Here is a 139372-nt window from a genome sequence, read left to right on the forward strand (position 1 = left end):
TAGCAAACGCGGGTCGATTGGAATCTGCCTTCCTCCAGCCGGCGTCCACCCAGCCTCACCGTCACCAGGCTTCTCTGCAAAGTTTCTTTCGAAACGCACTTGGGAGAGCAAATGTGGCAATGACAGCGAAGCCAGGCCACCGTTCAGACCCCGGTGGACTCCGCGGAGGCCAGGGCATGTGCCCCTGGGGGCTCTGCAAGTGGCGGGAGGCCCTTCCTCCCCGGTGGGGGGGCCTACCTCTAGGGACCGAGGGCTCTGAGGCTGCGGTGACCTTGTCCCGAGGCTCAGGCTCTGTCAGGGTTGGGGAGTGTCCACGGAGCCCCTGGAATTTTGGAGAAGGGGGCCTCATATCCTCTCCTGTGGAGCCAGGGCCATGTCAGTTCCTGCCATGTTCCGGGACCCCTGGAGCCTCCATCTGGAGAGGCAGAGTCCTCACCAGAGCAGCCCCAAGCAGGAGGGACGGGGTGGGTCCTTCTCACACCCCCTCCAGCGCCCACGGTAGCTGGGACCCGTGGACAGACACCGTGAGGATCCCAGGCTTCGGCACAAAGCTGCAAGTCTGACTTTGCAAAGTGCAGGGGCCTGAGTGTGCTTGGAGTGGGGGGGTGGGCTGAGGCCCGGGACACCCCCAGAGCCCGGGGGATCCTCCCGACATCAAGGCTGGAGGCCCAGCAATGCCAGGATTCTCTCCGTCCCGGGGCCTGCGGCCCTCCACTCTCAGCAGGGGTGGGACACACTGAACTGTTCCAAAGGGGCCCAGGGCTGTGTCACGTGGGCAGTCCTGTGTCCAGAGGCCCCTGGACGTCTTCAGATGCGGGACACTGCATGGGGCTCCCTTTGACCTTGACCTCTCTCCCATCCATGGTCTCACTCTGCCCTCCTCCTGCTCCCCTCCTGTCCCCCTGGGTCAGGCCACGGAGCTGAGGCCAGACAGCCTGGGATGCCCAGGGCGGCAGACCTTGGCCCCTGCCCCCACGGCTCCTGCCTTTCTGCAAAGACCCCTGTGGGCCATCCGCTGTCCTGGCTCACAGGCCGGGAGCTTGCTGGGACCGACTTCATGTGGTGTGTGTCCCAGAACCAGGGCGAGCTTCATTTTTTCCCACTGATGTCACCCGGCACGGTTTGAATCCGAAGTGACTTCGAAACCCTCAGAGACATAACTGCAGTTGTCTTTGCAAAGTGGAATCAGATGGTTTTTCCAAACCTCCCCAGCCCCTGCCTCCTCCCCGACTCCCTCTCGCCCTCTCTCTCTCTTTTTATGTTCCTTGGACAGCGGCCAGATGTTCCCTGCAACAGCAGCCCTCCAAAACGTTACAGAAAGAGCGTGCGCGCGGCTTCCTGCCGCTGGGGTGGAAGCGGCGACGTGGCAGGGCGGGGGCGGCGGCCAGGCTGCAGGCCGGGGGGAGGCGTCGGTCTCCAGCCAGGCCCCGGGTCCCAACCCACAGGGCACAGTGGACAGCGCCCATCCCCGGACGTGGGGCCTGGGCCAGGGCGGGGGCCAAGTGCAGGCCACAGTCTGGGAAAGAGCGGGGTTCTAAGACCAGGCTCCGGGCACAGGCTGAACCCGGGGCGCCCCCAGCTCTATGTCTCCATGGCATCCGGGGCCCTTCATGCCCAGCAGCCTCTCCCAGGGTTGCCATCAGGGCCGGCCGCACCTGGGCCAGCTCACCTGAACACAGGCGCACAGGCCCCCGGGGGCGGGCGGCGGGGCCTGGCAGGAGGGCCAGCGTCTGTCCCAGACGGAGGCAGAGGCCGGAAAGCATGGGAGCGGCAGCCTGGACAGACCCAGCGTCAGGGCCCGAGGCGCGTCTGGGGGAACTGGCACACGGGGGCCCCCGGAGGGAAGGTGAGGCCTCCCCGATCTCCTGGACGCCACCAGAGCCTTAGCACAGGCAGCTCGGAGCTTCCCCTGAGCTGGGGGGGCTCCCGGAGGCGCTGCAGCCCGGCCCAGCCCGCCCCCGACAAGGCAGAACCCACACACGCGCGTGCACACACACACACGGAGCCCCATCTTCCCAGCAGCCCCCCGTCCTAGGTGCTTCCAGGTTCAGAATGGGGGGGCTGAGGCTGTGCCCCCACCCCAGTCATCAGGAGCCCACCCAGGGAGGATGCCCCACCCCCAGAAACAGCTGGGCTCTCCCTGGAGAATGTAGGTGCCACGTGGACGCCCGGTGGGCAGCGCTGACAGCGCAGACAGCAGAGAGGAGTCAGGGTCAAAGGTCCAAGGGCCCCAGCATCTGGAGACGTCCTGCAGGGGCCTCTGGACACCGGACTGCCCACGTGACTCAGATGGGACGGCCCCCCCCTCAGGGCCGGTCAACAGGATGGCTGACCCTGCCCCCCCGAGCTCCAGACCACCCTAGGCTCCAGGAGCCGCTGGAGGGACTTGCAGAACTCAGCCAGGCCACCGCACTCACAGTCAAGGGTCACGAGCCCAAACGGACAGAGGCAAACCAGCCCAGGGAGGGGCTGCGTGGGGCAGGTGCCAGGGACACCAGGCACCAGCCCCTCCCGGAGGACGTGTGACGTCATGGGAGGGGTGCCAGCCAGGGAAGCCCCCCTGAGCTTTGGTGCCCCGGTTCTCCTTGGAGGTGGGTCACAAAGACAAGCCTGGCTGCCCACGTAGGTGACTTTAGCTTCCAGCCCCTGCAGAGGCCTGGTTGATACCAGGGACCCTGAGGCACCCCCAATAAACCCCATCATTTCATAGACTCCCTGGCGTGGCCTGGAGCAGGTAGACAAAGATGCTTTTATCAACAGGACGTCCCGAGTGTCCAGAGGTCCCTCCCGGGAGCTGAGCCGGGGCCTGGCCTCCCTTGGGCACGCAGGGTGTGGGCAACCCGAGTCTGCTGAGCCTGCTCTTTACTGCACAGTGACCCTGACCCATTACGTGCCACCCGGGGAGGCAGTGTGCCCAAACGAGCCCAAGCTGAGGAGGCAGAAAGGGAAAAAACCTGCCAGACACACGGCAGGTGTGAGGGCAAGGCTGCGCTGCTGAAACCTCCACCTCTCGGGTGACAATGGGCCAGTGAAGCTGCTCAGTCGTGTCCGACTCCGTGACCCCATGGACTGTGGCCTACCAGTCTCCTCCGTCCACGGAATTTTCCAGGCAAGAGCACTGCAGTGGGTTGTTCTTTCCTTCTCCAGGGGATCTTCCCGACCACGGGATCAAACCCGGGCCTCCCGCATTGCTGGCGGACGCTTTACCATTTAAGCCACTCAGGTGACAGGACAGAGGCAAACCCAGGCTCCCATGCAGCCCACCTCTCAGCAGAGGACCCGGGCCCACGCCTCGGGGACCAGGCCAGGGCTGATCACCCACAGGTTCTTCCCTCAACCTCCCGTGCCACGAGCACACTTCACTGTGGTCCCTACCCCAGCCACCCCAGGACCCCCGAGAAGAACGACAGGGACCGCTTCAGTGCCGGAACATGCGGTGAGCATCTGTAAGGGTGGAGGGTGACGCTCAAATGCCCCAGAACGAAGCCCGGAAGCTCAATTCCAGACAGCACAGGAGGGAAGCTTCAGGAAACAGGGGCCTTCCTGCTGCCCCATCAGGTGGAGCCACAGAGCGTCACCCCAGTGGACCCCCTCTCCCTACAGGAAGGAGAGCGGGGGAATGTGGCTGTTCCCACAGAGCTGCCCCACACCGGTCACCTCTCCAGAGATGCCCCCATGAAGGCTCAATCTTTTGACTCTTTGCAGACACATTTGGAAGATTCACTTCTAAAGGTTTTCACAAACACGGCAGCTCTCCAGGCTGGTCCCTGGGGATAGCCGTGGGAGAGGCGGCATCAGAGCAGTCCTGCAAAGCAGCCTCGCCTGGGACCCCAACAGCAGCAAGAGAGATTTCAATTAGACCTAAGGAAGACTTCCTGAGTGGGATCCAGGGATGGCACCTGGTAACAGACAAGTTTCAGGAATCCCCACCAGCACCTCCTTCCCTGTGTGAAGCGACAGGCACACGCACCATGGCGTCATAAAGCAGAGGAAGGGCCAGCTAACCCCGTCCCTGTGGCCACTGCTCTAAGACCTCAGCAAGACTTACGTCTCGCCTGTCACCCACACAGGCTTCCCAGGTGACGCAGTCGTGAAGGACCCGCCTGTCAGTGCAGGAGACACGGGTTCGACCCCTGGGTAGGGAAGATCCCCTGGAGGAGGAAGTGGCCACCCACTCCAGCCTTCTTGCCCGGAGAATTCCGTGGGCAGAGGAGCCGGGGGGCCGCAGGCCACAGGGTCGGAAAGGGCCAGACACGACTGAGCACACAAACCTCCTAGCAGCCGAACCTCTGGGCCTCAGGGCTTGTTACCAGAAAATGGAAAAAAATCAGCACTGGCCCAGGGGCAGAAAGAAGCGGATTTTTCTTAAGTGTTTATTTATCTGGGTCTCAGTTGCGCCACGCAGGGCCTTGGTTCCCTGATGAGGGACTGAGCCTGGCGCCCTGCACTGGGGACATGGGCTTTACCACTGGACCACCAGGAAAGCCCCGGAATAAGACCTGAACCAGTGGTTCCTTTAGGAGAACCGGGTGGGAAGTCAGTGAAAGTCCTTGGCTTCTTCAGACCCTACCTTGGGAACCAGGAACGAAAGTAGAAGACTGTCTTTCCCCTCCTTTGCACCCCAAGAACTCCTCTTTACCCCACGCCCAGCCCCAATGCCTCCTCCTCCGGGGAGTCCTCCAAGCCCCTCCCCATTGGCTGTTCCTCCCTCTGAATTCCCATAGTCCTGTGACCCCTCCTGGCACAGATCAGCCCACGCGGGCTGCCTGCCTGCAGCCCCAAGAGCATGTTCCAGACTCCCACTCTCCAGGATGCCAGCCCTGGCCGCTTGTGGCTTTTGAGAGCTTGAAGTCTGACTTACACAAGTCGGCAAGTGCTGAAAGTGTAAATTACCCACCAAATCTCAGACTTGGTAGTAAATGAGTGTAACATAGCTCGTTAATAATTTTTAGATGGCTCGCATGTTGAAATGATAACCGGTTGACATAGTGGGTTAAATAAAATATATTAATAAAATTCACATAGTTCTTCATGTGGCTACTAGAAAATTTACAGCCACGTGTTACATTGTATGGGGCAGATGCTGCTTTCCCCAAGCCAGCCCAGGGCAGCAACTGCTGAGCAAGTGAACAGACGGAGGGGTACTCGGGGCTGACCGTCACTGCCTTTGCCCTGGAGTCTCAGACGCGTCCGGCGTGACCCATGACCGTCCTGTCGAAATACAGGCGCCATGAGAAGGTGACTGAATCACAGCTCCCCTCCCTGGACTCTGCACCCAACCCCGTGTCACATGATCGGCCCCACTGGGTGCCTGGCCCTGTGCTGGTCCCGGGGCACCCCGGGCAGAAGAGGGGGGGGCTCCAGGGAGCAAGGCCCATCTGACATCTGCAAGCTCGCCCTGCGCCGTTCTCGCAGGCACAGGGAAGGCTGGGCGCCTGCCTCCCGCTCAGGGTGAGTGTCCGCCAGGCCGAGCTGGGCAAGGGAGCGGGAGGCCGGGCTGTCCTTCCCTGACTTCTCACCAAGGTCCGCCCTGACCGCGCCGCCCAGAGGCTCCCCACCCGCCCCTCACGCTGACTCCTCAGAGCCAGCTGAGACCGATGGCCCTGACCCCTCATCCGGTGCAGGGGCTCCTGCGTGTCCGTGACCCCCCTTCTCCCCCTGACTCACTCCGAACCGGGAAGGTGCCCACCTGAGCCTTTCTACAGGCCTCGGGGACGAGCCTGGGTGTCATGTTGAGATCCAACATGGTCAAAATCCATCATCACTTCCTGCTGCACAGTCTGGTCACAGAGGGGCTCCCACTGGACAAGATCCGGAAGCAGCTGGGGTCCCAAACACCTGTGATCTTCTGCCCGTGGCCCCTGCACTCCGCGCCCCCACTCCTCAGCAGCCGGTGCCCCTCCCCAGCTCCCTCTCCCCCATGGGCTGTGAGGGGGTCGCTGCCTTTGCACCTGGCTCTGAAAGTTCCCTCTCCCTTTCCAGAACAGGAGGTGGGGAAGGCAAGCATGTGGGGGAAAGGAGGGCCCCTCCGCCAAGAGGAAATCAGAGATGCTCTTACGGGGCCCCAGCTGCGTCCAGCACAGTCCATTCGGGCAGCTCCGCTGGCCCAGGCACAGACAGAGAGCAGAGGGGCAGCCCCTGTCCATCACAGAGCAGCTCTCCTCGCCGGACGGGCGCCGGAAGAGGGAGGGCTGGAGACGGTTGCCAGGGAGACGGCAGGGCTTAGTTAATCGGCCCGGCCAACAGGCTTAGCGGTGGAGGGCGCTCGGTGGGGCAATGCTGCCCTCTGGTGGTGGACGGGGGAGCTGATGGCCCGGCCCCATCTCTGCCATCAAGCCAGCTGGAGGCACCGGTGATGTTTCCCCTTCATTCCAGGTACATGAAACTCCAGGTACCCAGGCAAGCATGCACTTCTCTGGGGCAGGGGGCCGAATGCCTCCCGTTGTGGCGAGTTTCACAGCCACCCTGTACTTCAAGGAGGTCGCCTTGACGCCCCACAAGCCCAGAAAGCTATTGGCGGGTAACAGCTGCCGATCATGAAACGCGTCTTTCCTTGCCTCTGGCTTAACTCAGAGTTACAGTCCACAACGCTCTGTGCGCGAAAAAGGCTTTACTGAACTGGATCAATGAGTAAGTCATTTTGGTTTGATAAATGCTCAAGCTGCAGAATCGAGGAATTTTCCAAAATCGCTGCAGACGGTGACTGCAGCCGCGAAATTAAAAGATGCTTGCTCCTTGGAAAGAAAGCTATGACAAACCTAGACAGCATATTAAAAAGCAGAGACATCATTTTGCCAACAAAGATCCACATAGTCAAAGCGGTGGTTTTCCCAGTAGTCATGCATGGATGTGAGAGTTGGACTGTGAAGAAAGCTGAGCACTGAAGAATTGATGTGGTGCTGGAGAAGACTCATGAGAGCCCCTTGGACTGCAAAGGGATCAAACCAGTCAATCCTAAAGGAAATCAGTCCTGAATATTCATTGGAAGGACTGATGCTGAAGCTGAAACTGCAATACTTTGGCCACCTGATGCAAAGAACTGACTCACTGGAAAAGACCCTGATGCTGGGAAAGATTGAAGGCAGGAGGAGAAGGGGGTGGCAGAGGATGAGATGGTTGGATGGCATCACCAACTCCATGGACATGAGTTTGAGCAAGCTCCAGGAGAAAAGGAAGGGCAGGGAAGCCTGGCGTGCTGTAATCCATGGGGTCGCAGAGTCAGACACAGCTTAGCAACTGGACAATCACCACCTGGAATAATTAGAGAGCGCCACCCACTGTTGACCCAGAGAACTGCAACCCAGCTTTACAAGCTGTTGTTACTCTGCAAACAGAAGGGCCCGGGGTTTGGGCGGAGTGACTAGAGGAGAACGAGAGGGTGTCCAGGGACTGGTGGGGTCTCTAGAGCCCTAAGAGTTGACGCATTGGAAAAGACTCTGATGCTGGGAGGGATTGGAGGCAGGAGGAGAAGGGGACGACAGAGGATGAAACGGCTGGATGGCATCACTGACTCATGGACGTGAGTCTGAGTGAACTCTGGGAGTTGGTGATGGACAGCGAGGCCTGGCGTGCTGCGATTCATGGGGTCGCAAAGAGTCGGACACTCCTGAGCAACTGAACTGAGCTGAACTGAAAGAGGTCCTGGTGGGTCCAACAGAAGAGACCACCAGAGCTGGAGGGAGAGCTGGTGCAGCCAACCAGGCCCGCTCACGCGGGCTCCACCGACCCACTGGTGCAGCCACCCAGAGGTGGCTCCATCAGGCCGATGACCGCACGGGCTCCAGGCCCCTAAAGCCGCGGCAGAATCAACGCTTCAGGCCTCTGCGTCCTCAGCACACGCCCCAGGCAGCGCCCACTGTTGGCTGCAGTGGACACACAGCTGGCCCTGGAGAGGAACCGCTCAGAACAGATCCCCATCAACACTCTGTCTGCTGAGCTCATTTTCACTTTTGTCTTGGCTTTTTTAAAAAATCAATTTCTTTCTATTTTAATCAAAGCGTCACTTATTTCTTGCACCCAAAGGCCACCAAGTTTGTGCTCACTGGCAAATCCCTAGATCTTTTCCTCCAACCTGTCCTGCCCAAGGCCCTCCAAGACCTCAGGCTCCTCCAGAGCCCGATATCCTGGACTTCTACACCCTGGATGGCCACCTGCAGCCCAGGGGGGCCCCACCGCCCATGCCCCCCAGAATGTTCCGCTTGGGGGGCAGGGGTGGAGGGAGCTGATGGGTGTGACTCCAGGGCCCACACTTGTATTCCCAGGGGTAGGGGTGGGGGCCAATAAGGCCCCAGACTGAGTTCCCGGACTACACCAGCAGCAGGACACCGGTCTCCTGGCCCCTGGCCCCACGCTGAGACTCTGATAGAGGCTCTGAACACCCCACTATGGGTTCCATAAGGAGGCTCCAAGCTCCCCTCTCACACCCAGCCGCATCCTGCCCCAGACATATCAGGAAACCTCGCCTCTCTATTGGGAAAGTCCCTGGTCCTGAGACCTCCAGCCTGGGTCCTGCTGACCTAGAACTTGCCGGGAAGTGGCGGGGGTGAGCTACTGGAAACCTGGAGCTCAGCCCACGAGGGGCAACACACGGTGGAGCCTGGGGGTGCCAAGCTGAGCCCCTGCAATCCCCCGTGTGTCCGCAAGCACCAGGCCACCGGCCGCCCAGCAAGCACCGGCTACGAGATGAGACTGGCCTCTGCCGTGGCCCAGCCCTCACCCAAGGCACCCAGGCTGCTCCTCTGTCAGCTGGGTTTGGGGCCTTTCTAATAAAAATACAAGAGCTGAGCTACCAGATGAAAGCCTGCCCATGAGGCTCTGTAACGGGTCAGGCCTGTCCCTGGGGGGCTCTCACTCCTGGGGAAAGGGCTCAGGCAACACGAGGGCCGAGAGACCTGGGCAGGGGGGGAGGTGGGAGAGACAGTCAGCCTGCAGGCCAGCCCTTCAGCCCGCCCCGAACCCACCGCGCCCCGACACTCCCCTCCCCTCCCGCCCTCCCTCACTCCCTCCATCTCTCCTGAAAACGGGATGTTAAAGACAGGCTGCGTATGGAATCTCTTTAGAAAAGAGAGTCCTATTCACCACAACTGGGCCATCTCACAAGAGGCCTTCAGTAAACACACTGGTTTCCGAAAGTCAGTGTTCAGGCCACCGCTTGTGACTTTTTTTTTTTTTTTTAACATATCCATGCTGCTTTAATTTTCTCCATAAACTCTTTTATTTCAGAATTGTATTAGATTTGCAAAGAGAGCGCAGGGAGTTCCCACAGACCCCTCACCCAGCTCTTCCCGATGCTGACACCTCACATTCATCTGGTACGTGTGTCATGACTAAGGAACCAGTATCAAAACGTCATCACTAAAGGCAACAGGTCAGGGGTACAGCCGGCTCGGTTCCAGGCCACTGCTGCACGTATCACAGGAAAGGCAGTCACAGGAGCGTTGCGGCTCCCAGGGTGATGACGGTTATGTTCACACTGCGCTGTAGCGATCGAGGCTTCCCTGGTGACTACAATAGCGTTATGTCCAAGGAAACGTGTACGAATCTCAATTTAAAATATTTCACCGCGAAAACACGTGAACCGCATCTGAGCCACTGGGAAGACGCCATCTCCTTGCTGGTGGAGGCTGCGTCCTCTCCACTGAGCGTCTGCTGTCCAGGGCAGCCTCCCCGTGGACGGTCTGAGCTGGGTCTTCTCGATGACTTGCTGCGGCTCCTACGTCAGCACTTGCCGCCTCCCCTGCCCTTGCATGTTAGGAGGCGGCTTCTCCCCCGAACCCTCACGAGCCGACCCTACCAGGTTCCGAGTTTTCTTCCGCAGCCTCCTCACCCCGCTCAGCCTTCACAGAATTGAAGAGATTAGGGTCCTCCTCTGGATGAGGCTTTGGCTTAAGGGAGTGTTGGGCTGGTCTGATCCTCTGTCCAGACCACCGGAACTTTCTCCGCACCAGCAGGAAGGCTGCCTCTCTTTCTCATCATCCGTGTGATCCCTGGAGCAGCACTCTTAATTCCCTTCGAGAGCTCTCTTTGCCTTCACACCTTGGTTAACTGGTGCAAGAGGCCTAGCTGTAGGCCTGTCTCAGCTCTGACACGCCTTCCTCACTGAGCTCCATCGTTTCTAGCTTTGATTTAAAGTGAGAGACGAGCGACTCTTCCTTTCCCTTAAACACTCGGAGGTCATGGTAGGTTCTTAATCGACCACTGTTGCGTCTCGGGGTGAAGGGAGGCCGGATGAGAGGGCGAGAGGCGGGGGAGCGAGGTGGAGCTGTCAGCACACACGTTTGTCAGCTGAGTTCGCCGTCTTCTGTGGGTGCAGCTCGTGGCTTCTCGGATAAAGACAAGAGTAACACCAGAGGCACAGGTCACCATAAAGCATCTCACAGGAATGAAAATGCTTGAAGCACTGGGAAAACTCCCAAAATGTGGCGCAGAGACAGGAGTGAGAAGACGCTGCTGGGGAACAGGCACCAAGAGATCTGCGAGACTCGGGGTCGCCACTGACCTGCAGTTTGTGAGAAGCGCAGCTTCTGCCGCAGAGGGAAGCACGATGGAGCGAGCTCGGCCTGGGTTTGTGTCCGTGACGTGAAAGCGTCAGTCACTCAGGCGTGTCCGACTCTTTGCAGCCCCAGGGACTAGAGCCCGCCAGGCTCCTCTGTCCGTGGGATTCTGGCAAGAACACTGGAGCGGGTTGCCGTCTCCTCCTCCAGGGGGTCTTCCTGACTCTGGGATCCAACCTGGGTCTCCCGCACGGCAGGCAGTGTCTCCACCACCTGAGCCGCCTGGGAAGCCTGGCTCACTGCCCTCGTCTCGCTCTCCCCCAACGTCCTCCTCTGACCCGCGGCCCCACCCGGCCCTGAGTGGTCACAGCTCTGTGGGCTCCTCCGGGCTGCAGTTTCTCAGGCTTTCTGTGCTTTGACGACCTTGACAATTCTGAGGAGGACTGCTCAGGGATTCTGTGGAAGGTCCCTCGGCTGGGATTTCTCTGGTGGTTTTCTCGTGGTGGGCCTTGATGGGGGTGTTTGGGAGGAAGACCCTGAGGGAGGTACCCTATTCATGCCACTGTGCCGGGGTGCAGGCAAGCACCGGGACGCATCGCCGCCGGCGTTGGCCTTGAGCCCTGGCCGAGGTCGGGTTTGCGGGTTCCGCACCCCTCCCCTGGAATGTTCCTCTCTGTCTCCCGCCCCCGGCAGCTTCTCTACAAGGCGGTCACTGGGCACAGCTCGCATTTGAGGATGAGGGCTCGGGTTCCAGCTCGTGGAGGGGAGCACGCACACAAACCCTCTGGGACTCTTCTGCAGGGAGAGTCATCTCTCCTCCACCACGCGTTTATTTATTCGGTCGTGTGTTTACACGAGAACAGGCTCACGGGTATTCATGTTGTCCTTTGAGTCATAATCCAGCCCGACCTTGTTTGTCTGTCCCAGCCCCGGGTGTCCCAGCCTCGTCCGCGGGGACCGTGCTGGTCACATCCGGTGTCCCCCTGACGACCCACGGTCGCGCCTCTGCGGCTCCTGCACGCCTCCGCTTTCACTCTCTAGCACGAGATGCTCCTGGCTCATTCCGGCCGTTTCTGCCCAGCCCTGGCATGGTCTCCCACAGGACCCCTGGCCCTTGCCTTGGAGAACACGTTAGAAACCAAGATCTGGGTACCGGGTGCTCAGGGAGTGCACGCTGGGCCTCCAGCTCTCATCCACCCCCACGTGGGTCCCTCTCACCCCAGCAGCGACACGCCAGGGCCCCCAACCCGGCTGCACGGTCCAGTTTCAGTGAAGACAAGAGCTGTCAGCCTGCAGCCCCAGAAACAGCGTCATCGCCCCAAGAACAGGCTCCCGCGGCGGCGCCCCTCACGGCCAGTTTCACGGACCCCAAGACTGCCAGCTCAGCCGCTGTTGCCTTCCCTCCTTCAGGAAGGTTGCCCGGCCACAGTCTGCATGCCATCCTGGGAGTCTCCTGACCTCCCAAGTAACTCTCTTTGCATACAGTAAGGCTCAGTGTTTGTGCAGAAAAGTCTTGTGGTTTGGACAAGTACAGTGTCAGGTAGCCGCCAGAAGTGTTTCGCTGCCCGAAAAACCCCGCGTCTCCGCTACTCGCACCCCACCGGAACCACTGATCTGTCTACCGTCTCCAGAGTGATGCCTCTTCCGCAATGTGGCATAAACGGAACCGCGTAGCTTCTCTCTCACTCAGCAATATGCGTTTATGATCCATCCGCGTCTTTCCGTGGCTGGCAGCTCATTTCGCTTTATTGCTCAGAGTGTTCCACTGTCTGGAGGGGCCTCAGTCTGCTTATCCATTCAGTTACTGAAGGACATCTTGGTTGCTTCCCGTTGTCAGCGGTTACAAATAAAGCTGCTATAAAGGTCCGTGTGCCAGGCTTGGGGCAGACATGCGTTTTCAAATTGGTTGTATCAACACCTATGGCTGGGGTCACCAGATGATGCTGAATTTTGTAAGAAACTGCTTCCCAGAGCAGGCGACCTCCACTTTCAGGGTGCAAGGGAGGCCCCCCACCTCGAGAGCCCTGCTGCAGCAGCCTCTCCCCACTCTGCACTCTCCAGGGGCCTTGGTGGCTAAGAGAAGAGAGTGGGCCCCTCGCCCAGCCCAGGCCCTACCCCGCCTCCTGAGGGCTTGGCAGCGGATGGAAGGGAAGCCCACAGGCACCCCCACCAGTCCCCACCAGCCCCCCCGGGGCCCCACCTGTCCTACCGGGCAGCCTGGAATCCAGGCAGGCGGCTGGGCGGGCTCACACCCGGCCCTCCCCGGCAGGCACCTGGGCCAGCTCAGGCGGGAGCACCGCCCAGACTTCAGGGGCCGGGGTCCCACTGCTGGAGCTGAAGGTGGGCCAGCACCCCCTCCCCTGGCCTGTTTCCTCCCCGGACAACGGGGCTGCACATCGCGTGATCTCGGCTCTGCTCCCCGCCTGCACGGCCCGTACCCACTGCGGCTGTCCCCCGTCCGCAGAGGGGAGGCTGAGGCCCAGGAGGGAAACGCTCTGTCCACCCAGGTCCAGCTGGGGGCGGACCCCAGGCCTGGCCTCCCGAGCCTCGGGCCTCCTGGAGGGCCCCAGCAGCCACCGCAGAGAAAAAGGGACAGGAGGACAGAGGCCCAACATGGGGGCAGCTCAGGGACCTCAGGCCCCCAGGCAAAGCGGGCTCCCGAAGCCGGGTGGGCCTGAACCTGGGGGCAGCGCAGCCAGCAAAGCCGAGCACAGTGATCCCGCCCCTGCCTCCACCACGAGCCCCTCAGGGCCGTGGGCCTGGACTCCCTGGACGCTCCTGACCCTCCTCTGCCTCGGAAGCATGAGAACCAAGAGCACGCCTCTGAGGGACTGGGTTTTTCCCAGCCGCGCTCGCTGGGTGCCGAGCGCCGGCTCTCAGGTTCTGAGTCGCAGTCTGCAGCCAGTCCCCAGGTTAGGTCAGGGCCCAGGGGCCCTGGTGGGATAGAGAGCCCCTCAGGGTGGAGCCTGGCCTGTAAGTGTGGTCTGTGAGTGCGTGAATGAATGAGGAACCCAGGCCCCCACAGCCCGGGATTCCCACCCCCACTGGCGGCTCTGGCCTCCCTGGGGCTCTCACCATCAAGGGCATGACAACGCTGACCCTCCTGGTCCCCCGGCCTGGAACCGGCCCACAGCCCTGACCCCCTCCAGATGTGGCCCCAGACCAGAGGCGGAGGCCTCCAGCCCCCACGCTTGCCAGGCCTGTGCCCGGGGGACAGCCACGTCCCAGGAAAATGACCCAGGATGTGGCCACCTCAGGGTCTTTTCTGGATGACTGAGGTCTCGCCCACCTCGGCACAACAGCCCTGGGAGGTGGAGGTGTCTGTCTCCACTGGGGGGACGGGGAAACTGAGGTCCAGAGGGGACAGCGCCCGCCCACTCCCAGTCCGGGCTGACCGCGCAGTGGGCTCCGCTGCCCAGCGGGGTGGCCCCCCTCTGCCCCCACCCCGACCCTCTGACGTAAGCGGACGGGGGCGTGGCCTGGCCCGCGGAGTTCCCAGGCTCGCGGCGATTCCAGGGGCCGGGAGTGGGCACCTGCCAGACGGGAAGGCCCCGCGCGGCCTCTGCCCTGCGCGTCCAGCAGGGGGCAGTGCTGCCTCGCACCGGGGCCACCTGGCGCGGACCCGTCTGTTCTCTGAGCTCCTCCAAACGGTGGTCGGGAGCTGGGCCGGCCCTGCTCCAGGCCCTGCCATCCATCCGTCTCAGGACTCCTCCCCGGGGGTGCGGCCCCTCCCAGCTCCTCTGGGGTCCCCCACATCCCCAGATGGCTTCTGAGGCTGGGGGGCAGCTGGGTGAAATGGCCAGGCCACTCCACCTCTCTGAGCCCTCGAGATCGCCCCCCCCACCCAGGGACGGGAGGGATGGAAGTCCGCGCCCAGCCAGGCTGGCGGGCAGCAGCAGCCTGTGTTTCAGCTGGGGGTCAGCCCTCGGCACTGCAGAGGGGCCCCAAGCGCGGGGGCAGAGGAGATCGCGTGGGCATCAGGGGGCAGAGGACGAGAACTGCCGTGTGTTCCGTCTCCTGACACTCTCCACACTCCAGCCCCTTCCTGCCTGAGGTCTCAGCCCCACTGGCCGCCTCTGCTCGGTTCTCATCACTTGCTGCTGCTGCGCTCAGGCCCAGTGATGACCCCCGCTTCTTCTGTCCTCTGCGTCCCCTGCTGGGTGTCAGGGCCTCTCTGGGGGCTCACCCCCTCTTCCTAGGACTTCCTCCTTTTTCCACACAGGCCCTTTCTCCAACCACACCGCTTGCCTGACGATAGCAGGGCCCGCTCTCTCCTGTCACCGGGCTCCAGCACCCAGCTTGGAACCTGCCATACGGGGATGCCTGGCAGTCCCGTCCAAATGCCCCAATCTCACCTCTGAGGTTCCCCAGCCCTGCTCGCTCAGCTCGTCACACCGGATCCTGAGGCAGATAAACTTATCAAGCCCAGCATCTGTGGTCCAGGAGGACTGCCCTGGGCCAGGCTCACCATGGCAACTGGAGGCAGCAGGGAGGCCAGGAGCCAGATAGCCTGGCAGTGGCCGTGGGCAGCCCAGGGTCTCCGCGTAACTGGGGGCCCTCCACAGGCACAGCACTTGGCAAGAGGTTGGGTGTGAGCCCTGTGCCCTAGACTCCTCCTTCTCTCGAGCCGCTGCCCACTGGCCCCCCCTGCTCTGCTCTTCCAGGATCGGCACTCCAGCCCAGGGGTGCTCCCTCGGGCCTGCATCCTGGACAACGTGCGGGGGACCCTCAGCCTGGGGAGGTCGTCTCGGCCATGGCCCTGCCCTGGTCTTCCCTAGACTCCAAAGGCCCCTCAGGCCCTGCAGCCATCAGAGGCAGCCTTCCTCGCGGTCCACTTACACCTGCCAGACGCCCCTGCAGGGTCTGCCCGTGGACACTGTCCAGAGCTGGGCCAGGGCCTACTGAGGCTGGGGTCAACGGCCAGGGAGCCCCTGAGCCAGGGTCCCTCACTGGCGAGGCGACCCTCTGGTTCTCCAGGCCCCCGGGGCTGACTACACTTTCTAGGCGAGGAAGGGGTCCCCACGGTGGTTATGTTTGAATTTTTATGACAGGAAACCAGAATGGGCTGGTCGCAGAGGCTCATGGGGGTCTGTCTCCTGCGCCCACCCTTCCAGGAGGTACAGGCTGAGCTTGGTGGGCAAGGCCATGCCTGACTCCCGGGAGGCTGTCGCGGGCAGTGGGCTGTGGGGGCTGGGCATCAGCACCCCGGGCACTGCCTGCAGCCAGCCAGGGCTGGGACAGCTGAGTTCTGGTGAGGCTGTGCGTGTCACACGTGCAAAGGCACGTTTGTATGTATGTAAACATGCAAACCCCCGTGCGCACTGTACGTCCACGTACAGCGAGTTCTCTGCGGGGTCCTGGCTCTCGGGCCTCAGGCCTCATCATCAGGTTCATGCCCTCCCCTGGGAGCCACCTCGGCCCTCAGTACGAAGTGTCTGGTGCCACCGGGCAGGGCTGTGGGCCTCAGGGCTTCCAGCCCCAGGATGGCCCGGGTCCTCAGACGGTGCCGGCTGGACGGAGGTGCAGGAGAGGGTCTGGGCACTGTAGGCATGCTGCGGCCGGGCCCCGTCCAGCCCCCAGATGGCGTGGAGACAAGTGGGGGCAGGTGGGCGCCACCACCCGCTCGTTAATGGGGCAGCCGGATGACATCACTCATCCTGGGGCCGTGCGAGCCTCCCGCCTGTCTGGGCTGATGTGGACGCAAGGGCCGGACTCGGCTCAAGCCCAGCCCCAAGAGGGCTGAGGGCACCCCTCTTGGGGGGCTTCTGGACGGGGCCCAGGCACGGAGGGGGTCGGTCACCCAGGAGCCCTGAGATGCAGCGCAGGCCGGGGAGGAGGACGGGCCCAGGAGCCCCAGGTCAGGGTCTCGCCGCCGGGACCGGCCGCTGCCGCCGGCAGAGAGCAGCTGGGACGCCTGCTGCAGCCCTCGGGGGAGGGTGAAGGCGGCAAGCCCTCCCCCTCCAGGGCAGCCGGAAGCCCCCCGCGAGGCCGGCTCCCAGCCCCGGACAGGAAAGCCCCCCGAACAAAGGCAAGCTCAGGGGGGTGTTTTCAAACGCTCATGTTTTGCTTCTCCTCTCCCGTTTTGCTCCAAGTCTCTTTTCCACAATTCTGACACCATTGTTCGCCCGGCACCTGCGGCGGCGATGCTTTTGAGAACAGTCACGTGGGGGGAAGTAATTTCACAGTCAGTCCCGGGAAGGCCAGCTGGCCACGGGGAGAGCGCAGAGCGAGGCGTGAATGTTACTCGGAAGGGGAGGAAAACCCTCGCGAGTTCCAGGCCCACCTTCTCGCCCGCAGCAGTGTCGTCCGAGGCCCGCACGCCCGTCCGGCGTCCCGACGTCGACTCAGAGAGCCTTCACCTCTAGAAGCAGAAACAAAACAAGCCCCCCACCCCACCATGCCCTCCAAGTTATACGTGAGGGATAAAATTACATTTGTACAAAAATAGATTTTTTTTTTCTACCTTTCCTGACGCTTTAGACGTCTCCTCTGTTTCTCTGTATGTCACCCTCTCTGTGAGCTACACGGCCCGGCTAAGGCATTGCTAAGGACTGGCAATGGCTAAAGCTGTTTGCTCCAAAGCATCTTAAAATAGATGCGTCTCCTTGCCTCAAGGTATTCATTCGAACCCGGATCTCACCAAAGAAGGGGTCCTTACATACTTGCTGACAACAAGCAAATTTATAGGAAAATGGGGTCGAGGGGGAGTCTTGATTAAAAATAAACAGAAAACGCTGGTAACTGGTCTGTGTGTCTGTGGACGGCGAGCAGGTCTGTGCACGCGGGGTCTCTACAGCACGGGTGTTGCCCACACACACCTGCGTGGGCAGGGACCAAATCCCACGGTGGGAGCAACGTCAGCCCGTCACGCTCCAGCTGGACGTTCCGGCTGGGCCCAACCAGGGCCTCCGTGGAGCAGGGAGTGCGGCGTGGTCTCCAGCACTTGGCCCGGGGGGTCTGCCAGCCCAAACCCTCCTGGGACGCCCAGGGTGGGAGGCCATCCTCCCCCGGGGGGATGAGAGCCAGCAGCTGACGCGAGTGCCCTCTGCACAGACATCCCCGGGTGGGCCAGCTTCCAAGGAAACGCCCAGTGGGGGACAAGCCAGAGGCTGGCCTGGCCGACACCTTCCGAACCTGAGACACAGTCGTCTTCGCTCCTCGGCCGCGGGTGCCCCGCCTGATGACTGAGCGGGAGGTGATCCTGGGGGTGGGGGTGCCTGCCGGAAGCATCCAGCAAGTGGGGATGGCACAGGATGGCCAACAAGCTGACGTTAGTGCTATCTTTAGAAAATTAAAGACTGTCCCACCAAAATAATAATTACCAAAAAAAATCACCTTAATTGAACCAGATCGGTCTACTGAAGGTCTGGTTAAAGAAAACGTCTATCTACCGAATAACGTGCCATTTTCCCACCATCACCTTTTCAAACACAGCAAGGATGCTACGAGGACAGCGCCCGAGGAGAAGACGGGGGACTTGGCCCCAGGACACCGGGGGCCCGGTGCGGGGGGGAGGCAGGAGGCCGGGGGAGGGGGTGCCGGGGTGGCCGGGGGGCCCCCAGGCCAGCCCCCACAGGGCCCTCTCCTGGTCTCCAGAGTGGTCCAGGGCAGCAGGGCGGGTGGGGCGTGGACGGGGTGTGTCCAGCTGCAGAAGGCACTGGGTGCGGGCTGAGGGGCAGCCTTACAAACCCACCACTGGGGGGACCCCAGGGGGAGGACCACCGGGGTGCCTGCGTCACTCTGCTGACACCACCACGCCTCCAAGGCGGCCGAGACTTCTGGGGGTGCTGGGCAGTCCCCAGCTCTTCCCACCTCTGCCGCAGAGGGCGGGTGGGGCGGGTGCTGGGGCAGCCGGGGACGCATCTCCTGGGGGCGGGAATGGGGGCCCCAGAGCAAAGAGACGTCTGTGGGGTCCTCCACACGGTCGGCCCAGGCGCCTCTCGCTCAGCCTGGGCTGGACCCTGGAGGGCAAAGAACGGACACCCTCTTCCCCACGGAGGCCGGGAGGCTGGCCTGTCCTCACCCAGCCTCGGGGGCACCCCCGCACCCACCCCCCGGGGTAGACAGGCCTGGGGGAGCACCCACAACGCCGACCCCCACTCCTGCTCCGGGGCCGCTGGCAGTTCCGGGTCCCCCAGCCGACAAACGCTGGGTTTCGGGGTGTGAGATGGAAAAACGGACCGGAGGGAGAGCGCGACGGTGCAGAGGCCTTCACCCTGAGAGAGCCAGCCCAGGAGGCTGGGCCTGCCTGGCCGGCCGGGCCCCCGACCAGAGCGGGTGCGGACGGACACAGGACAACAGCCTGTCTCTGGGAGCCCCACCCGACCCCAGGGTGCTGGCGCTCGGCCGCTCCCCACCCCAGGGGCCCACCAGATGCCCGCCAGCCAAGCAGTGCGGCCCACAGTGCCGCAGGCCCCAGCCAGCTGTCCGCTCCCCACAGCGGCGTGCCCACAGGCCCCTCCAGCTCTGGACCCTGCTGGTCTCCCTCAGCATGCGCAGCCGACCGAGGACCCGCCTCCCCTCCCATCCCCGTGGGCCTCCTGGGTGGGCAGCAGACCTCCGGTCCACTAGAGATCGGGTACGCCCTGCAGGATTGGGGGCCAGCCTCAGCCCTCTGCACAAGCTGGAAGGTTTGGGGGCGGCCTGGACAGGACCCCGTGGGACCAGGAGCTGAAACCAGGACAACGCAGAGAGCACGCAGGTGGGATGGGGTGCACGGGTTTCCCTGCAGCCTTAGGCGACCCCCAAACCCAGCACAGAGGTCGGCTCCCAATCTGACTGGTTTGGGGAGCAGGTTGAAAGTCATCTTTGGAAAAAGGGGTTGCTCACCCTTCACTCTGAGGGACTGGAGCCCCTCCCATCCTCCTGGGAGGCAGGTCGGGGTCTTTGGCAGCCCCCCCCACCTGTCCCCTCCTCCCAATCGCGGGTGAAGCTGGGCGGGCAGGGCACCAGCCAACATAGGAGGCAGAGAATCCTTGCAAACAGAGGACCTCCCACGGGAGATTTCCAAACCCAGCGACCACAGAACGTGACGGAGCCCTGCCACCCTCTGAACGATGCGGCTCCGGGGATAGCGGCGTGTACCCCGTGAGCCCGTCTGGGTTCCCCCCAACCCCAGGGCTCACACCGGCTCCTGCCGCTCTGGCGGCCACCCCGGGATGCCCGCTGCCGGGTCCAGACGAGTTGTGGAAAACGGGGAGGGCGGCCGGCAGCACAGGCTCAGCAGTGGCAGGCCACGCCCCCAGGTCCAGGCGGGCAGAGGAGGGCGGGGCGGGCCGGGACCAGCGGGCCTAAGTCATCTGGTGTGGGGCCTCCAGCATCTCCATGAGGAAGGTGTCGATGGGCGTGTCCCCGATGAGCTTGAAGAAGAAGAGGTGCTCCAGGCACTTGAGGCCGATGGAGCGCAGGGCGGGCAGGCGCAGCAGCAGCTTGGCGAACCTGCGGACGGAGCCGCATGAGCGCCCGCCACCCTCTCCCCCCGACCCCCGCCCCGGCCCCGTGGCCTGATCGCGTCTCACCGCCCCAGACCCCGAGGCTGCCACGGCAGGGGCCCTCCTGAGCCAGGGGCCTTCAACGGGGAGGGGTCTATCAGGCAGAGGACGGACGCAGAGAGGGGCCAGGGCCCGGGGGCAGAAGGCTCCAAGGGGACGCCCCCAGGGCAGAGATTCAGGATGAAGGGCCGGTGGCCAGGCTGGGGCGGGCTGATCAGGGCTTCGTGGGGGAAGTTAAGAGGCGCGGCAGGCTTTCTCCAAGGGCAGCAGGAGTCGCAGCAGGATTTTACACAGGAAGAAGGGCTCTGACAGCAGATCTGAGCGCCAGCAAAGCCCCTGGGCGGTGGGCCCCCCTCTCGGGATAAAGCCGCTCCTGAGCTGGGGGGCAGGTCTGAGCTCCCAGAAGCCTCCAGTGGGGCTCACGCCAGCACCCACCTCGCCCAGAATGAGCTGCAGCCCGACGTCGAACAGGGCGGGTGCGGGGAGGGGGAGGGGCTCCTCGGGCTGTGCCTGCCCCACTGCAGAGTCTCGGGGGAGGACAGTGGGCGGCAGACGGGCAGGGAAGACTTTGGGGGGCGGTGCCTGGAGAAGGGACGCCAGGCTCCGGCGCTCTGTGCCAAGGACAGCTGCTGTGTGGGGACAGGGCCCAATGCCCCACCCCGGACGTCCACATCTTACCCCTCCCTGGACCCCGGTCCCCACCCCGAGCGCTTCCAGGCCTTCTGCACACGACCCTCTGGGGACCCTGGGACCTCACTAATTATTAACAATGTCTTATTTCAGGGGGAAAGCCCCGGGCTTGGCTGCAACACAACCCACGTTTTAAAGGCAAAAACGCAACTCGGAGGCTGGAGCGGGGCCAGAGAACGCGCTGTTTTCTGCTGAGTTGGCGAGATGGGCCGGGGCGGGGAGCCAGGAAAAACAGGCGGGACTGCCACCCCTCCTTAGGGAAGTTTCACTTTAAACCAGATGAGGCTGGTCAGACACTTAACCGTGTGTGTGCCGGCTGGCAGGGCGGGCGAGGGCAGAGCCAGGCCTGGGGCCCTGGGGCCCCAACCCCTCCTGGCAGACAGAGGACAGTCCCGGAAGAGAGGAGGCAGGAACCTGGACAGCCGGTCTGCAGGCACCTTCTCCCAGAAACCCACTGCGCGCCCGGCTCGGGGGACCTGCCAAGGAGACAAGGCCAGCCCTCCGGGGCCCACAGTCGGCAGGGAGAGAGGCAGGCAGACTCTGTGCTCAGACCACGGCCATGTGCTCCGCCCACATTTGTAAAGCACCTACTACGTGCTGGCTTTCATCCCTGCCGGGCCGAGCACACCAGGGCCCTGCCTCGAGCGGCTTCCTCTGTCGCCAGAGGAAAGCACCGCCTTGGTTTACAAGCCACGCGTGCCTACTGTGCGCCAGCACAGGGCCCCTCTGCCTGGCGGGGCTGCAGGTAACGGTGAGCGTGCACCTGCTGGGGCGGAAGAGTGCCTGGGTCCCCCACTGCCCTGGGTGGGGGGGGCAGCTGCCTTCTAACCCACAGGAGCATCTGAAGGGCTGGGGCAGGCCTGCCCCAGCCCCGAGGCCCGGCGGGCGGAGGCTCTGCCAGGGCTCACCTTCCTGGCTGCTCGGGGTACTTGTGTTTGCAGTATGCCTCCAGGGACGCGTAGACCTTCTCGCGAAGCGCCTCCACCTCGGCTGGGTTTGAGAGCCCCTTGGAGTCTGCAAGGGAGAAGGGGCCACAGGTCAGAGTCCGGCCCCGGGAAGTGGGGACCCAGAGCCCCGACCTGGATGAGGTGGCCCCACACGCACACCCTGCCCGCTGCGTGCTGGCCACTCGACCTTGGGCCCGTCCCCTAACCTCCCGCCACCCCACTACCCCATCAGGAAGGTGGGACAGGCCTGCTTTCACCAGGCCTGGTTGCCACGCCAACCACATCACCTCTGGAGGCCTCAGTGCACTGGGGCTCAGCCCCTCTGAGCCAATGTAGGCTCCAAACCTCCTTCTGTCTGAAACAGCCAAACCCACGCTGTGGGGGCCAAAGCCACCCTGAGCCCTGAGACCCTGGCAGCAGGAGCCTGGTCTGGAAGGGGCTCTGCCTGTGGACAGAGATGCCTGGGACCCGGGCCACCAAAACCCCAGGGCCCAGGGGTGAGGACTGAGGCGCACCGGCCGCCCTGGGTCATCTGGGCAGCAGTCACAGGCCTCCCTAAGCCAGTGAGGGCTCCCCGGTTGGGCAAAGCTAAGCCCCTCTCTGCTCCTTTGTTTCCGAGGTCACCCCGCAAACTGACACCCGACAAGCCTCTCCCCACTGACCCCCAACCCCAGCCCCCTCTGGGCACTGGGATTCGGGCCCCTGCCCTGAGTGAGGCCCCAGACAGGCATGGTCCACGCTGACGGCTTAGCGGGCAGAGGCTGGAGCCCCCCTGCTGCCCATCTGAAGCCAGTGCAGCCCTGGGGACAGGCCTGCTCTTGGGTGACCTCTGACCCCTAGGCCAGGGGCCCCCACCCCAGCCCTGACCCAGCTGTCTGACATCCCAGCAGGGGCACCGTGCCCAGCATCAATGCCACAGTGGCCTGGGGTCTGGGCACCTCGGGAAATGCAGTCTCCTCTGCAGCTGGGCCCCCAGTCTCCCTACACTTGGGCCTGTGCCAGCTCTGGCCACCTCCCTTCCGCCCCTGGCAACCCCGAGTCTGGACCCCAGCAGGTAAAGCAGTGCCAGCATCCAAGTCACGCTCGACTTCAAGGGGACCCCACTGGGCAGGGCTGTGTTGGCAGGGTCGTGGGTTCACGCACAGGCCTGGGGACAAATGCCCCTGGAAACGGGCTGTCCCCACTAGGGGGCCCCATCTTCACCCCAGCCTGACCCTCAGCGCTGGAGCGACGACGGAGGGTAAGGACTCAGGAGCCCTGCCGCTGGCCCGCCCTCCCACAGCCAGCACTTCCCCGAGAAGCCCTCAGAGCCCGCCCCTGCCCCGGTGCCCCCCCCCAGCACCCCCAGACCAGCCAGGCTCCAGGTCTCTGGTAGCGGAGCCCATCGCAAGAGAGACAGGCAGGCTCAGCGGAGGGGCAGGGGGCCGACACCGCCCTATCAGTGGGCTGTGGGGCTGCGGCGGGTGCCCCGCTGCCTTAGCCCCTTGGGGGGTGGACACCAGGCCTCGGCAGCAGGCGGTACCGGGGTTGAAGAGGACGATGGCACGCAGGCAGCCCAGCTCCGTCTTGTCCATCTGCATGTCCCGCATCTTGGACACCAGCTCCGTCAGCACCCTGTGGGGGGAGGGGCAGGGAAACAGCAACGTCCAAGCTAGACCACGCCCTTCCTGGGGCCCCCAGAAACACCCCCAAAGGGCTCTGTGACCACGCCCCTCCTGGGGCCCCCAGAAACACCCCCGAAAGACTCCGCGCAGGCCTGAAGGGCAGCTGAGAAGGGCAGGGCGATTCAGACAGGGTAGGACAGTCCCTGTGCCCAGCCGGTCCCCTCCGGCCCCGAGGAGGGAGGGGGGCTCCTCTCCTCCACCTCCAGGAGCTCAGCATTGTGGGATTTTATTCCAGGAACCCAGAGACTAGAGGGGGCCCGCGTGACAGCGGGGTGAGCCAGGGTCCTGGACGTCGGGGGCGGAGTCCACCGGCACACGTCCCCGCCGGCTGCAAACCAGGCCAAGGCCCAGACGTGCATCCCTGCCGCTCCCTACGTCCGCGGGAAGGCGCCTCCCCAGCTCCTGGCTCCCCTGCTCCTGGCTCGCTGCCGGAGGGGGTTCTGTGCCACCTCCCATCACCAGGCACCTCCCGAGCACCTGGGCCCCCGGAGCTGTCAGCTGGGCGCACAGCCGGGGAGGCATTTCTAAACGTGCCCTCGGAGGGACGGGCTTGCTAAAGAAGCCATCTGTGAGCAATATGATCCTCTGGAGAAGGAAACGGCAACCCACTCCCGTATTCTTGCCTGGAGAATCCCACGGACAGGGGAGCCTGGTGGGCTACAGTCCATGGGGTCGTACAGAGTCGGACACGGCTGAGCGACTAAGCATGTAAGCAATAAACCCAGCACCCCACAGCCCCCTCCTCGAGTTTGGTGAAGGCCCTGAATGTCCTGTGGCAAAGACACGCCCTACACTGTCTACATCAGGGCCTGCCCAGGGTGCCTGGAGCCGGCGGGGGGGGAGCAGTGACGAGCCGCCCCCCCGTTCTTCCTGGGCTGTCCCGTGTGGCAGCACGCTCTCGCTTTTATCCCCAGGGGGCTACAGTAGGGGTCTCTGCTGCGCCCCCCCACCATTAGGCTCTTGTACTCAGGGGCTCGGGCTTCCCTTGGGGCTCAGTTGGAAAAGAATCCGCCTGCAATGTGGGAGACCTGGGTTCGATCCCAGGGCTGGGAAGATCCCTGGAGAAGAGAAAGGCTACCCACTCCAGTATTCTGGCCTGGAGAATTCCATAGACTGTATAGTTCACAGAGTCTCAAAGAGTCGGACCCGACTGAGCGGCTCTCTTCACTCAGGGGCTCACCTGGGACCCCGCGCATTGCCTCCCTCCCGGGGGGTCCACCCCCCCAGCCCCTGCAGCTCCCCCGCCCCGAGGACCCACCCACAGCCCTCCCCAGCCCCTGCAGCTCTGGCTGGCTGAGCTGACACCCCCATGCTCTGGGCTCACAGGCAAAGCCAGCCAGGGACAGAAACAGGCCTCCCAGTGACCCCGCCGGTGGAGACAGACGTTCTCGGAGCCTGAGAACAGAATCGCCTGACCATTGCCCAGCACTGGCCGCCTGGGTGTGTGCCAGAGGGGCGGGAGCAGATAGCGGCGTCCCCGCCGGGGACAGGCCTGGAGCGGTGCTGGGACGCGGCCGTGCGCCCGCCGCACGCAGGCTCACGGAACCACGACATGTCACAGCACCACCGTGTATCTCTGCTGTAAAGATGGGGCCGCTTTCCTTCCCACATGAGGATGTGGAGGGAAGGACACCGCAGTGGGAGCTGGGATACGCGAGCGGCCCTGGGGATTTTAATCTTAGGGAAGTAGCTCAGTGGTGTCTGACTCTTAGCGACCCCATGGACTGTAACCCACCAGGCTCCTCCGTCCATGGGATTCTCCAGGCAAGAATACTGCAGTGGGTTGCCATTCCCTTCTCCAGGGGATCTTCCTGACCCAGAGATCGAACCTGGGTCTCCCGCGCTGCGGGCAGACGCTTTACCCTCTGAGCCACCCGGGCCTTAGTCCTGGGGCTCTCCTGCTGTCTCCCCAAGTGTAACCTCCGTGCCCGGCACAGAGGCCGCGCGGGAGTCCCCACCTGTCGAAGATGGCGCCCACGCCCGCGCTGTGGGCACTGTTGCGGTGCACGTGCAGCCCGGTGGCCAGGAGGATGCCGTCCTTCACGGCGATGGAGCGGTGGGAGAAGGAGGCGATGAGCAGCTCGTTCCAGCCTGCGGGGGGTGGGGGGCGCACACAGAGTCACCGTGGTCTCCAGGCCCCGCCCCCTCGCCCCTAGGAACCCCCCCCCCCGCCCCCGCCACTGAGCAGGAGCAGGGACTCGTCCACCCGCGGGGCTCCGGGGCCCCACCTCGCCCCGCCCCGGCCCCCACCGGGCACCCGGGAGGCAGCTCGCACCCTCTCGAGGCAGGGCCTCCGTGGAACCCCAAGCCCATGACCCTTCCACAGAAGGACGGTTCCCGAGCACTGGCCCGTAAGTCCCGCACAGAGCAGCTCCTGCAGCTGCTTAACCCGGGCCCTCCACACTCAGGTGCCCGGGAAGTCCCTCTCTGTACGTGCCAGACGCTGCTGCCACGGAGCGCCAGGGAGCCCCTGGATCCTCTCGGGCAGCCCCCACCGCAAACTCCCCGAGCTGGCGTTTTGGGGGTGCCACGAAACAGTAAATGATGGAGCCCAGGAGTGTCGGAGCCAAGGGGGGCCACCGCCCTCTCCTGGAGTCCCTGGCACACGCGGAGTGGGCACAGGGCTGGGGGAGGGCAGAGAAAAGACCCTGTACGCATGCGCTCCTGCAAACCAGACGTGCGAGCCGTCTCCGACCCCAGCCTGGAGCCCACGGAGCACTCGGCAGTGGTGGCTGTGACCGTCACCGCTGCCCCAAAGGCTCCGGGCTGGTGGCTGTGCCCAGGTCACAAGGGTGATCCTGTTCAATCATGACTCAACCCCGCAAAGCTAGTATTGGCCCCAGTTTACACAGATGAAAACTGAGAGCCCGGGGGACAAAGAGGCTGCCTGCTCAGCACGAGGACCCGGGGCCCCGCCCCACCCCGCAGGTCAGCATCTTTTCCTCTCGGCTCTGGGGTTGGGGTCTGTGCCCCAGTCAGAGTGAAAGCTCTTCCAGGGACCGTCTCCCCCACCCCTGGGCCCATCGTGGATGGACACCCGCTGGCCAAACACGAGGGCTCAGGAGGCTGAGGAGGAGACCTCGTCAAGCGGCAGAACCGGGCCCCAGCAAGACTGCCCTCCTCTGAGGCCCCTTCCCCAGCCGTGTCCCAGGCCTTCTCCCCAGCAGCAGCCCCCACTCCCTCCCTATGCCTCATGCCCCGTGCCTCTAGGCACTGAGCAGGATCAGGGCCCCGCCCCCTCGCCGCCCCGCCCCGCCCCGCCCCGCCCAGGCCCGCTGCTCACCTGCCCGCAGCAGGATGACCTGGTCGTCCAGGGGCAGCTCGGAGAAGTGCGGGATCCGCTTGGCCCACTCCACCAGCGTGAAGAGCTGCTTGTCAGCGGCTTGGCAGATGTTGGTGACGGGGTCGTTGGGCTGGGGAGGGGCGCCGTGGTGATGAGCACCGTGCCTTGAACAGGGCCCTGATCAGGCCCCTACACACCCGACCTGGTGGCGGGGGCTGACCAACGCCCCCACGACCCCCACGACCTCAGCCCCCGAACCCCAGCACAAAGGACTCGGCGAGCACGGCTGAGTGAAGGGTTCTGAGGGGAGGTGACCCTGGAACGTGTGGGTGGGCCTGGGGATGTCACAGAGCCCCTGCTGGGGGGGAAGGTCAGAGGGCAGGGAGGATATGAGGGCTGAGGCCAAGGTCGAGGAGGGAAGAGCTGCTGCCTCAACGTGGAAGAAGGGCCGGAGCCGGGCACGGGGCGCCTACAGAGCTGGAGAGGCCGGGGCGAGGCCCCCCAGCCCCAGCCCCCGGAGGGCCAGCCCTGCCGATGCCCTGACTTGGCCCAGGCACACAGATCTCAGGCTTCGGGCCTCGAGAAGAGTGAGGCAGTAACATCTGTGTTCTTTTAGGCACTCGGCTTGCTGCCACTTGTCCAGAAGCCACAGAAAGGTCACCGTGTCATGACCCACCGTGGCCCTTGGGCCGATGCCAGGTGACCTCGTGTTGTAGACCAGGCGTGGGGAGGGGTGGGCGGTGCCAGCCCCTCTGGTGGTGGTGCTTCTTCCCAGATTTGGACGTGGCACGCACACAAGGGTGCATCTGAAGCCCTTCCAGAAAGTTCTGGTCAGAAGGAGTGTGCGTGCGTGCCCAGTCATTTAGTCCTGTCTGACTCTTGAGACCCCATGGGCTGTAGCCCACCAGTCTCTTCTGTCTGTGGGATTCTCCAGGCAAGAACACTGGAGTGGGTTGCCATTTCCTCCTCCACGGCATCTTTCTGACCCAGGGATCGAGCCCGAGTCTTCTGCAGTGCAGGCAGATTCATTACCACTGAGCCACCTGGGAAGCCCCTAGCCAGAAGGGGACGCCCAGTCATCCTCACAAATGGGGGAACCCGGGCAGCCTCAGTGGCTCCAGGCTCCAGCCCACGGGGCTCCGATGAAGAACCCGCGAGGCCCTGGGGGGTGGGGCCCAGGCAGCGGAAGCGGAAGCGCCTCATTCCAGGAACCACGTGTGCCAGGCATCCCCCAACGGGGTGGGGAGGCTGGAGGGGCTTCCCTGATAGAAACCATGTGCCCTCCCACGCAGCGCAGTCTAAACAATCCGGCCGTGAAGGGCCTGCTGAGGGCTCTCTCGGGAGGCCTATGACAGTGGGGCACCGAGGCCGGCGGGGCGGACGGGACCCGCGTGCAGGAGGACCTGGGGCCGCGGGAGAAGTGGCTTCCAGGGCACATGGCCAGTCAGGGGAAAGGGGTGGAAGGCGCCAGCGCCCAGATGCCCCCAAAGTCACCGGCACACCGAAGCCCCAGGGGGCCAGCCCACACAGCATTCCCGCCTCCACCCAGGAGCACCGACCAGAAGCCCAGCACTCGGGGCGCCCAGAGGCCACGTGCCCAAGCCCAGCACACCCTCCAGGCATCGCACACCCATCCCGTCCACCGGATGACTGCAGCCACGAGCAGAGCTAGCCTGTACCGGAGACCGGCTCACCCGAGCGATACACCCAGCAGCAAGTGAGCCAGAGCCTGGGGCCAGGCTCCAGTCCTCAGGGACCCTGCTCCATGCCCTTCCAGCCCACGGGTGGGAGGCCAAGCTTAATGGCGGGGGTCCAGGCAGCTGCACTGAGCCGGGCAGAAGGCATGGGGAAGACCGACCAGTCCCGGGCTGAAGCCCCAGAGGTCGGGCTTTCTCTGGTCACTAGCGGGACCCCCCCCGAGCCCCCAAGGGGCCCAGAGCAGGCCCGTGGAGTAGCCAGGGCCTCGGAGGCAGATGCCGGGTCATACCTAATAAGCTGGGGGCAAAGGTTACCTGCACCGGAGGTGCAGGGCTAGGCCTGGAGGAAGGGGTTCCCCGGGGGGAGGAGCTTGAACTCCAGCCGGCTCCATCCTACCTCTGGCAGGTACTTAAATTCTCTGAGCCTTATTCCCACAAAAAGACAAAACAGGCCTCATTCAGCAGCAGTTTCCTGAGCTCTGGCCCCTTGCCAGAGAGGGCGGAGCCTCCAGGCTGGGACCTGAGGCTCCGCCAGAGCAGACAGGTGTCCCTGGTCTGGGGGAAGGGGCCCAACAAGCCAGCCCCACAGGGGGACCCAGGCCAATCCGCCAGGAGCGGCCACAGGAGGGCAGAGCCCCCGCCGGCCAGCCCACCGGCCTGTCCCCGAAATTGCCCGCCTGTTCTGCATTCCTGGAGTGCGCAGAAGGCAGACTTGTTTCCTCCCAGACAGTGTCCTCACTGTCTGGACAAGAGTAAAACCTGGCAGACCGCTGTCGACCCCTGACGTTTCCTTCAGGGCTTCTGCTCAACCGTGAGGCCCGCGCCGCAACCTGGCTCCCCACTGGGACTGGAGAGGCCGTCAGGTGGGGTCGGGCCACAGACCAGAGGGACTGTCAAGGGTCAAACCAGGGCGGGGGGTCACTGCACACAAGAGGCAACACGGCAGGGCAGCCAGCGTGGGGGTCTGAGAGAGGCTGCAGCCTGGGGCGCCCCGTCACAGGGGGACAAGGAAGAGGGGTGTCCTGAGACTGCAGGCAAGACAGGACCCCCACGCTCTGAGACTGGGGAGGTCGTGATCAAGCAGCTACGGGCAAGGCAGGGCCCTGTCCCTGACCGCAGCCGGTCACAGGGGGACAGTCCAACGGCGAGGATGGAGAGCAAACCACCACACTCGTCACGCCGTGACCCCCAAGCGTCAGGGCGCCGAGCCCCCATGATGGGGGCACAAGGTGGTCGAGAGGGAAAGGGCTCCCCGGGGAAAGGGCTCCCCGAGGAAAGGACACTTTCCAAGGCTGAAGCCGAAGAAGAACAGTGGAAACCACACGAGCAAGGGCCCTGGGGCGGGGGTGGGCAGGGCGTCCAGGCCACGTGAGGCAGGGACAGAACGGAGGGGAGAGGCCAGGGGGACCCCAGGGCCACCCTGAACCCACACGGAGACACAGACGATGCTGAGACCCAGTACTGCCCACAGGCCTGGCTGCACGATGGGCCAGAGGTAACAGGAAGCTGGAAGGGAGTCATAAAGTCCTGGGCTGTGAACCCAACAACTGAAAACTCGCCCACCTGACTGGCAGCAGAGCTTCATGGAGGTGCAGGGGCATGGGGGGGTGGTGATAGGGTCCCCCTCCAGGTGGGGGTGTGATGACGGGGAGCCCCTCCCAGGCAATGCTCCCAGGTAGGGGGGGTGATGGGGGTCCCCCTCCAGGCGGGGGTGTGATGACGGGGACCCCCTCCCAGGCGCGCTCCCAGGGCCTCCATCCCCAGAGCAGAGCAGACGGACGTGGGCAGGGGTGCTCACCGAGCTGGGGCTCAGCCCCACGTTCGCCTCCACGTAGGCCTCGGTCTTGGGCTCGACCGCCAGCTCGGCCTCCAGGATCTTCTCCACCGGCATGTCCTCGTTGGCGCTGCTGGTCGACTCCACCTCGCTCTCACCCCGGTCCTTGCCTCGCTGCCGCTCCTCCTGCACGGCTGAGGCGGGGTGAAGGGGTCACGGTCAGCCCGCAGCTCCCGCGGCAGCCTCCGCCCCCGGGGCCCAAGCAGCGCGCCCGCCAGCCAGCCAGGGCCAGGGAGAGCGAGGGTGCTCGGGGCCGGCCAGACCGCAGCCCCGTCTCTTCCCCAAGCCCGGCCTCCCACTCCCGGGGGGCTGTGTGTTCTGAGAACAGAGCACGCCACCTCTCGCTAATTCATTCAACCCCGGTTCACACCAGGACCACCCAGGGCCAGGGAGGACAGCGCCCCGCTCTCAGGAAGTGAACAGCTCAGCAGGGATCCCAAGGTGGAGTGAGAAGCCCTTTCATGGGCTTTCATGGGTTATGGACGCAGGCACAGCCAGGACGGCTTCCAGAAGACGCGGCAATGCAGCTGAAGGGACAGAAAGGCAGGGACGGCAGCCCAGGCAGGGGCGGGGTGGGCGCTGAGGCCGAGGGGGTGTCCAGCATGAGGCTGGAGGACTGGGCAGATGGGGGCAGCCTAGTCTCTGGGAACCAGGGAGAGAGGCAAGGGTTCATTTCAACACGCCCCGAGGAGACGCACGCGCAGGAAGGCCGAGGGGACCAGGCACCCCACGCTGGGCATTCACAGACCCTCAATCTCAGAGCCCGTGTAGCTCAGGCCACCCTCTCCTAAGAGAAGCTGAGACCTCCCTGAGGTCACCCTGCAGGCCAATGGGACACAGAGCCACAGCGCAGCTGTGAACCCCACCCAGAGCCCCGTAAAGCCCCAAGGGGCTCCTGCAGCGGGCTGACCCCACCGCCCTGCCTCTACTGGGGACAGCAAGGACCCCGGACCAGAGCAGTGGGGGGAGTCTGCAGCAGAGAGAAGCCTAGTCCAGGGCCAGAGGGGCTGCTGCAGAAACCAGAACCCTCACAGCGGAGCCCCGGGCTATCGGGCAGAGCCCCGCGGACAGCCAGACACCCCTGAGCGACAGCAGCGGCACCAGGACTGGGCGGTCCCCCTCACCGCCCGCCAAGCCCCCCAAGCCCACCCTCCCGTGGTCCTGCCCTGCTGACCCAGAGCGGGCTGAGGCATCCCCTCGACACCCCAGGTACCCTCAGCGCCCACCTCAGACAAGGCTTTGCGGGGCCCCTGGGGACCCCAGCACAGAGCAGAAGCTTGTGCAAGCCCACTCCTGGGGGCCGCGGTGCACACACGGCCGCCGCGCTGTGCAGAAGGGCCCGCTCGCAGCCCCTCACCCCCAGGGGCCAGGGGAGCCTCCGTTCTCTGAACCTGGGGGCGTAAGGGCTCTGCTCTGGGGCTCCCTGGGGTCCCTGGGCCCCACACAGCTCCATCACAGCCCATGTCGACCCCTCTCCACCACGCCGGCCCCACCAACAACCGTTCGGAGACGCCAGGACCCAGTGGTGCCCTTCTCCAGGTCGTGGGGCATCCTAAGGGCCAGCCCAACCTCCTTGCTGCCTCCACAAACGGCTGCTCACAGCTGCCCCCTGCCAGGGGCTTCACTCTCCGAGCCCGAATGCTGACTCAAGTGAGGGACTTTCCGTTGGTGCAGCCGGACTCCAGACGGGCTGGCCGACGCTGTGGACCAGACCAGCTGGGCCACGGAGCCAGGCAGAAGGCCTCGGGCCGGAGCTTTTGCAAGCCTGGCGCTTCTGCAAAGTCTGACAGCTGGTGGGGCTGGGTGGGAAGCTCAAGCTGGCCAGCCTGGCCCCCACCACCCCCACCACAGCGGATGCTGGGCTGGACCGGGCACCGCCTCAGGTCACCATCTGTGCAGGGGACTGGGTCACAGGCCAGAAGGGTGGACCCAGCGCGAGGCAGCCACACGGGCCCATCTAGACCACAGCCAAGTGATGGGAACTCAGAACCCTGGCGAGCAGTGTCCCCGAGACCCTGAGGGTGGGGTCCCTGGGGTCTGTGTTCTGGACAGAGCTGAGAGGCCCGTTTTACCAAGTTGGGAAACTGAGGCCCAGAGCTCCCCTCATGGCTGAGCCCTCAGGAGAGCCGGCGGCTCAGGAGTCAGACCTGCTCTGCCCTGGGTGAGCCCCAAGCCTCTCTGGGCCGCAGCACCACCGCCCCCCACAGTGAGACCGACGGCAGCCGCCTCCCGGGGTCCACAGGCACTGTCCTCCATCTGCTTGCGACTCCCTCTCCCATGCCCCCCGCGCCGTGGCCCAGTTACGGGGATGCCCGCACTCGCAACGGGCCTGGGCACAGGGGTGCCGACCGGGGGGCCCTTGGGTGTGGGGAGCGGGCAGAATTAACTAGCGAAGCTCTGTGAGCACCCTCACCGTAAGTGTTACGGTTTTACTTATAGATGGCGGCGGGAGCGGGTGGCTAGGATTCTTGCTGGACCAGGTCAGCCGTCGTTTACACGTGGTCGTGTGTGACCGACATCCAGCCGGCGGGAGGCCTCAGGCAGGAGGGGCGGCCGAGACAGGGCCTTGTTCTCCCAGCCCACGGTGGGGGCAGGGGGCTGCACGGGGCTGGGGGGGAACGCTGCCATGAGGGCAGAGCTCGCGGACCCCCTGCTGGGATCCCCAGGAAAACTCCCCAGCAGCCGAGCCAGCACCTGGAGGGGCGCTAAACACCCCAGCACAGCCAGGGTCCCCGCAGTCAGCAGACTCCAGCATGGCACCCCTCTCTGCCACAGCGCTTGCTGCCGGCCCCTGGGGAGCCGAGAGGTGGAGGGGGGATATGGGTGGGGGAGCCCAGGCCTGCCGCCTCCTTTGCTTTGGGCACCTCCCCTGTCCTTTGCAGGACCCGAGGGGCAGAAAGGACGGGATTTCACCAGTGGCTCTGGCCCGGCTGCCCCTTCTCAAGGGCAGAGGGGGCATCCCTGCCAGAGGCCACAGGGCAAGTTAGGTGCCTCCAGCTCAGAGGACCCAGCTCTCCTTCCCCTCAGTCTGCACACAAGAATGGTTATGTGCACACAATCACACATACACACAGGCTCACACCCACATGTGCACACCAGCACTCCCACAAACTCACGTGCACACACACACATGCATACACACACACACACAGGCCTACACCCAAGCACCCACACCAGCACTCACACAGACACACACACTCACAGACACACCCACAGATACATACAGGCTCCCCTGCACACCCGCACACAAACATGCACACACAGATGCGCACACACACACACGTGCACAGAGGCTTGCACCCACACACGCATACTAGCACTCACACAGACACACGCACACTCACATACACACTCACCCACACATGCACAGGCACACTCAGACGCACACACACACGTACCCATCTTGTGGCCACCAGTCTCTTGGCCCCCCATGCCCTCTGCCACACTCCTCCCTTGGGGGAGCTTGCCAACACCCCCATGCACAGGCAGGGAAGAGCAAGGCCCCAGGCGGACGGGAGGTGGGGGCCCGGCTGGGGCTCTCTCCGCAGTGAAACGTGGTGCCATACCCGCCTGCACACACACGTGCGTGCACACACACCAGGCACCGTCTCCACACCCGCCGCTCAGAGCCAGCAGACAGAGACAGGAAGGAAGAGGGAGAGACCTTCGTGAGGAAGGAGGGTAAGCGGGGAGGCGGGGCAGTGGGGCGGCCCCTGCAGCCTGGCGCGCTCACCCCAGACGGGAGCCAGGTCTCCCCCTCAGGCCACGAAGCCCTGCGCGCCGGCCTGCGCCCTCTTCAGACAGGAGCGCCGACAGGCCCCAGAGTGCGGCCGCACGCCCAGTGGACAGGCCCGGCCCACGGGCACTTCCCACCCGGGGCCCCAGCCCCGCAGGCCCGACATGAAGCCGTCACCTGCCGCGTCCCTCGCTAGCCAGCCCTCCCTGCGGTCAGCCAGTCCAGGTGCCAGCCCCGAGCCTGCGTCCCTGTTACACCAGAAGCGACCAGAAGCCTGTCACGTGGGTCCAGCCGTGTAGCACCAGCTGGCATGGCTGTCCGCCACGGGGCTGCACCTAGGAGGGCGCGGGCTGGCCCTGGGGCCCTACAGCCTACATGCTCCTGGACAGGGCTGGGGTGGCACACTGGGTCCCCATCACCGGGCACTGCACTGCCCAGGTCATGCCGCCAAAGCCCTGCCCCCGCTGGGGAGCCCTCCTCTGCAGGGCTGGCACCGTGGCCACGGGTGCCCACCATTCACCCCTCCAGAGGGCAAGGCGGTGGGGCTGCCCCACAGCAGCGGGGGGCCAGACGGCGCTGCACCCACGGGCGGACGGAGCCGCCTCCCACCGCCCCACGGCTCTCGGGCCAGCAAAGAGTTTAACGTCGTGTTGAGAGCATGAGGGGACCGTGTAGGAGGGTTTTTACTGCCTGCTCGTGACTTATAAATCCAGCAGGAGGCGAGGGGAAGTGAATCCTGATGGAATCAGGTATTTATCTAATGGTCCATAAATCAGGCCTCTAGGGCCGCGGTGCCTCAGGACGGCGCCCAACGTTCCAGACTCATGCATCAGATGGAGAGCGCGCGCATACGGCCCCGAGGCCCCCTCCCCAGCCCCGAGGCCCCCTCCCTGCCCCGAGGCCTCCTCCCTCCGTGGGGGGATGCCTGGGTGGGTGAGTGTATGTGACCAGGCAGGGTCCCCAAAGAGGCTTCGGGCACAGCAGGCGCCCCTAACAGCCACCGGTGGGCAAGGGCAAGGGGGTCAGAGCCGCTGACCCCCCACACCCGAGACTGCAGCTCCACTGGGACAGGGGACGCTGTCTCCACTTTCCCCAGACCTTGGGGGGACAGATCGCTGGGGTGTCCCCAGGACCACTCCACTGGGACAGGGGACGCTGTCTCCACTTTCCCCAGACCTTGGGGGGACAGATCACTGGGGTGTCCCCAGGACCACTCCACTGGGACAGGGGACGCTGTCTCCACTTTCCCCAGACCTTGGGGGGACAGATCGCTGGGGTGTCCCCAGGACCACTCCACTGGGACAGGGGACGCTGTCTCCACTTTCCCCAGACCTTGGGGGGACAGATCGCTGGGGTGTCCCCAGGACCACTCCACTGGGACAGGGGACGCTGTCTCCACTTTCCCCAGACCTTGGGAGGACAGATCACTGGGGTGTCCCCCAGGCCCACAAGTGGAAAGCTTGAGAGGACCTTAAGGGAGGGTCAGCATTTACTGGACTGGACAGCCCTGGGGACCTGTGTTCAGTCACTCTGTGGGGGCGCAGGGAGCCACATCAGCTGGGGGTCTCGAGCTCTGCACGTGCTGCCCCTCCATCCAGACACGTGGTCTGCCGAACCCCCTCCACTCTTCAGGGGTCAGCTGGACACCTGTCCACCAAGTGCTGCCCAAGGCCCACAGCAGGGCCAGGGCCTCCTCTGGGTTCCCAGAGGCCCCAGGCTTCCCCGAAGACAGCACTGACTGCTCCCAGAGGGCCCTTCCTGGCTGTGTGATGGTCACTTTCAGTGGACAGATGGCCACGGCTCGCTGACCCACACCGAGGTGCAGATGCACACACTTCCTCTGCCCTCCTGCTGGCCGGGAGGAAGAAGGTCAGCACTGGAAGCCAGGGCTGGGTTCCAGCCCAACATGTGACCGTGGCTGAGCCCCAGACCCTCTGGGCCTCAGCTTCTCCACTCGCACACAGAAGGATGGGCCACTGTCTCTATGGAACACGCGCCCTCATCAGGAAAGCTGGGTGGGCAGACCAAGGCCCAGGCCGGCCCCCCAGCTCACGCTGGAGCCCAGGAGGTGCCGCTCTGCGGGGTCCACGGGCACACTGCCCCTCACCAGCGCCGAGACCCCCAGCCCATCACTGCCTCTCGGCCTCAAGGCACAGATCCTGCAGGACCACTGGCCCAGCTGAGGTCTTGGGTTGTCAGCAAGAAGGCCTGGAGCCCAGGAAATAGACGAATGACACGGAGATTGCAGCCTCCACAAGAGGGCAGTGCCCAGTGACGAGACAGCTGCCCAGCTCCCCCACAGGACGCGGGGCAACCAGACAGCCGCCCGGCTCCCCCATGGGATGGCTGGGGGGAAGGCACACACACCACCAGCCTGTGGGGACCGGGGAGCAGACAGTGCAGGAGGGACACACAGACCCTCACCCCAGACAGCACCTCCCAGCCAGGGGCCCCCAAGCCTGGGCCAGGGAAGCCGAGGCCCACAGACGGCAAGGGGCTGGGAGGAGCCCGCCCGAGGCCCCAGCCCCGGCCAGCAGGCCAGCAGGACCGTTTCAGTGACCCCGGGGGAGCAGCCTTCCTGTTCCCTGCCCCACCGCCGGACACACACCTGCTGTCAACGAAGCCCGGCCCCAGTCCCAAGGCGGAGGCCTGCAGCCCGAGTCTCTCTACTGTGAGGATCTGGGGCGCAAGGCACCCCCGCCCCATCTGCGGGAGGAAGCAGAGCCCAGGACACCCCGGCGCCCAGCATGCTTCAGCTGTCCTGATGGCCTCCAGCGCTCCCTGCCCGGCCCCCCAGCCCCGGGTCTCCTGGACCGTCCTACCGAGCGGCGACAAGCAGGCCCCAGGACCGGCCTGTCCAGTCTCTGGGGTTCGTTCCAGGTGGAGCCCCCACCTCCCACCGCAGCCCCCCAGAGCCCACGCACTCAGCAAGGCCCACCAGGACCTCGGAGAGGCTCTGATGGATGTCTGTCCCCAGTGGGGCTGGGAGCCGCCGGCAGGCAGGACCCAGGGTGTCCCTCCTGTAACCCCAGAGCCTGGCGCGAAACTGGTGCTCAGGCAAAAGTCAGTGAGTGAGAGACCTCGGCCCCCAGGGATGTATGCCAACGCAGCGGCAGCGGAGGCCTCTGGAGGTAGTGAGAGCCCCGTCATCAGAAGTACGCAAAGGAGCTGCGAGCAAGGAGGGCCGCGCGCCCGGCAGGCCTACCTTCGCGCTTCATGCCCATGGCCAGGCACTTCTGGTAGCGGCAGTACTGGCAGCGGTTCCGCTGCCGCTTGTCAATCAGGCAGTCCTTGTTGTCCCGGCAGGTGTAGGTCAGGTCCTTGCGCACCGTCCGCTTGAAGAAGCCTTTGCAGCCCTCGCAGCTGTACACCCCGTAGTGCTTGCCTGCGGGCAGAGCGGCCGTGAGCGCACGCGCGGCCTGGGGTCAGGGGCGCGCGGACTCGGACGCAGGGCCCTCGTCCTCTCCAGGTCAGGGCCGGCGCCCCGGAAAGGCTCGGCCGGTCTGCCAGCGGGGCTGCTGGGCTCGGGGGCGGGGAGGGGGGGGGCGTGCGAGAGGCCCTTGGCCCTGGGCACAGCCCAGCTGCCCCCGCCCACCATCTCCTGGACTTGGAAGCACTAGGAGGTCCAGGGTGAGCGGCTCAGAGCTCCCGCGGACCCTCGCTGGCAGGGCCGGGCTCCTGCCGCCCCCCACCCCCGCACCCGCACAGGGTCCTGCAGCCCCGCCCCGCCCCGCCCTCGGCCACGCCCCGCCCCGCCCCCGGGGTCCAGCGCCGCGCCCCGCCCTCGGCCCCGCCCCACCCCCGGGGTTCTGCAGCCCCGCCCCGGGGCCCTGCAGCCCCGCCCCGCCCCGCCCTCGGCCCCGCCCCGCCCCGCCCCGCCCCCGGGCCCTGCAGCCCCGCCCCGCCCTCGGCCCCGCCCCGCCCCGCCCCCGGGGGTCCCGCGGCTCACCTGAGGAGCGGTCCCCGCAGATGGCACAGATGTGCTTGGTGAAGGACGCCATGTTCCCTGAGGGGTGGGCCGGCACTTTGAGGACACCATTGAGGCCCAGTGGGGGCTTGATGTCCTCGCTGCTGCTCACGGGATTCATGGGCGAGCTGAGCTGCGGAGGGAAAGCAGGGTCGGCCCTGGCAGGCGCCACGGGGCATCCGCGGGACAAGGAAGGCACTGCCACGCCCCCTTCCACGGAGAGAGAAACGGGGGCTCGGAGGGGGCCTCGCCCACCCCCAGCAATGTGGCCCAGCAGGCCCAGCCCCAGGGAGCCCGGCAGGATGTCCGCCCCGTCGGCTTGGCCAGGCTGGAGGAGGCCGTACTGCCCCCAGGGCCCCAGCTCCCACGGAACCCCAGGCTCGAAGAAGGACCCAGAAGGCCCCGGCTCCCACCCCTGCCCCTCGTCCGCCTAAGTGAGAACTGCCTGCCACCCCCGGGCACTGCCCCCAGCGGCCAGCCAGAGCTCTGGGACCCGCTGGTGTGGCCGGCGCTTTAGGGACCCCAACCCGTGGATGGGCACCGAAGCCTGACCCCAGAGAGGAGAGAGGGGAGGAGGAGACAGCACCCCTAAAGACACACACATCCTCCGCCCCTCCTGCCATCACACACACACACACACACACAGCCTCACACACACACACACACACACACACACACACACACACACACACAGCATGGTGGGGGTCTCGGATCATGCAACCCGAGAGGAAGGAGGCAGCACCCCTAAACACACACACACACACACACAATCCTCGCACATACATACACACACAGCCTCACCCACACACAGCCTCACCCACACACACACCCCCTCCGCCCCTCCCGCCATCCTGACGCTGCGCCAGGAGGAAGCGTGGGAAACTCACCGGTCACCGTGGCAACAGCTGCCTCGGCAGTGACACAGCAGTTTTGGTTCCGCTGCGCCCACCCCAACTCTCCCGTCAGCGCCCAGGGCCCAGGGGTGCTTCCCACCGCACCCTGCAAGCCAGCCGCGCCCCACAGGCGCCAGGGCGCCAGCCGGCAGCCCCCCAATGCCCTCACTTCTGCAAAGCCCTGACCGAGGCGGAAGTCAGGTCCTGCAGCGCCTCTGGACGGACTGCGGCCGCCGCCCCCGGGTCGCCCCGGGCCGGGCTCCTCCTGCACACAGGAGCCTCACCCCCTTCCCTCCCTGTGGGCCCTGACTCCCATCCCCCTCCTCCCAAGACAGGAGGAGCTGGTGCTCACAGAGCACTCGCCGAGCACCTGCACGGGCTCTTCCAGCCCTGGACGTCTGGGCTCGCCTGCCCAGGTGGCCACCTGGTTCCATGAGGACACTGAAGCCCACGGGACTCAGGGGGCTGCAGGGAGGCCGGGAGGCCAGCTATGGCCTTGTGGAGCTGTCAGGACACAAGGGGAGGGGCGAGGGGTGTCCAGAGGACCCCACTGGATCCAAGAATACCCCCCACCCCCCAGCACGATCTGCAGGCTTCAGAAGCATCTTCTGGAAGACCGTCAGCTCAGAGGGGGCTCCGGCTATTTGCCGAGTGCCATCGTGCTGGGCTGTGCCCTGTGGGAAGCCCCGAGTGAGCGGGGAGAGCCGCCCGCCCCCCTCCAGAGTCGATGCAGCGGCCAGCCAAGGGCACACAGCTTTAAGGGGTGACGCAGGTGTGAGCTCAGGCCTCTGGGAGCCACAGCTCTGAGGGACTCCCTGCATGCTGAAAGAGTGTCCAGGGCCCCAGGAATAGGCCAGCCCAGAGCCTCGAGACCATCCACTGAGCACCCAGCCAGGCACCCAAGGCCACCCGCTGCCCCCTGCCCAGGTGGGGCTCGCCAGGAGGTTGGGGGGGCGGCCACAGCTGACCGTGGGGGTTCTGCCCCCTTCATTCCCTGAGTGACTTTGGGGGAATTATCTAACCGCCCTGGGCCTGAGGCTTCTCGTGTAAAAACCAGAGAGACAGGAGTGCCTCCGTCCGAAGGTCGCCGTCAGGATGCTGGAGCAATCTGGGGGCCACGCTGACAGCAGAGCTCACGAGCCCAGCTCGGGGCACAGCAAGCAGTCTCTGCAGAGCACTGGGGCCTCGGGGGACCACCCCCAGGCCGGCCGGGCCACAGACGACGGAAGGCATCACCCAGCCAGAGGGAGCCGCCAAGCACATGCTCGGAGGAGGGCACACCAAAGGACTGCTGGTAAAAGGGCAGGAGACCGGGGTGGCCGGGGTGGCCAGTCAGCAGCAGAGGCCAAGGGAGGTCCCCAGGGGCCCTGAGGACACCGGTGTGGGCCGGAGGCTGGGCCCGAGGCCTCCCTCAGGCTGTGGGAGCCCAGCCACAACCCTGAGCAGCTGGATCCGCTGGGCGGCACCCCGGAAAGGAACTTGGGCACTTCCTCTGTGTCTGTCCAAACCATGCTGGGTGGGTAGGGCCCACCTGTCCTGTCCCCAAGCCCCCCACAGGCAGGCCCTCGGGACCGGTGTCCGCTCTCCATAACCTGAGGTGGGCCTTAGCACCTAGGACGGAGCCCTCAGGCACGGTCAGCGTCAGTGGCGGCTCCGCAGCGTGCCCAGGGTGGGGGCCCGTCCCATTTCCCCTTTCGCGTCCTCAGCATTCACCTCAGTTCCCGCAGAGCCTTCAGGACTTGCTGAGATAACCACCCGGCTCCATCGGGGCCCCAGATCTCCTCCTGTCTCTCGCCGCCCCTCGTCCATGCCCACCACACCCTTCCTTTCCAGCCCTAGCCGGTGAGGCCGATCACCCCCGTCAGCATGGGGTGGGAGGCCCCTGAACCCCACCGGCCTCTGCCTGCCCATCGAGGCCGAGGGCAAACTCCTACACATGGCCTGGTGGATGCAGCTTCACGGCCGCAGTGCCCACAGCAAGGACAGGTAGGGCCCATGCAGGTCCTGCCCAAGGAGGCTTGTCAGGGTGGCGAGGCCAGGGCGCCAAGGTGCCCACACGTGCCCAGCACTGCAGGCGAGCTCTGGGCCGAGGTGGGGAACGCCCCCTGGGTCGATGGAGCCCCTGAACCAGGGGAGAAGAGGGGCAGCTCAGGCCACAGTGCCCGCAGCCCGGCTCGGTTCTGCCCAGAGCTCCCAGCACCACCCGCATCCACTTCCCTGCAGGGCGCGGTCGAGTCGGGGGCCATCCCCGCCAGCAGCAGGAGTCAGACCGCCTCGCTGGTTCCGGCCCCTTGACTTCGCGGTTGTGGTTTTGAGGTGGAGGTGGGGGGATGCCCCCCCGAACTCCACCCACACTTCCATGAATATGGGGAACCCCAAGTTTCTAAGACAAACTGCTGAAGCCTAGAAGCTGAACTCAGCTCCCAGGGAAGCAGTTATGGGGGGCAGGGTGGTGGGGACTGAGGCCTTCCCAGGAATGGTGGCCAGAAGCTGAGCCCAGGGCTCAGATCGCGGCTAAGCTACCTGCGGCCTGACTGGCCCACAGAAGGGCAGGCGGACAGCTGAGCAGTGGGTCAGCGCTGAACGTCGGGGGACACACCAGCACCCCTCCACTCCCTGAGCCCCGGCATCAGGCTCGGGACCTGCGGCTCCTTGCTCACAAGCACCTGCACTCAACAAGCACCCATCGCGGGGCGGGAGCCTCGCTGTGTGCCGGAAGCAACCTACTAGGATAGACGAGGCCCCACACCCCCCACCCCCCGGCATCGCCCCACCCCTACCCCCGGACAGGCTAACCCCAGGCTTGGGGGCATCTCTGCCACCCTCGAGCCCTACCCCGCAGAGGCCCCACTTCAGACTCACACCCAGGCTCCTCCGCACATGAGCCCTGGGGGCATGCAGGGCAGGCACCAGGCCTGGGGGCAGCAAGGAGCTTCACAGGCCTGAGAACCAGCAGGTGCTGCCTCTGGCCTGGTTCCCAGGGGACACGTGCAGGCTGGGCCTCATCTGCCTCTCGCTGAGCGGCAGGCACTCTGCAGCCAGTGAGGATCCGGGCGTGGTGGCTACGCTACAAAGAACACAGCCAATCCCAGGAAGGCGGCTGAGACCCCTCGTACCAACCCTCCAGCCTTCTGTCTGCTTCTGGAAGGCCAGGGGACACAAGGGAGCATGGGCCCCCCCAGGAACAAAGGGGCTGACGAGGGGCCCGGGACCAGCTTTCCCGAGACCAGCTCGGGACAGGCCCAGCCGGCAGGAAGGGGGTGGGCTCCAGACCTCCAAGGCACCCTGCCCTCCTGTGCCAGGAGTGGGGAGTCCTGGAGGCAGGGCACCTCCCGGGTGGCAGGGCGCCCGCGGGGCACGCTGACACCGCCAGGCACACTTCTCTGGGCAGGGGGACCTGTGCTGGACTCCCTCTCGAGATGGCTGTCCTGCCCTCCCCAGGGAGACAGTTCCCAGAGCTCCTGTCACAAGCCCTCCTCTACTGGGGCCTCCTTGATGGACAGGCCTTCCGCTATGGGGGGGGCCTCCTCTATGGGGGGCCTCCTCTACAGGGACCTCCCTCTATGGGGGCGGTGCTTTCTCTCTGGGAGGCCTCCCTCTATGGGGGACCTCCTCTACTGGGGTGGGGGTGCCTTCCTTTATGGGGGGGCCTTCCTCTGTGGGGTTGGCCTTTCTCTACTGGGACCTTCCTCCACAAAGATGACCGCTGATCCCAGACATGAATGACACTCAGCAAAGGAGAACTCAGCTCTGTGAGGAAGGACAGTTTGAGCCCCAGAAACAAGGAGAACCCTTGGTTCAAGTAGATCTCCCAGGCATTCAGCAAAACATCCCACCAGGAGACCATCAGAGCCAGGGGAGGAGAAGAGCAGCTAGGGCCCTGGGCAGCTCTGTCGGGGTTCAGACAAGAAGTACCCACACTGGGCGGGTTGGCGGGGGTGGGCGGTGGGCCAGGCCTCAGGGGTCCCCCAGACAACAGCTGGCTCTGCCAGGCACCAGCTGCCTCCTCATCCAGACACGACCCCAAAAGACAGACTGTTCCAAGAAGCATCTGAGCAAACTCGACCATGGAGACCACCGAGCCCAGGAGGTCATCTCTCTGAGACCGCTTCCAGAGACAAAAGGTGGAAGTGACGGCACCTGCTTCCCAGGGGCCATAAAAAGTGAAAGTGAAAGTGAAAGTGAAGTCACTCAGTCGTGTCCGACTCTTTGCGACCCCATGACCAGGCTCCTCCGTCCATGGGATTTTCTAGGCAAGAGTACTGGAGTGGGTTGCCATTTCCTTCTCCAGGGAATCTTCTCGACCCAGGGATGGAACCCAGGTCTCCCGCATTGCAGACAGCCGCTTCTACTATCTGAGCCAACATAGAAGGTGCAGGTAAGGTCAAGCCCCGCCCCCTGGTCCGGGCGCTCCACTCAGGCCCCGCCCCTAGGCAGGCCCCGCCCCCTGGCCCAGAGCCCGCCCCTGGCCCAGGCCCCGCCCCTGGTCCGGGCACCGCCCCGCACTTACCTGGGGGCTGCCGGTGCCGAAGCCCAGGGTGGGTGTGGTGGGCACCGACATGGAGTGCGGGCCCATGGGGGAACTGATGACCGAGAAGGGCGGGCCCATGCCGTTGATGGGCGAGCTAAGGGTGCTGATGGGTGAGTGCAGCTGTCCCGGGGAGCCGAGCGAGGAGCCGATGCTGGGCCCCAGGGAGGGGTGCAGCGAGGGGGCCGCCATGGAGCCGCGCGCTGCGGGGGAGCTGAGGGAGGAGGAGTTCACCTGCGTGGAGAAGTCTGCAAGACAAGAAGCCACAGGAGGCAGGTCAGGAGCCCGCACCGGCGACCTGCTACCCATCCCCCGGCCGCGGTGTCCACGCCAGGCCTGGAATGGCAAGGGACTGCCCTGGGCAGGGGCCCACCGGCCAGGGAGGCCCGGCCAGGCCCGCCCAGAGCTCCCCTCCGGGCACCAGCCCTGCCTGGCCCAACTCTGAGGTTCAGGCTGGGCCCAAGGCAGACGTAGGAAGGGCAGGCTGACAGCCTACCCCAACAGGGAGGCCAGATGGCTGCCCCTCAAACCCGCAGCACACCAGGCCCATCCACCTGGAATGCCAGTGGCCCAGAGTTGCCAGCCTCTCCGCCCATCTACTCAGGGGGTCAAGGTGAAAGTCTGGGGATAATAAAAAACCTGAAGGCTGATGTTTCCACCACACCCACCGTGCAGCAGAATCAGTCCATTTCCTCAGTGTGGATGAGCGAACGAAGTTGGGAGGTAAACGGCAGGTCCCCTTACCCCATATTACAGATGGGAAACTGAGGCCCTGCGTCCTTCCAGCTACCCACGGCACAGTGGGCCCAGCACACCGCACGAGCCTGCTCAGGGACCCAAGCAGTGGTGGCCGAGACACCACACCCCCAGGCCCTCTAACACATGGGGCCCTGGAGAGGTATGGCTTCCTGTGTGCCCTGGGCCTGGTGGCCTGTGGCCTGGGGGCGGGGAGCTTCCCAGTGGGCCTGGTGGAAGGGCCCGGGTGTGCGCCAGGTCTGGAGACAGGCAGCCTACAGAGGCTGCGGTGAGAGGCCCGGACCTCCCACATGCCAGTCTTTCATCCCAGGGTTTTCCAAGTCCCGTCAAGCACTAATTGGGCCTCCCTTCCCCACCCCGAGGGCTCAGCGAGAAGCTTCCACAGGAGGGAGGCTCTCCGGGGTGAAACTGCCGCCCGAGGGCCTAAGCAGACCACGGGAACTCAAAGAGGCCCCAGCAAGGCAGGTGGGGCCAGAGCTGCAGGCCACAGCAAACCCTGCTTCTGTCTGGCAGGGCGCCCTGAGCACACCAGGACCCCACCCCGGACCCTGCCCGGGGCCTCAGCCTTCCCATCTGAAAAATGGTCTCTGGGTCTTCCAGCCAAGCCTGCGGTGATCACACAAGCTTCTGACAAGTCGAGCGGGCCAGGGGTGCAATGCGGTGGCCCTCTCCAGGCACTCCCAGGTTGGGGGGACACCCTGCCTGGACCACCCAACAGCCCCAGGAGGATTTCGCATGCCCGAACCTGAGAGCAGCCGTGCCCAGAGCGCCAGGCTCAGAGCAGGAAGAAGCCTTGTCTGGGCATCACCCCCAAGTCCCCCCCCCAACATCAGCCACCGGTACCAACAGTCCTGGGGACATGCTGCACGACACTGCCACCCCCAGGCACAGCCAGGCAGGCCCGACTTTGGCCGGAGCCGAGCTCTCTCCCAGGGCCTTCTGAACTTGTCCATGGAGGTGCTGGGCAGCCCACAGAGTGGGGAGCCCCCCCCACCAGGCACACAGGAAGCTCTGCCAACCCTGAGGACCCCCTTCTCTGGGAGCTCTTACCCATTTCCTTCCTGCAGCCCCCAGCTTGCTGGGCACCCCCTCCCTCACTTGCCCTCTGAGGGAGGAGGGGCATGGCAAGGGGGCCTTGAATTCCACGCCAAGGAGTAGGGGCCCATCTGCCACTGCACAGCAAGACTGCCTCATCGAAAGCCCTCGCCATTCACAGAAACGAGCATAAAGCGTTTCACTGAAAGAGCTTATGGAGTCCAGGTCCAGATGGCGGCACCTACTGGCATAGATGGGAACTGCAACCCAGCCCTATGAGCCATTAAGCTTCCTGCATCACCATCAGGGGCTCAGCTGGTAAAGAACCCACCCCCAATGCGGGAGATCCCGCTTCCGTTCCTGGGTCAGGAAGATCCCTGGAGAAGGGAAAGGCTGCCCACTCCAGTATTCCTGGGCTTCCCTTGCCACTCAGCTGGTAAAGAATCTGCCCACAATGCAGGAGACCTGGGTTCAATTTCCGGGTCGGGAAGATCCCCTGGATAAGGGATAGGCTACCCACTCCAGTATCCTGGCCTGGAGAACAGTCCATGGGGTCACAAAGAGTCGGACACGACGGAGCAACTTCCACACATGACCCACAAGAGGATGCCTACAACCTGTATGCCCAGAGGTCTTCCCCAGGGGTTGGTGAGAGCAGGCAGGCTGCAGGAAGGGAAGCAGACACGAGGTCTGGCTGCACGCCCTTGACCTCAGTGAAGGCCCTGACCTTGTCCACCCACCTGTGACAGACAAGGAAATGCTCAGCAGGCACGCTGCCCCAAACCTGCAGCTGCCCCCAGGCCCACGGTCACTGCTCCTTCCCCACGCCCGTGGGATGCCCACTTCGCCGGCCCTCGCCGCCCCCTCCCTGCTAGAGGAACCCTGCTTCAGCCCACGCTGCAAGGTGCAGGCTAGCGCAGGCCCCTTCCCGTCACTGAGTCCCAGGAAGCACCTTTCTGACCTCCGGGGGACGGGGGCGGGGAGCAAGATGGACATTACAACATCCGTTTTGCAGGCATCGTCCCCAGAGAGCATAGCGGCTACCGCTGGGGCCACAGATGGGAACGTGAGCGTTCCGACCTCTGCATCCAGAAGCCCGAAGGCCTAGCCTCCTGAGGGGAGCTGCCCAACACGCTCCTCTAGAAGCGAGATGGGAGTCTGAAGCCAAGAGGGAGACGTCACCCCGGTGTTCCTGCAGTTTCCCCACCTCCACTTGGCCAGCCTGGGGCACCGAGTTTCAGATTGGAGGAGAAGACAAAGGGGCTTCTTGGAGGTGGCTGCCCGAAAGGGGTGGAGTGCAGGTGGCAGGGCCGGGGGCGCCCCCGCTGCTGGCCGTCCACGCCCACAGGCAGGGCCGCAGAGCTCCCCACCCCCGCAGCTGCAGACGCTCGCGGGTCTGGGCTGGGCCTGCTGGGCCTGAGCCGCTGGCTTGTTTGTTTGTTTGCTGCTGCTTGGCAGGAAGGGGCGGGAGAGGCAGGAGAAAGCTCTGGCCGGAAGGAAGGAGGGAAGTGGCCTGTTTGGCTGCCAGCTGCCAGGCGGCACCCCAAGTATGAGAACCATGAGGAGGGGAGCCAGGCGCTGGAAAACTGGGCGGGAAAGCCTGGCGCGAGGAGCGGAGGGGGGTACTGGGAGAGAGACGGGGGCCAGCGGTCCTGGATACAGCCCACCCTCCAGATGCGAAGAGAGGGCCTGGTTCCCCAGGCCAGCCCCCAGGCTCACGTGAACACCAACCACTCCAGACCAGGGGGCTACAGGCCCCGGGGAAAGGCCACCCCAGCCCATGCCCACCTCAGCGACCCCCAAAGCCCCCAGACTCCCACTGAGGGCCCTTCCTGTTGATACACAACGCCCACAGTAGACACTTCCCGGAGCCCGGGTGACAATGCCCTGGGTGTATTTTCTGGAGTCTTCTGGAGTCTGGCCAGGGAGAGAACATTAGGAAAGAAAGTGCCTAAACACCCCCTGCCCCACGTGTCGGCAGGCTCTGCTTCTTCCGGGCCAGCATGTGTCCCCACCCTCTGTAAGCAGGGGCTACGATAAGGCGCTCTTCTTGAAGTCATACTTTGGACCTTCAGGGGACTCGCCACCAGCGGTCACTACATGCTTATCTGATCCTGGGCTGCAGGACTCAAGGCTCAGGCCCAGACCCCACCCTGGGAGCTGCTGACAGCCAACCCTCCCCACCCACGAGGACCCAGGGCACTCCGGGGAAGGGGCAAAGCCCAACTCCCGAATCTCCCTGTCCCAAACCTGGGCCGGGCCCAGGACCACCCTCTGCTGACACCCTCCCGGCCCCTGGGGACCAGCAGCAATCCGTGAGACCTGGCCTCGGAAGGAGGCCATGGCCTGGGAGCTCACAGGGACCCCCACGAAGAGCCAGGCAGCCCCGACCCGGACAAAGGGACAGGAGGCCTGCCTGGCAGAGTGAGGGACAGACCTCTTCCTTGGCACAGAAAGCACTTCAGGCCATAAAACTGACGCTAAACGCAAACACCTGGAGGCCAGAAACGGATGCCATGGGGCAGAGACGGGATGCCCCGGAAGGTTCAGCACCCAGAGCACAGCAGTGACTGTAGGGCCCGGGGCAGGGGTGAAAGGTTACACTCGGCAAAGTCAGAGACTGTTCCCACGGTACAGGCCCAGGCCGCTTCCTGAGGTGGTGAGTTCCCCGTGAGAGCTGTATGCAAGCTCGAGCATGGCCAAGCAGAAGACCCTGGGCTCCCTCTTGGGGGCGGGGGGCATTCCCCCAGCCAACAGCCCCCAGCCGCACGGGCTCCCTCCTCCAGAAAGCCCTCCAGGACCCTCCGCCTCCCTCCCTGCCCGGGCCCCCCAGAAGGAAGCTGGGGAACCCCCACCAACTCCCTTCCGGCCTCTGCCAGGGAAGGCGGGGGAGGCGACAGGAAATGCCAGCCCAAGGCAAGCCTCACAGGCTCGAGGCCAGGGGACCCCCGACCCTCGGAAGGCAGAGCTGGGAGGCTCCACTGCTCTCCTGAACCTGCAGGGCTCAGCAGGGCGGGGTCCGAGCAGGCCCCAAGCTGGGGTTCAGGGTCCAGGCTGCATGTCCTGGGGGCCAGGAGGGCCCAAGCAGGAAGCCCAGCAGATGCGAGGGAGTGTGGGGAGGGGCCCCGGGCAGGAGCTGGGCAGGGGGCAGGAACAGACGGGCACGGGGGGGGCGGGGGTGGCGAGAAGAGTCCCAGGGAATCAGCCCCCGACCCGACCAGGACCAAGCCAGGCTCTGAGCACGGGCATCCGCTCCCCCACCCCTGCCAGAGGACCACCCTCCCCCGGCCCCCCGGAACCGAAACCCCACGGCGGGGAGCTGGCAGGCCCTCCGGAGCTTCCTGGGACACCCACCCCCAGCCCCCGCCTTCCGGAAGGACTGCTTCCCCTGGCACCCGCAGGAGGCAGAAGTGGCAGCCGTGGGGCCTGCGGCGGGACCACGGCGCGCCGGGGTTTGGGGGAGGCGGGGCGTGGGGGCCGGGGGGGCAGGAAGGCCCACAGGCCCCACGGGAAGGGGGACCCTCTGGAATGGGGGCAGCACCCTTCTGTAAGTGGGCACGCCTGCTGTGCAGACAGGCCCTGCAGAGAGGGGTCCCCGCCGAGCCGGGGGCCTGCAGAGGGTGGGCCGGGAGCACGGCCGGCCCACGGCCTCTGCCTGGGGGCTCAGGCGGCCTGGACTGCAGCTCCTCTGGGGTACCATGGCCCTTTCCCCAACAACACCCCAAACCTCTGCCCCAGCGTGGGGGACACGGGTCAGCTCGGCCTCCACCTCGGGGCCTCAGAGGAGGGTCGAGCCCAGAGGGCAGGCGGCCTCAGGGGCCCTAGCAAGGGGCCTCCCCACCGGCCAGAAGGGTCCCAGGCCCAGGAGGCCATCGACGTCAGGGCCCACACCAGAGTCCGGGGCAGCCCTGACCCTCCAGACCCCGGAGGCGACAGGAGCGGGGGACACAGCGACCCAAGACAGGCGTCTCCGTCACCCCTCGTGCACCGCCCAGACTCCCCCGACACCCGGCAGGGCTCCACCCGAGCAAGCTGTGTGGGAGGCAGGCAGCCGCCAACTGCCCTGCCCAGCCTCCGTGACACCTGGGGGAGGGGGAGGAGAGGGCAGGCCGACTGGACGCCGCTGAGTGAGGAGCAGACAGCGCGGCCCCACCGGCCTCAAGGCTACACCAGGGCCCAGAGAGACCGGGGGCTGCGGACTCGGTGGACGGAAGCTCTGCCGGCACCACCACCATCGGCACCGCCACCCGAGGGGCCACTTGCCCCGCCCCCCGAGGCGGCGGACGGTGACCCTGGGTGGCTTCTGCCACGAGTGACAAAGGCTCGATGCTCCGGGCTCTGATGGCTGTCCTGAGCCGGCCGGGGCTGGCGAGGGGCGGGGGAGGGAAGGGAAGCGGTGGGGCCGCCCTCGCTGGCACACTGGCACACTCTGGGGGCACCGCGGTTGGGCCCTGTGGTGGCAGGTGTGGCTGGAGCCCGGCTGCCATGCTGGAAGTGGGGAGCGCAAGCGGGAGGCGGGGGTGGGGCAGACGGGGCTCCCAGGGCCAGCCGGCCGGCGCCTGGACCTCCAGGTCCACGAGAGAGCTCAGGCGCAATGGTGCCAAGGCCCTGGGTGGGGCGCTCAGGCCGGGGTCTTGGCAGGAGGCCGCCCCCCAGGCCCACGCCCGGAAGCTCACGGTCCCAGGGGTCTGGGGTCCAGCCTGCACGCCAGGCCAAGCAAGAGTGCCAACCCAGCGTGTCTGCGCCAGCTTCCCCCCAGTTCCTGCAGCGGACCCCCCACAACCCACTGGGCTGGCGGCACCCAGACAGGCGCCCACGGAGGGCACTCCCTGGGGGCACCCTAGAGGCTGAGGGGCATGCTGAAGCTGGAGGGGGCACTGCACTGGCCGAGTCCCGGAGCCCCGTTCACCCCAACTCTCCACGACTCGGGGAGCCAGGCTCGCCAGTGCAGGGAACACACCTGGCCAGACCCCCAGGATGCTGGGGTCAGACCACGGCGGAGCCCTGCAGCTCTGGCCCCGTCCCCTGGCTGCAAGACGGCCCCTCCACCAGGACACCCGAAGTGCACCTGGTGCAAAGACCACCACACAAGCCGCTCAGAGCCTCCAGATAACGGAGTCTGCTGCACAGATACCACCGCCTGCTCCTCTTGCACACCGCAGGTGCCCTGAAGGCTGGCTCCCAAAATGCCAGCTCACCACCCTCAGGGCTCGGCCCGTTTTTCAGCCAGGTGACCCCAGACGGACCAATCCGTAGGTCAGCCCAGCAGGCAGGCCTGTCCCCAGAGGCCTGGGGGAAGCTGGGGGTTGGGGACGTTTAGGGTCAGGACTGGCAATGACTGGACGGCGGCCACGGCATTCAGAGACCCACCCCAGGGCCAGGCTCCCACCTGGGTACTGTTTCCCCATCTGCCCAGCAAGGTGCCCACCCCACGGCGCAGGCCACAGAGGCACCGGCTGGGGCCCACCCCGGAGATGGCCGGGGACGATGAGGATTCAGGCGACCTCGGTGACAGAGCCCCCCGCCCACCCCGGGGTCATTCCCCTGCTCAGTGGCCAGACAGGAGCTGCCCTGGGGGGAGGTCAGGGAGGGGCCAAACCTGAACCCCCAAGCCTGCCGGAATCCCCAGGAAGAGGCAGGGGGTGGGGGGCGGGGGGCCACAGGGAGGGGGCCACAGGGCAGCTGAGGCTGTGCTCAGCCCCTCAGTCAGTCCGACTCTTGGCGACCCCTAGGACTAGCCTGCCAGGCTCCTCTGTCCATGGGGATTCCCGGGCCACAGTCCTGGAGTGGGCTGCCGTCTCCTTCTCCAGGGGACCTTCCTGATTCAGGAAGCAAACCTGCGTCTCCTGCCCTGGCAGGTGGCTTCTGTCCAAAGAGCACCATTGAGCCTGCGTGCAACGCCGTCACCGCCGCGGCCTCTGCAAAGCGGAGATCCCCAAACGCAGGGCCTGCTGACGGCCGGTGGCCTGTGCACCCCCCGCCTGAAATCAGAGCAACCTCGAGGTAAAGCTCGAGTCTGGGAAACAGCCCCGGTGGCCGCCCTGCCCTCTGGAAGCCTGGGGACTCGAGCAGCCCTTTGTCCCCCCTGCCCGTGAAGAAGGGGCTGGGAGGGCGGGGTGCTCCCTGCCCCCAGCACCAGAGCCGCTCTCCACCAGACGCCCAGCACTCCTCACTCTCACGCAGAGACCCCAGGCCAGCCCAGGAGGCCGGCCCCAAGCTCCAGGCTGGACCTGCTGCCGGCGAGGACGTCCACCGTGGGGACAACGAGCGCGGGCATCCGGGAGCACGCTCACCTCTCCAGGGCCCGGCAGGGGCTCCCGGGCACCGCGGCCTCCCGTCCAAGCAGTGCCCCTGAACCTTCCCCAGCAACTCCGGGGAGCTGGCCCAGGCGGCAGAGGAGGGGACGCGGGGCGTGGGGGAATTCCTGACGAAACCCCGCCTGCCCCACGGCCGTCTAGAGGGCAAGGGGGCCCCCCGAGCCCGCGGGCTGGCTGAGGCGGTTTCTCTTCAACAGGAAAAGAAGTGATGCTTGTTTCATTCTGAGCCACGCCGCTCCGCGGGCTCAGGGGCCGCCGCCCAGCTCTGTCGTGGAACACAGGTGCCTCCACCCCCGGCCTGTCTGAAGCTCTGCATTTCCCGCAGCCCTGAGGCGTCGGGGACACCCAGCAGATACTCAGGCCTCCTGTGCTGGAGACGGGGGCAGCTGTCCCGGGGGCCCTCCCGCCCCAGGATGCCGGGCGGCCAGGGAGCAGGGCGGCTCCTTGGGGCCTGACGTGGGCTGGCCTCTACCGGGACGTCCCCAGCCCTCCCACCACCCTCAAGCATCGCCATTTCTCGGATGTGGGCATGGATGCTCGGCATCTCCAGAGCCACGTGAGGGGTGCAGCAGGGCCAAGCCTGAGACCTGGGGGTGCAGAGAGCCAGCCCGGCACCCAAGGGGCTCCTGGGGGGCTTCTGGAGACCCCGCCGCCACAGTGTGCTGCGAGCCTGGCCCCTCGGTGTCCTCCCAGGGCAGAGGCTCACCCCCACCCCCCACACTGACTCAGCCGGAGTCACCAGGCCGGTGCCCGTCATGAGCGGAGGCGCGGGCGGCAGGGCCTCTGCAGACGGAGGCAGGGCTGCTCCCGTGAGACAGGCCGAGAACTGGAGCGGGGCTTCCCCATCTCCGCTGCGGCGGGAGCTCCTCCTGCCTGGGCCAGCACGGTGGCCCCCACACAGTCCAGCTTATCACCCCCACTCACCCCTGCTAAAAGCCTGGGGGGAGGCCCGCACAGACTGCACCTCGGCACCCTTTTGGGCTACGTCCCACTGAGCCGGCCCACCTGGGGGCTCACGAGCTGGCAGGACTGTCCCCAAGCTGAGATCTGACCCCCACCCCGGCCACCCCTTGGGGACCTGCTGCGTGCCAGGCTGTTCCTCCAGTCCCCGCCCCAGGCCCCCAGCAAGTGCAGGGACAGGACGGGGTCCCCACTCTGCACCGGGGGACCAAGAACCTCACCCCGTCCTCACAGAGCATCGAAGCGCAGTCCCAGGTCCCTGACCTGAGGCCTCATTCCTGACACACCTCGCGGGCCAGCGGCCAGGAGGCTGAGACCCTCCGCAACCCCCAGCGGGCACTTTTCAGGGGCCGCCGCGGCAGCAGAGGGGAGAAGCCAGGGACGGCCCCCATAGTGAGGGTACGCAAGAGACTCAGGGACAGGCCGCATCCGCGCCCCACGAGCCCAGAGAACCCGCACAGGGACGCAGCGACTTCCCGCGGCAGCGTCCAGCCTGGCCACCCAGCCCACGGGCCTCCAGGCAGGGGCGGACGGGCCGTCTGGCAGCTGGACAGCCTCCCTGGGCCTGGATGACCGTGACCTCCATGAGGGCCCCATCAGCCCCTCTGTACAGACGGAGCCTCAAGAGGCCACGCTCGGATCTGGCCGCAGCCAGGCCACAGCGGCTGGCTCAGCATGCCCTCCCCACCCTGTAGCAGCCCCTGCATGGCCGCTTGGCAGTAGGACCCCCGCGCCCTCGGCCACCACCAGAGCCTCCCATGACCCCCATCATGGCCCTCAATCCCAAAGCCCACCCTCTCCTCGCCTCCCCAGCACCCCCTGCCTCAGTGCCCCTTCCTGACCTTCTCGGCCTCGTCAACAACCACAAACAGCCTCCAGGAGGGGCCAAGACCAGGGTCGACGGTGCGGGAGGGGGACCTGGGGATTGTATGCTTCCACCGCTGGCACCTGCCCTTGGGACATGGGCAGATAGCCTCCGCGAGCTGCGAGCCCCGGGCAGCTCTGGATGGGAGGTGGGGCCCGGGGCTGCGGATCACCGTCCAGCCAGATGGCTGACACGCACCCCCAGGGCAGCACCACACCGAGGGGCCGCAGTGACCAGACCCTGGCCCAGGGCAGCTGGACTCCAGGAGGCCCAGATTCAGGGGCGGGGCCACACCAAGGCAGGGGGACGCAAGCCAGGCAGGCAGAGGTGTCCAGCTCTCTTGGCCGGCCCCCCGGCACGTGACACAGAGTAGCAGGGACCCAGAACCACGCCCCTCGAGGCTCCAAACCCACCCCGACTCCCCAAACCCACACGCCGTCCACAGAGCCGCGCGGGCAGCAGGGCGCAGCCCCTCCCGGGGAGCCGCGGCCCGCTGGACCTCCGTGGACCCTTGCCACCTGGCCTCGCGGGCAGTCAGCTGCCGCCTGCACCTTCAGAAAGACAGCAAAGGACAACCTCTCCATCAGAGGCCTTGAGCACAGCGCCCGCACCTGCCCAGAGCTGAGCAGGCGGCAGACGCAGGTGCAGGAAGACCCCGGAGAAGAGCGGGAAGGCCTGGCGCGCTCGGGATGGCAGCCACCAACTGCAGACGCTCAGACACGGCACACGTTTGACTCAGGGAGCCATTCTTGCTCGGGGCCTAGTGACTCGATGCTACCCACAACGCTAACACGCCGCTTTGGAGGACTTCCCAGACAATGAGCGACTGGAAAAAGCCTGAGGCGGTACCAAGAGAAGCCAGGCAGGAGACAATGGGCAAAAAAAATCGACCAAATACCTAGCAGCCAAGTGCACGTTCTGCATCCACAGATCCCCACGCCCTGCACGCATCTCCTACGTGTGGCCTGGACAAGGGTCTCCTCCCCCAAGGAGGCAAGCAGCGTGCCTGCAGGACACTCAGAATGTCCGGCCCAGCCACCAAACACGATGACACCTTGTCACACGAGGGCTGCAACAACCAAAGTGCCCGCCACACACACACACACACTCACTCACTCACTCACTCACTCACTCACTCACTCACTGCTTCTATCTAAGAACTCCAGACTAAGGATCAACACATCCCACACCCTCTACGAGCACAGAGCCGCCCAGGCCAGCCCAGGACATTTTCCATGTGAAGCTCGCTTCACGTGACTTTGAATGTTTTGTTGTGTCAAGAGACAAACAGACCTAGACAATTCTCTTCCCTGCACCCACTGTACAGACGAGAAAACCAACACAGAGCTGGAGGCCTGTCCAGGCTGGCACGTTGGGCTGCCCAGTGCTTGCCCTCGAGGGACAGCTGCTGGAGGGGTGTGGACACAGACCCCCGCCAATGCCTCCAGATCAGGAAGGCAGAGCCCCCCGCTGCGCAGGGCTCTCCGCTGCAGGACGCAGCCTTAGAGAAACCTCGGGCTCGGAGACTTGGACCTGGAGCCAGCCTTCGCGGTCGCCGGCGAGGGTGGGGGACACCAGCCCCAGGACGTGTGCGTGGCGCCAGCACGCCTGGGTGCCCGCCCCTGGGATCCTGACTGCTGACCACGGGTGAGGCTTGTAAAGGGCAGCGGAGGGCAGGCAGCCCGGCACCCTGCTCTCCAGCAGGCTCTCATTTCAGGTCCTGGAGGCGGCCTGGAGCAGCCTCGCCTGGCGCCCACCACCATGCACACGGCGGGAGAAAAGCCGGGCCAGGCCGGCGAGGCACCCTAGACGTGGGGGCAGGACCCGGACCAATCACGACAGCAGGGACTCAGGAGGCCTGGACGGGCAAAGTGCTCCCAGCTCCCGTGCGTGCCGCCAAGTCTCTTTCCTGAACCGCTGTGTGGCTCTGGGACCGTCACGTCATGTCTCGGGACCTCGGCATCCCCTCAAAACTGGGCACAGTGGAGGATGTCCTTACAGGAGCATTGGCAAAGCGTGGCGAGTGACCCTCGTGGGCCCTGGCACAGGGCGAACGTGACAGGACAGAGCGCCTTCCAACCAAAACAAAGGCCGGCGGCCGTGAGGCGGGCCAGGCGGGAACAGGTGCTGGCACCCCCCGTACGATGCAGGGGCTGGGACCTCCTGGGATTCCAGCCTCCTCCAGGCCTCCCTGCCCCGCCCCACGGGAGCTGAAACCCAGGGCTGAGCCAGGGCCAGGGCCAGCTGTCCATCCCGGGCCGGCCCTGGGCAGCCCCAACCCCATGGAACTTCCTCAGCGGGTCCAGGGCCTCCTGCAGCTAGACAAGCTCTGCCCGCCAGAGCCTCAGTTTCCTCGTGTGAAGAAGGGCCAAGCCAGACCTCAAGAGGCCCTCCTTCAGGGAGCCTCGGGGCAAGGAGACGGAAGAGGCAGTCTCCCTCCCCTCCCACCCAACGTCTGCTGTGCAGACACCACGGGGAGACTCAGGACCCCAAAGAGACGGCCTGAGCACGCCGGGCTCCGGGCATGCGCTGGATGACCGCAACGGGGCCCAGGAAGGTCACGGGCTGCGGGGACACGCCTGGCCCCCACCCAGCTGTCCTCACCTGCCCCTGCCTGGCCCAGATACCCGCCAGGAACGCCACACTCCTCAGGGGAGACCCTGGCCCCTCCCAGGCCCCCAGCACCCCCTCTCCCACCCCAGCCTGGCCCTACCTGCCAGCCACCTGCGGTCCCCCGCCCGCCAGGCCAGGCCACCTCCCGAAAGAGAGGCCAGCAGCTGCAGCCTCATAGCCAGGGCGGGCGAGAGGTCCCACCACAGGGGCGGCCGCACCGGTCCCCGGCCGACTGGCCCGGGGTCCCGCGCCCCCTGGCGCTGCAGCATGGCGGGCGAGTCGGCCGCGGAAGCCTGGGAAGGGGCCCCGGAGGCCAGCGTCTCCGCCAGGCAGCTGGGAACTCGCCTGAGTGGCCGAGTTCCCCTTTCCCAGGACCGCCCGGCCCCCCACCCTCGCCCAGACACCTGTGACCACAGGCCGCTCCCATTGGCCGAAGCACAGGCTGCTCAGAGGAGGACGGGGACCCCAGCCTCGTTTCCTCAATCTGAGCTCGGCCTCGGCCGGCAGACAGCGCTGTGCATGGGACCCGGGCCCAGCCGGGGGCCAGCAGAGGCTGAGGACAAAGCCGGGACCACAGTTGAAACCCACTCACGGCCGCCAGCTGCCGGGGTGCGGGCCGGCCAAGCGGGCTGGCTGAGCCCAGCACCCTAGCTGTAGGCTGGCATGAGGACGCTCAACCCCCCGGGTGCACTGACCCAGCCGGGGTGCTGGAGCAAGCCGACGCAGCCTTCTTGGGGGCCACAGACCCCTGGCCACCGACCCTCAGGTCTCCACCTGGCCCCGCTGCTCGCCGGCAGCAAAGGTCGTGCAGGAGGGGCAGAGAGGCCCAGGCTGAGCCCAGGACGGGCCAGCAGGCCTGGCGAGGGCGGCGGCTGGACAGCAGGGCTCCGACTGCCGGGACGGGGGGGTGCCAGAGGCGCCCCCAGCCAGCAAAGCAGGGCCCTGGCAGGAGCAGCTGGGCCCCAGGTGGGGGCTCTGCCCCCAAGAGGGAGGCGAGCAGCAAGTTGGGAAGGAAGGAAGCCGTAGTGGCTCCCGGCCGCCCTCCAGCCGCACAACGGGGTCATTCTTCCGGGGCACAGAATGCCTTTTGTAGGCCAGCGGCCAGCGGCCCGGCCCCAGGGCCGGCAGCTGCAGGGGGGCGGGGGGCGCGGGGGCTGCGTCACAGGGCCCCCTGCTGCTCCCGCACAGGCGAGTACAGGGTCCTCAGTCCCGGCCCCCCGCCCCCAGAGGCCTGAGGTCCAGCCAGCTGCACACATCCGGGCACACAGGCCAGCTGCCCTGGCGGCTCTGGCCGCACACGCCGCATGCACGCTGCCTGCTCCACAGCGGCTGGCGGGCACACTGGCAGCCCTGCCTACCCCTGGGCACATGGAAACCCCGCTGCCCACGTGGGGCCCAGGCAGCCTCCCTCCTCTCCCAGGACTCCTCCGGAAGGGCGGGGGTACCCCTGCCCGGGCTGACTCGGCGGACAGACCCATCAGCAGCCCCCTGCCCACATCTCCCGTGCACCCCACCCCCTCGGGCACGCGTCGGCCCCGACTGTAGTCTCCACCTGAAACCCAACCTACTGTGGGACCGGATGGGAGGCGAGGGGGTCCATCCCCATCCCACCCCACCCTGCCCGAAAAGGTCCACACTCGCAGAAACCCACCCAGGTCAGGGCTCAGCGAGGAGGAGGCTCCCGGGGTTCACACTGCTGAGTGGCGACTCCAGGACGCCCGGCTCTGGAGTGGGAGGTGGGGCATCCCTTCCCACCTCGCCTGGCTCGGGTGTCTGCCGAGCACACGTGGTGTGGTTTTCACGATAAGGACACAAACAGCCTCTGCGGAGGCCTGGTTTTAGCAGGATCCTGGCCGGACGGGCCCAAGGCTGCGGCCGCCCCTCCTCCGCCTGGGCTGGGATTCCCCGCTTCGCTCCTCCTCGCGGCTCCCTACTCCTCCGGTTCTGAGCCCAGGAGCGCGCCAGGCTAAACTCGCCAGGTGGACGGGGGTGTGGCGGGGGCCTGCCTGCCCACGGCGAGGATCCCAGCCCGGCCCAGTCTAGGGGCAGGCCAGGCCAACTCAGCTGCGGCTGGTGGCCAACCGTGACGCCCGGCTCCTCCCCAGCTGCCTGAGGGCCTGGCCGGGCAGCCAGGGTCCGGGACACCCAGGACACAGCCAGGAGGCGCCCGTGACGTCCACAGGGCCCTCGCCCCACTGACTCAGTTCGTTTGCAGCCAGCAAGCCCTGTCACGTGAACGCTACCTCCAGCCACCACCCCCAGGCCCGCTCGTGCTCAGCCCCACAGGTGGCAGGCGGGGCCGCCTCTCAGAGTCACCGCAGACTCACTCCCAGCAGCTACAGTGCCGGGCCCAGGGCGCCGCCTGGCCGGCAGCTGGCCCCCACCCGCCACGCCCCCTCAGCCTCAGACCCCAGCATCAGCCCGCACGTGGACAGTCCCTGCTCCTGGCCTGCCCCAACCCGGTCCATGTCCCCTCTGTACCCTCAGAGCAAGTGGAGCTGGCCAGGCGCTGGGCCTGCCCCACCGGGTGGTGGCCTCAGTGGCAACGCACTCTGCACATGTGACCCACCTGTGCAGACGCCCTGGGGAGCTCTCGCAGGACTGGGTGTTCAGAAGGCTCGACTCTGGCCACCTCACCTCCGTGCGCACACACGAGCCACATCTGTGGGTCCCCTCGGCCTGCAAGTCTGAGCGGGCCCTGGGAGTCCCACCAACCAGGCCCTGCCTCTGGGCAGGCCCAGCCAAAGGCACCCAGAGTGTGCCAGGGCTGAGCCAACCCCGAGCTGCAGTGCCTCTGGGTGGGCAGAAAAGGAGGGGCCCCAGGGAGCCAACCCACAGAGGCTGAACCAGCCAGGAGCAGCCCACGGCGCTCACATCTCTTCCCCAGCCACGCTCATCAACATCACATCTGTGGCCTAGGCCGGCCACAGTGGGAGAGTCTGCCCCCCGGAGAGCAGAGCAAGCCACAGACCACAGGCCCCCAGCCCCGAGCCCCAGGCTGCCCCCTGCTCAGCCTCGGCGTCCCCCCAGGTGTAGCTGGAGGGGGCCAGCAGGGGCCTGAAAGGTCCCTCCCCTCGCCCCCAGCACCCGTCGCCCCCAGAGACCTACTGTTCCTTCCAAGCACTGGGGCCCCGTTCTGACCTCGTTTCTGGGCCGCCCGGCTGGTCCGGCAACAGTGAGGACTTCGGTGCGGGGCTCTCCCCGGGGGCAGCCTCTCCCTCCCACCGGCTGTCCTAGACCTGCCTCGGTGCCCACCTCCCGGCCTCCAGGAGGCCCCCCGGCCCCACTGCAGACCCCTGCCTCTCCCAGGCCTCTCACCCTGGCAGTCAAGGTGCTGGCAGCCAGAGGACGGGCCCTGCCCGGGGCCCCCAGAGCCCAGGCGAAAACACACACACACCACCCAACCCTCAGCTTCCTTCCTCCCTGCACGGCCAGTGCGGAGAACAGCAGGCAAGGGCCGGGGTGGGCGGAGGCGGCCGCACCAGCGCCACGCGGAGCCCCCAGCTGCCCCAGGCTCGGCCCACGGCCCCTCCTTCTCGTTCACATCCTGGCGGTGGCAGGGCACACAGGGGTGCAGCGCAGAGACCAAGGCCCCCCGGGGGCGGCGGCGGGCACACTGAGGCTGGGTCTCTCCACCTGCAGCGCCCCCCACCACCCAGGAGCACTTGGCTGCTCCTGTCCCCACTCCCAGGAAGCACAGCAGGGCACCACGGAAGTCAGGGGCTTGGTGCGCAGGGAAGCCACCCCACAGCCCAGACCAGGGCCCCCAGCCCTCTGCCGACCGTTATCTTGGAACAGATTCACCAGAGGTCTCCACCCGCCACTGCCAGCAAGCCCAGCCCCACCTCCCTCCCGCAGACCCAGCCTGCCCCACACAGGCCTCAGTGCCCAGAACCCCAGCCCCCTGCAGTTGGTGTGGCCCTCCGCCCCTCTCAGTCCCAGGCCTGGCCCTCGGAGTAGAAGCAACCATTCATTCCCCTTGCATCTTCCTGCCAGGGACACTCGCTCCTGGAAGCCCTCCTCACACCCGTGTAGCGAGCTCAGGACAGGGCCCAGCCCTGTGGATGCCAGCTCAGGTCTAAGCCCCCGCCCCTGAGGACGGGCAGGGTCCCGCCCCAGGCTCAGGACCCCGCCACTTCTGCCCTGCTCCAGTCCCGCGCCCCACCGCCCCTAAGACTTGGGAGACCAGCCCAGCCCGCCAGCCGCCCCTCACAGCGCCCCACATCGGCGCTGGAAGGCGGGGCCCCTCCAGGCCCAGACCCGGCTCCATCTGCAGCCTCACAGCCAGCACCCCGCCCCACCGTGGGGCCCCGACTCTCACCCCGCCCCACCGTGGGGCCCCACTCTCACCCCGCCGGGGCGCTGCTGGCTCTGCCGCCAAGCAGACACGAGGGGAGCTGACCCTGAGGAGGGCGGGAACCCCTGCGGCTCTAAGTGCCCCCGGCCCCGAATGAAGCACTGCAGGGCCCCTCCTCTGGCCTCTGACCCCCAAGACCCGGGAGCCAGAGGGGCTGCAGGCGCTCAGCAGGACGCAGCCACCCCCGCCAGACAGGACGGGACATCCCTGGCACAGAGGACCGGGGCCCGGGCTGGAGGTGCTCTGGACACGGCAGCCCTGGAGCCAGGGCCTGGACGCCGTGTCCGTCTGCCTCCCCACCTACCCTCCCCCAGCAGGTTCTCAGCCCACGCGGAAGGTGGGCACGGGGCGGGGTGGGGGCACAGGGTCCCTGTGAGGCACGGCCTGGTCCACAGGCAGGACAGCACTGCCCCCAGGCGCTCAGAGACCCCGCGCCCAGGCCTGGCCTGTCCCGGCTTCTCCGGGAGGCCACACGCAACCCCCAGCTCCCCGCCGCCCCAGGGCCGCGGCCGGTTCCCAGGCCCGGCCAGCAGCGTGCCCCGTCACGCCAGCCCGCAGCCCGGCCCCCGCCACCCCCGTGCTCAGGATCAGGGTGACTCACGGGGCTGGCACGCCACCTCCGGCCCCCACCGTGGGCGGCCGCCCTGAACACACACACACCTGTCCGGACTTGATGCCGCAGGCCGGCGGAGGGGCCTGGGAACTGTGGGCGGGGCTGGCCGGGCTCTGGGCCATGAGGGGCCCCCGGGAGGGGCCCAGGAAGGCTGCACTCAGGCCGGCGGCCAGGAGCTGCAGCCCGACCCCAGAGACCCCACAGGCCCAGGATCTGCAGCCCGACCCCAGAGACCCCACAGGCCCAGGATCTGCAGCCCGACCCCAGAGACCCCACAGGCCCAGGATCTGCAGCCCGACCCCAGAGACCCCACAGGCCCAGGAACTGCAGCCCGACCCCAGAGACCCCACAGGCCCAGGAACTGCAGCCCGACCCCAGAGACCCCACAGGCCCAAGGGAGCGGTTCGGGGAAGGGCCTGGGAGCTGCACTCCTGCCCACCCCACGTCAGCGGCCCAGACACCAGCATGCCAACCGACCGGCCGGGGAGAGAGCCAAGCCCTGCAAATCTAGGCCCAGACCACCGCCCTCCCTCCGTGAGGCCAAGCATCGCCCTGGAGGCCGGGCAGGCCAGCGGGCCCCGACCAGCACGGATCTCGGGCGCTGGCAGGTGGCACCTGGGGAGCCCACCACAAGGACGAGCCCAGTCCAGCCACTCAAGCGTGTCCGGCTCTCCGGACTGCAGCCCCCAGGCCTCCCTGTCCATCACCCGCTCCCGGAGCCTGCCCACACTTGTCCATCGAGTCGGTGATGCCGTCCAGCCCTCTCATCCTCTGTCGTCCCCTTCTCCTCCTGCCTTCACTCTTTTCCAGCATCAGGGTCTTTTCCAAGGAATCAGCTCTTCGCATCAGGTGGCCAAAGTATTAGAGTTTCAGCTTGAGCACCGACCAGTCTTTCCGATGAATATTCAAGACTGATCTCCTTGCAGTCCAAGGGACTCTCAAGAGTCTTCTCTAACACCAGTTCGAAAGCATCAGTTCTTCAGCGCTCAGCCTTCTTTGCAGTCCAACTCTCACATCCATGGGCCTTACTTCTGTTCAGGCCAGGCTTGACGTCTCAGACACCTATCAGGGCTGTCCTGTACCTCCCAGAAACCAGAGGGGCCAAGAAGGGGTCCTGACAGGAGGAAGCCAAGCCCCTGCCAGCTGTCAGGGGAGCACGGCAAAGGCCTCCAAGGGGGCGGCCACATAGCAGCTGCAGGGGCCAGAGCAGGCCTCTGGCACAAAAGGGCAGTGTCCACCCACATCCATCCACCACCCCAGCAGGGGCCCCTCAGGCTTCCCTGCTGCACCCCCACGGCCCCCCAGGAGCCCACCAGGCCAGGCGCCCACCTCGAGGTAGCCTCTGCCCCTCTGGCCCCCAGGCAAGGGTCAGCACTCCTGCACAAGAGGCAGGAAGCCCCAAGGCCCAGGGCCCGGCCAGTGCAGGTGAGTGGGGTGGGTTCTGCAGGAGAGACTAAGACAGAGGGCCCATGGGACAGTGCGAAGGGGGCCCTGCTGTGCGGGGTGGGCGGGAGGCCTGGGACCCCGTCCTAGGGCTCTGGTGGCGGGACAGTGGCCTGCACTGCCCACGTTCGCTGACCGACTGCTGGACAGGCGATGTCAGCACAGGCCCCACCAGAGGGAAGGCGCGAGGCAGGGCTGCCCCGACCCACAGCACAGGCAGACCCCGCTGCCGGGCACAGGATGGCGCTGGGCAACCTGACTCGAGGGAACAAAGCACAGTCACCAGCAGGGGAGGCCTGGCTCTCACCCTGCACTCGCCCCAGGAGGCGCCAGGGCGGCGTGGCTGGGCCCGCACGGATGCCTGCGGGCTGATGCACGGTTAGGCTGCGGTCCCGCTGGGGTCCAGAGCCCTGGCTGTGCCGGAACCTGCCTCCCTCAGCAAAGCCAGTTCCAGGCCTCCCCCCAAGCGGAGCGGGGCGTGCACGAGGGGTTAAGAGTGCCCCACCTCCGGGTGCAGCCCAGCTCCCACGGGCCCGTGGACCACGGCTGAGCCTGTGGGGAAGACAGGGAGAGCCACACGGCCCCGCCTGCCCCGGTCGGCAGGGCACGGGCTGCCCTCCCCAGAAAGCTCCCTGCGTGATCCCCCCGGGCACAGTCCCCACCCGGCCACGGTGCCCCCAGGCCACGGTGCCCCCCAGGCCTTGATTCTTCCCCTCAGGCCACGGTGCCCCCCAGGCCTTGATTCTCCCCCTCAGGCCACGGTGCCCCCCAGGCCTTGATTCTCCCCCTCAGGCCACGGTCCCCCCCAAGGCAAGGTCCTCCCCCAGGGCCACAGTCCCCCCCAGGCCACGGTCCCCCCAGGGCCACAGGACCCATGACCACACCCCCCCAGGCCATGATTCTCCCCCAGGCCAAGGTCCCCCCAGGCCACAGTCCCCCCAGGCCACGGTCCCCCGCAGGCCACGGTCCCCCCAGGCCAAGGTCCCCCCCAGGCCATGGTCCCCCCCAGGCCAGAGTCCCCCCAGGCCTTGATTCTCCCCCCCAGGCCACGGTTCCCCCCCGCCACGGTCCCCCCCCAGGCCAGAGTCCCCCCCAGGCCACGGTCCCCCCAGGCCACGGTCCCCCAAGGCCAAGGTGCCCCCAGGCCAGAGTCCCCCCCAGGCCACGGTCCCCCCAGGCCTTGATTCTCCCCCCCAGGCCATGGTTCCCCCCAAGCCAAGGTCCCCCCAGGCCAAGGTCCCCCCCAGGGCCACAGGACCCCCGACCACAGTCCCCCCAGGCCTTGATTCTCCCCCCCAGGCCACGGTCCCCCCCAAGCCAAGGTCCCCCCAGGCCACGGCGCCCCCAGGCCACGGTCCCCCCAGGCCTTGATTCTCCCCCTCAGGCCACGGTCCCCCCCAGGCCAAGGTCCCCCCAGGCCACGGTCCCCCCAAGGCCACGGTCCCCCCCAGGCCAGAGTCCCCCCAGGCCAGAGTCCCCCCCAGGCCTTGATTCTCCCCCCCAAGCCAAGGTCCCCCCAGGCCAAGGTCCCCCCCAGGGCCACAGGACCCCCGACCACAGTCCCCTCAGGCTATGATTCTCCCCCCAGGCCACAGTCCCCCCTCAGCCACGGACCCCCAGGCCACGGCCCCGGGGAGTGCCCCCTCTCCCTCACCCACCTTCTGGAGGCAGGAGTGGGCAGCCCCTCAGGAGGCAGGATAGAGACTGCTCGGGGCTAGAACTGTCCCCCCAACATGCAGCCAAGCTCCGGGTGGCCTGGCTCCCCGCCTCTGACCCCTGCGACCCCAGCCCCTCCCCATGGGAAGGTGCCCCTGAAGCAGCCCCGGGGGGCCCTTACCCCGCCACCCCCCCAAACTCAGGGCCTTGCTCACCCACACTCTCGGCCCCTCCCTGCCTCGCTCAGAAGGCATGGCGGCTGCCAACTTCCTGCCAGCGGCTTCAAACCCACAGTTGGTGTAAAGCCTGCTCAGCACCCAGGGCAGCTGCGAGGGTCGCCGGCAGGAAGGCTGAGGAAAGCATGCGGGGAGGGCTGCAGGCCTCAAGCCCTGGGTGGCCAGGCCCCTGCAGCCCTGAGACAGCCCAGCCACACGGTGCCTCCCCAACACACCGCCCCCATCCAAGGGGCTGGGACACGGGTGGGTCTGGGAATCGGGGCCCATGACCCTGAAGACACGCACACGTGGGGGGTCAGGGAAAGGAGGGACTCAGATTCCGGGGTGAACGTTTTAAATTTCAGGAGAACAGGGTGCTCCTCACAGCCCCAAATCCAGCACGGGTCAGTAAGCTCTCACTCTGGGCCTCTGAACAAGGGCAATGCGTGTGTCTCACTGAGAACACACGGACCCCGGAGCTCCGGGCAAGCTCCAAGTGGGGCCTGCCTGCCCCACGGAGGGACTCGCCCAGAGACCCAGCCCCTCTCTGGGCCTCCACCAATGGCCCTGCAGGTGGAGGGGCCAGGCTACCCCCATTCTCACCTGCTCACTGGCCAGGCGTCTCCATGACAGGCCGTGACCCCCACTCTGGGGAACACAGGGAGGGCGGCCAGTTAGCCCATCAGGGGCCCAGCGGCTGACCTCCCAGGCCAGCGGAGAGCTGAGTGCCGACCCTGCTTGGGGCCCCACGGAACGGGGCAGGACTCCCTGCTCCAGCAGCTCAGAAGCAGCCGGTCTGGGCTTCTGTCCTCAACCAGGTCAAGTCAGGCTGGGCCCCTGATGCTCACAGGGCTGATCCTAGGCCAGGGGCCGCGGGGCCGCCACAAGGACCCCACGGTTCAGGTTGGGAACAGCAGCAGAGGGCCTTCCTGGGATGGACAGGCGGCGCGAGGCGAGCACACACAGGCCGCCCTGAATTCAGAGACCCACACAGCTGTCCACCCAGCAGCCAGCCTCAGGCGGGTGGGAGCATGCCGCACCCGCCCCCACCAGGACCCCTGGGTGCTCAATGCCCAAACCCCTCACTGGTCTCAAGCACAGGGAGCCCGGGACCCCTCGCAAGCTGTCTGGCCCCCATGGCCCACCCGCACACGCCAACCAGGCAGGGGCACAACCGGTGTTTCCTGAGCGCCCCGTGCCCGGGATGTGCGGCTCATCCCACGCGTTCAGAAACCCTACAGGCGTTGCTGTCTTCTTGCAGAAGGGGAAGGAAGCGAGGCTTGGACACCAAGCTCAACCTTCCCGCGGCCACCCTCTGGTCAGTGCAGGGGCAATGGGGGCCCGAGGCCGCTCAGGCACATGGCACAGGGGTGAGGGAGGCAAGCGGAGCCAGTCAGCAGGGGGACGGTCAAGGGGCGAAGGTGGGATCCTCCATCCCACAGGGGATGGAGATACGGAGACGGCCGTCAGCACATACACGTCAAGGCATGTGCACACTTGCCCGGACACACGCCTTGCTGGGGGCCCAGAAGCCCCCGAATGCCCTCCGACCCCCAGCAATGCCCTCAGGGCAGTCAGCACAGCTGGGGCGGGGGGGTGGGGCCGGGTGCCTTGCCTGGTGCCGAACCCTGGGTTCTGGGTCCAGCATCTCCCAGAAACTGCTCTCTCCTCCACCGGTCGTGGGAGGGCCGGCCTCCCCCAAAGGCCTCCTCCTCCTCCTCCTCCTTGTCACCAGAGGCCTGTTGAAAATCTGTATTCCGTTTTTACTTAGAAAATAATAAACGCCGAGATAGGCCGTTATCTGTCTGCAGGGCCAGGGCAAAGGCGGCCGGCGTGCTAACCTTGGGCGAGCCGGACTGTGTGGCCGGCTCCCACTCTCTCTGCTCGGCTTTGGCAACAGAGCTGCAGGGCAGCCAGGGTTTGTTCTCCTCGGTGGGGCGGGGACGGGGTGGGGGTGCTTTACAGAATCTTAGCAGTTCCCTTCATCAGCCACACGCACAAACTCTCCCACCGAAAGCGCTCTCCAAGCCAAACGCAGGCAGATTCCATTTTCTCACAACCCCGCCCGCCCCTGAGCCCTTCAAAGGCTCCCACACGTGGGCTGGAAGGGGCCCGGGAGGGCAGGGGGCTCCTGCACAGCCCCATACCCACTCGCCAAAAGATGAGATAGCCTACCCGCCTCGCTCAGGCCCAAGCCCTAACGCCAGCCCGTCTGGTGGTCCCGGGCTGACCCCGAGATGAACCAGGCTTTCCTCTGGGCCGGAGCCTGCCTGAAGGGCCCCCAGCAGCCTAGAGTCAGCTCGCCTCAGCACCCCAACCCTAGGGTTCCAGAAGGGGCCGAGGACCCTTCACACTGGGGCTCGGTTGCTCGGCTGTGTCCGACTCTTTCGTGACCCCGTGGACTGTTGCCTGCCAGGCTCCTCTCTCTGTGGGATTTCCCAGGCAAGAACACTGCAAGGGGTTGCCATTCCCTTCAGGGGATTTTCCCGACCCAGGGACTGAACCCAAGACCCCTGGGGCCCCTGCACTGGTGGGCAGATTCCTCACCGCTGAACCGCCTGGGGAGCCCGGGGACCCCTTGGCCTCCCTTTAGGAAGCCTGCCACCTCCCAGATCAGGACTGAGCCAGCTGAGCCCCGGCTGCCACCGTGATCCGGGAGAAGGATGCTCTCCTGGGCGCCCAGCACCCACCTCTCGCCCTGCTCCTTGCCAGCCCTCAGGGCACCCTGGCCCACCCCAATCTGGGTCTACCCCCAGGCGTGGGAACCAGGTCATTTCCAGGAACACATCAGCTTTCTTGCCTCGAGGACACACTGTTCCCTGGGCCTGAAACTCTGCCTGCACCTCTCTCAGCTTGCTCCAATCCAGTTTAAATAAAAACCGCCTCCAGGAAGCCCTCCTGATTTCTCCCAATGAGGGTAGTGGTGCCTTCTACGACATACCCTCAATAGGGCACTCACCCCACCACAGGGTACCCCAGCCCACATGTCTGAGGCTGCCAAAGTCTGGGAGGTCCGAGGGCAGGAGCCACAGCCGGCTCATCAGACAGCCCTGGGGCCTGGCCATACCCTGGTCTACAGCCGGCGCAAACAAAGACTAGATGGATGAGCAGAGTGGGGGTGAAGGAGCTAGGAATGGGCTGATACAAGCTGCGGGGTTCACCACGGTCCTTAAGAGCCAGCTGAGGAAGGACCAAGTTTCAAAGAGAAGGACTAACTTTCAAAGAGACCCTAAGGTGCTAACAAGCTGTGCAAACCCGAGCAGGCTGAACAATCTCTCTGACCCTTATCTCCTCTTCTACAAAGAGACATCACATAAGAAAGCAGCCAGGAGGCCGTGACCACAAGGCTGGCCTGTCCCTGGCCATCCCCGAGGTGACGAAGTGAGCACAAGTGTGCACGCAACCTGCGGACCTGGGCTTGAGGACTGCCTGCACAACCCACGGCTGGCCCAACCCCGCTGGGTCTAAGCATCCTCATCCTCAGAAAGGCCCCCTCTGGGTATATATCACAGAGCCCTTCCGAGTGGGTGGCCTAGCCCCCCCCCCCACGGCCTCCACTGTGCTGGGAACAGGTGGATAATCCAGGCCAGGCCCTGCCAGGGACAGCCAGGCCACAGTCAGAGGCCTCTCCAGGAGCCCAGAGGGCCCAGCCGGTCAGGGACGTGGCAGGAGGGAGGGCGCTGTCTGGGCACAGGCATCAAGGAGGGCTTCCTGTGGGAGGCACCACCTGCCTCCCTCCAGCTATAACTTAGAGTAGGCTCCCACCTCCCACCCCACACCAAGCCCTGGGCTCCCCACACACAGCTGGGAGGACGGGACCGACCTGCATGCACGCCTACCGTGAGGACTGCCAGCCCAGCCAGAGTCCCAAGGAGGGCTACAGAGTCACGCAGCAGACCTCCAGTGCCAGGAGGTGAGCAGCCAGGGGCCAAGTCCACCCCACCTCCTGACCGAGCGCCACAGCAAACCACGTGGTCACTCCGGCCTCCAATGTTCTCATCTGCAAAATGGGCTAATGACCTGTCCGGACAGGACTGTCTGGGCACACTGATGCCGTGCTGGTGCACGGAGCGGGCGTCAACCACAGTTCCGGGACACAGCGGGCACTGGGTAACCGGGAGTCCTCTTGGGGGTCCCTGCACCTCCATCACTGTCACTCCCAGCCCCAGAGAAAGCGCTGAGTGCCCCCCACCCCCTCTGAAACGCCCACCTTACCAGGAAAGGTCTCAGGCATGGGTCTCCTGATGACCCTTCTCCCAGGCTCCTGGCTCAGCACCCGCCTCGCTGTGTGGCCCTAGCTCGGCCCCTCACCCTCTCTTGAGCGTCCACTTCCTCATCCAAAAGAGACGTGTCTCCAGGGCCCCTCCCCTGCTGGCAGGCAACAGGCCAGCACCACAGCCGGGGAGAGGCCTAACCACAGGTTCCCAGAGCCCCAGGCCCCACCCCGCGGGGGATAGGGCTGGGGTCTGTGGGAAGGCGGGCCCAAGACCCTCTCCTCTTCCCCTTCACCCAGAGCCCGCAGGGTCCCCTCAGGGGATCAGAGAGTCTGGGCTGTGTGCCCGAGGCTGCACAGCTCAACACGGCAGGGCCTGGACCCGCCACTGGGCTGGGGGTGGACTTTCCCACCGTACCACCTCCTCCTAGATGGACCCACCAGCATCCTAGAAAAACTGGGCAGCCTGGACACCAGCTCCCTGCCCACTGCTCCGTGCCCCCCAGCAGGTCACTTGGCCTCTCTGGGCCCCAGCTTCCTCCATAAGCAGTGAGCATAAGAAAGCCCGCCCGGGAAGGTCACAGGCAGGGCTCCGCGACCCCCGGAAGTTGAGTGCCTGCCTCACAGTGGACGGTCACCCAGTCTGCGGTCCTCGTGGTCGCTGTCTGCCCCACACAGGGCAGCCCCAGACTCAAGCCTGAGGTCAGCAGAAGAAACAGGGGGGCCACCTGGCCCAACCTAAGGCTCCCCACTCCTGCCGCTCCCAGAGGTGGGCACAGTGAAGGGCTCACAGCCCCACCCGGGGCAGTCTCTCGGGGGACATGGGGGCTTGGGCCCTTGGCCACCACCCACTGCCACCAGACAGGCATGTGCCTCCTGCCCAGCACACAGCCTCAGCGCAGACTCGAGTTCTGGGTTCGAATCCTGCCCTCCACTCCAACGCCTCCTGAGTTCCGTACAACAGGCAGATCACCAGGATGACGAGAGGTCAGAGGAAGGTTACCCGGCCCTGAAGTCGCGCCCTCTGCCCTGCCCTGGGTGGAGGTGGGGGAGCGGCAGTCTCTTCTGGTCTCCCGAGAACGGGGCGGCCAGGCACCCCAAGAGAAGGGCCCCGGCAGGGCCTGGAACCCGGCTCCTGACACCCGGTCCTATGACGGCGGCAGGATGTTGGGAAACCCAGAAGCACTTGTTTCAACACCGCAGCCACGCCAGCAGCCGGTTTCGACATGCAGCGGCGCCCGGGAGGCCTCGGCCTGCTCGTCCTCGGGGCGCACGGACCGGCTGGGCCATCGTGAAGGTACAGAGGCCACCGCCCCGGCCCTGGGCCGCCACAGGCCCCTGCAGGCCCGCTCCGCCCCGAGCTTCGCGCAACCCCGTCGAACCCGGTGCTTGGGGAGAGCATGTCCTGGGGAGCGAGCACGCCCCGCGGCTGGGGCCACCCATCAGTTCCGGGGCGCAGAGCCGAGTCGGGAGGACGCAGCCCAGCCCACCCAGGCCTCACAGTCAGCACACGGTCCGGCCGAGCCTGCGTGCAGCCCACGTCCCTTGGCTGAACGTCGAGGGAAAACAAGAGAAGCCCAGGACAGCAGCTGCCACCCAAGGGCACCCCTGCTGCCCAGAAGGGACCTGCTGAGCTCGCCTCAGAGGACACCAAGCCCCAGCGAGGGCAAGGGACCCAGGCCGGACCCGACGGAGCAGGGCGGCAAGGACCCCCCGCGGGCCCCAGGCCCGGCCAGCGGGAGGGGAGGCTGTGCATTGGGGTGGGGGTCAGCCTCGGAGGGAAATCCCTCTCGCTGTGCCCTGTGCCCCCGGGGCTGACTGTGAGGCCTGGGTGGGCTGGGCTGCGTCCTCCCGACTCGGCTCTGCGCCCCGGGACTGAGCACTCTGCCCACATGCCCAGGGCCCCAGCCCCTGCAGACCCCAGGAGCCTGCCCACCCCCCAGCGCTGGGGACCGAGGGTCCCAGCACTGCCACCCACGGTGCAGGCCTGGCACGGCCTCACCCTGGGCTCTCGGGACACATCCAGGACCAGTCGGCGGGGGACGCAGCAGCACTCCCCCCACAGTGACGGCACCCTCACCCAGCCTGGCAGTGCCCGCTGGAAGCATCGCCTCTCAGCACACGTGGCCCTGCAGCCACCAGGCTCCCTCTGCACAGCACGCCCTCCGGGGTCTCAGCTCTGCCCACCCTGCAGACTCGCCACACAGGGGGCTCCATGGGCCAGCACATCTACCCAGGTGCCCCCACCAGCAGCCAGCATGACGCCCAGCCAGCTCTCAGAGCCAGCTCAGGGGCAACCAGGAAGGATGGCTCTGAAATCCCGAAAGGCTCGATGTGGCCAGCGGCACCCACAGAGACACAGAATTTCAAACGACGCGCCCCTCATCAGGAGGGGCCCAGGCACCTTCTCAACACAGGGTGCTGCTCCAGATCCGGGGACACGGCAGATCGCCCGCTGGGAGGACAGAGCATGAACCCACACAGAAACAAGGACAGTAATCAGGGGACGCCCGGTCTGGACGCAGTGGCGGGCAAGGCCTGGAGGAGGGCCCATGCCCCGAGCAGTGGGAACGCCAGCCAGAGGGCTCTCCTACGGGGGGGCGCAGGGCCGTCCAGGGCTCACTCAGGCCTGAGGCTCCCCCAGGGCCCACAGAGGATGGGCATCACCCCACGTGCCCTCGGAAGCCCCTGCAGACATTCCCTCCCTGTCCCCAGGCGAGATGACCGGGATGCCCTCCCCAGGTGCCCGGGAGCCCCACCCAGCACCCCGCTAGGTCTTCAGACCAGCAGGATCCGGACACCGAGAGGGATGAGGGACGCGCCACCCTTGGCAGGACACAGCGCTGTGGACACCGCGCTCGCCACACAGGCAGACGTGGCTGTCTGCACGGGCCTGCGTGCACACACGACTGTCATAAGAGGCAGGAGCAAGCCTCCAGGTTAAACGGGCCTCGCGCCTTGCCCCCGCCTCCCTTCCCACCTCTGAACCGCAAGGCTGCAGGAGACAGGGCCCACCCAGCACGAGAGGGGGCGGGACTTCCCGAGGTCACTCAGCTGCCCCCGGCTGGACCTCGGAGCCAGGCCCGGAACCCCGAAACCTCTGCAGCCCCTGAGGGGTCAGGGGGTGCTCAGCAGCAGGAGTGGGGACCTCACAGGGACAGGGCGACGGGGCCCCAGACACCACGGTTTCTCAGGCGCCCACACGTGTGCACCACCCACAGGATGGAGCCCTGTTTCACTCAGTGAAACAAGCAGCCCTCTGCACCCCCTGCTGCCAGGCCCTGATGCCGAGAGGAGCACGTCTAGCGCGCCCCAGCACTAGGCGGTCCCCCAGGCGGGAGCTGACTGGCCTCGGGGTGGGGGGAGCCCCTGGACCTTGCGGGCAAACGCGTCAGAGCCCTGGGACAGAGTGACAGCTGTGCTCCCGTCCCCAGAGGGGCCTCGCCTCCTCCGGGAGCCTGTTCGTGCCTCTGTCGAGCCCCCGCCAACCGTCTGCTGAGCCCGGGGGGGCACCAGACACTGGGAATCAAGAGCCCAGCCTGGGCAGGGCCACCACCGACGGGTCCTCCTCCACGGGGAGGCAGCCGCCACGGGGACAGGGCTCCTGGAGACACCGCCGGGGGAGGGGGTTTCGATTTCAGGCCTCTCCCACCCCCATGTCGTGTAAGGGAGAAGGAGCCTCCGTGACCGAAGAACTGAGAACCAGGTGAGAGACGGCGGCTGCTGCCAGGCTGAAGGCCTGCGCTTCCTGCAACCGCGAACCCGGGACTCAGGCCAGCGAAGCCCCTCCCACCGCCCCTCAGACGGCAGGAAGAGTTCCGAGAGGGCGGCAAGAGATCCCGGCCCACGCCCGCTGCAGCTGCGCTCAGGCGGCCGGGGCCTGGAGCCCAGCACACACGCTGGCACCTCGGCGGCGGGAGCGAGCCGGGCTGGTGACCGACAGAAGACGCCCGGCGGCGGGGAGGCTCGGCGCCGAGGCGCTCCGGCGGGGTGGGCCCGCGGCAGGTGTCGGGGAGCTGCGGCGCCATTAGCTCCATCAGCAGCTCCTGCAGACCGGCAGGGCTGGCCGAGCGGGGCCGGGAGCCGGCGTGGCCGCCGCAGCCCCGTCTCCGGACAACACCTGGCGACAGAGAGGGCCCAGAGGCGGCACGTGGGCTCCCGCGGGCCCACCACGCAGGCGGGCGCCCGAGGCCTGGGAGGCCGCCCTCAGGCAAGCGCAACAGTCCAGGGCACCCCAGGAAGGCCCACCAGGGGAAGCCCCCCACACCCAGCCCCTCTGGCGGCCCACAGCTGGGCAGAGGCTCAAACTGCCCACACGCCCCAGACGCCCGAGACCGCCATCCAGCCACCCCTCCGGGGCACCAAGGCAGGGGGCAGCCCTTGGTCCCAGGGCCGGGCGAGTGACCCTCTGCTCGTCCACGCAGGGACCCCCTGCCCTCCAGACCCCAAGACCACATCTCCTCCCAGGCGCTGATTCTGGAGCAGGAAGACCAGCCCTGCCCAGCCCACCCGTGGGGAACACTCGACGGCCCCCCCACAGCAGGCCCTGAAGCGCTGACCCCAGGCAGGCCACAGGCCTTGTGCTGCGCAAGGGGGCTCAGGCTGGAAGAGGGTCCACGTCCCTGTCCTGAGAGCCCACCATAGGGGCCGCTTTGCTGCTGACACCAGGGGTAACGAGTTCCAGATGGGCCAGGCCAGGGGCGGGGGCGGGAACAGCCTGCTGAGGAAGCCCGACGGCCTGAGATAAGGCGAATTTCTGAGCCCCCGGCCAAGCCCCTGCACGCGGGGGGCGGCCGGCCCTGCAGAGGAGAGCCCGCACCTGCCCCGTGCATGCAGCTATGTGCCGAGGACCACCCAGGCGGTGCCGGCTCCGGAGACCCCCCCAGGACCACGGACCCTCCCCGGCCGCCTCCCCCCGGGGCCTGGCGCCTCGCAGCCTCAGTCTCCCTGAGGCCCGGCCCGAGAGACGGTGACCCCGTGCCAGCCCACTGGTCCCGCCGGAGAGGAAGGGGTGCCGGAAGCAGGCACCAGATGGATCAGACAAAACCCCAGACGTGAAGACTCAGGCCAGGCTCCTAGAGGTCGCTCACCTGACCCCTGACCTGCCACCTTCAGGCCACCCCTCAGGCTCGCGCAGAGGATCCAGCTTCATCAGGCTGGGCGTTTGTGTGCGCCTCCCCCATCAGACAAGCCCCCACCCACCCACCCCCGGCATGGGACCCCTCCTCAGCGTGGGCCTGACCCGGGCAGGATGGGTGGGGGGACCTGTGAACGGGGCAGTGAGTTCCGCCCTAAGCACCTTCCCTTCCGTCCACGGAGCCTGCTGACCCCTCCCCAAGCCCGCCCTAGCCCCTCGGACCCCCCACCCAGGGAGCACCAAGAGCAGAAGTGAAACCGGCTCACATGCCCCGCCCCAGGCCCTCTGAGGGACGGCAGGGCCCGCGTCCACACGGACAGAAAAGCCACCGCTGTGCCCCCACGGCAGAGTCCCCGGCAAGGGGCAGAGGGCCCAGCCACGCTCAGCACAGGGCCCACCATCCACACCGGGGCCAGCCTGAGGCCCGCAGAGGGGCCAGGACGCCCGGCCGCCCCCTGGGGCTGACACACCGGCCAAAGCCCATCCTCAGAGACTGGGTCGGCCCACGCCCTGAGAGCACCCAAGGTGGGGGACCCATGTGCCCATCACTGCCCAGGTGCCCCTGCCCTGGGGGCTGTCAGCCAGGGACAGCCAACAAGCAGGCTTCTGTGTGTGACCGAGTCCCCGCCCCGTCTTTACAGCAGGGGTCCCCGAAAGGACCCTGGGAGATGACACACGCGGGGGGGACTTTCCTGCGGCCTGCGTACAGCTGGCTGTCATCGGGGCCACCCCGCCTCCTCCGTCTCTGCACCCCGAGTCCAGCTACACGGCCCACCCGACGCTCACAGCCTTTGCAGCAGGAAGTGCCCCCGATGCTGAGGGCGGCCCGCCCCCCGACAGGGTGACCGCGGACAGGCACAGCCCTCTCCAGCCTCAGCCCTCTCCTGTGTAAGGGAAGGGGGCGGAAAGGGAGAAGGAATCGGACAGCCTCATCTGTAACGTCCACAAACCGGGGCGGCGAGCCCGGAGCGGACGTCCCCGCCAGGACACACGGGTTCCCACCCCACAGCGTCCGCACCAGGGTCTGGGACAAGTGGGCAAGACGCCCGTGTGCCTTGGAAACTCAGCTCAGCTCGAGATTTAGGGGGAAAGACCTGTCATGCCATCCTGGTAGAAGAATCTAGAAACTGGGAGGAGGGGCGGAGAAGGCCCGCTGTGGCCGGGGTGCGCCCGGCAACCACCCCTGCCTCGCCAGCTGCCTGCTTTCTGGGGCTGTGCGGTTCCCTTCTCAGGAAAGGCTTCTCCCCTGAACTGCTAAGTGGAAGTGACAGGCATCATCGCCCGAGGTTTCCGCTAAGGGCGGCACGACTGTGTTTACCCAAAACGCACACCACCTGCGTCTGCCCGAAAGCGGGGGCCCCGCCCGCCCCCGCGTCTGCTGGCAGCGGGCGTCGCCCCGGGACCAGGCGGCCAGGGGCCCCCAGGACCCGGCGTCCTCACGCCTCCGAGGGCCGGGCCGAGGTGGACGGGGCTGCGCCAAGTCAGCCGGGCGGCGGCGGCATTCGGTAGCCTGGTTGTGTCCTCCTCTTTGCGGCCCTGTGGACTGCAGCCCACCAGGCTCCTCTGTCCAAGGGATTTCCCGGGCAGGAACACTGGGGCAGGTTGCCATTCCCCTCTCCAGGGTGTCTTCCTAACCCAGGGATCGACCCTGCGCCTCCCACGTTGCAGGCGGGCTCTCTTCTGCTGAGCCTCCAGGGAATGCGCCTGGCCGAGCGGAATTGTGCCTGGCGCGGCCCAGGACGCGGGCTCCCAGAGGTGTGCTCACCGCAGCCTCGCCACACGACCCTCTGTCCAGGTGCACCAGCCGCAGCTTCCTGGACATAGTCCCAGCCAGTCACAGACAGCAGACTGCGGCCACAGGCGCCCCCACAGGGCGAGGAGCGAGGGGCCGGCCGACAAGCACCCAGCAGAGGAGCGGTGGAGCCCACCCCAGGCCCCCCGGGGCCGGCGCTTAGATGGGAAACCAGTGAGCTGTGAAATTGGCTGATCACCTAAGTGGACACCTTCCACCTCTCCCCTCCGGCAGGGAGGAGGGTGGGCAGACGAGGCCAGAGTCTCCTGGGCCCGCCGCGTGTCTCCCAGGGGAGGGGCCCCTCTGCGGTCGCCCTGCTGCCCCTAGGCTGTGCGGGGGCAGGGGGCAGCGCGGTCCTGCTGCCCATTGGCCTGTGGCCACCACTCACAGAACGTCCATCACCCCGGGAGGCTCCCCACCCGCAGACAGGGCCCTGCAGGAATCAAGCGCCCAGCACCCCGGGGGCTGACCATCTGTCCCCGACCTGCCATGGGGAAGGGGTGGGGTGCCAGCTCTGCGGCCGCCCCTCCTCCCCTGAAGACAGCTCCCAGCCATGGACACCTCGGGCCCCCCCCGAACACGGTGTGGGAGAGCCAGGCTGCGGCGAGGGCCAGGGCTGCTCGCGGAGGAGACCTCCTGCCCGGAACCCAGGAGCCAGCCACAGCCACGCCAGAGACAAGGGTCTCAACACAGACCCTGAGGCTCACCCCTGGGGACCTCCCATCTCTCCTGCTCGGAGACGACTCACGTGACCCCAGGCCCAGCCCCACACCCGGGCTGGTGTAGGGCGCCCCCACCCACCCTCCACCCCAGGGATGAAAGGTGGCTCTCAGTCAGCACACCCACGGAGGCCAGCTCCAGCTGGTGCTGGGAGCACCCTGGGGACATGGCCAGCTCCACGGCCACCCTCGCAAGCCCAGCTGGGCAGGGCCGGGGGAGGCGGGGAGGCCCCTGCACGCGTCACACCTGGAGGAAGCCCAAGGCACTCAGGCTGGGAGCCCGTTCCAGAACCTTCCATGTGGGCAGTCGGTGGGTCTACCCTAAGAGCCTATGGGCCTGCTCCCACACCAGAAACCTCCACCGTGCCCCAGATTTTAACCAGACCCATCAGGCACTTGCTCAGCAATTCAGTCGCTCGGTCGTGTCCGGCTCTTTGCGACCCCAAGGACCGCAGCACAGCCGGCAGGACGTTTCAGCACCGAACGCTCACACCGAGAGGCAGGCCGACCCGGCGGCTCCCGGGCTCCCGGTGCACCGCGTGTGCCAGAAGCATCTCGTCCCGTGGCCAGGAGGCCACGGCTGTCCCAGCCCCGCCAGGGCGGACTCGGGCTGGGCAGAGGGAGGGGCAGTGGGTGGCCGTGCCGGGAGAGACTCCAGGGACGGACGCCGCAGGCCAGGCCCTGAAACGGGCCTCGGCACAATGGAGCCTGCAGCCCAGCGCGTCCCGGGTCCAGGGGCAGGGCCCTGCCTCGAGGGAGGCCTGCGTCTTTCCTAGCCGTGTCACTGAGCTCTCCAAGTTCCCTCTCGGCTCCGAGACCAGGTGCCAGGCCCAGAGAAAGCTCCAGAAGTAATTAGTCAAACGAATTAGCAGCACGGTCACTACGTTACCCTGATGAGTCACGTGGCAAGGCATGTGGGAAAGTCAAGTCCGACACCGCAAGGCCACTGGCTCCCATCAGATAAAAGCCCAGGAGAGCCCAGACAAGGGGCACTAGCCACGGCGAGCTCAAAGGGAGCCAGGCCTTCCCAGACTCCCCCGAGGTGTCTCCCCGACCCCAGACCAGGGCCAGCGTGGGGCCCGCCTGGGGCTCTGACGCCCCCTGGAGACGGGCCGGACTCCCAGCCCAGGACCCCGTCCCCCAGCCGCCCAACAGCACAGCTCAGCATCCACCTCAGTGCCCTGTGACCACCGTCCCCCCAGGCCAAGGTCCCAGGTCTTGGCCAGGCCGGGGGCAGCCCCCACACCCAGGATCCCCAGCCCCTGGATGGGGTTATTCCTTCCAGGAGGTACTGGTCAGAATTCCCCCCCGCCCCGGGTGGTCCCAGATCCCAGGCTGCCCCCCAGACAGGGCAGTCTCGTGGCCAAAGTGCCTCTGCCTGCAGGGCGGAGAGGCCTCTCGGTGGGCTTGAGAGCGGCTCACACTGGGGCCCGGGGCGGGCGCTGCACCACGCGGCCCCACTGCCAGGCCCCTAGGGAAGGAAGTAGACGCGAGGATGCAGGCTTGAACTTGAGGCTTCTGCAAGGCCACAGGGCTGAGCCGGGCTTGCGGCCACAGCGCAGTCCCGTGAGCAGCGGGCACGGAGGGGAAGGAGCAGCTGCTTCCTGCCAACTCCACCCCAGCCCGACGACAGGGAGTCTGCAAGCTGTCAGCAGCTCAGGCAGTGGCCGGATGCCGACCCCACGCCCCGCGGCCTGGCAAGGCCACCGAGGGCGGCGAGTGGCTGTCAGCCCGGCCCGCAACCCTGGACCCACCCCCCCCCAGGCAAGACGACGAAAGCAGGGGCTTTGGGCAGAGCCGGGGGCTCCAGCCCAGATGGTGGGGCTGAGGGACACAGCACCCCACCCCACCAGGTGCCCGCCCCCTCCCCAGCTCCACCTCCACGCCCCCCTCCAGCCCGGGATCCCAGGGTCCCCAGACCTTCCACCTGTCCCCCGGTGGGGGCAACAAGGCGTCTCAGAGCGTGAGCCCCTTCCCTTCGCAGGCCAGGCCCACCAGAGCCCCGAGGCTGCCCTGCTCAGCCAAACATCCAGCCAGACGCAGCCCACGAGGGAAACGGACAGGGCGCAGGGCCTCCCGAGCCTCGGCCGTGTGTTTGGACGGGTGGACACGGAGGAGGGGCCACCTGCCTCCCCCCGCCATGAGGGGCCCCACCATGGCCCGTCCAACCCCCGGCCACATGTACCTGGCCCCCGTGGAAATCCAGCCACAAATGCTGACTGTTTATTATTATTATTTATAGTAGGGGGAGCAAGGAGTCTGTCTTAACCAGTCCTCAGGAAAACTCAAATCCAGGCCCACTAATGGGGGTGGGAGGGCCAGGGAAGGGGGCCACCCTCCCCGGCCCGGCACCCTCCAGACACAGCTGCACTGCGTGCCCCGAAAAGGCGTGGAGCCGGGAGCAGAACGAGGATGCAGCCTTACGGAAGTCATTTTCCACGAGGCCGGGGGGCCGGGGGCCGGGGGGCCGGGGGGCTGGGTGCTGGGGGGACCGGGAGCCGGGGGACCGGGGGCTGGGGGGCCGGGGGCCGGGGGGCCGGGTGCTGGGGGGCCAGGGGCTGGGGGACTGGGGGCTGGGGGCTGGGGGGCTGAGTGCTGGGGGCTGGGGGTCCGGGGACTGAGGGGCTGGGGCCTCGGGGGCTGAGTGCTGGGGGCTGGGGGGCCGGGGACTGAGGGGCTGGGGGCTGGGGACTGGGGGGCCAGGGGCTGTGGTGCCAGGGGCTGGGGGCTGGGGGACTGGGTGGCCGGGGGCTGTGGGGCTGGGGGTTGGGGGCTGGGGGACTGGGTGGCCGGGGGCTGTGGTGCCGGGGGTTGGGTGCCGGGGGCTGGGGGGCTGGGTGCTGGCGGGCCGGGTGCTGGGTGCTGGGTGCCGGGGACTAGGGGGCCGAGGGGCAGGGACTGGGGGGCCGGGGCGGCCAGCTGTCCGTCGGCTCAGCAGCTGGCTGCTGGTAAGCACTGACCACAAGGTGCCTTCCCTGCACGGAGCCCACGGGCACCCCGACACGGAGCCCACTGAGGCCACCGGGCCCCGCAGCCCTCCCAGGCTCTGAACAGCCTCAGGCACCCACCGCCAGGCCTCGGTTTCCGCAGGGGCATAATGGGAACAGCGGCTTCCAAGTCCAGTTCCAAGACACCCTTGCTCGGGAGGGCTGGGGACCCCAGCTCGGACTCAACAGCATCGCCGCAACCTCCCTCCCTGTCCCGAGGACGGACGGGGTGCCCCCGCCCAGCCTCCCGGTCTCCGCTGCTGGCCCCGCAGCCTCCTGGCCTCACCTGGAGCCTCTCTTTACCAGGAGCTGCTCACACGCTCTCTGCGCCCAAGCCCCCACCTGCTGAAGTGTGAGCCTCCCGGCCATTCCAGCGCGGCCCCCAGGGGGCTCCCCTGCACCCCTTATTTCCTTGTGGCTTCCTGGGCTCCAAAGGATCCTGGGGCCACTTCCTGAGCCCACAGCAGTAAATGGTGGACTGTAGGGCTCCTGGTCTTCTGCCCACATGCAGAGCACACTCACACAAAGACCAAGCTCAGACCTGCCGACAGGCCCAAGGCCAGCCCCGGCCCCCCCACCCCATCCTGCGGACGGCGGGGGGAGCAGAGAGACTCGGGGCCACCGCAGCAAATAGCGGCTGCAGAAGACACGGCCAGGGCGCCCAGGAGCTCAAGTCAGACCCCACAAGGCCCTCTGGGGCTCGCCGTGACCCCCTTCACCCTCAGGTCTCGGCCTCTGTGCTTGCTGTCCCCCGGCCCCCACCCGCTCCCTTATCTAGACTACAGGTTGCTGCCTCCTCCAGGAAGGCTTCCCCCAAGCTCCACCCCAGCCCAGGCGGATGGAGGCCTTTTCACCCTGGACAGCAGCTGCCCACGTCCTGCCCCTCGCCCCAAGTCAGCCCTGAGCCCTCACCAACCTCCTGCTTGAAAGAGGCCGCTGACAGCGTGACAAGCCTCCTGTCCAGCCCAGAACCCAGCGGGCCAGGACACTCACTGGTGAGGACACGCAGGCTGGGCCGGACAGAACCCAGCGGCCTGGGCTCTGACCTGGTTACAGCTGGCTCCTTCCTCGGCCGGGGCCACACTTATAAGTGACACATGGCCTCCCACGGGGACCCCTCTGAAGGACAGAATCCTTGGGTGGGCAGGAGACCAGAGTCTGTCCACAGAAACACACGTGGGGGTCACACCTCCCTCCCATCACACACCCAAAGGATCTCACGCCCCCCACACTCCAGCTCCCTGACCCCAGCCCACCTCCCCATGTTCCCCAGCATCATGGACGCCTGTGGCCACCCCGGGCTCCTTCTCGGCCGGCACTTCTCCCACTGACCGCTCCCTGCCCCAAGCTGCCCCACGCTGTCATCCTCTGATAACTCAGGTCACGGGCTGCAGAGGCAAAACTGATCATCGTCCGAAGAAAGCACAGTTTTCGGTCCATTTTCTAGGAACGCGCTCCGCCCCGAGCGTGGCCCTCACTGCTTACTTCTGGCACGTGTCTGCGTCCTGGAAGGTCCCAGCTAACAGAACCCCGACTTCTGCTGGGAAGAAGCACTTCTTCCCTCCACCCTGCTCAGGGCTGCGTCCTGGGGTGCTGCGGGGCCTGGCTGGCGCCACCCCTGGCCTGCACAACCCCTGCACACAGACCCCCCCACTTCCAACCCCACCCCAGGGGCCGAGGAGGAAATTGAGGCCAGGGAGGGGGGATCCTGACGTCACACAGCTGCGAGATGAGGGCGGAGGGGAGGCCCTCCCCATGCAAGCCCCCCTCCCGGCCCCCAGACCCCCCGCTCCCTGGAACAAGGCCGGGATGCAGGCGGGAGGGTGCAGGCCAGTTTCTCCTTGGGAGGGGGGAGCAGGCCCTCCGCCGGGGGCAGGATCCAAACCAGTCCGACCGCCCCAGACGACTATCTCTCGATCGCATTTCTCAACCCAGCCCCGAGCGAGCAATTGCGACAGGCGGCCCGGGGACCAGATAAGGAGGCGTGGGGGTGCGGGCTGGGGGCTGGGGGCAGACTTTGGCTTTGCTTTGTCGTGTCTTGTTTCTGCCCCTGCTGCACCCTCTCCGCTCCCCAACCCTCCCCGGGGCTTCCTGAGGTTCGGGGCCGCCTGCAGGGCAGGGAGGGAGGCAGGTGAGGGGAGGCCTTTCCCAGCCGCGTGGGCACAGGTGAGGCCGCCCAAGCTGTGACCGCACCCCAGCAGGACCCTGATAGACTCCACCCTTCCCGTCTGAAGCCCCGCGGTGTCTGGTCCAAGAACCAGTGAGCAGGAGCGTGTGCCCCTGCGCCGGGCACTCAGGGGCAGGAAGGCCCCAACCCAGCCCCGCAGGCCCCCACTCTGCACAGGGGCCGGCCTCCTCGGCAGGGCTGTGTGCCCGGCACCCTCGCCTCCCCTTGGACTGACCTCCAGGGAGCCTTCTCATACCCAGCACCGCGAGTCCAGCCCAAGGCCAGGTCCAGGGAGCCCAGGCCCTGCTGCCACGCGCCATCTTCCCACGTGAGCCAGGCCGATCCCAGCAAGCACAGAGGGCCAGCAACACGGCAGCACCTTATCCTGCCCACTTCAGTGACCAGGCAGCTGAGGCTCGGGGCAGGACATGGGGTCAAGGAGCTTGCCCACAGGCCCCCTGCTCCCGAGTGGGCTGACCCACAGAAGCCTGACACTGCCCCAGCTCGGGACAAGTCTAGCCAGCCCCACAGAGCTGGGATGGAGAAGCTGGGTGAAGATAGGCCCCCTCCTGAGAAGGCCCCAGCCCTCCAGGAGAGGCCAGGGAAGGCGCAAAAGCCAGCAAGGTCCATGCTTCCGGTCAGCAGGGGAAGGAGACTTGGCCTGAGCCAGTGACAGCTCCAGGGGACCCCGCGCTGGCTCCGGTAACACACGACCGTGCCCCTCTTCAGGGACATCAAAGCCCAGCAGCCAGCCCAGACCTTGCCCCGCCCCCCAACCTAACTGTGGTCAACCCACCCCCTGCCCCTGCCACCACCAAGGGCTTATCTGACACCTGGGAGCAGCCCAGCCTCTGCTCCTCTGGGACTAGATCGCAGCCAAGCTTCCAAAAAATGCAAACTCCGGGGCAGAGCAGAGGCAGGGCGCTGGGAGGAATTCCCCACGCAGCTGCAGGTTGCACAACGGGCCAGGCCCCTACCTGCCTCCGCTGTGTTGCAAGGACCCGCCGCCCTTCAGGCTGGGGAGCAGGGCGAGGGCGAAGGCGGCACCGCTCCCCCCAGGTGGTAGGCAGGGGTCCAGGCCTCCCCAACCTCGGGCACTCGCCCCGGCCACAGAGGACCCTGTTTAAACTTCCCCAGGCAGCCGCCACCTGTCCCTTCTCTCAGGCTCTGCTGGCCCCGGAACTCTGGGCCTCCCCTCCCCACCCCACCAGAGAGGTGAAGCCCAGACAAGCAGAGATCAAAACCTAAACTGACACGCAGCAGGGCCCACGGCCGGCTGACTGTGAGAGCCCCTTGCCTTCCCCGCCTCCCAAGGCCAGATGAGGAAATGGGTGGGGGTGCCCGACGTCTCCCTGACCCACAGTGAGGGTCCCACTTGCCTTCATTGTCTGTCCTTTGGTTGACAGAGTTCCCAACACCCGCCTGGCCCAGCCCCCTGACTACTGCTCCCACTGACCCTGGGGACCCACAGCCCCCTGGGGACCTGGGCCTGCAGTTCCCCAGGTGAGGAAGCGCCCCGGGGCAGAGACAGGCAGGGGGGAGCCAGGCACAGCGTGGGGGGGTCATGCCTGCAGGGAGCGTGGCCCCAGCCACCCTGAATCCCAGAGGCCAAGAAAGGACGCACACCCCTCCTGCAATCACAGGTCCCGGCGCTTCTGGAACACAGACCCAGCTCTTGAGCTCCCTGCGGGCAGGGGAGCCAGCCCCGGGAGTCCCCCTCGTCTGGACACCCCGCAGCGCTGGGACAGGCCCGTGCTCATCACCGGCCTGGAAGGCCCACGGGCGCTGGTGGGGGGGTTGGAGTGCACAGGCCCGGAGCGCGGGCCTAGCCTGACCCAGATCTGAGGCTTTCAGCAACAGCAGAGCTCCCAAAGATTCAGGTCTCCTGGGAACCACACATACCCACCCCCCACCACACACACGCACGCACGCGCACACACACGCACACATGCATGCACACGCACACATGCACGCACACGCACACATGCACACACGCGCGCACACACATGCACGCACGCACGCGCATGCACACATGCACGCACGCACACATGCATGCACATGCACACATACCCACGCACACGTGCATGCACACGCGCGCGCACATGCACACACGCACGCACACACGCACACACACACACATGCACGCACGTGCACTCACGCACTCACGCACACGGCTACAGGAAGGGCACCGGAGCTCCTGGCCCAGCTGTACATCAGCATCACCTGGGGCCACTGGGGAGCCCAGCGTCAAGGCTGCCGACCTCCTCGGTCTGGGCCATGGCTGGACACCGCAGTTCTGAAAGCTCCCCTCTTTCTAAGGCAGGCAGGCCGGGGGGGACACCCTAACTGGGTCAGAGCTATAGCTAACCAAGCCCACAGGCCTTCTCCCACCAGGCCAACAGCTCAGGAGGGCAGACACAGTGACCTGTGGAGGCACCTGGCTGCAAGCTCTGCACGAGTGAGAAGGGACAGGGCCTCGTCACTCCGCTCCTGGAGACAGAGCTTGGTTCCACTGGTTGCCGACAACGGCAGAGCCTGGGTCAGAACGGCCCAGCGCACGCCAGGGCCACGGCTTCCCAAGGCCCCTGGCCCCCACAGCCGGCCGACCAGGGAGGCCTGTGGGCAGGGCCGGCCTGAGTCCCTGCTCCGGGGCCTCGAGATCTCTGCTCCCCGGAACGGCAGGCCCCAACCCGCCCCGCCGTGGCCCCTTCGGGACCGTCCGCCCGCTGCACGTGCAGCTTTCTCAGGGCACCCCTGGTGAGGCTCGGAGCGGGGTCTGGCACTGCCCCTTAGTCCTGCCAGCGCTGTCAGGGAGAGGTCAGGAAGCCCAGGTTACAGACAGCTCGGCTCACCCAGCCCTGGACACCAACCGCCCTCCGAAGGCACCAGGAGGCTTCGGGGACAAAAGGCCCTTCCCTGCCCAAGGCCAGGCGTCACTGCCAGACAGACGGCACCTCAACCCACCCACCCTGGGGAGGGGCAGGGGGACAGGGCAGACGATCCTCTGGTCTAGAGGAGGTGAATGGTATCCAGCCCACGCTTTCGGGAGGACCAGCAAACGGGCACACTGGGGCACACAGCCTCCAAGAAAGACGGAGGCCCCCCCCCACTGGCCATCAGAGCCCTTCCACCCACAGGGGAAGGTTTGCTGAGGGCGGGCAATGCCCCCGGCAGCCACGTGAATGGACGCCAGCCTGACGCCCCCGTGCGTGCTCAGAGGCACACACGCGCGCGCACGCGGCCCCGGCCACCAGGCCCCCTCCAGCTCGGTCTGCCCGGCCCGGGCCTCCCACACCCAGGGCCATCAGAAATTCCACCTTGTGGGGACATTCAAGAGCAAAATTCCAGCAGCCTTTAAATCATCTAAGAAAATAAACATGGCTCCTCCCTAGCTGAGCTCGCTTCCTGGGGCCCCAAAACTCCAGGTGCAGCCCACTGCCCCCCCCAAGAGACATCCTCCAAGGCGGCGGGCACCCTGCTCTCCAGGAGGACCGTGACTGATGCAAGGGCCCTGTCCACCCCACCACGGCGTGCAGGCGAGGCTGAGGACCGACAGGGAGCCGCCCCGAGTCGGCCCCTCCCTCAGCCCTTCGGACGACCCCACGACACCTGCACCCCAACTCTGCCTCGCCGGGTAGCCACCGCTGAGCCAGGCGGGAGCCGCCGACGCGGCCAGGGCGCGCGGCGCCCAGCGCCTGCCTGCAGCCGAGGATCAGCACCGGCCCCGCCAAAGGAAAACACGGAGGCCCGGCAGAGGGAGGCTGGAGGCTGGGTGGTCCAGACACGCCGCCCCACACCGTCTGCTCCTGGCGGGTGGCCACCTCTGCCTGCCAGTGGGCGGGTGCAGTGGGGAGGAGCCGGGCAGCGCTGCCCAGCACCGGGCCTCCATCCGCGGGCCTGGAGGGGACCCCTGCTGCCACCCTGGGGCCCAAGACACACCCGCGGGCCCCGATGCAGCCCCACAGACCTGTGAGTCCCAGCAAGCGACCACCTGGCTGGACCCCCCAGCCCAGCCCCTGCCCACCTGGAACGGCACTGTCCACCCACGTCCAGGCTCCTCGACGGCCCGGGAGGCCTGGGGGCTCAATGATCCCGGCTCACCAAGCACCCAGCACACGCCTGGCCAGGCCCAAGCCCAGAGCCGTCCCCGCCGCACCCAAGCCCCTCACATCACTCACGGGACCCTCGGGACCGCCGGGGCTCCCCCCGGCCCCGCCGGGGCTCCCCCCGGCCCCATGTCAGACCTGACCTCAGCCCCCAGGCGTGCCCATCCTGACCCACAAACACACGGAGCCGGAGTCTGCACCCCCCAGCCCCACACACAGACCAGAGTCTGCACCCCCTCGGCCTCACACACAGACCAGGACGACCCCACCAGCACACGTCAGACACACCCCCGCCAACACTCCCCACCAATACACAACACACACACACATCCCCCACCAACACACGCCAGACACACACCCCCCACCAACACGTGCCAGACACACACCCACAACACACACCAGACACACATACACACCCACCAACACTGCCCACCAACACACGCCAGACACACACACCCCCACCAACACTCCCCAGCAGCACACGCCAGACACACCCCCACCAACACTCCCCACCAACACACGCCAGACACACCCCCACCAACACTCCCCACCAACACACGCCAGACACACCCCCACCAACACTCCCCACCAACACACGCCAGACACACCCCCACCAACACTCCCCACCAACACACGCCAGACACACCCCCACCAACACTGCCCACCAACACACGCCAGACACACCCCCACCAACACTCCCCACCAACACACGCCAGACACACCCCCACCAACATATACCAGACACACACCCTCCCACCAGCACACACCAAACACACACACCCTCATCAACACACACGAGACACATACCCCACCAACACACACCACAGACCCTCACCAACAATACACAAAACACACACACACCCCCACGACCAACACACACCAAACACACATCCCCCTCATCAACACACATCAGACACATACACCCCCTCCAACACACACCAGGCACACACACACCCCACAAACACACGCCAGACACACACACGCCACCACCAACACACACCAAACACACACATGCCATCACCAACACAGGCCAGATGCCCCTGCCCGGCCAGCACCACAGCCCCCATGAATCTCAGGCCCCCCGGAACACCCACCCTGACAAATCCCGCTGGGCACCGGTCACCCCTCATTCAGATGGTTAAAAATTCATTCACGGCAGCAGACTGGTTATTACGTCTCGGCCTTAATTAAAGAGGGCCGCACAGCGGCATTCTAAACAGCAATGTCGCTTTCTAATTGACAAGGCTCCGTTATCGAGAGAAAGACTCAAACGGGCCTGAAACGGTGCCAGCGCCCCTCCCCCACCCTCCCGGGTGGGGCACGATGGTTCCGTTTCAATTTTTAATCCACTGATGAAATATTCACAGGCCAGGGAGGGGATCACGTTTCCCAGGGCGTCGGATCCCTGCCCTGCCGGGGGCTCCCGCGCTGGGAGGGCACCGGGTTTGGGGTGACACGGTCAGGTCAGGGCTGGGGCTGGACACCTGCCCGCGCACATTCAGCTCCATCCCATCGCCAGGCCACGCGCGCCTCCCTGCCCGGCGCCCTGCCACGGGCCCACAGACCCCAACAAGGGGTGAGCCCCCGGAGGGGAGCAAGGGACCCAAGGCCTCCAGCAGCTTCCCCAGCCTCCTGCTTCCGGCCCTGCCTTGTCTGGGCCTCCACGGCCGGCCCGCCCCCCGGAGAGTCAGCACTGCCCCCAGAGCCGTCGCTTCCTAAGGGGGCCCCAGAGAGCGGCCTCCACCGCCAGCGTTGCCCACGAGCTGGCAGGCGGGCCTCCCGGGGCAGACGCTCCTCCCGACCGCTGCGTCAGCTGCTCCCGCTTCACCGGCGGGGACGCTGAGGCGGGAGGCCCTGCCGGCCCTCGCCGGGCATCTGCCCACCTCGACCCGGGAGCAGGGAAAGGCCAGCTGAGAACACAGATGAGGACAGAGGGGACCCGGGACCCTCAGCCCCCCTGCAACGCAGCCCCAGGTGCTGTGGGGCGGGCGGAGCCTGGCCCACCTCCCTCCCGCCCGCCTCCCAACCCAGGAGGAAAATATCCGGGGTGAGCCGCTGCCCAGGGTGGGAGGGACGGTCAATGAGGCCCCCACGCAGCCGCCCGGGCGTCCACATGGCGACCCCAGTTGCAGGTCTGGGAGCGTCCATCGGCCGCGTGCCCGCTGGGCCTCCAAGGAGGAAGACCCCGCATGGAAACTGCTGGCCTCGGAGGAGCAGAAGCCCACAGCAGGCGCCCCCGGGGGGCCCAGGCCACCTACCAGCCGCCAGGGGCCTCTGCTCCACCCAGATGCGAGAGCGTGAGAGGCAGCCGCCTCCACAGACGAGGGGCCTGAGGCTCAGAGGGGCCAGGGGCCAGGGCCAGGGCGGGCAGGTGGGGCAGGCCGGGGTGTCTGACCCTCCACCCCAGGGCGGGCAGGTGGGGCAGGCCAGGGTCTCTAACCCCAACAGCGTGTTTGACTCTCCACCCCGCAAGCGCCCGCCCCCGAGGCTCCCAGCGGCCCGTGCTCTCCCCCTGCGGTCCACCAGCCCACCCCCGCCGTAGCGGACGGCGTCCACACATCCTGCCGTGCGAGCTGACACTGACCAGCTGCCCAGCCAGCCGGACAGGTCGTTTAATCACAGCCCGCAATCAGCACGGCCTCTCCTGGTATCGCTGGGCAGGCACGCCCTGCCCAGCCATCTGGACACCCACCCCTCCCGACCCCGGGCCTGCGCACACCCTGGGCAGAGGCGTGTGCCCGGGGAGGGCGGCGGGGTCCCGCAGGGCAAGAGGGGAAAGCGTTCCCCGCAGGATGCTGGCGTGAGTCCCCACCTGACCCACCGAGGAGCCTCAGCGCCCTCCTCCCCAGAGCCCCCAGGCAGGGCCACCCCTGCCCAGAGCCGCCCTGCCCAGCTGTGCAGGCACAGAGCGTCGGCGGGGGGCGGCCCCAGGCCCAGGCCCCTCTCCTAGGAGAGCCTCCACGCGGGCGCTCCGGGGCCGGAGCAGGGCTCAGGGGACCCCACCCCCACCGTGAGCCCAGGGCCGGCACGAACCCACTCGTCAGCAGCCCCTCAGCGCGGCCCTGCCCACACCACTCGTGAGAGAACTGGGTCTCAGCCGACACGCTGGCCCCTGCCCGGAGACGCTCTGCCCGCTGGCCAAAACGGCGGCTCCTGGGGACACTGGCGGAGCCGGAGTCTGGGGCGAAGCCGGGCTGAGGTCCCTGAGGTCGGGGTCAGCCGGCGTTTCAGGGCCACTCTCGGGATTCCGCTCTCCCACCCAGGTCCCAGCTGCCCCCCAGCCCGGCCGTCAAGCGTCCAGGCCGAGCGGGACGCCTCCCAGGGATGGACCCCAGGACAGGGCAGGGGTGCAGACGTGCAGAAGTGCCCCCCTTGCAGGAAGGCAGGCCCACAGCCAAGACGGGGCTAGACAGCAGTGCCGGGCTCCCCCAGCCCTTGACCCACTGACCTGAGGTGGGGGCCCCTCGGGCGCCCTGTGCTCAGCGAGCACCCCCGCCCCCCGGCCGATGCCGCGATCCCCACATGGGCCAAGGCTGCGCCGACGCCCCGCCGCCTGCCCCCACCCTCGAGCCCTGGGGTCGTGCTGACCAGACACCACCCTGAGGACACACCAGGCTCTGACCACAGGCCCCAGGTTCCCAGGTCCTCCCGCCTCCATGGGACCCCACGCAGCCCAACCGACCACCCGCAGCTCCAGCCTCCCGGCACCACGACCCCACAAACAGCACCACCTCTGAGACGCAAACCTCAAGGCACCCCGATTCCCAGAGTGCACCCTGATTCCCAGCGCCCCCAGTCCTGGCCTGTGAGATGTGGCTCTAACCACAGCCCAGCCCCACCGCGCCCCCACCCCTAAGGCCACCACCCCTCAGGGGCGCGGGCCCCCACTCTGACCCTGGGCCCGGCCTCTGCAGCTCCAGGGCTTCCCATGGCTGCCCCCCGCCCACCGCACTGCCATCAACCCAGGCCCCCGCGCCGACACACCCCCCGGGGCCGGCCTCGCCCCCACCCTGGGGCCCCTGGACGGGCTGCCCCGAGACCCCCCAGAGCCTCCTGGCCGCCCGTCTCGTCCGACAGCGCGTCTCCAGCATCACCCCACGTACCCAGGACGCGACCATCGTCACCGCAGGCCCCGCGCTCCTCTGGACGTGGGGGTGGGGTGGTCAGAGGGGAGCCCAGCTCCGAGCCGACCCCCCGGGGGCCCCGCGTTCGGTGGACACCCCGACACCATGAGGGCCGCCCCCCGCCCCCCAGCGCCCGTCCATCAGGGCAGAGGCACCAGGCTCTGTGCAGGGGTCACAGACTAAGGCAGGCCGGCCACCCCAAGCCCACAGTTCACCTCGGTCAACACCACGGCTGGCCGGGCGTCCTCCGCCCAGCGATTTACATTTTTATCAAATTACACGGGAAAATTAGAAACATTATCATTTCCCTCAGCCCTTAACTCTCTCCTCCCCACAGCAGCACAGTCCATCCCAGGGGGACACCCCAGCCCCACCCTAGCTCCACCTGCCCGTCCCTCCCAGTGCCCCCCAAGCACAGGGCCTCCCCCACGGCCAAGGTGCTCCCGGCAGGGCCCCGGTTCCGGCCAGTGCAGCCAAGGGGCAGCGTCCCCTGCCCCCCGGCACTGCGTCGGGCACAGCACCTCCCCCAGGCCCGGTCCTCCCGTCCTGTGACCCGGGGTCCCGGCCAGGCCAGCTGTTACCACCCCCCCTCCCCGTGCCCACGTGGGAGGCCCCCAGAGCTCCCAGCACCCCAGCTCTGCAAGGCCACCCAGGAAGGACGCGGGGGGAGGAGGAAGGCGGCTCCCGGAAGCCCCCGCCCTCAGCCACGATCCTCCTGCACTCCCTGTGTGAAGACCTGCAGGGGTGGGGGGGCACAGCCCCTGGGATCCGCCCCCCAGACGCAGACCTCAGGCCCCAGTCGGGGGTCGGGACAGGGCCCCTCCAGCGAACCACGTGCGGACGCAGAGCCTCAGAAAAAAGGGCAGACTCGGGGGAGGCAGAGGGGCGGTGGGGGCAGCCAGGGCCGCGGCGACCGCCCGAGGTCCGCGGGGGCGACCCCCACGTGGGGCGGGGAGGGGCCGTCGGGGAGGGAGGTTTCGGGGCAGGCACAGCGCGTGCTCGAACGTTCCAGCAGCAGGACGCACAGCGGGAAGGCTGGCCCCGCGGGAGCACGGACGCGTGCCAGGCCTGGGGCTGCCGCTTCGCCCCCAGGACCTCGGCGCGGCGCGGCGGGGAAGGGGCTGCAGGAAGGCCAGGCCCGGCGTGCCGGGATGGGTGAGCGAGGGCTGCAAGCAGGCGTCAGCCCTGCGACCCACGCCCACCTGACGCCACCCCCTGCTCCCCACAGGGTCCCTACACGGCAGGCGGGGGGGAAGGCACACCAGATGCACGAGGCAAGGGCCGTGGGTGTGGAGGGGCCCTCCCAGGGGGGCTCATCCAGGGGGGCTTCCGTAGGAGGGGTGTCCGGGCACCGCCTGCAAAGCAGGTGCAGCAGCGCCGTGGCCGGCCCGCCGCTGCGCCAGGAGGCAACCCAGATCCAGTCACGAACGATCGGGCTAGGGGTGAGCCTCCAACGCCTCTCCACTCCCCACCGTGCACAGAGGCGGCAGCGGAGTGGGAGCAGAGGGGAGCGCACCCCGCGATTATCGTCAGCTTCACTGTCCCCGCCCGCCCCGCTCGCCGGGGGCAGAGCCCCTCCCAGCTGATGCTTCTCCAGCACCTCAAGGGGCCAAGCAGGCGGCTGCTGGCGGCACCGTCAGGGTGGGGGACACCGGGGCCGCTATTAGACTCTGGATTAAGACCTCCAGGAAGGGCCGGGCCCAGAACCCAATGCCGGACCCAAGCCTGTGGCCGCGGCCCCTGCTGCTGGAGGCCACTGAGGCCAGGACTGTCAACCCCAGGAGCCAACCCACAAAAAGAGCCGCGTCCATTCTGGCCCCAGGGCTGGGCAGGAAGGGCCCCGAGCCCACCAGGTGCTCCCACCGCTGCTGGCCCATGGGACAGGAAGCCTCCATCTACAGACCTGGCTCCTTCCCTGGGCACACGCTCAGGTCGCGCCAATATCGGCCCTGAGACACCCCAGGGGGAGTGGCTGTGCCCCCCGACAGGCAAGGAGACGCTGCCCAAGGCCCTGAGCCTGGGCACTCACAATGGCCCCTGGGGCCACCCACTCCCGTTTTCCAGGCAGAGGGGCCCCCAAACACCACCGGGCAAAGGGCCCTCCCGTTCAAGCAGCCGAAGCAACAGCTCTGTGAACACTAGACCCCGGCCCTCCGCTCGGCCCAGGGCCCCGGGAGGTGGCCCCGACCCCACACTCCCCGTCTGACCATCGGCCAGCACTGATGCTGGGGGTGAGGGGGGGGTCCGAGGCCACGCCCGCCACTCCTTCCAGGGGATGAGACTCTGACACCATGACAGTGAAGGGAGGGGACCTAACCCAGGGGGGCTTCCTGGAGGAGGACACACCCCTGCCGACGCCTGACGGAGCGGGAAGGTGGGCAGGACCCGGAGGACAGGGCAGGCATGGCTCCTGAGGACCAAGGGACATGGGGCGGGGGGCGGGGGGGTCACAGGAGAGCAGGGCCAGGCGGCAGCAAGAGCCACCTCCTGCGGGCACTGGGGAGCCACAGAGGGTGGTGCCCAAGGGAAGGGCAGTCCGGCCGGGCGGGGAGGGGGGCCCAGCGCGCAGCCCCAGGGCCCAGACCCAACTCCAGCCCCACCCCATCCTCCTGCTGGGAACCCAGACAGGAACCCGGGGCTCGACTTCCCACCTTCACAAAAGAAATCTGGGCCATGGGTGCCCCAGGCTGGGTTTTTTGGTCGAGAAATCCGGTCTCCCCCCACCAACCCGACCCTGTGGCTGCTGAGTCAGGAGCCCAGGGCGGGGAACAGGGGGGCCAAATCACAGCCCCTTCCAGCAGCAGCGTGGGCAGGAAGCGAGACTGCTGAAGCCTGGCCCGGCCCGCGGGACCAGTGCCCCCGCCATGGGACCACAGCATCCTCTCTGCCCGTCAGCACAGGAAGGGACCCACTTGGGGCCGGGGACACCGAGGCCTGGGGCAGGACAGGCCGGGCGCGTGCGTGCTCGGCCATATCCCCTCCCGGGGCACAGAGCAGGCGCGGGCTCGGGCTGCGGGACATTTCCGAGGTGGAGGAGCACGGGGATCAGGCTGCTGGGACGAAGAGCCGGGGGAGGGCAGGGCAGGCCCACCCGGCAGCGGGAACAGCGAGAGCGAAGGCTCAGAGCTGGAGACGCACGGCACACACAGCCAGCAGGGACCCCTCGGGGCTCGGCTCTGTGGGGGGCTTGGATCTGCAGGGGCACCTGCAGGCCTGACCACCTGCCCAGCCCTCTGGCCACGGGCCCGTGAGTGTCACGGGCAGGAGTACAGAAGGGCGAGAGGGACGTCACATCTGCTGACCGAGCCCCCGCCCCCCCCCCCCCCACCCGCGTTTGGGGAGGAAATGCTCTTTCCCACAGTTTCGAAAGATCCTCTTTGCTTGAAGGAAGAGAGGCACCCAGAATCACACCATTCCATGGCCTGGGGCCGTGCTCGCTGGGGTGGGGGGGGGGGTGCAGCAGGTCCCCAGAGCCCGGCCACCAGAGAGCCGCCCGCCAGAACACACGCCCCTGCCCAGGCTGCGAGGGGGCGAGGCCAGTGAGGACAGGACGAGGCGCTTAGCGCCATCCCCTCCACGTCCACATCAGGCGGCACCCGGCAAGGGGGCTCCCTTTCTGGTCCTGGGGGATTCCTGGGCCCCAGAAGGGTCTGCAACCGCCCCTTCCAGGGAAACTCGGAGCCAATCCCCACATCTCCCCCTACAGCCAGGCCTGCCACTGGATGCCGCGGGTGCTGCGGGGCAGGCCTCCACAGGCCCCCGGGCACCACAGGCAGGACTCCTCTCCCCAACCTGAAGACAAGGACTCCGAGGGCCAGAGCGGCCCCCAGAACTGAAGGTTCACCCCCACGACCACCCCGGAAGTGTCTCCATCCCCCTGCACAGAGGACAAAGCCCAGGCTCAGACGGACACACTGCCCCAGGTCACTCAGCAGCAAAGGGCTGAGTGGGCACCCAGACGAGGCTCAGGAGGGCTGCCCCCGCTGGGCCACCCAGCCCGCACGTGGCTTCCCCAGGCTCCGGGGAGGAGTCCCTCCTCCCAGCAATGACAAGGCAGCCCCGCCAGACAGACACCCTCTGCCCACGGCGCCCCTGCAGGGCGGGGTGCATAGAAATCTCGTCGTCTCCAAGGAGGTGTCCCCCACCCGCCTCAGCCACAGGATTCAGTGTTCTGGCCTCTGACGAAGGGACTCCCCAAGGTCTCGGCAGCCACCACATGCCAGCAGCAGCGGGCACCTCCTGGACGGGGCCAGCCACATCCCTCGGCCTGGAAGGAAGCCCACCTCGTACATGGCAGCAGCCACCACAGAGACCAGCTGAGCCAGCCAGCACACGGTGGGCCGGAGCAGCCCGGCCAGTTCCTCCCTGGGGACCTTCCACGGGCCCGTGGGCCAGAGTCCCAGACCCACCAGGTGGGTCTGAGTCTGGGCACTGCTGCCCAAGCCCCCCCAGGAAGCCCACCCAGCACCTACGCAGTGGCAGAAGGTCTCAGGCACGAGTGGGCTCAGCAGGAGTGAACCCAGGCTCAACCAGCTGCTTGGCACCTGCGTTACTGCCAACAGATGGAGCGGCGGGCATGGAGAGGGGCCCTCTGGGCACAGAGCAGGACGGGGCTAGGCCCGAGTGTCCTCCGTCCATCCCTCTCACAGCCCTTCCTGACCACACCGCCCTGCGTCCTCAGGCGCCCACAGTACACTGGGGTCTCGTCCAGACTTGCTGGTCCATCTCTGACGTGGACACTGGAGGGCTGGAGAGATGGACGTGCCTCTGTGTCCTCGTCCTGGCCAGCGGCTCCCCAACGGCAGGACCACACAGGCCTTCCGTTCTGACCCCACGGGCCCCTGCTAGTCCCACAGCGAGCCCTGGATAAACCCTGCCGCCGTGGCCTGTCCCGCTCTCCCCTCCACATGGAAGGCCTGGGGCGGACAGCACGACGCAGGGTACCCAGCCCGGGCACCTCGGTCTCCTGGTGTGCAGAGTGCTCGGGACTGGTGGCCCCACACCCGCACCCCGAGAGGCCTCAAGGGTCGTCCGAGCCCGCCCGCACCCGCAGACGGGGGGTACAGCAGGCTGGGCACAGGCCGGGGGCTGGACGGCAGCCCACCGGCTCTCCACCTGAGCCCCAGGCCCACCCAGGCCCGACCCGGGAGGCCAGGACCCACCACCAAATGCCAGATGCCAGCGCAAGACCCAGCTGCACCCACGCAGGCAGGCGTGGACCCCTCGCCCCAGGCCGGGTGGTGAGCCCCCAACCCGGGGTTCCCATGTCCCCACGTCCCCACACCCATCGCAGAAAACCTCGGCCAGCCAGACCCTCCAACGTCGCCCCCACCACCCCGCAGCAGGCTGCTCCCTCAGTGAGTCGGGCCTGGGCCCAGCAGATGCGGTCTGCAGGAAGCCAAGTCCAGGCCTGCCCTCGGCACACCCTGACCAGCCAGGTCCAAGGCAGACACGCTGTTCACCTGCGTGTCCCCAGCCCACTCCGCCCAGCAGACGCTGATCACCCTTCCTCCTCCGTCACGGCCACCCTCAACCTCAACTTCCAGCAGAGAACCAGGGCAGGGCGTCAAGACACGGGCTCGTAAGCCGGGGGGCACACCCACAGCCACCACCCACTCCCCACGACGGGCCCCCAGGGATGGGAAGAGGCCACCTCACAGGACAACCTGGGGAGAAACGAGCTCCCCGCCACCAGGCGCGTGCAAACCACGCAGCTGAACCAGGGCCTCGCACACACGCACTCGGCTTCCCTGAAGCCCCAGGACTGCGCCAGGAAGCCGGGTGGAGACTGGAGGGCGGGGTCCTATCTAACCCAGGGCTGCTAAAAAGAGCCAACAGGGAAGTAAAAATAGGAAATAAAAATAAAGTTGCTCCAGCCAGCCCTGGCTGTTTGTGTAGGAAACACGGCATCTCCCGGCCGGCACCGCTGCGCCCCTCCCGGACGGGGAGCGTCTCCCCCACCCGGCCTCCAGCCCCCCAGGAGGCCAGCTCTGCGCCCTGCACAGGAAAGGTCCGAGAGGGGTCCCCAGAGGCAGGTTCAGATCTCAGCACTGCCGCTGACCAGCCAGGTGACCCTGGGCGAGGGGCTGAGGCCCTGTGGGCCTCGGACACAGATTCCCCACCCCGCCCACGGCTCCGGCCCACCGTCTCCCTCTGCCCGGACATCTCCACCTGGGACCCTCACCACCAGCAGAGCGCTCCGTCCAAGGCGGGCAGGCAGGACATGAGGGAACCAGACCACCATAAGGAGCGGGCCTGGCTCTCCGAGCGGCTCAGACCCGTGTCCTCGTGTGCACGACGCTTCCTTGTCTTCCACGCCCCCTTCCCTGCGCCGCCTGCAGCGTTGGCGTCAGGCTCACTCGCACTAAAGTGTGCGTGACTGGCTTCCAGGCCGGCCCATGCTCCCAGGGTGCAGGATCGCTCGGAAGAGAAGACAGCCCAGCTGGAGGGCACGAGAAGGGGGCTGGAGCTCCCTCCTCTCACCACCCCCCAGCTCTGGCAGGGCGGGAACCCTCCACCACCCACCTCGTCCAGGGAGGCCCTCCCATGCTGGGTTGGTGCTTGTCAACCGTCTGAGCCTACCCGGGGTGCCCGCTGAAAGGGCGGGTGAGCGGAGCTGACCAGGAGTGTGGTCGCCACAGTGCGCCCAGGGAAGCGGGACGGGGCCGCGGAGGAGCCCCCGCCCACTGCAGGCCTTTCCAGAGCATCCTCGTCCCTCCTGGGGTCCCTTCCGCCCCCACCCCTGGGTCTAACCTTCATCTGACTCCTCCCCCAGGCCTGGAACCAGAGGGAGCTCCAGGGGGCTGGCCGGGGCGACTGGGGGTGACATTGGCGGTCTGAACCAGGACCCACGGCCCCAGACCCCCTCCGCACAGCCTCGCGGTCTTTCTCCAGCATACATCTGCCCACAGACCCCCTTCCCCAAGTCCTCCCCGTCGGGGCCTCCCCGCCCCCCAGCCCTCAGGAGAAACCCCAGTATCCTGCACAGCGCGCTTGTCCCTCGGGCCCCCTGCCCCTTGGACCAGCCGGGTCTTGCCGCACACACCCCGGGCACTGCCCACGCCTGCCGCTCAGCTAGGCTCCCAGCCCTGAAGGCCCGCAAGGACTGCGGGTGCATCTCCAGGCCGGACATGCCCGTGTGGGCACACGCGACCCACTCAGGCACACGGAAGTTTACATGTGCGCTCTGGCCCCGGAACCTGACCACAGGACCCCGTCTCTGCGCTCCCACGGGGTCCTGGCCCCACGTCCCCAAGGAGGGTCTGGGCAGGATGGGGATCGCTGAGGACAGGGGGGCCCAAACACACGCCACTCGCAGTCCTGGCCTTTCTGTCCAGCAGCCTCTGGCTCACAGACCCCCGAGCCGGCCAGAGCACGCAAGGCGGGGGTCTTGTGAGTGGGAACAGAGGATGACAGGGCAGACCCTGGGGCCCCCGGCCTCTAGGTCCTGAGGGCCAAGTCCAAGGGACCCACGGCCAGCAGGGACCCACCCAACACGGGCATGTGAGCCGAGGGCCACCAGGCTCCGAGCAGGGTGTCCAGATGGCTGGGACGCGACGGCAGTGACAGCAGGGAGGGGTGCACCGTGCACACACGTGTGTGCTGGGCCTGCACCAGGAGGGGCCGAGGGTCAGTGGGGGAGGGAGGCCCAGGCAGGCCACCTCCAGAACCCCGGAGGGTCTCCCTGTGAGGCCCACTCACTCCCCCAAGGCCACGATCTGTCTGCCCCCTGTCCGGGCCCAGGGGCCTGGGGCTCCCTGGCTGCCCCCGTGATAATGACTCGTAGCTTATCAGCGCCTTCCAGGACCAGCGTGGCCACGAGAGCCATTCCATCCCCGTCAGCCGGCTGCAAGAGTGCTCCGCTGCCCGAAGGGGAGACACAGGGACTGTCCAGAAGCAGGCAGCTCGCAGCAATGAGCTGCGGGCAGGGCGACGGAGACACACACGGGACCCGGCCTGCCTCCCAAGGACCACAGCCAGCGAGGGCCTGGGAGGTGTGACCTTGCCCCGTGACCCTGGGACTGCGAGCGGGACGGGCGCCAGCCGGGGTCAGAGGGGCGGCACCTGGACTGGGGGCCGGCCAATCAAGAACCAGAACTGCCCGCAGTGCTGCACCCAGACCGCACCTGGGCAGAGGAGGCCCGCGCCCCGAGCTAGCCACAGAGCCGGGAGGAAGTCGGCAGGCACCGAACGCCCCGTGGGAGCCCGGCTCAGGCTGGGGGCCGTGCCCACACACCTGCCCACCCTTCCAGCCTGCGAGGGAGGCCCAGCGAGGCCTCGGACGCTCTCGGACACCCCGGGCTCTGCGGTGCGCTTGGCCTGCGGCATCTGCCGTCCCCTTGGACGTGCATCCGCACCGGTGGCCCAGGGCGCGAGCTCCAGCCCGCCCAGCTGCCTGGGTCCAGGCGGCAGCGGCCAGGTGCCAGGCTGCTCCCACACCGAAGTCCTGATGCCCCAAACCCACCCCTGCTATGATGTCCTCACTGGGCGCAGCCCCAGGCCCTCCTACGCTCGGGGCCAAATCCCTGGACCGCTTCTCCCTAGGCCACCAGGCCCCCGGCCCTGCCCACCGGCCCCTCCTCACACACAGGCCAGACGCCACCCTCCCTGGCCCAGGACCCTCCAACGGCTCCACCTCCTGGGACAAAAGTTCCAGAGGCTTCTCTGGGCTCTCTGATTCCATCTCTGCCCTTCTCCCTTGCTGGTTCAGCTGCAGCCACACAGGAGATGCACGAAGCCTGGGCGGGAGGCCTCAGGCACGCCAGCTACAGAGCCACCACGCACGTGTGGGCTGCAGAAGCCGGCTTCTCCCAGGCAAACTCCTACGCATCCTTCACGGCCCAACCTACAGATCCCAACCCAGGGACACCAGGGCAAACCGGTGATGCTTCTCCTGTGCCCCCTCTGCCCCCTGCGGTCCTCCCACAGCCCACTCACGCCATCCCCTCCCTGACAGCAGAGGCAGGCATGACCACGCCTGTCCACCACGAGCGACCTCTCCTTCCATGCTTTATCAGCCCCACTTAACGGAGAAGGCCCAGACGGGGTTGAAGACTCTGGTCTCCAGTGACACAGATGGTGCTGGGATCCACCCAGCCCCTCGGACCCCGAGCACCTCTCACCAGCCCGGGGGCTGGGCTCACACAGCCCCTGCCACGCCCGCGACCAGCAGGAGCCAAGCGTCTGCAGACAAAGCCAGAACTCACGGAGGGACGGACAGACGGCGGCAGGCAGGAGCGAGGCTAGTTCTGGACCTCTCGCCCCCCCCGGCCAGGTTTCAACAAGACAGCCTCAGCTGCAGAGGAAGGAACGAGGTCTCAACAGGGCATCGCCTGGGGCTGAGGGCCCCCCACGCTGCATCCGGGCACTGGGTCCAAGGGAAACCCGGGTTCTGTCCAGCAATGGGAGGCGGCGGCCTCTGCGGCACTCAGAGCGGACGTGGGGGACAGGAACACACACCGCCCGGCCCTGGCCTCAGGCTCCCTCGGCAGCTGCTCCACGCCCAGGAATCGGCCCCGGGGTAGACAGACACACACAGCAGGACTCCCCTCCCATGGGAGTCGGGACGGACCCCCAGAGGGCGCATTCAGTGACGAGGACTCTGAGTCTCAAGTGGAGGGAGCAGGCAGATGGGTTTTCGGAAAACACTAACTCAGCCCACAAACACTTTCCGAGGCCGCAGCAGCGCCTGCCGCTCTGCCGTTAGCAAACGAGGCCTCCAGCCAAGCCCACCAAGGTCTCGGGGTCCCCCCACCTCGGGAGCAAGAGCCCGCCCGACTGGCAGTCTCGGCCAAGGGTCCCGGCGGGGAGCAGCACTTCCACCTCCAACGCGGCCCGACATCCTTCCTTCCATTTCACGAATGAGGAAGCCGAGATAAACAGGGAGGAAGCAACACGCTCCAAGTCACAGAGTTCACGCGGCGGGGCCGGGGCGGGCAGGCCAGGGAGCTCTGAGCAGCCCCCTGGCCGTCGCTGGCACCCACCTCGTGTCCAGGGAGACGGACAAGGGAAGCGGGGAGGCCCTGGCTCCCCTCCCCACATCCGAGACCCTCCAGCTGGACCCTGGAAGGTCGTGGCCCACCCAGCGTCCCTCTGAGCCCAGAGTGGCCTGGCACTCGGTGTCCAAGGCCCCCACCTCCTGCCTTCCCACCCCCCGCCCCCGACCTTGATCCTAGGCAGAGAGTCCGGGAGCAGGGGTGGGGCAGGGGCGGCTCTGCCACCTCCCGTGGACTCTGGCCCCAATCAGAGCTGTTTTTCCTCAATCCAGGCGAGGAGGGGGTAAGTGAGAAGCCGTCAGGCAGACCAGCACCACGGCAGGAGGCTCCGCCGCGGGGGCGGGCTAACCTTGGCGATGGACCAGGGATGGGGGGGCAGACAGGCAACAGAGGAAAGGACCCCCAGCTGCTCCACGCGGAGGGGGCCCGGGTCCGGCCGCCCCCTTCCCCAGGAGCTGGAGCTGGTGTAAGCTCACGAGGAGGAGGGCCAGCGTGGTCACGTTCCAGACCAGCACGTCCCAGGCCCAGGCAGCAGAGGGGACGTCAGGTCAGCAGGAACAGGCCCAGAGGGGCTGCCTGCCGCCAGGTGCCGGCCAGGCCCACTCCTGGCCTCCCCTCCTCCCAAGGTTAATTATTCCTAGAGCAGCTGACCACGCCCCCATGCTCACTTGGCGCCTCACCAGCAGACGGGCCACCCAGCCAGGGGCCCGGCTGTGCCGCTGGGTCCTTCTGAGACCCCTCACCCTCCCAGCAATTCTGAAACCTGCCGGGGTGGTCCTGACCCATCACCCACCCAGCAAACTCTAGCTCATCCCTTAAAGCCGAACAGCATCACCTCCTCTTGGCAGCCTCCCTGACTTCCCCAGGCAGTGAGAGGTGAGGCAACTGAGACCCGGAAAGGTGACTGGCCAGCCCAGGGACACACAGCCTCCCTGCTCAGAGCTGACACTTGTTCTCACTGACCAGCTCCGAACACGAGAAAGCCAGAAAGCAGAGTGAGCAGCGCTGAGTGCAGGGGAACGGGGTGAGGGTCACAGGATCCTGAGCAGAGGCCTGAGGGCTGCGCCGCGGCAATGGGGGGCCCCACGGAGAATCCCAGGGGACAGGGCACGAACTGGCCTCGGGGGGTGGCAGGCACGACAGCACCCGCAGGCCCCGCCCAACCTCCATCTGCAACGCTCGAGTCCCCCTCACGCTGCTCACCCCAAACCGCCTCACCAGAACACCCCAGGTGAGGACCAGAGCTGGGCAGCCGGGCCCACCGGGACCGACCGTCCGGCCAACCCTCAGCCGACTTCCCAGCTCCCATAGCCCCGGGCCTGCCCCCTCAGCAGGGAGCTGAGGGTCCCGAGCTCAGGGGAAGGAGGCCAAGGGCGAGAGGCCGACACTTCCAGCAGGCAGAGGGCCCCAGGGAAACCACGGCAGGGGAGACGGGATCTGCCCGGACGCGCAGCGAGCTGGCCAGAGAGCAAACTGGACTGTCCACCTGGCCTGGGCTGCAGCCCCGCGGGACACGAGCTCTCCTGTCCCCCAAGAGCTCAGCCAGGCGTCTCCAGAAAGCGACAGCCTCTGCTGAGGGCACCCCAAAGCCGCTCCAGACAAAGCTGGGGCACGGGGGTACACAGCAGGCGTGTCTCCAAGAAGGAGGCCCACCACTGCTCGGATCCCAGCATTGACCTTCTTCTGGGCCCTCATCAGCCAGGACACCTTGAGCACAACCCTGAAGCTCCCCAAGTCTGAAAGCCCCATCCCCAAAACGTGGACCATGGGGCCTGTCCACTTGAGGGGGACGGTTCAGCCAGGTCACCACCATCCACCACTGCCCGGTGCCCCCAACACCTGGCCTGGCCTCTCAGGGCCAAACAGCCAGCAAGGTGGGTGCTCTGGACCAGAGGCCGAGATTCTCCGGAGAGCGGGGCCCAGGCTGGCCCACCGGCCCCTGGACAAGGCCCTGGGCGCACCCTCCATGGTGCAGGGTGAGCTGCCGTGACCGCAGCTGCTGGTGACCTCCACCCCACTCCTCAACCCCCGGCGCATTCCTGGATGGCGCGGGGCCGTGCGTGCTCCCCGGCCGGCCCTCCACTGTTTCTCCAAGGCAACGCTGTCACCCACATCCAAGCCCAGCACCCCGTCCCAGCGCCCGCCGCCCCACATCCTGCACACACACACACACACACACGAGCTGGCCGGGGACAGCACGCAGCTTCTGGAGGACGCGGGCCCGCAGACAGGCACGGAGGGGACTGCGACAGGGACCCCCAGGTGGGGGCTCGGGGCCAACTGCCCAACTGGTGCCCGCTCCCAAGGGCGGGGCAGAAGGCAGCCGTCCGTCAGGGGCCCATGAGCGCAGCAACTCCGGCCACCTGGGCTGTCCCCACCTGACCCCTGCCCAGGGCCAGCGCGGACACTTAAGCTAAATTGGTCAATTACGGGCCACTTAGACCCGTCCCGGAGCTCCCGGCCTCCCTCCGCGCTGCGCGGCAGCACCAGGAAGCCGGTTGAATCAGTAACCTCATTACAGCCCCACAGCCACACCCGGGGCCAGCTTTGAACTCCACGGGGGCGGATCCGGGGCCGCTGCAGGATTTACACGCGGCTGGCCCAGGCCCAGCTCGCTCCCCTCTCCATCCCCTCCGCTCTGAGCCAGAGGCTCCAGACTCAGCACAGCCTCCACGAGGACCCGACACAGCAGCCCCGTGCCCCGCGCCCGGCCAGGGAAACTAAGGCCCGGCCAGACACCATGCAGACCGGATGAGCCCGCATGAGGGGCTGGGTCCTCTCCCGGCCCCCTGTGCAAGGAAGGCACAGCTAACTCCAGCCCAAGGGCCCAGCCTGAGCCCCCAGGAAGCCACGCGGGGTCCCCACCCCCAGCCCAGGCTCGGGCCCACTCACAGGGGCACCGGCCAGGTCGGGCTCCAAGCCCACCCAGGACCCTCTCCCCTCCAGCCCCTGCCTGCTGCCAGCTCACCCTCTGCACAGAGCTGGCGGCCTAACCCCAATCCGCCATGGCCTCGGGGCCCCTCCCTATCCCAGTGTCGACCAGCCGCCGCTCACGCAGTAATGCCTCTCCCAACTTAGGCCACGCAGGCCCGGGGGCCAGGCCTCGGGGCGCTGGTCTCAGCTGACCCTGCTCCGGAGGGCCCTCCCCCACACCTGTTGCAAGCCCGCCTCTCTGCCAGAGTCCGCACCAGAACCGGCTCCAGCAGGAAGCCTGGCCACCCCCGCCGCTCACGCCCAGCTCTGCGGGTCGGCGGGGCCCGGCCAGCACCGGGCAGGTGCTCCCCGGGTGCTGAGTGGACCAGGGCCAGCCAGCAGGCCCGAGTCCTTCTAAGGAAGACCTCGTGGGGACTGTGCTGGAACCGGCTGGGAAGGCCAGGCCTGCGTGTGTGTGCGTGCACACCCTCGCGGCAGAGTGTACGCATGTGCGCACGTGCGTGCAGCTGTTCGTATATGCAGATATGTGCACGCCTCTGCACCTGTGTGCACGCACACGTGGGGCGTGCAGTCACGAGCACGTGCGTGCGTGTGTTGGGGGTGGGGAACACAATGATAAGCAAGGCCCCGCCCTGCCCTGGGGACCAGGTGTGGCTGCCCACCCCCAGCACCCACCCGGGCCCTGAGGGATTTGTGCAGACAGCTCTGCCCTGGGGGGTGAGGGCGGGGACCCCAGGCCTCAAGCTGTGACCCAACCCGTGTTTCTCCACCCTCGGCTCTGGCCCTACCCCTCGCGAGGGACGACCAGGGAGGAGGACCTTCCAGGGTAAACAGGAGAGAACGAGGGTAGTGAAGCTTCAAGCCCCATCAGCTCTCCCAGAAGAGAACGCTCACCCGAGGGCCCGGGACACCTAACAGGGCTCCCGCGGAGGCAGGACAGGGCACAGATGCAGGGCCCGCCAGGCAGGTGGTTTCTGAAGATGCCCCCTGAGGATCAGGCGGTCGGGGCCCGTCCCAGGACACGGGGCCCAACCGGAGCTGAGAAAAGGCAGGCAGAACCGCCCAGAGGCGAGTCCAGCCCGACAGCCCCCACAGCTCTACGGGCCCGTCCCCGAGAGGACATCACGGGGCTAGAAACCCAGGCCCAGGGACACACCAGGCACCCAGGGGATGGCACCACTGTGTCTCAGGCGGGCAGCACAGGGCCCTGGACGTGTCATGGGGCATTCAGAGACACGGGACAGATGGGGGCTACGGATGAAAGGGGGCCCTGAACGGGCGCCAGGCTCACCGGCCCCCCTCGCTCGGGGACGCGGGTCTCGGGGACGCAGGGACACACAGACGGAGGGACGCGGGACAGCCGGCGGCGGGCGGGCCGGCTGGGCGGCCGGAGCGTGGCACACAGGGCACGGCGCGCGCGTGTCCCCACTCTCCCCTGCGTCGGCCCGGGCCAATTTTATTTAGCTGCTTTCTGCTCCATTTCACGCTCGTTCTGCTGCTGAGCTAGACAATTGCTCCGTAACTCTAGGGTACAATTTCCCAGTCTGCGAGGCGCTGGGGCACGACTGCTCGAACATCCCACCCCAGGCTCTAGGTGGGCGTGCAAGTCAGGCCCTCGCCCACCCCCTCCCAGGGGCTGGGGAGCCCAGACCAGGCGCCTCCGGTGCTAGGAGCGTGGAGCACGGGCGGGGCCGCTCTCTTTCCCATGCCTGCCGCGCAGCTGCCACAGCAGCAGCTACGCCTCTGCCTCACGGTCCTGTTTTGCTCCATCACTGGACACCTGGCCCCCCCCACCCCCGCCACCGACCCAGACAGGGGACACAGGGAGGCTCGACCACGGGCCGCACCTCTGAAGGAGGCCGTCAGGGAGACACAATCGACTGCCTTCCCCTGCGCCCAGCAAGGGCCGTGCGCGCGTCCATTTTACAGATGAACAACTGAGGCTCTGACAGGCCAGCGGGCAGGACACACACACACAGGCAGCAAGGACGGGGGACCCGGTCCCCAGAGGCCTGGCCACCAGCCCCCCAGGAAGGGGCAGCTCCAGGGTCCCCAGGGTACACCGGGTCACTCAAGAGGGTGCAGGTGGGGGAGCAAGGGACAGAGGGGCCTGCGGAGGAGACGAGGGCGGGAGAGCAAATACAGAGCTGTCCCGGCGGGGGCAGGGCAGGTTGGGAGAGGGGAGGGCCTGGCCCTGCCCCCTGACCTTCCACAGCGTCCAGGACACAGGCCTGCACGGCGCACGCCAGGGCAAAGGGCTCGAAGGGCACCCACCGGTGGACACCAGCCCCACCAGCCACCAGGGCCCTCGAGGGGTCAGACCCCTGCCCGTACCCGACCCTGCCAGTGGCCGGCTCCCGTGGGAACAGACCGATAGGCCGGACACCTCAAGCCCCTGGCCACCAGGGCCAGCTGCCATCAACTCTGACAGAACCAGGAACGGGCAGAAGAGAGAAGGAGGGTCAGGTCTGGTCCTGGGCCAGCTCACGGCCTCTGCCCTGTCCTGTGCACGCAGCTGAGTCAAGCCCGGGAGCCCTCTGCTCCTACGGGACACACCAAGCTCGAGACCAGCACCCGCTGCGGAAACAGGCCAGCTGCGGAAAGAGCCCAGGAGTGCCGGGCAGGTGGGAGGCTGCAGATGGCGTCCACAGGCTCCAGCGGGCCTTCGGGGCTTTTGCCCCCACACACATACACACCACCCCCCGAGTCTGCCCCACCCCGACTCACCGAGGGCCCCGTCCTGATGCCGGATGCCACACACACCCGCCCCATTCTGCACGCACAATAATTCCACAACCAGCCCCCGGGGCCTCCTCTCCCAGGACGACAGACAGGACCACCACCGGAAACCCGCCCCAAGAGCCACACGGGGGCAGGGGCCAGAGTGGGGGAGGCCAGGGAGGGCAGGCAGAGGGCCTCCTGGAGGAGGTGCAAATCCCGGCAGGCCCTGAAGGACAGGCACAGCTGGACGAGCTGGTAGAGCTGGAGCCGGCCCCCAGCGGCCGCCCCGGTGTGCGCACGGCTGCCCGTTCAGCTCTGCCAAGCCCCAGCTCAGAGCCGCCCGGCCGGCCCCCGTGGCCCTTTCCGAGAGTCCCCAGCATGTCCCACCACGTCCAGGCAGAGTGGGTCAGGGCTACACACTGGGCCCAGGCGCAGCGGACAGACATCCGAGTCCAGGCCGGCAAGGCAACAGCCACGGCCACAGCCAAGCCCATCCGAGGGCCGTTTTTCTCACCCTGACACTTCCCCCAAAACACACAGAGCCCCCTCCGGAGTTTACCAAAACAAACACCCCAACAGTCCTAGGGCCCAGGCCAAGACGGGACTGCCTCGGCAGGCCGGCCTCCAAGCCCGGCCTCCGCAGAGTCACGTGACCCTGTTATTTCGGGAGGCCCGAGAATGTGCTCTATTTTGGGTCCCGAGGGCTCTGATGTTACCAGATGCCCCTCATCCGGGCTCCAAGTTCTCCCAGGTCCCCAAGAGCTGCCCGGAGGGCGATCAGTGGACCTACCGTCCTGTTACTGCCCCCCAACCCATCCCCAGGCAAATGGGCCACAAGCAGCCAGGGGTCCGGGGTCTGAGACCTCGAGACCACAGACTCAGCCTTGCAGCTCCACCGGCCAGACTGGTGCCAGCACAGGCCTTCTCTCAACCAGCACAGGCGCTGGTCAGCCGTGGGCAGCAGGGGCTGCCGTGGACAAGTGCTTGGGCCCAGATCCGTACCTCGGGCTTGTCCCTGCCCTGCCCTCACGCGGAGGCTCGGCAGCTGGGAGACTCCCGGGCAGGTAATGGCAAGGACCCAGGCCCGCCACGCCCCAGGCAGTGGGTGCTGGAAGGAACAGGCCCTCTGCCCAAGGCCCCGAAAGTGGACGGACAACCGTTAAGGGGCAATGCCGCCTGCCCAACTGCTCCAGGTCTGCCCTGGGCAGCCAGCCACGCCTGGACAGGCCAGGCCTTCCGACACTCACCCCCCACAAGGGATTAGGCCGTGTTGACAGAAGGGCTTAGGCAAGTAGCCGCTTAAATGGACCTTAACTCCACTGGACTTCAGAGCTGGTCACAAGCTTAGAAAAAAAATAAAGTGTAATCAGGGCCCAGGGCTGTCCGCTCAAGCCTGGGGCATGGGCTGCCTGGGAGGCCGCAGGCCGGGTCAGACAGAAGCCCCCCCAGCCTCCTTGCCGCGGCGGGAGGGCTGGGGGGAACCTGACACCCGTCCAGGTTCCTGGGACACAAATTTCCTCTCTGTGGGGTCTCCAGCACAGCCAGCCTGCGGCCAGGGCCCTCCGCAGGCCCACTCCTAGAACCCTGCCAGCATGTCAGGGACGGGGACCCATCCGCTCCATGCACCCAGGCAGGGCCCTGCCTCATCGGGGGGCCCGGGAGAAGAGCAAAGACAGAGTTGAGCGTTCCTGTCCCGGGGGCGCCTCTGTGTGTGTGTACACATATGTGTAAGACTTTAATAGGCGACAGGAGAGGTTGTTGGCCTACACAGCCCCCCCACCCACCCCAGGCAGCCAGGCCCAGCAGCAGCGAGTCACAATCAACTCAGCTTTCAGTCCGTACACACAGGCACCACCAGGCTGGGGCTTCAAACCCCAAACCATCCCTTTGTAGCCACTGGCCTTAACCAGTTTTCTCATCTGCAAAATGGACGTGCGTGCCCGCCCTGGAGGCTCTGAGGAGGAAGGAGAGCGCCCAGCCTGGCGCCTGCGGAGGTCTGGACCGTGCAGGGTCACAGAAGGAGTCTTCTTGGACCTGGCGAACTTGGAAGCCCACCCCGGTCACCATGTCACACGCCCCTCTGCGCGCCTGCCAGGAGCACTGACCCTCACCCAGCCATCCCAGGAAGCCGGGCCGGCTTCACGCGGCTCCCCTCCACCTCCCCATCTCAACACGCGTCCCCGCAGCTGCACCACGTTCTGGCGGCCAAGCGGGTGGCCAAACTGCACCCCAGGCTGCGAGGGGGGTGGGCGGGCGGGAGCGGCAGTGAGCCATGGGCTCCATTCATAATCAGCTGTTTTAATTCCCATTCAGCACAAATCCTTCACCCAGCCTGACAGCCCGGCTGCCGGCCCCACCGCCAAATTAATATCCTTCCCGGGCTCATTTATAAAGTCTCCCCATCCCCTCCCCCTCCCCTGCCTCTCACTGGTTCCCAAACCCGCGGGAAGACAGCGGGCTGGGGGCACCTGGCCATGCCCCCGCCTCCTTTGTGGGGCCAGACCTGGAGCTGGAGAGCGGTCCAGGGCAAGGGAGCCACTGGGCGCGATGGCAGCGGGAGGACGGGAAAGCCGGCCCTCCGATCCTCCACGGTGTCCACCCCAAGTGCAGGGCCAGCTCCAGGGAACGCCAGGAGAACACTCGCGTGCGCCAGAGTGAGGGTCCCCGTTTCTGGAAGGGGCCTCCCCGGGTTTGATGGTCCCGGTCTCAAGGCCCTTCGGCGACCCTGCCCACTGGCGCCCGGGCGGCTCTGGGGGAGGAGGGGTCCCGAGCGTTCCAGGGCCGGCGGCCTGCTGGACTCCGCAGCCCGGGCGGCGGCGCAGAGGCCGTCCCGATGCCAGGGCGGCCCGGAGGCTGGGAGCGCACAAGTTGCGCCGCCCCGCTGGAGCTGGGCGCCCGGGCGGGGGGCGCCAGCTGCCGCCGGGCGGGGCCGGGAGTCCCCGTCCCCCGCGCCCCGGTCCAGCCGACCGGCCGCCCCTCCGGCCCCGCTGCCCTCCCGCTGCCCGCTCCAAGTCGGCGGCCCGCCGCGGCCCGCGAGCTGCCCGCCGCCCTCGCCCGCTCCGCGCCCAGCCGGCCCGGGGAAAAGTTGCCCGGCCCACCCGCTCGCGGCCCCGCGCCCCAACTCCGCGCGGGCCGGTCGGGGGGCGCGGGGCCGGGCGGGGCGGGCCGGGGGCCCCCGCGCGCGCCGGGGACGCGCCCCGCCGCCGCCCGCGATCACTCACCGAGCGGCAGGAAATGTTTGGTGTCCATGTCTGCGGCGACCTCGCGGCGGCCCCCGGCGCGGCCGGCCGGGCCCGGGCGGCGGGAGCCGGCGGCGGCGGCGGCGGCGGCGGCGCGCGGAGGCCGCGGCGCGGCGAGTTGTTGCAAAAGTCGCCCAACAATGTAAACTACTTGTGCCGCGCGCCCCCGCCGCGCGCGCGCGCCCGCCCGCCCGCGCCCCCGCCGCGCGCGCCCGCGCCCCGCTCCGACCGCGGCGGCGCCGGCGGGGGGGCGGCGGGGGGCCCGCGACGGGCGCGGACTCGGCGCAGCGCCGCCACCCGCCCGCCCGGCCTGCGCGCGCGCCCAGCCCCGCCCGCCCGGAGCGCGCCCCCCGCCGGCCCCCCGCCCCCACCCCCACCCCCCCCCCCCCCGCCGTCCGGAGCGCGCCCCCCGCCCCCTGCGCGCGCGCGCCCAGCCCCGCCCGCCGGAGCGCACCCCCCTCCGCCCCCCCCTCCCCGGCGTCCGGAGCGCGCCCCTTTCCCCCGCGCTGCCCGCCCCGCCGCCGAGTTGCAGGCGAGCGAGCGCGGTGCAAACTTGCAAGTTTTCCTCCGCCAGGGGTTCCCGGGAGTCGCTCGGGGGCGGCGGCGCGGGGGCGGGGGACGCGGGCGGGGCGGGAGCAGAATTCCCTCCCGGCCTACCACCCCCCCCCCCAAAAAAAAAAAAACACCACCGGGCGGAGCAGGCGGACAGCGGCCGGGCCATTGTCTGAGCGGCCACACAAAGCGGCCGGCCGCGCGGCGCGCGGAGCCTGCCCGGCGCCTGGGGAAACTGAGGCCCCGGGCGGCACAGGCTCAGCTCCGGCGTCTAGTGCCGGGTTTCATTTTCTGGAGCCCCCATCCGGCCCCTACTCCCACACTCCGGGCGCCGCCAGCCCTCCCCACCCCGGGAAGGGGGCCTAGATGGGGAGGGGGAGCCCCGGCTTCTGGGAGCGCCAGGCTGGGGACCAGGGGCGAGCTGGGTGCTGACTCTGTGGCCAGGTGGCTATTTTTACGCCTTGGACAGTTCTCTGTCCTGACTTTTAAATTCATGACGTGTTTGTTTAAAAGCGAAAGGACGGATGCCCGTCCTGACAGCTCGGGGCAGCTGGAGTTGGGGCTCCTGCGTGAGTTACCTGCACGGACCTGGGCCTCCTGACCCCGCCCCCAACCCCGCTGCCCTGCTCGGTCCACTCCCAGAGGCGCTTCCCCAGGAGTCCCCACGTCACCCGGGCCACACAGGTGGCCCCTGGGCCAGGGGCGCTGATGGGAGGGCCCAGCCAGCAGCTCAGGGACAGACACAGCCTGGACTAGAGGGGGGGCCTCCTGCCTCGGGCACCATTGCCACCTATGTGACCTCCAGCCTGCCTCCCCAGCCCCCTGGGCTTCACTTTCCCCTCTGTGGAATGGGCACACAACAGGACCACCTCCCCATGGACAGCCAGGGGCTGGATCCCACAAGGCCACTGAGACCTGTCCTGCTGCAGAGAGAGGCCCTCGGGCCACTGGGAGCATCCTGGGCTGGGGGGAGTGGGGTAAGTGCTGATTGGGGAGCCCTCCCTCCCCAGGCACAACCACAGGCCGTGGCCCAGGCTTGCCCTGTCCACCTGGCTCCTGTCTGATCCCTGCCTGCCCTCCTCCCCTACTTGAGAAAGTCTGGGTTTTGCTGGCTCCTGAGCTCCCTGCCCATCTGCCCTTGCCTCGAGCCGTGGCCGGTGTACGACTGGTCCTCATCACTGTCGTCCCAGCAAACCCACTACCCGCTTCGCCCCGCCAGCCACCCACTTCTAAAGTCTGTTTCCTTCCGCCAGGGCTGGGGCCGGGCAAGCATGCAGGGTGAGCAGGAGCGAACACGGGTGCTGACACGTCTGGGGTGTGCGCCGCGTGCCAGCCCCCGTCTTCGGGCCTGTCTCTATTGCCCCTGGCACGGCCTTCCCTCTGTGCACCATCAGTGGCCCGTCTGAACTGCGTCCTCCCAGCCTGTCCTCCCGACCCGAGTCAGACCTCACCACTGCCACCGGAGATGAAGAGGCCCTCGCCACTTGGGAGAGGAGACCACCCAGTACCATGGCGCCCACTTCTTGGCTGGCCACCCCCAACAACTCCTGGGCAGTGGGCACGGCTAGCCCACCTGACTGAGGAGGACAGCCAAGGCCGGGAAAGGTGACAGCGTGGAGCACCGTCACTCTGCAGCGAGGAGGAAGCCGGCGTTTGAACCCGAGCCCTGTCCTGGGGGCGTCTGGGCCAGCGAGGGTGTGGACCCGCACAGGCCCCAGGGCCCCAGTGGCCTGTGGTGCAGCACTGCCTCGCGCCACACCCTGTGTGACAGCCAGCCACGCTCTGCTGAGTGGGGGCAGGGTGCCAAAGAAACGTGAACGGCTGCCGCGTCCATTGCCGTGGGTCGGTCGTTCATTCAACAGACGTCTCTTCAGCCCTTGCCAAGGGGCCAGACCGTGTGCCCAGTCTAGGTCGTCAGGCAGAGGGTGGTCCCAGGTGAACAGGCATGGGCTGGCTCCCCGTTCTTCTATTCCCAGCCGTGTGACCTAGCCAGGTCCCTCCTTCCCTGTGCCTCAGTCTCCTCATCTGTAGAGTGGGCGTGGTCTCCCTGTGCCGCTGAGTTACGGAGAAGACTGAATGAGGCGAGGCAAGGAGAGTCACGTAATCACACGGGCCACGGCCTTGTCTAACTCGAAGGAACTATGAGCCATGCCATGTAGGGCCACCCAAGATGGATGGCTCGTGGTGGAGAATTCTGACAAAATGTGGTCCACTGGAGAAGGGGATGGCAAACCGCTTCAGTATTCTCGCCTTAAGAACCCCACGAACAGAGGATGAGATGGTTGGACGGCATCACGGACTCGATGGACATGAGTTTGAGCAAGCTCCGGGAGTTGGTGATGGACAGGGAGGCCTGGCGTGCTGCAGTCCCAAAGAGTCGGACGCAACTGAGCGACTGAACTGAACTGAGGGAGAGTCTGGCCCCAGGAGGAGGAGCTCAGTCCTGAGAGTTCCTGCCACTTCAGTTATCGATATGATTATGAGATGATGAAGTGGGCACTCTGGGAGCCCCAGCCCAGGCGGGACCTAAGGGGCACCCACAAGGGGGTGGGAAGTGGTGGACAGGCTGGAAGTGTTAGGACAGTGACCAGGACGAGTCAGGCCAGGGGCCCGCAGCTTCTGGGCACAGCTGTTTCTTGGGCTGGGTTTGAAGAAGGAAAGTTTTCATCGGATCAAGACGGGGCTGAGGGCACTCCAGGCAGGAGGGCCAGTACACGCTCGCGCCCGGGGCGAGGAGGCAGCCAGCCTGTTGGAGGAACAGCCTTCAACAGCCTTGGCGGGCAGGTCGGAACACGCTGGGCGCTCACAGGCAAGCTGGTCCTAGAGGCCTCGCAGCCTGAGTTGGAGCATCTGAAGTCACCTGCCTGTGACAGGAGAGTCAAGCCCTGGGCTTCCCAGTTCCCCCCCCCAGCCCCTTGCCCCAGAAAACCCAGAGACTCCGTTTGGAACTGTTGGCGCCTGGAGCCAGGGAGACAGGCACAGGCGAACTGCCGCGTGGGTTTCTTGGGGCCTCTGCTCCCAGGAGAGACCTCCGACGGTGTCTCCAAGCCCCAGCCTCAGCCACGGCCCCAGGAGGCCGCGGGGGCAGTGGAGTGCGCCCGTGTCCAGAGCCCCGCAGGCCCAGCTCCGGTGCCCACAGGTGCCGCGCTGCCCTCAGCCTCATCTTGCCCTTGGCAGGGGCCGGGAGTGGTGGGGTGCAGGGGTGCTGCAGGAGCTGGCTGGCTCGGGAGGGGAGAGGAGCGGGCTGCGGAGAGAGGCAAACACCCAGCCTCCTTGATGGAAAATGTGCTTGCCCTTGTTATTTCTGGTTCTCGCTCCCGCCTCGAGCCGGGGCTCTTTGGTGCAAACGATCCCACAGGGCCCCGCCCGGGACGGTGGCTGCCCCATTTGGAGTCTCCAGGTCCCAGCTAACCGTGGAAAAAACCACCCCCAGCCTTCCCGCCATGTGTTTCTGCAGCCAAAAGTATTTTTATAGTAATATCCATCTATTTACAACCTGGGATCTAAGAGGGTTTTGTTTTTTGTTTGGGTTTTTTTTTTCTTTTTTTTCCTTCTGAAGGATGCTTTTTAAGGTACTTTGGCCTATCCCCTGTGCCTGTCTCAGCTCAAGCTTGTAAACAGTCTCCAGAATCACTTGGTGAACAGTATTTTTAAAGGCCACTGTCTGCCAGGCGGGGCCCCGGAGACTGGCGTCTGGATGGATGGCTCCCGACAGTTCCTGGGGCACCGGGCCGCACCTTGGCTGCTTCTGGGTTCTTTCCTCCAAGGAGGGCCCATGTGATCCTGAGCTGATGACCAGCAGGATCTCACAGACGGAGTGGGCCCTGACCCCCATAAACAGGGCAGGGGCTCAGGCACCCCGGCCTGTTCTCAAATCCCCCAGCCTGCAGGGCACTCTCTCACCTCCTGTGGGGGCGACCCTCTCTGTCGCTGGTGACAGCTGACTCAAGCTGGCAGGTGAGGAGGAAGCCCAAAGGGGCAGAGGGGCACCCAAGCTCGCCCAACAAGGCGGACAGCTGTTCCGAGGTCCGCCCTGTCTCTCCATCATGTGGGGGAGCTCAGGAAAGCCTCTGGTCTGCACTCAGCCTGTCCTGCTTAGTGGGGAGAAGCGAGCGGACCAGGTCGGGGGTCATGGTGGAGGAGGAGACGCCTCTGCGAAGCCTCTGTCACCCTGCAGACTCTTGACCACTCACGTCCACAGCAGTGGCCAGCCCTGCACAGCCAGACAAATGCGGCCAGAAAGAGGTTAGGCTTCGTCCCCATCAGATGCTCTGAAGGCAGGCCGCTCCCCTCCATCGTGTGGGAGCATCGTCCCAAACCTCTGGGCGCTGAAAGGCAGTTTGGCCAAACCAGTCTGTGTGAGACAGGCCTAAGGGGATGTGGCTAACTTTGTGGAGAAAGACTGGGGTTTCGGGGTAGCTCCCCGCAAGGGCTGGCAGGATCCTTCCGTGCTAGGTCAGTTCTGTCATGTCCAACTCTGCGAGCCCAGGGACTGTAGCCCACCAGGCTCCTCTGTCCGTGGGATTCTCCGGGTAAGAAGACTGGAGTGGGTTGCCATGCCCTCCTCCAGGGGATCTTCCTGATCCAGGGATCAAACCCATGTCTCCTACGTCTCCTGCATTTGTGGGTGGGTTCTTTACCGCTAGCGCCACCTGGGAACCCCCGAGATCCTTCCAGATGTCTCCAAAGAGATGGTCTCTCTGAACCCCAAGGGCACTTGGAAGGAGTCATGGATGCCGGGGCGGGGGCAGAAGGAGTGAAGGGCAGGTCTCAGGGGCCAGAGAGTTCCGAGTCAGCAAAGGAGGATGCCGCTGTTTCCTGGGGTCATGAAGTCCCAGCCACCACGTCTGCCAACTCCGGCCCCAAAGGCAGATTCCTGCTCCCCTGGCTCACCAGAGGCGATACAAAAACTCAGGGGAGCGGTGACTGGCTCCAGGTCACGCAGCAGCCCCGGCACCAAGGCCAGCAGATTTACAATAAGGGTTAATGGTCGGACACCCACCCCCTGCTTAGGGACAACCACTCACTGGGGCCTCCAGCGGACTGCCCCATCTCCCTGCTTCTCACCGGTGTGCAAATGCTGAGACCAGGTGCAGAAAGAAGGGCCAGGCAGCAGACCTGGAAACCTGGGTGCTAGGGTGGGTACCGGGAGTGGAGAGGCTGTGCCTGGCTCAGCCAGCGGCTCTCCCATGCCCCTCTCTGAACCTCAGCCTCTTCTTTAAGATGGAAGAAAAGAGCCAGCTAATCATAGAGACTTTTTTATTTTTAACGTGAAAGATGAGAACATCAACAGGGAAATCCGTGTTGACGGATCCCAGGAGCAGAGGAGAAGGGCTCAGGCCGAGAGGCGCAGCCTGGGGTGCCGACCCCATCCCAGGCCTGGCTCTGAAGATGGCACGCCCCTCCCCGACTCCTCTTCCTCATGCCCTCTCCAGTCGCCGCCCACCAAGCAAGAAGATAATGCGTTTTACCAGGAGCATTTATTATCGACAATTGCTCCGTAAATCTCCGTCTATACACATACATACGCATAAGAGGCGGATAAACACGCAGGGCAGAGCTGCGTGCGCAATCTCCCTGATGTAGTCAGCTTGCCCCCATAAAGATAACGGGAAATGATTCATAATATTTATTTGACAGACATGATATGAACCGTAATAGCCTGTTGGGATTAAAAATATCCGTACGTCTCTGTCACCCACCAATGTGGTTTAAATATTATGTATGTGGCCACTGCAGCACCGGGAGAAGGGAGCGGTTATTGATGGCAGCCGTGAAGGGGAGTCGCGGTGCGCTGCGGGATGGGAGCGTGGCGACGGAGTTCCATGCCTGCGTCCAGAGAAGCTGTCCCAGGAAACATTGCCCCGCACCCGGCTTACCCCCAGACCACCCGCCAGCTGGGCCACAGCTGCCCTCGGCCAGCGCCATCCCAGGAGGGCCTGGCTGCAGCTCAGGGTCCAAGGCAGCGGCCACCCAGTGGAGGGCAGAGCCCTGCCACCCCCCGCCCGGCGAGTTAAAAACCCTTTCCTGCTCCTCATCGCCCTCGGGATAAAGTCCAAACTCTTAAGAAAACCGGCCAGGCCCTCCCTTCCTGCCCTGAGTCATCTCTCTCCTGCCGGCACCCAGCCCTGCCCACAAAGCCGCCCGATCCCGGGCAGACAGCAGCTCTGCACCGCTGTGCACACCGGCCACTCCACATTCCACCAAAAGCATTGCCCCTCCGCGGCCCCTGTGGGCAGCTGGCTGACCGCTCCCGACACACACGCCCCAAAGCCGGGCTGAGCCTGCTCTGCCCCGCTGATAGCCCACACCCTCCCAGTGTTCCGGGAGTCCTGTTTCCTGGATGTTCCCACCAGCCTGAGAGCCCGTCGAGGCTGGGGACCTGGGCATGGGACCACCAACTTTCCATTGCCCTACCTGGGACATCGTGGGAGCTCAAGATACTCTGGAGGGGGAGCAAGGAAGGAAGTATGGTGTTGTTTTCACGGGGCTGGCTTCCTCTCTGAGCCTGGGGGTGGGCTGTCAGGGTCCCTATTTACATCTCAGAACTTTTGTACTTATGAAAACACCCTTTCCCTTTCGGGGCCTCAGTTTGCCCATCAGTACAATGGGTCTCCAGTCCCTGAGTCAGGTATGTTCTCTGAGAAAGCCTTTTAGGATTTGCTTTGGGGAAAACCCAGAGACAGCACTGAGAAAACCTCCAGAGGATTTGAACTCCCTCCTCCATCACTCCCAGCTTGCCCCGTCCTTCCTGGTCCCACCACCAGCCCCAGAGCCCTCTTCAGGGCGCCCCCATCCTCGGGTCGATGACTGTTGGCGTTTGTTTCTCCCACTGACGAGGGTCCACGCTCCCCAGAGGAGCCACATCTGAGCTTAAAAAAAAAAAAAAAAAAAAAAAACAACTGCCCAGAGAAAAGGGGCTGCCCTGGAAAGGCGGTCGCCCAGGAGGAGAGTCAGACTTACCTGCCTGCAGGGGCCCAGCCTCAGCACCCCGCCTCCCCGGGACACGCAGCATCACCCTCGTAGGTAGGACGGGAAGGTGAGCCCCAGCCCACGCACTGTCGATGAGCCAGAGGAGACGGCGCTCCTCCTCGGCCACGGGCGTGGACCTCCACTCACCCCCACAGGGGACACCTGCTCCTCGTGGGCCCCTGTCCCCAGCTCCTGCTTCCAGGCAGTGCTGGCTGTGTGTGGGACCTGCCGGGTGCCTCCACCAGCACGTTCCCAGGACAGGGGTCTCTGCTTTGTCCTGGGCAGCCCCGCCGCGCCCCCGGAGCGCCCAGACTCTGAAGGCATGACTGCCCTCACCTCGCCCTGGGACACGAGTGGTGGAGTCCCCATCTTCCCTGGGGCGAAGGAGACGCAGGATGGAGGGTGGAGACCCGGCGGTCACAGGCCCCCTGCACGGCCTGGACGGGTGCCCAGGTCCAGGAGCTGCAAGTGGGCTTAGCGGCATGGCCCTTTCCTGCAAGGCCTTTGCTGCGGAGGGCAGGGGCGCAAGACAGGGCCAGGGCCACACGCTGGTTCAGTCCCCTTCCCCTGAGAGGCCAGCCCGACTCTGCCGAGCCACAGACCCCCGAGTCAAGAGGGGACCCGCAGCAGGGGGCAAAGACAGGGCTGATCCTGGACGCCCAGGGTGGTCTGAAGGACTAAAGTCGCAGATCACCCGCCCTGGGCGAGCCGCGAGGAATCCGCTGGGGTGACCCGGCCATCAAGCCCCACCCGGCCCAGCCTCCAGGGTCACCCCAGGGTCATCTCACACCCCAGGTCCCTCCAGGGGCTCCGCCCAGGCGAGGTCCCAGCATCGCCCGGCTTAAACCTCATGGGCAGACGTTTCTAGGTCGTCCCAGTGTTTATGTACTGGTCTCCGTTGTCGCAGGGGACTGGGCCTCTCAACTGGGACAGGCCCGTTTCAGCCGAGTCTGCCCACACCATGCCCACAGGTGGGGAGTCGGCCACAGCTGGGCCCCTAGAGCTGAGCTGGGTGAGGGCCCGTCCCCACGAGCTATGCCCTGCTGGCTCAGCTCCTGGGTCTCAGGACTTAAGTGCTTGGGAGGGAGGGCAGAGGGGCCTCCCAGCGGGGCCTCAGGGCCACTCAGAGCTGCCTGGGAGGCCACAGGGACACCAGCAAAGGCAAGTTCGCACCTTGCCAGCTGCACACCCGCCACCCTGGGCAGAGAGGGTGAGTCACGGCACTTGGGGAAGCCGCGGTCCCCACGCACCGCTGCCCAGGCCCGTGTCGGGCTGTCTGCAAGAGCCAGCCGGCTGGGCTGGCCCCGTGAGTACCTGGCACGCAGCGGCCCGCCCACTGGCCCTCTCGGCTCACCGGGCTCAGAGAAACTTTAGCCGCCCAGGGACACTATCACCCTGATAGCCTGACCGGTGTCACTCCCTGGGTTTCAGACTCAGGGGTGCCCCCGACAGCTCATCCTCCGTGCCGGCTGGCCGTCCTCTCCCCAGCCTCGGCTTCCTGCGCTGTAACATAAGCCTGCCTCCCGCAACCCGCTGGTGAGTGATTCCCCAAGCCCTGCCCTGGGCATGCCCCGGCCGCCAGCATCTCTGCGGTGCCCAGAGCTGAGCTGGCTGCGCTCCATTCTAAGGAAACAAAACTCAGAGGAGATGGAATGAGGCCGCCCCGAAGGTGGGCAGCCTAGACAGACACCGGCGATCATCTCTTAAATAATACAGGATCAGCCCCTACTGAACACACACACGTGCTGGAAACGAGAGCGCTGGTAGTGGGAAAGACTCGGTTATAAACGCATCCGCAAAAATCAGGAAGGAAGCCCCTCGGCCCGCTTGCTGCTGGTGGGGAGCCAGGAGCTTGCCCGCCCTCCTTTGTAATTTTCTTCGTTTTTCTATAATGAGTCTTTATCACATTTAAAATCAGAAAGAAAAAAAATAGAGTTAACAAAAGCCTGTCTGAATGCATCTGAAACTTGATTCCTGGTGCTGAAGCGACACTGGTCCAGGGCCCGTCTCCAGCTCAGCCCACCCCCGGCCCCGCGCCGCCCCCCACCCCTGAGATAGCCTCCTGAGCCCCAGAAGCCAGGGGTCTCATCTCCTCTCTAAGCTCACCTGCCTCCCACCCTCCTCACTGTGGGGGACCCCCCAGCCCCCACCACCAGGCCACCTGCCCCCCCACCCACCCCAGGCGGCCCCTTTTCCACCCACACCCAGCCGGAAGTAGCCGTGTCCACGTTGTGCCGATAAGAATACGCTCCCACTCGCCTGATCGGCTGCGAGGTTATTTATCTGACCTGCCCGCCTTGTCACCAGGCAGGTGAGAGTAATGACACACTTAATTTCACAAGCACAGAAGGCTGCATGTGAGTGGGCAAAATATTTGGACCACAGAGTGACAAGTGAGGCCATTTCAGTGGTTTTAGAGGCTGACGCAGAGGCCGCTTGGCTTTTGTTCCTGGCTGTCTGTTGCCAGCACAGCTGAAAGGCTGGCTTCATCCAAGACGTCCTGAGCTGCAGGACGGAGCCCTGGGCCCCGGCACCCCACAAACGGCACCTTCACTCAGCGGTGCCTCCCAAGAGTCAGCAGTCAAGGGTCCAAGGGGACTGGCAGCAAGGAAGGGAACAGTCGGGGATCCGGGCCCCGTTTCCCTCCATCTGCAGGTGACACCCGCCCAGGTGGGCCAGACACTCAGACCAGAGAGCGGATGCGACAGGAAGCCCAGGAGGAACGCAGATGCAGCTCAGAGAGCCAGCAGGGCTCCCGGTCCCTCCGACCAGGCGTCAGGGCTCAGGGCCGCAGGGGCCTGGATGTGGGGCAGTTCTGGGGGCACAGGAGAGGGCAGAGCCTCCTGCTGGGGAGGTCGGGTGGCGGGGGGTCAACCGCAGGGGCTGGTGGGTGGGGCTCAGCATGCTCGGCAGGGAGCGGTAATTCTGCCCCAGCAAGTCGGGTTTGAAAGGGCCTCCATCTCTGTGGTCAGAGGGGGTGGGAGCCCGGGGAGGGGGCTCTGGTCTGGGGGAGCGCCCTCCTGACTGTGAGCTCCTCCAGGAGCACGCCCATTCTCACAAGGAGACCAATGCCGCGGCCGTGGGCCCTGTTCTGCAGGGGAGCCAGGTCGGGATGCTGTGACTTGCTTCCCATTACGGCTCCCCAGGGGAGCTGCCCGGCCTCGGTCCAGGTTGGTCTGTAGCTGGAGCCTGATTCCAGGAGGGAAAAGCTTGTCAGCCTGGCTGGTGGAGCAGGTTGCACGCTCCCACCCCACCTACCCCAGGTCCCCCCACCCCACCCCGGGTGCCCCCCCAGTCTACCCCGGGTCCCCCCACCCCACCCCGGGTGCCCCCCCAGTCTACCCCGGGTCCCCCCTGTGCCCCCATCCCACCCAAGTCCCCCCGCGCCCCCATCCCACCCCGGGTCCCCCCCAGTCTACCCTGGGTCCCCCCCGTGCCCCCCCAGTCTACCCCGGGTCCCCCCTGTGCCCCCATCCCACCCCGGGTCCCCCCTCACCCCCACCCGACCCCGGGTCGCCCCCAGTCTACCCCGGGTCCCCCCCTGCCCCCATCCCACCCCGGCTCCCTTCCCACCCCCAGTCTACCCTGGGTCAACCCAGCTGCAGGGCCCCCACTGCCCTGGTGGCAAGACAGCCTGTGGCCTCACCCTGCCCCAACCGCCTCCAGAGGACTGGCAAGTCAAGTGTGCCAGGCAGGATTCAGGAAGCCCCCAGACCACCTGATCCTGGGAGGACTTCTCCCCCTCCCGCAATTTTACACAAGGGACCCTGGGGCCCAGAAGAAGGGAGGGGCTCGCCCAAGGCCGGCTGGAGGACCTGGACCCTCAGACGCTTCCAGCAGGCCCTGGAGCCTCGGCCCTCCCCCTCCAGCAAGCCTCGGAGATCAGCCCTCTCTGGGGTCCCTGCCGCCTGCCCTCCCTGAACGTGAGCTCTTCATCACGCCCGCAGCCCCCAGGAGCGGCTTTGTCTGGACGCCGCGTGACAGCCGCAGCTGAGCGGAGGACTAGCAGGGCTTCTCAGCCCTGCCACTCTAGTGATTACCCCCTTCGGCCATCTGAAGACGGATTAGTGTTGACTCCCCTCCCTCCGCCCAGACCGCCAGCCCTGAGCAGCTCCCGGTGCGTCTGCATCTTCCAGTCAAGCTCAGAGCTTAGCTGGATTTCAGGCCCCGCGGGCCCAGCTCCCTGGACAGACAGACAGCCCTCTTGCGAGCCAGGCCACCCTCTGCCCGGCTGTTGGGAGCCTGTGCGGTGGGCATGCAGAGAGGACTAGGCCTTCTAAGCCGCCCGCAGCTGGATCCACGTCTCACATGTCTTTGGGGCCCAGCCCCCGGGCTGTTCTGTCCCTGTTTCGTCCCCACTAAGCTAAGGGCCCCAGAACCTTCCTAGAGGGCCCTTGAAAGAGTCAGAGATGCAGCCTGCAGTGTCAGGCCCGTAGCAGGCGGGTGATACCTGCTAAGTGTCCCGGCTGTGCCTGGACCCGTGGTGCCTACAAAGGACGCTAGTTAGCTGAATCTCTTTCTAGGGGATCCTCTAATGGACACTGGGTTTGCTGGGTCCCATGAGGAAAGGTACTCACTGGAACTGCCTCCAGAAGAGTCTCGGGTGTCTGTCTGGGGTGGCCAAGCAGCCCTGGGTCAGCATCTGCCTGGCCAACAAGGCTGCACCGGCCTCGACTGGCCCAGGGGAACACCCTTTAGGACGCTGATGGCTTCAGCCCTCCTACGCGGAACCTGAAAGGAGCGACCTTAGGGTCTTAGTCCCCTGTGTTCTCCAGGGACAATCCAGGGCGGGGTGGGAAGACTTGTGGCACGTCCTGTGCGGCCTGGCAGACCTGGGCTCTGACTGTGTTCTCTGAGCCTCAGTTTCCTCAGCTGTAAAATGGGAAACATGTGATAGCACCAACCCCACCCCCTCGGGGGGTCTTGGGGTCAAAGAATGGGCAGAGCACACAGTGAATACATTTGCTTTAAAAGTAAATAAATAAAACTTGACTGTGGGAGGAAGAAAAGGAGGCTCCCAGAGGCTCCCCAAATTATCCTCGTGGCTGGGGAAAGAAGCTGGTTCTTCCCCCATAAGCAGTGTGCCCACACTTCAGAGCAACACCTCCGCCATCTGGCTGGCCTGCCATCTTCGCTGGGGTCTTTGCAAGAGGAGGTGGCCACACTGAAGCAGGGGGTCTGGCCCCACCCCTGCCAGCGCTGCCAACTGGAATGCAAGGGCACGGCACCACTGCTGGCCCGGAGCGCGTGCAGCCGGCCAGGCTCCGTCACCTCTCTGGGCAGCGGGGGGACCTGGGTCGGATCTCCCGCCCGTCCCGAGATCAGCCCCGTGACTGGAGCCTGGATGAGACCCAAGCACGCCCGAACCTCCTTTCCATCCTTAACGGGGCGACAGTCTCTGCTGGGATGGCAGCAAGGAGACAGGAGTACAGCAAGCTGGGCTGTCGCCATGATTATCAGGCTTCGAGCAGCGACCTGCCACCTAGATGAGGAGCGAGACAGATTTCTAAGTTCATGGAAGGAGGGACTATTGGCAACCGTGAGGGCCAAGCATGAAGACGGAGGTCCAGAGAGATGAACGGATGCCAGTTTGACCTGGACCTGGAGCGATGGCACAAGGGTAACGCAAGGCAGGCAGCCGCCGCCAGAGCAGGGCTGGACAGACGGCCCTGGGCAGAGGCGGGCAAGGTGGCTGGGAGAGGCAGGGCGGCGAGTCTGCGGTGGGCCGGCGGCGGAGCCCTCGGGAGGGTCCAGGCGGCCGCCGCCCTTTCCACAGCAGCCCGGGGAGCCTGCTGCCTCGTGGGCCGGCTTCTGTCCTCTTGTCCAGAAATGAAATTATAGGTCTGACTCCTGGATCCATCCTGTTCTCTCCAAATATCGGGAACAAAGCTGCTGTCTAACAATGACCCCACGTATCAAAGTTCATGGCTTGCAACTAAAGCAGTTCTTAGAGGAATTCATGACTTTAAATAATTATATTAGAAAAGCAAGAGGACCTGAAATCAGTGACCTAAGGCTTCCCCTCAGGATGATGACTTAAATAGAATGAGGGATATAAGAAAGACAAGAACAGAAAATCCCGACATAGAAACGAAGCACAGAGGAAACTGGTGAAGCCCAAACCGGGGTCTTTGGACACGTCCACGAGCGGACACGCCCCACCCAGAAGGACCAAGAACGCAGCGCGTACAAAGATAACCAGCGTTAAAAGGATCAGCCGCACCCGAGTGGAAGGGGAGTTATTACCACAGGTCCCGCAGATGCTGATGAAATAACAGAGAACTTTGTATAAACAATTTGATGCCCAAAAATACGGCAGTGCAGGTGAAATGGGCATATTTCTTAGGACAGACAGCTTTCCAAAGCTGACAGAAAGAATAGAAAATCTGATCAACCCTCCAGCTATTAAAGAAATTCGATTGATCAGAAATAACCCCAAAACTCCAGGCCCAGATGGGTTTCATTGATGAATTCTAGCATTTTACTCAACTCTTACATCAAACGTTTAATAAAAATATTTTTCAAAGATTTAATAAAATGTCGAAATGTTAACGAATTAGATCCAGCCACATTTAAAAAGGGATACTACCTCACTGAGGTAATAGCTCAATCCCTGAGATTTATCTCAGAAATACATTGTTGGTTCAACATTTGAAAAACAATAGAATTCGTGATATTAATAAGCTAATGGAGGAAAATCATATTATTTCAAGAGAAAATCTGATTACTTCAAAAGATTCAGAAAAAGCTCTTGACGAAATTCACTACTTGTTCACTATACAAACTCTCAGTAAGCTAGACACAGTAGGACGCTTCCTCAAACTGACGGAGGGAATCTAGTAAAAAACCGCTGCAGCCAACGTCACCCTCAGCAGTGAAAAGCTGGCTTGTTTCCCCAGGATTGGGAACAAAGGTGTTCTCTTGATGCCCCTGTTCAGCCTGGCGCTGGGAGTCCTAGACGCTGCTATACGCCAAGGATAGAAGAAAGGAAAGGCAAAGCTCAGAAAAGAAGCAAAACCGTGCCTGTTTGCAGACAATGTGATTATTGACGTAGAAGACTCCCAGAAATGTACAAAACAACCATGAGAAGCAATAAATGCCTTCAGTGAAGTCACAGGACACAAAGGTGATAGAAAAGCATCGATCATACTCAGGTTAGGAGCAAACAATGGAAAAAAAAGTCTTAAAAATTCCGATTTAGGATAGCGCAAAAAATTAAAGTGCTCAGGAAAGAATCTAGCAACGTTTGTCCAAGATTTTTACATTAAAAGTCACAAAACAGTGCTGAGGGAAGAGAATAAAGACCTAAATAAACAGAAGGGAGTACCATGTTCATGGAGTGTAAGGCTGGATGAGATATATTTCCCTGTGATGGTGTGACGCAATCCCAGTCAAAATTTCATTAGTTTCTGATAGAAGTTGACAACTAACCAGAGTCGGAGCATCGGGACGCTGGCACCCCTTGCCCTCCAGCTTGGGGGGCGGGCCGGGGCAGCCCCCCTGCTGGCAGCCCTGACCCCCTCCCTCCCCCTCCCTGCCCCTCTCTCCCTCAGGGCAGCCTATCAACAGGCCAGGACCCCCAGCGAGTCCCCCAGAAGCAGGGCCTGGCTGTGGTCAGCACGGGAACCACCGGGAGCTGCCTGGGTGGCCCCCTCCAGTCAGTCTTGTCCTTCAGGGCCGTCCTGCCCTTGAGTGGACAGGCTTGGGGCCGCAGGTGGGGCCCCACCAGGGAGCTCTCGGCTTACACTGTTCCAGGCTCTTTCCAGGCCCACCCAGGGCCTTCCGTCTGAGGCTTTTTACAACTCTGTAAGCACTCGCTTCAAAATACACCGGGCTTCCCCCTTGCCAAGAAGTTAGCTCAGAGCTGACCGTTCCTTGGACCCCGTAGCAGGGCGAGGTCCCCGGCAGGGACTCAGATGCGTGGCGCCAAGCCAAGCAGCCGCCTGCGGACACACGTTCACCCAGGAAGTGCCGAGAACCAGAACCAGCCAGTCCCAGGCGGCCACTGCCACCTTACACGCTGCCCCCACGTGGAGCAGTGCAGGACGTTAACTTTGTTCGGTTTGAAGACTGTGTGGGTCAGGAGCCCCTCTGGGGGTCAGCCAGGCAGCTCTCCTCCTCCAGGGAACACTTGCGGGCTCGCGTGGTGGCCTCCGGCGGGCAGGTGGGCTGGTCCGCGCAGCTTTATTCGCAGTCTGGCCCCGCGCTGCGTGACTGGAGGGCTGGGCTCGGGGGGACTGTCGCCCAGTCCAGCTTTCCAGTGGGCGCCCACAGGGCAGCTACCCTCACACACGGCCGAGGGCTCCCGGAATGTCCTAGCAGGTCTGTGGGGCAGAAGGGCTGCAAAACGTCGTCTGACCTAGACTTGGAAGTCACATGGCATCGTTTCCCCAGAGCTCTCTTGGTTAAGCAAGCTGTGAGGTCCAGACCCAAGAGAAGAGGATTTGACTCCACCTCCTGCGGGGGAGGGATTACTTTGAAAGGACTCTGCAGTTAAGAATGTTTCCTTGGTTGGCTGTGTAGTCAGCACGTGAGAACAGCGTTTTATCATCTCCATCCCACCTTCATCCCCACCTTCATCACCATCATCATCACCTTCATCATCCCCACCTTCATCATCATCACCACCACCACCATCTCCCCCTTCACCATTTTCACACCATCGTCACTCTCCAGACCTGTGCTCACGCCTCTCTAAGGCTCAGGCCGTTAGGATTCCCGTGGAACAGACGGAGAAACCCAGGCACAGAGCACCTTGCCCACGCTGTCCCTGGTAGAAGGGAGTCCCCACGAAGTACACACTTTGCAAGCACCTGAAGTCATGAGGGTGAAAAGAAGGCAGCCCCCCAGGATGCAAGTGGGTCTACACCACCCCTGCCCACACGCGCTGCCTTTAAAGCCAGCTCCCCCGTGTACCCAGAGCTCTCGGCGAGGTCAGCCCACACGGCCTCACCGCAGACTTGTGGGGGAAGCTCTGTCACCCCCAGACTAGAGTCAGGGCGGCCGGAGTGCAGAGAGGCCCAGTCTCCTGCCCCAACCTTCTCTCTCTTCTGCCGCAGCTGCCTAAGCTCAGGAAATGGGCGGAAGCGGGTATGCCGAGCAGACATTGGCGGTTCTGTCTACACTAATCAAGTTAATTGGATAATTGCCACTTCATGGTGTTTGGTGTTGACACAACCTTGAACTTGGCTTTTTTACAGAAGGTTTCTTCAGAGCCGCTCTGGGAGGCCCCACTGGTTGGTGAATAAAGCCTCCTGCTCTGCAGGCCAGGGGCGCCGGGGGCTCCTTCTCCAGCCACTGGGGCCGGGGGGAGAAACTAGCAGACAGGAAAGGCTAAACGGCTGTCTGAGGTCACGAAGCCAACCGTGGATGAGGGGCAGGAGAAGCCCCCGTCTGCCCCGCGCCTCTGGCTCTGACAGCTAAGTCGCCCCAGAGGCGTGTGTGATTTCACTCCATCCCATCTTCAGGAGGGAATCAGTGTTTGCTAAATGAAAAGGAGAAACGTCGGCAGGAGGAAAATGCGTGCTCAACTTTTAACAGGGTGTCACCGATGATGCCAGGGCCGGAGGAGACGGGCAGGCCCACCGGCCGCGGGCGCAGCTGTGCCGGGGACACGGGCTCCGCGGCCAGGAGCTGGGGGCGGCAGGGCACCCTGGGAAGGGGCCCACGTCTCACAGCCCTCTGCCAAGCCTGGGGTGGCTGCGGCCTTTGAGAGGGCTTTATCTGGAGATAAAGAGGGGGGCCCCCGAGCGGGAGGCTCGCTGGGTGAGCAGGAGGAGCCCTCACTGCTGGGGGCAGATCCGGGAAAGTTGCGGGCTTCCTGCAGAGTCCACACCCCGCTCAGGCCACGCCACTCAGCACAGAAGGGCCCGGAGGCCTGCGACGAGGGTCCCTCCGGCAGGAAGGACACCGCCTGCTCAGGACCCCCGCGTGCGCTGCAGAGACCCGCGCCAGGCGCCCGTCAGAGCCACGCGGCTTGGCCAGGCCTGCTTCCAGTCCTTCCTCGACTCTGGTGTTTATTGAGGGAGAAGGTGTTGAGTATCTCCTGAGCAACGGGCACCCAGCCCGGTGCTGGAGATCCAGGGGTGACCAGGGCAGAGCCTGTCCGCGGGGTTCTGGCCTGGTGATACAGGGGGAGAGGAGAGCCTTAGGCAAGGGCAGGGGAGTGATGGGCCGGGGGTGGGGCACCATCCGGGCCTAATCCACCCAGGGGGCTACAGGGGGCTCCCAAGGCAGGGGTGCAACCTAAGTCTCAGAGGAAGCGTGTTTCCAGCTGAAGGAGCTGGGAGAGGGGGCCAGGGAGGCTGAGAAACGGACCAGACTCCCCGGGTCCCGCTCCAGGTAAGAAGGGCGAGACCTGGGCCAGAGGGCTCATGCCCAGGAGCCGCCTCTGCCCTCTCTGAGCCGGGAACCCTCCAGGGGGGCTCAGACAGGCATCCATATCAAGGCAGAGCCAGGCTCTGCACGGCAGGCAGCAGGCGCAGATCGCAGGCCTCTTGGAGAAAACCAACACAGAACCAGGTGCGGGGCCTCGGGAGCGGACCCCGCAGCTGTGACGGCCAGGCATCCTCAGCCCCGGCCACTCTCCTGGCATCGATACGCCTTCAGTTCCCCCACGATTTCTCTTAAGAACCCGTTTCCTTTCTGGCCATCCTGTGGCCCTCTCGACTGCAATCACCAGGCTTGGCTGACCCCGACCTTATCAGGACCCTCCGGCCACCCTTTGCCGCCCATCCATCTCCCGGTGCCGTCATTTTGATTCAGCTCTTGGTGACTTTTTGGAGCCTTCGTTGCTGTTGTTTTGTGGGGTTTGGGGTTTGTCTTTTGAGGCTTTTAGGCCACTCCACGTGGCTTGCAGGATCTCAGCTTCCCAACCAGGGAACCTGCACCCTCGGCAGTGAAGGCGTGGAGTCCTAACCGCTGAGCCACCAGGAAAGTCCGTCTTCCACAGCTTTAGTGAGTGTACGTTTCCTGGGGACTTGCGGCTCCACCGGTGTCCCCACCAGCTCCCCAGCCAATGGCAGCTCAGCTGAGGACTCAGGACCCTGAGGTGTGACTTGCTTGTCTTGAGCAGACCTCGGCATCGTCTTGCAGAGCCACAGAGCTTACAAGAAGAGCGTTTGGGGGAATCAGGCTGGCGTGGGTGTGGGGGTGCATTCTGAACCAGTCTGAGGGGGACGGATCACTGACAGAGAGGTGGGCTGGAGCCGGCAGTGACCACAGCTCCCCAGGCCGCCCCAGCGATGACGCAGGGAGAGGCCTCTGGAAACTGTAGAGTGCGGTGCACACGTGGTCGGGGTGAGATGCCGCCCGCGACGCCATCTGCGCCACCCGACTTCTGTCTGTACTGGTCCTTCTCAGTGTGCGTTTTTAAGTCGTTTCCTTGGTGACTCAGATGGTAAAGGATATGCCTGCAGTGCAGGAGACCCGGGTTCGACCCCTGGGCTGGGAAGATCCCCCGGAGAAGGGAACAGCCTACCCACTCCAGTCTTCTTGCCCGGAGGATTCCACGGACCGGGGAGCTTGGTGGGCTACAGTCCACGGGGTTGCAAAAGAGTCGGACATGACTGAGCAACTAACGTTAACACTCTCTAAGCAAACAAATGAAAAAGCAATCCCCTTGGGAAAGTCTGGAGAATGTAGAAAGCTAAAGGATAAGAGACGAAATTAAAACACCAATAATCCCAGCACGGAGAAACGGTCTTTATTAATACTTTGGCTTTTCCCACTAGTCTTTTCGTTTCTCTGTGAATCAGTTCAGCTCAGTCGCTCAGTTGTGTCCGACTCTTTGCGACCCCGTGGACGGCAGCACGTCAGGCCTCCCTGTCCATCAGCAACTCCCAGAGGTTACTCAGTCTCATGTCAATCGAGTCAGTGGTGCCATCCAACCATCTCATCCTCTGTCGTCCCCTTCTCCACCTGCCTTCAATCTTTCCCAGCATCAGGGCCTTTTCCAGTGAGTCAGTTCTTCACATCAGGTGGCCAGAGTATTGGAGTTTCAGCTTTAGCATCAGTCCTTCCAATGAATATTCAGGACTGATTACCTTTAGGATGGACTGGTTGGATCTCCTTCGAGTCCAAGGGACTCTCAAGAGTCTTCTCCAACACCACAGTTCAAAAGCATCAATTCTTCAGCTCTCAGCTTTCTTCACAGTCCAGCTCTCACATCCATACATGACCACTGGAAAAACCATAGCTTTGACTAGACAGACCTTGTTGGCAAGGTAATGTCTCTGCTTTTTAATATGCTGTCTAGGTTGGTCATAACTTTGAGCAAGCGTCTTTTAATCTCACGGCTGCAGTCACCATCTGCAGTGATTTTGGAGTCCAAGAAATAAAGTCTGTCACTGTTTCCACTGGTTCCCCGTCTATTTCCCATGAAGTGATGGGACCAGATGCCACGATCTTCGTTTTCTGAATGTTGAGCTTTAAGCCAACTTTTTCACTCTCCTCTTTCACTTTCTGTGAATGTATGTATACATTAAACCTAGAGATCATACTATATTTACCATTTTGTGCTCTTGTTTTTCTATTACAATTATATCATAGACATTTTCTTGTCTCATTCAATACTCAAGTTATCATTTATAATGATGACATCAAGGTCTGGCAGGCAAATTTAGATTAATTTATTCAACTCTTTCTGGAATTAAGGACATCTGATGAATGTCCTTCTCTGTACCTGTGTGCGTGTTAAGTCGCTTCAGTCAGACTCTGTGTGACCCCATGGACTGTAGCCCGCCAGGCTCCCCTGACCATGGGATTCTCCAGGCTAGAAGACTGGAGTGGGTGGCCGTGCCCTCCTCCAGGGGATCTTCTCGACATCTTCAGTTATTTCCAACTCCCTGCCCCCTGCAGGAGCACTCAGTGCCAGACTGGACACCTGCCACCCAGTGGCCATGAACCCAGCCCTGGCCCCTGGTCCAGCTGTGCCCACATAGCCTGGTGAGCCAGGAAGGGACCAGCACCCACTTATACTATGTTCTTAGAAAAATTTTTGTGTCTTCTTGGAGTTTTAATGAAAGGCGTGCAAACACTGCCTCCTGGCCTCATTGTCCACAGTACTGAGCACCAGCTCAGTGGACATGAGTGTGAGCAGCCCCGGGAGACGGCGAAGGACAGGGAAGCCTGGCCCGCTGCAGTCCACGGGGCCCCAATCAGTCAGACGTGACCGAGCGACGGAACCCCAGCAATACTGATGGGAGCTCTGCCTCCGCTTTCGAAGAGATGGACTTTCCCAGAAGAGCAGGAGGAGCTTGTTGGCTGTCCTTTGCCCATTCTCCCCTTCAGAGGCACGTCAGTTGGGGGGCCTCTTGTTGCTGCTCTCAGGCAGAGTAATCTGAGGACTGCTTACAAACCAGAGAGTTTGCAAACGTGAGAGAGACTGCAAGAGGCTGGCCCCAAGAGCCGGGGCTGGAAGCAGGGACTGTCCCCACCCTAGGCTTGGAGAAGCAAGGCGGATGGGCGGGGGTGGTGACCTGAACCCAGAGGCAGAGAGGGCTTGGGATGGGGGCACCTGGCAGGCACTGGCCTCCTGGAGAGAAATCAATACCCTGACCAGAATTGCTACAGCCCTCTGCAGCTGGTTTACCCTGGTAGCTGAGGTAGTGAAGAATCTGCCTGCAATGCGGGAGACCAGGGTTCGATCCCTGGGTTGGGAAGATCCCCTGGAGAAGGGAATGGCAACCCACTCCAGAATTCTTGCCTGGAGAATCCCATGGATAGAGGAGCCTGGAGGGCTTCAGTCCATGGGGTCACAAGAGCTGGACACAGCTTAGTGACAGCCACCACCATCTAAAGCCAGAGGAAAGGGAGGCCTTGACTCCATCAGTAAGGTCAGCCTCTGAGAAACACAGAGCCACCTGGAAATAAAAGGAGCGGGCTCCCCGGGAGCAGCATTTCTCTCTCTTTTTAATTATTGCTGTTACTGTTTAGTTTCCTTAGTCATGTCTGACTCTCTGGGACCCCATAGACTGTAGCCCACCAGGCTCCACTGCCCAGAGGATTTCCCAGGCAAGGATACTGGAACGGGCTGCCATTCCTGCTCCAGGGGATCTTCTGGACCCAGGGATCGAGCCCACGTCTCCTGCGTCTCCTGCGCTTGCAGGTGGGTTCCATACCACTGCACCACCTGGGAAGCCCTTTTCACTTTTATTAATTTTTTGGCTGTGGGGTTTGTTCCCCGACCAGGGATGGAACCCAGGGCCCCAGCAGTGGGAAGTCCCGGCATTTCTCACTGGTCTGCGGGCCCTCCTGACCTCGCACTGCTCGCCCTTCCCCCAGCACAGAGCTTCCATGGCGCCGCCAGCTTTGTCCTCCCTGGCCAGCATTGGCCGCTGCGCACAGGACGGGACACGCCTGGGGGTGTTTTCACCATCAGGGCTCAGGTCTGCCGGCCTTCCTGCCTGCTAAAGAGACCGTGTCAGGCAGCTTTAAAAATATCACCTCAGCCGAGAGATGGTCCCGGGGCTCCATGCAGCAGGGGCAATCACAGTGAATTATCGTCAATTTATTTGGAAGGACTAAAAACAGCAAGATCAAAGGGTTGAAGAGGCTGCACGCACCAGCTCCAGAAAGGTTTCGAAGCGTGAACTTCACAAGCTCAGGCAAGCAGTCCCCTTGTCGGCCCCAGCGACTCTGCCTCTCGCCCGCAGGTGGTCCCCTCCCGTGGGGAGCAGAGGTGGGCATCGTGTGATCCTGATGAGGAGAGGCTTCTGAGGCCAGTCCTAAGACCCTTGGCTTCTGCCTGGCTTGCTCTCAGACCACCAGCTCTGGCGAAGCTGCCACCATGCTGTGAGGGTGCCCCGCGGAGCATCCACGTGGGGAGGAACTGAGGCCTCCTGGCCACCGCGGGCACCGACTTGCCAGTGATGCGTGCCAGGCCCTTGGAAGTGGACCTTTCAGCCCAAGCAAGTCACTTCAGCCCCCTGGCACCTTGACGGCAACCTCTCAAGAGACTCCAAACCAGATCTGCCCAGCAAAGGTGCTCCCAAAAGCACAGAAACTGCACGTGAGCACAGACGGTTATCATCACTGACCCTGCTGCGTGAGGCGTCATTTCTTAGACAGTTAGACACAAGCCCAGGAGTTCTCTGCAGTCCTAGGCGACAGCCGGAGGCCAAAGGGAGGAGTCCCAGCTCCGGGTCTGCAGGCGACCCCTGGGAAGCCCCCGACGACACAAGGGCTGCTGGAGAAGACCTCAGGGAAGAAAGCCCGCGACAGCGCTCCCCCGGAGCCAGGGTCCCTCCCCGCGGAGCCAGGGTCCCTCCCCAAGCCTCGGCACCCATCCGTCTAATGCGGGAGCTGGGCAGAGAGGCCCAGACCCCCTGAGACTCTGCGGTCAGCCTGAGACCCCACCCCGGCCTCCCTTCCTTGAGCAGAGCCTGGGCTGCACCTGTGCCCCAATTCCCAAAGCACCAGAAACAGGCCCCACTCCGCTACTTGTTTGGCCAGAAAGGAGGGCGCTGCCCCCGGCCATGCAGAGCTCCCCTGTACGGCTTTGTGAGTGTGTGTGCTTTTAAAACTGAGAAATGTCACAAACCATAAAAGTCATCCTTTTGAAGTGTACAACTCAGTGATTTTTGATATTTTCATAGCATTGCACATTCATCATCACTAATTCCATATTTTCATCACCTTAAGGAGAAACCCTGCCCTATCCAGCTATCATTACCCCTCCCCCAGCCCCTGGCAAGCACTTATTTGCTATCTCTGTGGATTCGCCTATTCTGAACTAAGTGGGGATATAAACACGGGACACTTTGCATCTGGCCTCTTTCGTGCAGAGTGTGATGTTGCTAAAGCTCATTCACACTGTAGCATGTGTCAGAACTCGCTTTTCCAGGCTGAGTAGCATTCCCCTGTATGGATGGACGTGTGGTCATCCATTCATCTACTGATGGACACGTGGGCTGTTTCCACCTCTTGGCTGCTATGGATAGAGCTGCCCTCACCCCCAGGAAGGAGAAACCAGTCAGAGAAGCTGACGAATCCTCTTGCTGAGGGAAACGCCGACCTCTCCATTCACTGCGCAAGTTCAGTTTGTGACTCGACCTCTGGGAGGGTGACTGTGCGCCTTTGTTACCTGAGCCGAGGCAGGCCTGCCCAACGCCCGAGCCCCCAGTTCCAAGTCCTGTTTCCCTGATGCTCAAAGGCTGAGCCTGGGCCTCAGTCTCCCCATGAACTCACGGGGCAGGGAGGCCCTCTCCAGGATAAAGTTACTCCTGACCGTGTCGCTCAGCCATGACCACTGTGCCCAGAGGCCCAGCCTCCTCATCTGTGAAGCAGGGACCCCGCCATCCACCTGCTCGGACCACGGGAGAGGTCAGAGGCCGTGCTGGGGAGCAGGTGACCAAGACCAAGGGGACTCAGAGAGAGTAGCGAGGAGGTGGGGAAAAGTGGAGAAATGGCCCCGAAAGAGCGAAGAGACTGGGCCTATGCAGACATGAAGCGCAGTCGCGGGTGCGTCTGGCAATGAGGGTGGAGTCCGATGCTGTAAAGAGCAATGTTGCATAGGAGCCTGGAGTCAGGTCCATGAGTCAAGGCAAACTGAAGGTGGTCAAGCCGGAGAGGGCAAGAGTGAACATCAGCATTTTAGGAACCAGTGAGCTAAAAGGTCTGGAAAGGGGGAATTTAACTCAGATGACCATTACATATACTACTGTGGGCAGGAATCCCTTAGAAGATGTGGAGTAGCCCTCAGGGTCAACAAAAGAGTCTGAAATGCAGAACTTGGATCCAACCTCAAAAACGACAGAATGATCTCAGCTTGTTTCCCAGGCAAACCATTCAATATCACGGTAATCCAAGTCTATGCCCCACCACTAAGGCCGAAGAAGCTGAAGTTGAACGGTTCTATGATGACCTACAAGACCTTCTAGAAATAACACCCCCAAAAGATGTCCTTTTCATCATAGGGGACTGGAATGGAAAATTAGAAAATCAAGAGATACCTGGAGTAATAGGCAAATTTGGCCTTGGAGTACAGAATGAAGCAGGGCAAAGGCTAACAGTCTTGTCAAGAGAACGCACTGCTCATAGCAAACACCCTCTTCCAACAAAACAAGAGAAGATTCTACACATGGACATCACCAGATGGTCAATACTGAAATCAGAGTGATTACATTCTTTGCAGCCGAAAGATAAAGAAGCTCTATACAGTCAGCAAAAACAAGACTGGGAGCTGACTGTGGCTCAGATCATGAACTTCTTATTGCAAAATTCAGGCTTAAATTGAAGAAAGTAAAACCACTAGACTATTCGGGTACTACTTACACCAAATATTTCATGATTATATAGTAGAAGTGACGAATAGATTCAAGGATTAGAGCTGGTAAACAGAGTGCCCGAAGCACTATGGATGGAGGTTTGTAGCACTGTACAGGAGGCGATGACCGAAACCATCCCAAGGGAAAAAAAAAATGCAAGAAGGCAAAGTGGTTGTCTAAAGAGGCTTTACAGTTCAGTTCAGTCGCTCAGTCATGTCCGACTCTTTGCGACCCCATGGACTGCAGCAGGCCAGGCCTCCCTGTCCATCACCAACTCCCAGAGTTTACTCAAACTCAGGTCTATTGAGTCTGTGATGCCATCCAACCATCTCATCCTCTGTCATCCCCTTCTGCTCTCGCCTTCAATCTTTCCCAGTATCAGGGTCTTTTCCAATGAGTTGGCTCTTCCCATCAGGTGGCCAAAGTATTAGAGTTTCAGCTTCAGCATCAGTCCTTCTAATGAATATTCAGGACTGATTTCCTTTAGGATGGACTGATTGGATCTCCTTGCAGTCCAAGGGACTCCCAAGAGTCTTCTTCAACATCACAGTTCAAAAGCATCAATTCTTCATCACTCAGCCTTCTTCACAGTCCAACTCTCACATCCATACATGACCACTGGAAAAACCATAGCCTTGACTAGACGGACCTTAGTCGGCAAAGTAATATCTCTGCCCTTGAATATGCTATCTAGGTTGGTCATAACTTTTCTCCCAAGGAGTAAGCGTCTTTTAATTTCATGGCTGCAGCCACCATCTGCAGTGATTTTGCAGCCCCCAAAAATTAAGTCTGTCACTGTTCGCACTGTTTCCCCATCTATTTCCCATGAAGTGATGGGACCGGATGCCATGATCTTCGTTTTCTGAATGTTGAGCTTTAAGCCAAACTTTTCACTCTCCTCTTTCACTTTCTTCAAGAGGCTTTTCAGCTCCTCTTCACTTTCTGCCATAAGGGTGGTGTCATCTGCACATCTGAGGTTATTGATATTTCTCCCGGCAATCTTGATTCCAGCTTGTGCTTCATCCAGCCCAGCATTTCTCATGATGTACTCTGCATATAAGTTAAATAAGCAGGGTGACAGTATACAGCCTTGACGTACTCCTTTTCCTATTTGGAACCAGTCTGTTGTTCCATGTCCAGTTCTAACTGACCTGCATATAGGTTTCTCAAGAGACAGGTCAGGTGGTCTGGTATTCCCATCTCTTTCAGAATTTTCCACAGTTTGTGGTGATCCACACAGTCAAAGGCTTTGACATAGTCAATAAAGCAGAAATAGAATGTTTTTCTGGAACTCTCTTGTTTTTTTGATAATCCAGCAGATGTTGGCAATTTGATCTCTGCTTCCTCTGCCTTTTCTGAAACTAGCTTGAACATCTGGAAGTTCACGGTTCACGTACTGTTCAAGCCTGGCTTGGAGAATTTTAGATTTTACAAATAAATGAGAAAACAAGAGAAATGAAAGGCAAGAGAGAAAAAGAAAGATATACCCAACTGAATGCAGAGTTCCAAAGAATAACAAGGAGTGATAAGAAAGCCTTCTTCAGTGAACAATGCAAAGAAATGGAGGAAAACAATAGAATAGGGAAGATTAGAGGTCTCTTCAAGAAAACTGGAGATACCAAGGGAACTTTCACGCAAGGGTGGGGATGATAAAGGACAGAAATGGTCTGGACCTAACAGAAGCAGAAGATACTAAGAAGAGGCAGCAAGAACACACAGAAGAACTGTACAAAAAAGGTCTTCATGACCCAGATAACCACGACGGTGTGATCACTCACCTAGAGCCAGACATCCTGGAGTGAGAAGTCAAATGGGCCTTAGGAAGCATCACTACAAACAAAGCTAGTGGAGGTGATGGAATTCCAGCTGAGCTGTTTCAAATCCTGAAAGATGATGCTGTGAAAGTGCTGCACTCAAAATGCCAGCAAATTTGGAAAACTCAGCAGTGCCCACAGGACTGGAAAAGGTCAGTGTTCATTTCGATTCCAAAGAAGGGCAATGCCGAAGAATGCTCAAGCTACTGCACAATTGTGCTCATTTCACATACAAGCAAGGTGATGCTCAAAGTCCTTCAAGCTAGGCTTCAGCAGCATGTGAATTGGAGACTTCCGGATATACAAGCTGGGTTTAGAGAGAGCAGAGGGACAAAATCGCCAGCATTCTTTGGATCATAGAAAAAGCGAGAGAAAGATATTACTTCTCCTTCAGTGACTATGCCAAAGCCTTTGACTGTGTGCTGCTGCCAAGTCGCTTCAGTCGTGTCCGACTCTGTGCGACCCCACAGACGGCAGCCCACCAGGCTCCTCTGTCCCTGGGATTCTCCAGGCAAGAACACTGGAGTGGGTTGCCATTTCCTTCTCCAATGAACGAAAGTGAAAAGTGAAAGTGAAATCTCTCAGTCGTGCCTGTCTCTTAGCGACCCCATGGACTGCAGCCCACCAGGCTCCTCCGTCCATTGGATTTTCCAGGATAGAGTACTGGAGTGGGGTGCCATTGCCTTCTCTGAAGAAGAAGTATGGTGACTGTGTGGATCACCACAAACTGTGGAAAATTCTGAAAGAGAGGGGCATATCAGACCACCTGACCTGCCTCTTGAGAAACCTGTATGCAGGTCAGGAAGCAACAGTTAGAACTCGACATGGAACAACAGGCTGGTTCCAAATCAGAAAAGGAGTACGTCAAGGCTGTATATTGTCACCCTGCTTAAATTCTATGCAGAGTACATCATGAGGAACGCTGGGCTGGAAGAAGCACAAGCTGGAATCAAGATTGCAGGGAGAAATATCAATAATGTCAGATATGCAGATGACACCATCCTTATGGCAGAAAGTGAAGAGGAACTAAAGAGCCTCTTGATGAAAGTGAAAGAGGAGAGTGAAAAAGTTGGCTTAAAGCTCAACATTCAGAAAACTAAGATCATGGCATCCGGTCCCATCACTTCATGGCAAATAGAAGGGGGAAAAAGTGGAAACAGTGGCTGATTTTATTTTTTGGGGCTCCAAAATCACTGCAGACGGTAACCACAACCGTGGAATTAGATGTTTGCTCCTTAGAAGGAAAGATTTGACAAACCTAGACAGCATATTAAAAAGCAGAGACTTCACTTTGCCAACAAAGACCCATATACTCAGAGCTATGGTTTTTCCAGTAGTCAAGTACGGATGTGAGAGTTGGACCATAAAGAAGGCTGAGCGCCAAAGAACTGATGCTTCTGAACTGTGATGTTGGAGAAGACTCTTGAGAGTCCCGTGGACTGCAAGGAGATCAACCAGCCCATCCTAAAGGAAATCAGTCCTGAATATTCATTAGAAGGACTGATGCTGAAGCTGAAACTCCAATACTTTGGCCACCTGATGGGAAGAGCCAACTCACTGGGAAAAAACCCTGATGCTGGGAAAGATTGAAGGCGAGAGCAGAAGGGGATGACAGAGGATGAGATGGTTGGATGGCATCACCGACTCAGTGTCCTGAATTTGAGCAGACTCCAGGAGACAGGGGAGGACAGAGGAGTGTCACGTGCTGCAGTCCATGGGGTTGCAAAGAGTTGGGCGCGACTGAGCGCCTGAACAGCAGCAAGTGAGCTGATGGGCTGAAGAGGGCAAAGCAGTGAGTGAGGGGCCAGTCAGCTGCGAGCAGCGATCCAGAAGCCGACGGCGAGAGCCCAGGCTCGCATGGGGGTGATGGCTGGGGGTCTTTCCAGCGGGGGCAGTGGCTCGGGGTCTCCCCCTGCCATCCTACACCAGAGCTGAGCACAGGACTGGACCCCTGGGCCCACACATGGCCTGGCTGACTGTCAGGGGCGTTGGGGGTGGATCGGGAGAACATTAGAGCCAAGATTGAGGCTGAGGGCCCAGCACCCCAAGAGGCCCAGACTGGGTCCCCCAGGAGACAGAAGGCACCCCACCTTCAGCTCTCAGGGGGGACACCTCTTGGCGGTCAGTTCTGGCTCCAGGCAGGGCCCCAGGGCTGGCGGGTGGGCAGCCCCACCACCCAGAGCTCAGAGCCATCCATCTTGGTCTGACTCTATTAAAATACATTATAAAGGGAAGAAAAGGGTGGGCCAGAGGGTGACGGGGCGGGAAGGGATGCTGCGTCAGGCTTTTGTTCATCTCTCCCCCCGGGACCCTGAGCAGAGAAGATGAAAGGGGGCCTGGGGCTTTGTTCTCGGGGGCTGGGGGCACCAGGCTCAATGCAGCTGCTCTGCAGGAAGCGGAGAGGCTGGGGAGGCGCGCCCCTGTCTCGGGCCCGGCCCCCCATCCCTCCACGGGTGCTCGCACCCCCAACACCCCCTTGCGTGCACCCAGACTCCGCCCAGTGCCCCCGTCCCAGGCCCACCTCCTCCCGGCCGGCACTCAGGCTTCCATCAGGGCCGCCGTTCCCGGGAAGAGTCACATCTAAGCTGGCTGGGTGCAGGCCCTGAGCGAGAGCATCGCATCTGCACCCTGCCCGGGACGCTGCAGGTTCGGGCCTCGTGGCCCCTCTGCCTGCCCGCCACCCAGGTCTGCCCGCAAGGCCTGGGGCTCCACGGACCGGCCCCAGGGGCAGCTGAGGCTGGCCTGCGAGCCTCACCGCCCCACACGGCTCAGGCGGGTAGCATGGTCCCCATTCCATCAGTCGGCCTTCTGCACGAGAGTCATTGGGAGGTTCAGGCCGGAAGTTTAAACTGCCAACTCGGGTACGGGGGGCTCGGGACGCAGACACGTCCCTTCCTGGCAGCGGTCGCTGAGCAAGCCGGATGGAGCAGGGCCTCCGTCTTGTGGGGTCAGGTCCTCAGTGGTCAGGCGTCTGTGAAAACCGTCCCCAAGAACCATCCGGAGGCACCACTCCCAGCCGCGGCTGGGGCTGCAGAGGCCGCCCCAAGCCTGTTAGGAACCGGGCAGGTCAAACAGATTCCTCCGAGACCACCGCCTTGGGGAGCCTGGGCGTGCTTGGGGGGCGTCTCCTGTGCACGTGGCTCCCTCGGTCCCTGGTCCCCTGAGCTCAGGGCTCGGGGGACAGAGGCGAGAGACAGTGAGGGCACCAAGAGGGGAGAGCCCACTCTAGGGCCCTCCCTTCCGGAAGGGTTCCATCGTGCCTGTGGCGGACCCGGGCCTGCGGGAGCAGGTGGCCAGAGGGTCTGCTTGGGGTCTGTGCACCTGCCCTCCTGCCACACACCTGTCGTACGGCAGGCAACAGCCAGGTGGGAGGTGAGACCTGGGCCGGGGCAGCATCCACGTGGGCCTTGTCACCCTCTGGGCCTGCACGACTCTCCCCCCAGCGCTCTGGGATGGAGGGGCTGCACAAAGGTGCTGGGCCGATCTCTTCCACCAGCCCTGAATGGACTCGCTGCATGGAGCAAAGCTGACGTGAACATCAGGGTGACGTGCCAGACCCCATACCGGAGACAGCCTGGCATCCCGCAGAGAGGCAGCCCAGGGTGGCTCCAGGCCGCGCCGACCTCCCACATGTCAGCCAAGGAGCAGCCGACGGTGACCTGCTGGAAGTCAGCACCCCAAGCTCCACGACGCTCATCTGGAAGCTCATCTCCAGACTCCTACTGCCGTCTGCGTATTTCTCCGCAGAAATGGGGATTAGGACTTGGAGGTGGCTCAGGACACCCAAGTCTCTGGGTGTGTAAATACACACTACGCCTACTTCTGCTTTTTTGACTCTGCCAAAGCCTTTGACTGTGAATCACAATAAACTGTGGAAAATTCTGAGAGAGATGGGAATACCAGACCACCTGACCTGCCTCTTGAGAAATCTGTGTGCAGCTCAAGAAGCAACAGTTAGAACTGGACAAGGAACAACAGACTGGTTCCAAGTCAGGAAAGGAGTACATCAAAGCTGTATATTGTCACCCTGCTTATTTAACTTATATTCAGAGTACATCATGAGAAACGCTGGGCTGGATGAAGCACAAGCTGGAATCAAGATTGCCGGGAGAAATATCAATAACCTCAGATGTGCAGATGACACCACCCTTATGGCAGAAAGCAAAGAAGAACTAAAGAGCCTCTTGAAGAAAGTGAAAGAGGAGAGTGAAAAAGTTGGCTTAAAGCTCAACATTCAGAAAACGAAGATCACGACATCCGGTCCCATCACTTCATGGGAAATAGATGGGGAAACAGTGACAGACTTAATTTTGGGGGGCTGCAAAATCACTGCAGATGGTGACTGCAGCCATGAAATTAAAAGACGCTTACTCCTTGGAAGAAAAGTTATGACCAACCTAGATAGCATATTCAAAAGCAGAGACATTACTTTGCCGACTAAGGTCCATCTAGTCAAGGCTATGGTTTTTCCAATAGTTGTGTATGGATGTGAGAGTTGGAATATAAAGAAAGCTGAGCGCCGAAGAGCTGATGCTTTTGAACTGTGGTGTTGGAGAAGACTCTTGAGAGTCCCTTGGACT

The 139372-nt window shown here is 64.9% G+C and overlaps 1 protein-coding gene across 6 annotated transcripts; it reads right to left on the reverse strand.

Moving 5' to 3' along the window:
• Positions 1–18968: 18968 nt before the first annotated feature.
• RXRA (retinoid X receptor alpha) lies at positions 18969–108236 on the reverse strand. 6 transcript variants are annotated; one of them, XM_068988115.1, is made up of 11 exons: positions 108170–108226; positions 43206–43471; positions 37785–37935; positions 37041–37220; positions 30064–30233; positions 26569–26698; positions 25244–25376; positions 23144–23235; positions 21583–21688; positions 20977–21150; positions 18969–19931 (listed from the first exon to the last, which is right to left on the reverse strand). In XM_068988115.1, exons 1-11 carry the CDS (start codon positions 108195–108197, stop codon positions 19784–19786), a joined length of 1578 nt encoding a protein of 525 aa, XP_068844216.1. In that variant the 5' UTR covers positions 108198–108226; the 3' UTR covers positions 18969–19783. The 6 variants fall into 6 exon arrangements, with proteins under 6 accessions (XP_068844216.1, XP_068844209.1, XP_068844231.1 ...); XM_068988108.1 differs by lacking the exon at positions 108170–108226 and adding an exon at positions 99282–99372; XM_068988130.1 differs by lacking the exon at positions 108170–108226 and adding an exon at positions 99053–99127.
• Between the last annotated feature and the right edge of the window lie 31136 nt (positions 108237–139372).

This window comes from Capricornis sumatraensis, chromosome 1 (genome assembly GCF_032405125.1).
Source record: "Capricornis sumatraensis isolate serow.1 chromosome 1, serow.2, whole genome shotgun sequence".
Classification (NCBI taxonomy): domain Eukaryota; kingdom Metazoa; phylum Chordata; class Mammalia; order Artiodactyla; family Bovidae; genus Capricornis; species Capricornis sumatraensis.

Bases quoted from the DNA above. Each gene is read 5' to 3' on its own strand.
- RXRA (XM_068988108.1), bottom strand. From the start codon at position 99,339: ATGTGGGGAGGGGAGCCAGGGCCTCCCCGCTTCCCTTGTCCGTCTCCC. The intron at 37,936-43,205 runs GTAAGTGCGGGG...TTCCCTCCGCAG, and splicing joins TCGGCACCGGCAGCCCCCAG to CTCAGCTCGCCCATGAATCC. The intron at 30,234-37,040 runs GTAGGCCTGCCG...ACCCCGCCTCAG, and splicing joins CATGGGCATGAAGCGCGAAG to CCGTGCAGGAGGAGCGGCAG.